Source organism: Globicephala melas, chromosome 12 (genome assembly GCF_963455315.2).
Source record: "Globicephala melas chromosome 12, mGloMel1.2, whole genome shotgun sequence".
Taxonomy (NCBI): domain Eukaryota; kingdom Metazoa; phylum Chordata; class Mammalia; order Artiodactyla; family Delphinidae; genus Globicephala; species Globicephala melas.
This window is the reverse complement of record NC_083325.1, coordinates 29858862-29984506: the sequence shown is the minus strand read 5'-3', so window position 1 is coordinate 29984506 and position 125645 is coordinate 29858862. Positions and strand designations below refer to the sequence as shown.

Sequence of the window (125645 nt, the reverse complement as noted above, 5' to 3'; positions counted from 1 at the left end):
AAAAGACAGGTAATTACCAGTATTAGCCGGGATGTGGAAAAACTGGGACCCTCATACACTGCTGGTGGGAATGTAAAATGGTGCAGCCACACTGGAAAACAGTGTGACACTTCCTCAGAAAGTTAAACAGAGTTAACTGTTTGACACAGCAATTCCACCTCTAAGTATATACGCAAGAGAAATGAAAGCACATACTTACACAAAAACTTTTTTTTTAATTGAAGTATAGTTGATTTACAATGTTGTGTTAGTTTCTGGTGTACAACAAAGTGATTCAGTTGTGTGTATATATATATATACTTTTTCAGATTCTTTTCCATTATAGTTTATTACAAGATATTGAATATAAAAAACTTTTACAAAAATATTCACAACAGCATTATTCATAATAGCCAAAAAGTGGAAACAATCCAAATGTCCATCAACTGATGAATGAATAAACAAATTGTGGTATGTCCACACAATGGAATATGAATCAGCATTTAACATGGATGAAATTTTTACCCAATATCTTGTAATAACCTATAATGGAATATAATCTGAAAAAAAGAAAAAAGAATCACTATGCTGTATACCTGAAACGAACACAATATTGTAAGTCAACTATACTTCAAAATAAAATAAAATAAAAGCTATGGGACTCCCAACTGGGAGAGGCTTCCTAAATTTAAATTTAAAAAAAATTTTAAATGAGTGAAGTAGTGCTACATGCTACAACGTGGATAAACTGTGGAAACACTATGCTAAATGAAAGAAGCCAGTCACAAAAGACTGTACATATTCCGTTTATATGAAATTTCCAGAATAGGCAAGGCTATAGAGATAGAAAGTAGATTAATATGCAGTTGCCTGAGTCCTGGCGACATGAGAGGCTTAGGAGTAGATGGCTAAAGGGTATGAGATTTATTTAGGGAGTGACAAAAATGTTCTAAAATTGATTGTAGGGATGGTCGCACAGCTCTGTGACTATACTAAAAACCATTGAATTGTACAGTTTAAGTAGGTGATTTGTGTGGTGCCTGAATTATATCTTCAGAAAGCTGTGTTGTAAAAGGGCGCAGAGGCCAGCTTGAAGGGACTCCCACTGACCACACTTGGGACACCTTGAAAGTAAATAATGAAGTAAATAATGATAGTAACAAGTTATGGCCCTACTGAATACAATAGGAATCCACTGGATTTTTTGATATAAACAATGAATAGAGAATTTGATAAGTAGCAGGATATATACATAGTCTCAAAGTTCTTCCCTGAACAATACGCATTAATTACAATGGAAAAAATAATTTTACAGGAAGAAACGTAGCAGACACCACCTTATACAATCAAAGTTAACATCCCCAGTAATGGGATTAATCAAAATTATACCCCACCTGGTTAAGATACAATGAGAAGAATTCAACATCACTTCACTGATATTCCTGCCCAAAATGGATAATCTGAATTGAATCGTGAAGAAACATCAGACAAACCCACGCTGACAGCCATTCTACAACATAACTGGCCATGGAAGTCAAGACAAGACTGGACTGTTACAGACTGAAGGAGACTGAAGGGCCAATGACAACTCAGTGCAACACACAATCTCCCCTGGATCCTTTTGCCATGGAGATATTGTCAGGACGATTGGTAAAGCTTAATAGGTCTGAACAGTTGATGGCAATAATGTTGAGTTTATGATTTTGATGATTGTACCATGATTATTGGGGAGAATGCCCTTGTTTGTTGTAAATACGAAATAAAGCATGTGTCAGCAATTCATGCTCAAGTGGGTCTGGGGTACCGTAAGATCTTTATACTTGACAACTTCTGTGTAAGTTTCACATTGTTTAAAATAAAACAAGAAACCATAACGTGTATAAAACAACTGGTCCCTATTCTTCAAAAAGGTCTATGTTACAAAAGGCAAAGAAAAGTTGATAAATTGTTTCCAGCTAAAGAAGACTAGCAAGAATTTGAAAACAAAATGCAATGAGTGATACAGGATTAGATCCCGGACCATAAAAAAAATAATAATAGGGCTTCCCTGGTGGCGCAGTGGTTGAGAGTCCGCCTGCCGATGCAGGGGACACGGGTTCGTGCCCCGGTCCGGGAAGATTCCACATGCCACGGAGCGGCTGGGCCCATGAGCCATGGCCGCTGAGCCTGTGCGTCCGGAGCCTGTGCTCCACAACGGGAGAGGCCACAACAGTGAGAGGCCCGCGTACCGCAAAAATAATAATAATATAAAGAACATTATTGGAATAACTGGCAAATTTTGAATAAGATCTGAAGATTATATAATAGCATTGTATCAATGTTAAATTTCTTGATTTTGATCATTGCACTGAGGTCATATAGGTGAAGGTCTCCTTTCTTAGGAAATACTGAAGTATTTAGGAATAAGGAGGCATAGTGTCACTTATTCTCAAATGCTTCAACAAAAATAATTTTATAAATACATAGGGAAAGAGAAAGATAAAGCAAATGCAGCTAAGAAACGAGTATACTGGAGTTCTTTGTACTATTCTTGCAACTTTTCCATAAATTTGAAATTATTTTAAAATAAACTTTTAAAAATAATGTAAAAAATGAAATATAAAACCCAATGTACACAGGTGAAACACACACAAGAAAAAGACACAATGCATATTTTGTGAGAACATATAATGACAAAGATATACACAGTAAACAGAACCCAATGGTTCCTTACTGGGCCAGGGAGGAGAATGAAAGTTTGCAGGCTAAAGAGAATAAATAAAACAATCTTTTAAATTTTATTTTATTTATTTATTTTTGGATCTGTTGGGTCTTCGTTGCTGCACGCGGGCTTTCTCTAGTTGCGGGGAGCGGGGGCTACTCTTCGTTGCTGCGCCCGGGCTTCTCATTGCAGTGGCTTCTCTTGTTGCAGAGCACGGGTTCTAGGCACGCAGGCTTCAGTAGTTGTGGCATGCAGGCTCAGTAGTTGTGGCTCGTGGGCTCTAGAGCGCAGGCTCAGTAGTTGTGGCTCACAGGCTTAGTTGCTCCGCGGCATGTGGGATCTTCCCAAAGCAGGGCATGTGGGATCTTCCCAAAGCAGGGCTCCAACTCGTGTCCCCTGCATTGGCAGGCGGATTCTTAACCACTGCGCCACCAGGAAAGTCCCAACAATTTCTTTTTTTTTTAAGATTGGAAGGAGGGCTAAAGGAACAACCGCCAAATTTCTCACCTCACACTTTTGAGGAATGGGGTGGGATAGGAGTGGAGGCGAGCGTGAAGAGGGGAAACATCAGAAAAAAAGCCACACTGCTTCATGTTTTATCTTTATATTCTGGAATTGTTTGAATTGTTTTATGATATAAAGGACATTCATGTATTATTTATGTAAGTTTTTCAACAGAGGACACCATGGTGAAACTTCCATATAATGATATCTAGACAGCTGTTAAAAATGAGACAGAGTTCCATCCATTGACATGTAAGAATGCCATGGCCGGGCTTCCCCGGTGGCACAGTGGTTGAGAGTCCGCCTGCCGATGCAGGGACACGGGTTCGTGCCCCAGTCCGGGAAGATCCCACATGTCGCGGAGCGGCTGGGCCCGTGAGCCATGACCGCTGAGCCTGCGCGTCCGGAGCCTGTGCTCCGCAACGGGAGAGGCCACAACAGTGAGAGGCCCGCGTACTGCAAAAAAAAAAAGAATGCCATGGCCTTTCGCTGGTTTTCTTTTTTTAAGGGCAGTTTGTAGAGTAGCAGGGATAATACGAATCATTGTTACAAAAAACATATAAATAGTTGGCATAAGCAACATTGTAACTATCAGTCATGCTATTTCTGGAGGGAGGATTAAGGCGCGGAACTTGTATACACTTCAGTCTGATTATTTTACAATAATTTTGTTTTAACTTATGATTTTTAATTAACCACATAATACATGAATATATTCTTATTGTGGCAAAAAATCAAGTAATATATGTGTTGCTTTTAAGATACATATTACTGTAGCTAAGGGAAGGAATTATTTCTTAACGGACAATTGGTATATTTAAATAAGGAAATGTGAGCTCCTTTCAACAAAACGCAATTTTTACAAAGCATGACTAAGTATGCCTCTCTTAGCATAGCATTCGTTTAAAATAGTGCAAATGCTCAATGATGAGGAAGGTTTCCAATTCCATTGGAAGGGGTGGTGAGTCTCACCTTTCCAGACTCTCCCACCCACTTTCTACACTCCCGCAAAATATAAGCCACTACGCCCTCTCCAAACCCACGAAGCTCTCCCAGCACCCAGCCGGTGCACGCGAAGGTCACTTTGTCCTTCCCTCAGTTTCTACCTGACAAGCCCTGCCTGAGACTGTCTGCCGTCACCTCCACTTTGAAGCCTGACCAGGCTTTTTTCAGGCAGGGGAGGAACCCCGGCCTTCTCCCTACCCCAGAGCTCCCAAGTCTCATCTTCCCTCTCCTGGAGAGCTTACCACTTTGCGCAGCAATTCCTGCTGCGGGAGCCTGTCTCAGCAGAGCCTTGGGGCGCAGGGAAAAGGCTTTAAGGCCTGACCACCAGCACCACGCCCAGCCCATAATGACCCGAAAATAAATGCCTGTACGAATTCCTTTGGAAAGTGGTTTGGCAATACATAAGAGCAGTGAAAATGTCCCTATCCTGTTGTCCCAGTAAGGATCCTGAGGAAATAAACCTTCCTGAAAGAGAAAGCTATATATTCGATCATTTTGGTTTGACCATTATGTTAATGCTGAAAAACTGGACACACTGGGATATCTAACAATTGAATGGCTCTTTTACACAGTAACATATTATTACGTGGCCATTGAAAAGTATACTTATAGGGACCATAGCACCTGACAAATATGTAGGCGAGACCTGAAGTATTAAAGGCTGAATACAAAACTACATGTTCACCATGACCAAAATGATGTAAATTAAATGTGCAGTGAAAAAACACTGCCTCTTTTCCCTCCTTTTTTAAGGAATGAGGAGGAGGATTTTAGGTTTGGGCATAGGGATTTTTTTTCTTCTTTAAATTATATTACCGTTGCTGTAACCTTTTGAACAGTGTGCAGAGGTTGGAAGCGGCATTAAGAAGAGTCTCAACATTGTTTATATGATTTAAAAACCGAAAGAGGTATTTTCACTTGGAGGAACGCATTTTGCACCTTGACCGGCCAGTGGGGGCCAGGGAGCAGGAACGAGATTCCCAGGGCCTTTCAGAACAGAGCCAGAGCCACCGAGTGCATCTGGACGCAGCGGTAGGAAAGGGACCCCTTGACCACTACCCACCGGCCCCACACCCGCGACCAGAGTCGGGTTGGGCGGAGCTGAATGTCGGTTGGTTGAGTGAGTGGGATTTCTCCAGCGATCGGTCCATTTAGACCGGCTCCCAGCCTGCTTGTCCCCACCTAGACCAGCCGATCTGCCGACCAAATCGAAAGATTCAAGAGAAATTGGGGAAAAGGCGGATCACCGTCGGCGGAGACCCGGCGGCGCTTTGTTTGGGTCGCGCGCGGCCTCCGGCTTTCCGGCCCCGCCCCTTCCCCCTCTCCGTGACCCCGGCTCTGGCTCTCGGGCTCCTGGGACCTAGTTTTCTTGGTTTCTCTCCCCTACCTGCCGGCTTCGTCCCCGCTCTCTTTCCCTTTCTGCCATCTTCACACACCCACCCTCCGCCCTCCATCTCCACGAAGTCCAGCACCGCCTTCACCATCACCGTCGCCCCAGGACTGTCAAACTTTGCCCCCGAGGAGTGGGCTCTTCTCGAGAGTTCTCCGCGGAAAATCAGGAGAACCCAATCCAGAGAGGCCGGCTTTCGTGGAGATCAGGACATATGCCTGAGCATCCCGGCTCCCTCTCTCCCGACGGCGCCGGCCTCGCCCTTGGAGAAGGGAAGGCGAAAGGCCGAGGATGGGGAAGGGAGAAGCAGGTCCCTGGGGAAGGAGTGACCGAACGTGGGGACACTGGAGGTGGCGACCGGGGCGGGGCCACTTCCACCAAGTGACTCAGAGCCATCCGTCGTCTGTTTATCTACCAACACCAGAATTTGAGTGGATCACCCACTTCTCATCACGCAATATCCCCAAGTTTATTCTTCACCAGCATCCAAGAGATCTTTCAGGAGAGGGAACTCAAGTAATATGTGAATACATTCTCATTCTTCTTAAAAAAAAAAAAAAGGTTCAAGTCAGGGGCTCCCTGAATGACACACACACCTCCATCACTCACTTCTTTCAGGGAAGAGCTGTCTCGCTCCGCTGTTCCTCCAGCTCTCCCTTCATACACTTTCAGGATTCACAGAAGTGTGGGCTGTGGGTGGTGTTTATCTTTACACATAGGTGTGACACTCCGCAATTGTTCCTTAGCAGACGCCGCAGAAATCTGCCGCGGGAAGTGAGAGAGCCCCGCAAGAAATTGCTTAGCACAGCTCCGAGGAGTTTGTTGAACTATTTGCGTAAGAGATGTTCTTACCTTGCCAGAAAAAAAAAAAAAAAGTTTATTAAAAATGGGGTTTAAATCTAAAAGAAAATAAAACATCTAAATAAAAGTAGGCTAACCCTGTTCCGCAGATACATGTGCGCGCATCGAGAGATCAGATACATTTGCTCTTTATTCATTGAAATTGTCTCGGGCGGGTCTCCGGGCTCACCTCCCTGCCGGCTTATTCCCCGAAGGCCGAGCCGCAAGCTCGGCGGGGTGCTAGTCCCGCGGCCGCCCGAAGGCGAGGCCTGCCCCGGGGAGGCCGTCCAGCCCCTCCGCGCCCTCGGACCTCGGGCTTCCCGGTCTAGCCTCCCCGCGATCGCAGTCCCCCCGCTGCCGTTCCCGCGCCCGGCCCGGAGCCCGCCTCTACCGAGGACCTTGACCTCGCACGGACCTCGTCGCCTCGTTTAGCTCTCCCTGACCTGCTTTTGAACCCGCTAATCCTGTCCCGAACTCTCGCCCCGTGGCGATCCCTCGCCCCGGCCCCGGCGCGCTAATTCCCGCTGACCCCGCCGCCCCGCCGCCACTCTCCTCTCTCCCGGCTTTGAAGCGCGCCGAGGGTTGCGGGTCTCCGAAAGCCGGGCGCTTTGATGCGCTGGTTACCACCGCCCGGCCTCGCCCTGACCCACGCTCACGCGACCTCCGAACGCAACAGCCGGGTGTTGCATTCTTTCCTTCTCTTGCTTTCCCTTGTTTCCCCTTAGATTAATTCGTTTCTTTTAGAAATCTATCAGACCCACAAAGATCAAAATTTTAGGTAACACCCTAAACTGGCGACGCTGTGGGGAAGCCACAAGAGTCTGGCAAGCAGTGAGGGCGCAGAAAGGGTAAGGCGGAGGCGGGCTTCCAGGAGCAAGCGCTGGGCCTCGGGCGAAGGCGGAAAAGGCAGGACCAAGAACAGAGGACAGTGTGACTTAATTCCTTTTTTAAGGCTGGGGTGGGTAGATATTTGTCCGATACGGGGCAACAGCTTGGGACTTCCAGCGATGGGGCTGAGGGTCTAGAAGATACTCACTTGTCACTTTATAATCCTTTGTGCTGTTTAGAATTTTTTCCCTCAGATGCATGTTTTCCTTTCTGAAGATCAAACTGATTGTTTAAAGAGTTAATGAAATTAGTGCGCACCGTATGCACTTACAAACACAAGCCCACAAGCTGGGTCCGCATGTTTGTTTGGGGGGGGGTTGTTTGTATGCTTGTTTGTTTTGTTTTGTTCCATTTGTTTTGTCAGCCAACTGAACCGGACACGAGACCATGTGTTCCCTTTCTTGGCCCTTCGTTTAGTATAGGGCGGCTGAGGCTGCTCTAAGGTGTCTCTTTAAGGAGAGTTATTTTCAGAGGCGGTTCTCTAGCCAGGAAAACAAATCAGCTGGCACGTGTATATCTGTGAACCACCAGGTGGAGTGGCCTCGCGAGATCAAACTCCAAGGTTCCCTGTCCTGACCGTGGAGATTTGTGTCTGTTCGTTTCACAACTGTCTCCCAGTGCCTTGCACAGTGCCCGGCATATAGTAGTAGCTCAATAAATATTTGTTGAATAAAAAATATTCCAAAGAGTGTGGCAGCAACTCCTGGAGAATTGCTCCCAGTAGATATAAATTACTGGCAACATCTCTGGAGTAAGGGGCCAGGCTCCCTAAGGGACGATCACGGGATCACGAGGGGTTCTCGGCTACTGGTCAGGGCATTCTCAGCATTCCCACAGAGGCCAACAGTTAGCCACCCAACGCCCACTGCCAGGCGGCTCCTTCCCCTTCCCTTCGGAAGTCCTTTCCCTGGGTCAGGTGATGGAGAATTCCTCCAGCCTCACCCTACTCCTGTCCCTAGGTAATCCCGTCTTTCACCGCACCCCTAACTGGACCCAACCGACCCAGAGAGCAAGGAAGCCTCGGGCCCGCCAGGTAGGGGAGACTCCAGAGCCAAGGTGGCCACGGAAGTGGTGCCAGCGACACCGCTCTTCCTCGCTTCCCTGCCAAGCTCAGTCTGGAACCCCACCTACAGGTGACGCTGATCGCAAATGATCACTTTTTGGGACAACAGGGCCCAAGCCTCGCGGGTTCCCCTGCGCTGGGAACTGGGGATCGGGGTAGCTGTTGACCTTGAATGTGCAGCGTTCCGGAGGGCACGGCCAAGACAGAAAGGCACCTGTCTACACTATAAGTCGCTGCCGGCCAGCTACCCGAGGCACACAGTCGGGGAGGGAAGACGAGCAGCTAGCTGCCCTTGATGGAAGCATGGAAACGAAACGCTTCTTCAAACCTCTTCTAACAGCATTTAAGAAGTTGTTTTTCTAGGTTTGTTTGAATTGTGTCATCCTACAAATTCAAAAGAAATCAAACGGTATAAAAGGCAATCCCTGGGCCGCTGGCGCTCTCTCCTGGGCGTGCCTCGTGGGAAGTGCCCGGGAAAGGGTGAAAGGCCTGGACCCTGCCCACCGTGAAGCCCCCTGCCTCTGGGCAGGACTGGGAACCTCCCGGGCTCGTGATGCTGTTCCTCGCCGCATCCCTGAGTCGTTCTTCCCTGGGCGTCTGGAAAGGCCGCCGGGAGGCTGTCGATCGGGAGAATCTGGCTTGGGAGCCACAAATGGCACGAGTGGCGCTATAAACACGCAAAGCTCGGCAGTGTTGGCGCCAGGGCTCCGAGCTGGAGGACTGAAGGCAGGGCTGAGTCCGGGTCTCACCGCTCACTGTCTTCTCTCAGTGGCCACTTTTGAAGGAGGGTTGGGCTACAGCAGGAAGAGTTCTGTCCCATGTTTCTCTGCACCCCGACGCCGACTCCAACCGTGGAAGCTGGGGTTGAGGGCCTGGAATCGGGGCTCACAACCCACAGAGCAGACAACCTCCCCCTGTCCCCCGGGCAGCGCAAGGAGAAGGACAACTACCAACTAGTGCTGAGAGTGAGCTCTCGGCTTTAAGCCTTAAACGATAAAAGAAAGTGTCAATATTCTTTCCTCCGGCACCCACAGAGTGCCAGATCCTCTACACAGACTAACTTACCCCTCATAACAGCTTCAGGTGCTTGGTACTAATATTATCCCCATTTAAGGGATGAGAACACTGAGGCAGAGAGACGTTAAACAACCCATTAAGAATGAGTTCTCAGTAGAGCCAGGATTCCAACCCTGCCTAGCAGAGAGCCAAGGCTCTGAATCTTTACTCCAGGGTCTATATAATTCCTACAAGCCTCCAAGTCCTGCCTGGCCCTCCTCTTTAGACAGAAGTAGGAAGGACACTTCTGGAAGGTGATCGATTAGCTGGGGACACACAGCCAGTGGATGGCTCTACCCTGAGCCTCACCAGTCTCCTCCATCTGCTCCCAGAAAACTTCCTCCCTCTTCTGGCCAAGCAGGGCACCCTAGGCCAGGGGAGCACCCACATTCTCACCCAGGTAAAATGGAACCAATCCAGATGTCTATCAGTAATGAATGCATAAACAAATGTGGTATAAACATACAATGGAATGTTATTTGACCTAAAAAAATGAAGTACTGATACATGCTACAACATGAATGAAACTGAAAACATTAAGTGAAAGAAGCCAGACACAAAGGTCACATACTATATTATGATTCCATTTATATGAAACTTCCATACTAGCCAATTCCATAGAAACAAAAAGTAGACTTGTGGTTGCTGAGGGCTCAGGGGGGATGGGAAGTTATGGGTGATAGATAAAGGTACAGGTTTCTTTTTTTTTCCATTTTTAAATTGAGATATAATTGACATATATTTGTTTCAGGTGTTCAAGATATGATTCCATATTTGTATATATTGCAAAATGATCACCACAATAAGTGTAGTTAACATCCATCATCACACATGACTACAACTTTTTTTCTTGCGATGAAAACTTTTAAGGTTGACTCTCTTAGCAACTTTCAAATATACAATACAGTATCATTAACTATAGTCACCAACAACTTTCTTGTGGAGGTGGTAAAAATGTTCTAAAATTGACTGTGGTGATGTCTGCACTGTATATCTGTGCCTATACTATATATTTTAGTATACCTGTGAATATACAAAAACTATTGAATTGTACACCGTAAAGGTGTGAATTGCATGATATATTAATTATATCTCAATGAAGCTATCACCAAAAGAGCAAAAACAAAACACATACACAGGACTTCCCTGGTGGCACAGTGGTTAAGAATCCGCCTGCCAATGCAGGGAATAGGTTCGAGCCCTGGTCCACGAAGATCCCACATGCCACGGAGCAACAAAGCCCGTGAGCCACAACTACTGAGCCTGCACTCTAGAGCCCACGAGCCACAGTACTGAGCCCACGTGCCACAACTACTGAAGCCTGTGCGCCTAGGGCCCCTGCTCCGCAACAAGAGAAGCCACCGCAATAAGCCCGCGCACCGCAATGAAGAATAGCCCCCGCTCGCCGCAACTAGAGAAAGCCCGCGCGCAGCAATGAAGACCCGACGCAGCCAAAAATAATAAAGAAATTAAAAACACACACTCACACACACATACACAGTTCTAGGAGGTCAGTTCACTGTCCACATCAACCCAGGCTCTGCTCTGCCAGAGTCTGCATCCTCCAAGTCCAGATTTCCTTCAGTCACCACAGAGGCTACAGCTCCCTGCGAGGGTGGGTGCTTTGCCCCTCAGTCCAAAAGCCCCTCCCCGAAGCTCTGGCCCGGGAGTGCTTTCCTGTGTTTGGGAGGGAGCCAGGTTCTCAGAGGGAAGGAAGAGTGAGGGCAAGAGATTTTTGCCTTGGTTGAGCCCCAAGATCGGCGCCCAGGTTTGAACCCACTGTTTGACCTTGGTCTCGGTTTCCTTCTCTGCAAAATGCAGCAACTGAGTCACCACCCTAAGACTTGTGACGATCTCATGAAATTATGAGCCTAGAATAGCTTTGGACAGTTAACCACATATCCCTTGGTAGAAAAAAAAATGAAGGTGCAATTGTTTTAGGGGATGATCCAAATAAAATCAGAAGGTGCTGGAGTGAAGGGGTTTTGTTAAGAAAGAAGGAAAATGTTTTAGAAGATTCTCTCAAGTCACTGGTATCTTTTCTTTGATTTTAACTCCGTGTGCACGTCAGGATCGTAATTTCCAAAGACGGACAAGTAGAAGAGGGCACTCCTGCTGCAGCAGGGAGAGGGCTGAAGAGAAGGGGGAAAATAAGGGCTTGTGAGAGGCAGAGGGAGTGGGAGAGAGGATGGGGAAGGAGGATGGAGGGAGACTGCCATGGTCCAGAGGTTGGCCTGGCGGGGAGGACAACAGTGCAGGGAACTGATGGCCCAGAGAAGGGAGGAAAGCTGGACGACCTGAAGGAGAAAAGAAGCAAATGGAGAAGGAAGAGGTGGCCAAATCATCAGAGGAGGGGGAGCAAGGAATATTCACAGACAGCTACGTGGGGAAGAGAAGCAGGAAGCCAAGAAAGTTTTCTCATGGAATCTGCCTGGAGGAAAGCAAATGGGAAGAGAAGGTCGCCAAATCCTGAGTCACCAAGCTCCTGTCCTAGAACCTAGGGACACCCACCTAGCCCTACACGGCCTTTTCCCTCACCCTTGGGTGGCCTCTACCAAGAGAATCCTGAGTCCTATGGGGGGGGGGAGTTTTCAGATCAAGTTGGACACTTCGGGTTGGGTCCAGTTGTGTCCTGTCCAGGCCTATTCACCCTCTCTGATGCCTCTCCGTGAAACTGCCCCCACCCTCCAGCCCCAAGCATGCTGGCTTCCCCTCCCCCACTCCACCCAAGGTCTGGCTGAAACAACCATTTCTCATTCCCCGACCTGCCACCTCCAGGCCTTCACACCCGCCTTTCTCTCAGCCAGCAATGCCCGCTTCCCCCACTCTTGGCCCAGTTCAGTGGCTTCCAACCAAGCTTCACCTGGAAGCCTTTCAAATATGGCGAGCCCTCTCACAACCAGATTTGAAGCCACTTGGTCTGTGGCCAAGCAGAAATTTTATTCTCTGAATTCTCCAGGTAATTTAATACGTGGCAGGTGTTGAGAACTCCTTTGTGTCCTCCCTTAAGCCTTCTTGGCCCTGGGCCAAGGCCAGAGTCAAGGCACAAGCCACCCCTGTGTGGTAGGTATCTGGAGAATCTCATCAGACCAGATGAGGGTCACTCCAAGGGGCTCCTCCTTACATTCTGGCCAAACCCACAGCTTCCCCTGAGCAGCCCTCCCAGATAGAACCCTGGACTCACAGGCTCAGGAAAGGCATCAGCAAGTTCTACCAGGACTGGGGTGGGTGGCGGAAGTTGATGGCCCTGGAGCTCAAGACAGCCCAGCTGGGATCCTTGCCCAAGCAGAGGAGGGGACAGAGCCAAGCAGGAGAGCGCTGCCTTGGGGAGGGTCCAGGCTGTGCCTAGGAGGTGGCTTTGGGAGTCCAGACCATACCCCAGGACTCAGAACTGGACAAGGTTGGGTGGGGAAAAGGATTCAGCAACCACCCAAGCTACCTAGAATGGGAAGCAACCAGGTGCCGGACAGGAAATGTCAGGCAGCTGGACAGGCAGCCCCAGGAGGTGGTGCAGCAGCAGGTGGTGCCACAGGAGGTGGTCCCCCATCTCACCTGTACCACGGCCCTGGCCCAGCCCACTGGGTTCCCTGCCCTCCCGACAAGGGTGACCTCCACCCCCATGGTGGGCACCTCTAGCACCCCAAGCATCCTGCTCCCTGCAGAATTCTCAGAGTGTAACACTGGCATCCAGCACAGACAAGCCCCAGTCGTCTTGTGTTGCCTGAAATAAGACAATGACACTGCAGTGACTGAGCCTGTGGGCAGCTACCGACCTAGGAGTGGCCTAAGCACTGGAATTTGAAGAGCCTCACTCTGGCCCGAGCACCTCTCCCAACAACCCAACATTAGAACTGCCCTCCTTGGGTTTCAGCACTGCTGACGTTCTCAGAAACAGATACATTTGATTGTGTTTTACAAAAATAATAATGCTCATTATAAACAACAAGAACAACATCCCACCTCCTTTTAACATGCCAATCCCTCCCTCCCTGGGGGTGGGACAGTGGCTCCCTCCCTAATGTGCCAGTGCAGGGATCCAGCTCCCAGGCATGTGGGGTGGGGCACAGGTGGGTTGAGGGAAGGAAGTGATGAATGGGCTATTTCTACAAGCTGGGTCTTGTGCCCCCCAGCTGAGTGTGTGAGGAGTGTCCTTCCCTGTTCACCCCAAATTCCCAGTGCCCTTCAGTTACAGGGAAACCCCCATCCCATCAGTGATGGCTGAGCAGATTCAATCACCTGGGGGAACTAGATTCCCTGGGGGCAGAGCAAATGCTGCCCAGGATCTCCCATGGACATTTGGGCAGGGCCCCAAAACCAGCGGGGAGAAAGGTGGACAGGAGATCCAGACATGGGGTGAATCAGGGCAGAGGAAGACAGACCCCCTGAGCCTGTAGGCTCCGGGAATGGGCTGGAGAGATGCACAGGCTGAGAGAGGGAAGTGGCACAGTAGAGACAGAGAGGCCAAGAGGGAGGACAGGAAAGAAAAGGAAGCCATCTGGGGAAGGCATCTGAATTGGCTGTAAGCTCAACCCAGGCTCAACAGCAGTCGTGGGGGAGTGGCCTGGCCCCAGCCTCAGCAAGGACAAGAGGCGTAAGGAGTGGGTTGAGCTGAGACCAGAGGTCCAGGTCTGGAGACCTGGTCGGGTACGCCTGCCAGAGCACACAAGGGATATGAAAGATGGGAGAATAACCAGACACAGGACCAGACCTTTGAGGTTCCAGGTTCTGAGCGCCAGAAGATGAGCTGAAGGCTCCTGTCAGAGGCCAGAGCTGCAGGCCAACTGGCAGTGGGGGACTGGAGGGCTGGGCAGGCAGGTATAGGTAGCTCCTGGGGGAACCCAGGATCTGACTCCCATCCACCCACATACACACCTTGGCTTCCCTAGAACCCCACTTCTGATCCTAGAAAGCCCTGATGCTGGGTATGGGAGGGGGCTATTTACCCGCAGGTGGCTGGGACCCCACTCTCAGCAGCCCAGCAGCTCGGGAAGTCAATCTCACCCACTGAGGCGCCAAAAGGCATGGAGAAGGTGGGTGGGGAGGGACTGAAACGTTCTTGGAGAAAGAGTGGAATAGGCTTTCTCCCTGGCAAAGTGGCAGGAGTTGGAAGGAACTGGAGACTTATGGTACTGAGCCAGGCAAGGGGGTTCTTGCCCCAACTCAGGGGGTTCCTTGAAGAAACTCTCTGGAAACCTAGTCCTAAGGGGCATCTGAGGGGAGCTGGGGTTGGTGGCCCCTTCCTGATGACGCTCTCCCCACTTCATCTGCTGAGTGGAGAACCTGGGCCACCACGTGTCCGAGGAACTCCTAGTGGCAAAGTGTCACCCGACTCCAGCCCAGGACTCACCAGCTCTCTGTGCCCAGACCCACTCATCCCCTAATGCCCAAGGCCACTAATTCCCGGGGACCTGCTGAGGCCGGAAGGGAGATTGATAGCGCAGATCGAGCTGGGCCTCGAGTTGCCAGGGCCCTCCGGAACCCCGGAAGGGACGGATCAGTACCTGGGGTTTGTCTACGCTCAGCTGCCTCGGACCAGAGCCACTGAAAAAGCAGTTTAGGTTATCGCCCCGCCCCCTATCGGCTGAGATCGCCCCACATCTCCCAAGCTAAGGTTCTTCAATCGCTTTACAAAAAGGGTAAGTGTGTGGGTGGGGGCAGAGAAGCAGAGGAAATTCTAGGGGTTCCTTGCGTCTTGGCCGGGTCGAGATGTGTCAGACGGCAGTTGGAGACTGGCGGTGACGGTGAGGGCAGCAGGCATAGGCCACGGGCCCTCTGGTCCCCGCTGAACGGTGAGGAATCCCGGATCCACCCAGATCCTCGAAAATTCGAGCCAGGCGGACTCAGGACATCTGGAGCTCTGTGTCCCACTTATCCTCCTGGGCCGGAGAGTCCCGGCAGAGCCAAACAGCGTTCCAACCTGTCCGCAGGCGCGCGCGCACGTGCGCGCACACACACACACACACACACACACACACTCAACAAGGCCGATCCTACACATCCCTGCCACGTGGCCATACAGAGCACTGGCGTTCCCAGCCTTCCTCAGCCAGGGCTCAGAGGATGTAGTCCGGCAGGGCACGGGTGGGAGCCCAGTGGACTCGCTTCCTGGACGGGGAACTGGGCAGCCTAGGCAGTGTGCCCCAGGAGGGTTCAAGAGCCTGGGTTTAAGGGTCGCCCAGGCTCCCGATCGGCTTGGTCAAGGTCTCTGCTGGGCCAGAGCAGGGGATTGACGAAAAGCTCCAGCCCACCACCATCCCCAGCCATACACACACGCGCACCACAAACTCCGCCTCAGGGAGCAGAAGCCCTGCGTTCCTCACTGGATCCCCGCTCGCACAATCACGGAGGCCGCGATCCCATTTCCCAGTCCTGCAGAGTAGAGAGAGCCGGGACTTCTGCGGGACGCCAAATCCCTTACTGCCTCTTAAGAGAGAAGGAGAGGAAAGAAGAAAGGGCGGGGGAGGAAGATTGGGAACTCCCAACAGTCAACCTGGGGCTGGCCTGTAGCCGCCTCCCATGCTCCCTGCCGGGCTCTCCCAGCAGAGAGGAAAGGGGAGGCGGCCCCAACTTCCCAGGTCACGGTTCCACGGGACCCTGCGGGAGGCCACCAGCCTCTCTCGGAGAACGGCCCGACTCCCCTGGAAGTGTGCGCATGCCCGGAAGCCCATCGACTGACTTTGGAAGAGGACGCCGGGACGTAGACCTGAGTTCCTGGCGCGTAAACCATCATTCATCAAATGAAAATTTAGAGGGGTGAAAACAAACAAAACCTGGTAGGGTTCAGCAGGTGCTGTTCTATTTTTCTTTGAACAGAAACCCGGGCCTCCCATGTGGTCGACGGAACAGCGAGGACTTGGGGGCCGGAGAGATTCCAGCCGAACGTTTGCTTTCTGCTTAGAATTTTTCTACACCAGACACGTCTTACTTGAATAATAAAAATAAACTTGAGAGAGCCAGAGAGGAAAGACTGAAGTGCAGAGCGAAGACGACGGGGGCTGGATCAAGCGACCAGCGTCCTACGGGGCTGGGGTGGAGGGCGGGCGCCCTGGCCCATTGAGGCGGGGTGGGGGGGTTCACAGAGGAGTTCGGCATCCCCTCCAGGCACCAGGCTCCGAGGGACCAAATGCAAGTGCAGGGCTCAAGGTGCCACGCGGCATGGGTCCTTCCAGCCGAGCTGGGTCCCTCTGGGTTACACTCCCTAGAGCCCTTCTGTAACTATAACCCTTTTTTTCCCTCTGAGAGTTAGGGCGCCACAAATTCTCAGGCCCCGCAGCTGGTCCGCGCTGCTCTCACTCTGCACACCCTGCCCTACACCCTGGGCGCGATCTCGAACTCCCCTCCCCCACCCAAACTACCTTGCGACTGTTTCCTTCCTTTCTCCCTCTCTCCCTCCCTCCCTCTCTCCCTCCCTCTCTCCCTCCCTCCCTCCCTTCCTTTCTTCCTTCCTTCCTTCCTTCCCTCCTTTCCATTAGTACGGACCAGCAGGCCTCCTCCCCTGCCCCCTTTACCCTCCCTTTTTCCCGTCCCCAACCCTGTGGGGAGGCGCCATTAGTCACCCAATTAAATAATTGGCGCGCCCCTCCCACTTCGCCTTCAGTTGGGGACATTTGAGATTGGACACATGCACACACTCAACCGCGCACAAGCACACTGAACACCCACGAAGGCACTGACTCACACGCTCACTCATTTACCGCTCCTCCGGCTCAGGGAGTGATGGAGGCTGCACCAGCAACGCACTTTGCCACCCCACTGCCACTGGCACCCGGCACAGCCATGGGCCCTGCCCCCAGACACTCTCGATCGGACACACCGAAGCACCCCCGCTCGCTAGCATGCGGCACAGAAAAGGGAAGACAAGTCTGAAGTTATAGCGTTTTAGGGAAGGGGGTCACGGGCCCTCCCGCGCGCACACACAGGTTTGCACACACGTCTTCGCTGCGGCCTCTCAATCTTTCTTCCAAGCCCCTTTCTGAGTCAAAGGAAGGGAAATCCGGGCCTGGCCTCTCCAGGCGCTGTCCAAGGAGAAGCTCGACTCACGAGAACACTAGGATCCTCATAAAGTGCTTGGGACTCGGAGGGCCCAGGGGCCCCACTGCTCAGCTTCAAAACCCAGCTCGGCTTCCAGCCGCCCTCACCTCCGCCCTTCCCCTCTCCCCAGCCCGGCGAAGCGGAACTGGGACCCAGGAAAACCTCTTTGGGGCCGGGAGTGGGGTGGGGGAGACAGGGAGATTTTCACCTTCTATCTCAGTCTGAGATACCCCGTGTGAAGGCCTCAGAGCCGCAGGGTACCTGGGCGTTTGCAGCCTACCACAGTCTCGGCCTCACTCGACCCTCTCGGCTCCCGGACCCGGCTATCCGTCTGCAAATCTGTCTTCTCACCCCGGCGAGTGCGGGTCATTCCCTCAGTACCCTTGCTTCACTGTCTCGGGCTCTTTTTACCACAGTCTTGGCCTTGCCCTGCAAGGAGCGCCGGGAAGGGCCTGCGATCTGTGCTCCTGAGTGTGGGCAGAGGTATGAGCCTGGAGGCAAGGGCGGCCACTGAACCCCAGGCCTGAGCCCCAGCCCCAGCCCCCCACCCCGCCAAGCGCCCGAGCAAGGCCAACTTCCTGTTTTCTGCTCGGTCTCGTAGGTGTCGCCTTCCTGGAACACTTGGGTTATTGATCCCGCTGAAAGAGCCGGCGTGCGGAGACAGCGCTTCCCTGGGGATGAAGGGAGTGGGGAGGGAGTAGGCTGGTGGTTGGGGGAGGGAGTTGATACAATTCAGGAGAGGATGTAGGGCCTCCCCGGCCTCCCTCTGCCGGGCTGAGTGTGGGGCTAGACAAGGGTGGGGGAGCAGGGCCAACGAACCCCCATCCCTAGGCGCAGCTCCCTCGCGCACCGCTGGGAGTCGGAGAACCCCGACTCGAGACCAATCAGCAGGGAGGGGTGGAGCGGCCGGACGGGGGCGGGGCCGGAGGAAGAGGAGGCGGGCGGGGGGCGCGGGGGGCACGGGGGGCGAGGGGGGCGAGGGGGGCGGGGGGGCGGGGGGCGAGAGGGGCGGGGAGGAGCAGGCTTGGCCGGCCCAGGCTGGCCAGGCGGTGGCTAAGGCGAAGGTGGCGGCCGGCATGGGCGATGGGGGCGCCGAGTGCGACCGCGGCACCTCACGCCGGGAGTCGCGGAGCGGGCGCGGCGGGGACCGCGGCGGAGCGGAGGACTCGAGTGCTGATGCTTGCGGCCGCAGCCCAAAGGAGACTGCCGGGACCTCCGCCTCCAGCCCCGCGGGCTCCAGGGAGAGCGGCGCCGACAGCGACGGGCAGCCGGGGCTCGGAGAGGCAGACCACTGCCGCCGCATCCTGGTGCGAGGTAAGAGGACAGCTCGAAGCCCTGGCCCACCGGACGCCCCTCCCATCCCCTACTGGCGCCTCCGACCTTCCTGCATCCTCCACCTCCCAATTCATATATTCATTCAGACAGTCATCATTCAGTCATTCATTCAGCAAACATTGTTTTGAGCGTCTATTGTGTGCTGGACAGCGAGCTGAGTGCAGGGGACAAAGCGGCGCCCGGTACCGAAGAAATCCCCATTTCACCGCCTTAACGATTCTCAGCTTCCCAGGCCCATCCGGGCGGGTTACTGTGGCGGGGGCGGAGTTGTGAGTGCGGGATGCGGAGAGCCGAGTCCCCGCCCCGCGGCCCTCGCGGCGGGTGCGGAGAAAAGCGTCACGAGCGCTTTGCGGAATCGGGACGAAGGGGCATCAGCGTCCGGAACCGCGGGAGGAAGAGGCCAGGCTCCGCTCAGCAGCTGGGGCGCTCCCCGACCCCTGCCCAGCCCTGTTTCCCGTTCCCAGCCACGCAGACGCACCGGGCTGCTCCCGGGAGAGGGTGCCGGGACGCGGAGGGCGGCGTGCGCCCCGCTCGCCCGCCTGGGCTTCGCTTTCTCGGTTCCCACTTCCTCGCGGCGCCTGGGCGCAGCCGGCTCTCGGCGCGGCCTTCTCCCGGCCGGGCCTTTTGCGTCTCTCCCGTTCTCCCTCACCCTTCGCCCTCCTCTCTTCTTTCCTGGCCATTTCTCTCCGCCGAGCTCGCATTCCCTTCCTGCAAGCGTCCGAGTGCCCAGCTCTGCCTGGCTTCCTCGCCGCGATGCTGAGGCTACCCCGGCCCCCAAAGACAGCCTCACGCGAAGCTCTAGCCTCGCCTTTAGCCGGACCCGGGCCTGGCCTAGCGAGATGGGAGAAGAAAGGGAATCCCAGAGTCTTGCCTTCAGCCCGTCCGTAGGCCGTGGTCGGAGCCTGAGGTCTGTTCCCCTATCATCCCGGAGTCCCAGGACCGGGAGACCCAGCGCCTAGAAAAGGCCATTCGAGAGTAACGGCTGCCCCGGCCTCCTCCTCCAACTCGCTCCCGGCTTCCTCCCGCTGCCTTTTTCTTGCCCCTTCTTTTTGAGCACCTCTCCTGCAAGCCTAAGGGCCTAGAAAGAAATCAGCCAGAGCTGATTTCCTCGGCCACCGCCTAGGGAAGGGAAACCAGCCTGACTGACACTGGCTCGAGCTCGCTCCAGCGCTAGGACCCCGAGTTTGTCTGATCTGGGCTGGGCTGTGTGGGAGCTACCCACACGCAGACTGGGACACCTTGGCCTGGTCGGGCACAGCTGCTGGGTTTGGGTGGCTCTGGGCAAAGGGGCTAAGGTAGAGCATGGAGGCGGCCCAATGTGAAGTTGACTGATGACCATCTTGGACACAGACTCCGGGACCCTGGTCTTCAGAAAACACAGGAAACTCCAGGCCAGGTATGGTCACCCAGCACTGTTCTGGGTCAGGCTTGGGTCAAAGGACGGTATGGGGAGGTGGTCAAAGGACAGGGTATGGGGAGGTGGTCCCCACCCAACAGGGATTCCAACAGGTATGTGGACCTGTTGGGCACCTGGGATTAAATTCGATCTCATTCCATAGACTGTGGGATGTCCTGGGTACAAGGTGTTAGCAGCCAGCTTGGAGTTCCATTAAGGAAATCTGCAGGGCTTCCAGAAACAGAGAAATCAGCCCCTTAAGCCCACACTCCCAAATTTAGGACCTCAAGTCCCTGCAGGACACTCACCACCTCACACTCCATCTATGGGTAGTCATTTCCTTCTGCCTGGACAATTGTGAGTTCTGTGTCCCTACCATCCCTTCTGCTCTACTAACTCCACATGTAGGTCGAATAGATTTTGTGTATAGATGTCAGTCAAATAAATCCTAGGTAAAAAAAAAAATAATAACTCCTAGGTGTAGACTCACAAAAGGTAGGAGTAAAAAATTACCCTCCAAGAGACCACCCAGTCTAGGAGCAATCCACAGCCAGGAAGAGATGGACCCCCTACTGTATGTGGGGCAGCTTGTGTGCATTGGCAGGTGTACTTCTACAAATGCGTGTAGGCAATACAGCAGCGCCATTACACTTATACAGCATAATGGAAATAGAGCACAGAGGAGGTATTTATGCACCTAAAAGAAATAAAAGGTAAACAGGGCCCTCCTAAATCCCTCTGTCCTTTCCATTTAATGACAAGGAGGTTATTACAGGCCTGAGATACCAGGGACCTCATTTACCGCTAATCCCGCCTAGCCAGGGTCACCTGTGTCACTCCAGCCCCACTGGGCCCAGGGCAGAGGCTCTGACAGATGAAAGGCCCTGCACTGGTGAAGGGAAGTCTGCAGCGTCTTGGCCCCTGGCTGAATGTCCCTCCAGTATGCTCTAAGCGAAGAGTACATTTTACCCTTGACTTCCAAGGACACATCCTCCCAAAGTACCCTTGGAGGAAACCATAAAAAGGGGGGAGGTAGGCGGTTAGCATCTCAGCTGTCAGGTTGCTGGTGGGGTGAAGATTCTGGGAAAGAGCCCCACTCTCTCTGGGTCTTTCTTTCTGTCTCTTTTCCACTCAGCACTTGCTCCCTTGAGGGCTCTACCCCAGGGTAGCAGATCTGCTGGGGGAGTCCCAAGGTGCAGGGGAAGAAGAGGAAAGCCTGGTGCTGGAATTAAGCGAAGTTGGTTTGCAATACAGGCCTTACTACAGCCCTTTGAACTTGAACTAGTGTCTTTGCCTCTCCGTGCCCCAGTTTCCTCATCTGTACAAAGAAAGCATAGTGCTTCCCTACAAGGGCTATGCTAAGGGTCAGAGATGGTGTCTATAAAACTGCAACCAACCAACAGGATCTCCATAAATATTCCATTGAATGAAAGGGGAGAGAACTCAGGAGACTCAAACTGCTTCAGGCAGTGGGCCTACTTCCTCAGAGGCCTCCCCAACTGCACCCCCTGGGCCCAGAGGCTGTGTTAAGTGTTGGGAGGTGAACGGCCAAGGGGTCAAGGACCGGCTAATGAAAGGAGGCCCAGTGCCACCTTGCAGACCACGCAGTGCGGCCCCCCGCATCCCCTTTGAGGAACCCTCGCTCCACCAATCACTCACGTTTCCCTGCCTCTGCAAAATGTGGGTCAGGGAGCCAGGGAGGCTGACCTTGCTGCATCCCCTGCCTCAAAATGGAGGCTGCTTCGTGCCACACATGGGCACAAACAAGGCCACTGGGATGACAGACGTACACACAACAGGCGCCCCACACACCCCACCGGGGACACAGCTAGGCTTCCACAGGGACCTTAGAGCCGCCTAGCTGCCCCACACCTCTGCTTGCACAGCCCGTTGACTGATGAGGGGAAGGGGTGGGAGATCCTTTTGTTTTATGTTTGGAAAGGACAAGAAGGGGTGGGAGATCCTTTTGTCTTATGTTTGGAAAGGACAAGGCGCGGGCAGGAAGCAGATGGAAGGAGAGCCATGGCTCTAAGTTAGCTGTAGCCTTGGGTGATATGGCTTTTTCCGTTGAGCCGGGATCCCTGCAATCAGAAGAGGTGGGACAACTCTCCCCCCAAAACTCCCAAACCCCACAGTCTGCGCACACTCAGATGCACCTACGTGATTCGCAAGTTAATCGAGTCGAATTCAACAACCCCTCTGGCTAGAGCCGGAAATGGCTGCCTGCCAGCGTCACCCCACCCAGCAGATGTTATGAACAATGCCTAGCGCTGGTCCCAGCTCACCCAAAGCGTCCCTCTGACCTGCCAGTCTCAAAACCCCAATCAGTCCTCACCAACTCTGTGCTGCCACCTTGGCCTGAGTGGAGCAGGATTTAGAGGCTGCCGGCCGGGCACTCCCGCACCTTGAGGCCTGCGGCACTCCGGGCCTGGCTCAGCACCCCTCTGTCTGGGAGCAGGGAGACAGGAAAACTGTGGAATCCTTTGACTGAGTGAATGGCTACCCCCTCACCCCATAGCACCAACACCCACTAGCGGAAATGCTTTCATCTGGGAGCCTGATGTATGTGACCAGTGGCTGGGGATGTGGGAGGACACAGGAAGTCCAGGGCCTCTGGCTGTGGCTGAACAATTCCCTCTGTGGATGTGGGTTTGGGGCAGGGGGTCATTGAATTTAGTGGTGTTGCAGCCCCCTGAGAATCCGAGTGCAGTGATGGACCCGCGCTGCAGAAATGCATGGGTCAAAACACAGCACAATGGTGTACACCAGGCAGGGCACTGGACGGATGCTGCAGACATGTCTGAGGACGCTGGGCAAGGGGCCAAGCCTTCCGGGGCTTGAGCTAGTATCGACCCATGGGAACAGACAACCCCCTTCTGCAGCCAGGGCTGGGCTCAGCGTTGACCAGCATCACCTCCCTTTCTACTTGAATTTACAGCAGCCCCTGGACCTAGGAGGACTCCGCCCAGACCGATCAGTCCTCCCCCGGCAGGTTGTGGCAGCTCCACAAGGGCACACCTGCCATCTTCCTGATGGCGTATTTTGGCAGTGGAGTCGGTGAGGCAGAGTGTTGTATTGGAAGGAGCACTGGATTGCGAGTCCCAGCACCTGGGCCCTCCAGACACCGGACCTCGGGACTATAGCCTCAGTATAAGTCTGCTAAGAGAGGCGATAACCCAGGACCAGCCCGCCAGGCAGTGGTTAAAAGGTTTAAATGATTCATGCAGGGGATTGCATTTTGGGGTTTTTGGTTTTAGTTTTAGTTTGGGGGCTTGTGGCAGGTATTAGGTTTCTTTTATATTTTCCTGGGATTGTATTTGTTTTATGTTTATGCCTTGTTTTTGGCAGAAGGACCCGCATTCTCAGGTGGGTCTGTGCTGGGCCCGTTCATTTTTGCTCTTTATTTTTCTCCTTTATATCCATGCCCCCACCCCACCCCCAACACACACAAGCAGAAGCAGACCTGCAGCCAAATGCATCGTCTTGTTGGTGTGTCTCGCGTGCACCGTTTCATTTTCAGGGAACTGTGCAGGGCGTTTGGCGGCTCCTTGTGTTCTCAGCTCTTGCTGCCGCCCTGGGTGGGCTCTTGAACTCGGGTGCCGGTGGACCCGCTGCCGCATCCCGCGCGCGCGCGCGCGCACACACGCACACCTGAAAGGTCTGAGCTCCCAGGTGGCCCACAGGTGACCCAGCCGGGCAGGGAGGCTGGGGCTGCATGTGGGTACTCGGAACTGGAGGGGAGGGAACGGACTGCAGCAGCGTGTGTCCCTGGGCCTTTGTACAGTGACACCAAACAGATTGGGTCTCCGCACACTGTGCACCCCCCGTGGCGACAGAGGGCTTCTAAGGCTCCTGTTGGCCCTACGCTCTTTCCTCAGTTATGCCGGACTCAAGGCTGGGGCCGTAGTAAACAACGCGAGCTCCCTCTCAGTTCGCAGTTTCTTTGATTTGTACTTTAAGTGGGCGTGGGGCCGGCGGGGGCGGGATAGAGAAAAGCATGTGAATTTTGCCTTTTATTTCCTGTTTGCTTAATATAAACTAAAGATCGGCTTGACTCTCCTCGGAAAGCGGGTAGCGGATTGCTCTCCGTGCATCCGCGGAGTTGCGTACCCCAGTTTGAACATCTCTGACAGAGGACGCCGAGGCAGAGTAGGCCTTCCCAGGGATCCCCGGGACCAGGGCTGGTCAGTGCGCTTGGTTTGCCCCCCACTCCGCGCCCATCCAGGAGGGAGGTTGGAGGGTCTCGGCTAGGGGTGCCGGGGTGGCAGTGGACACTACGGAAAGAGGTGGCAGTGCCAGGACCGAATCTGGCCTACAAAGCCGGGGAGTGGGCGGACCCGGAAAAGCCAGGGCTTCGAGCGCGGCCGGGGGATGGGGGCGACCGTGGGATGCTGCTTGCCACCCCTCCCCCCAGGCCTAGTAAAATCCCCCGAACCAACTCTCCCACGTTCTCCCATGATCTCCCCCTTTGCTTGCTAGTTGATTCATTCCACAAACATTAATGAGTACCTACTACGTGCCAGACCGACCCGGTGGGGCTGCTGGTGCCCAGCTTACCAACCGAGAGACTGCCTCGCAAGCGGGGACTTGCCGGGGTCCTGACCCGCCCCGGCGGCGGGGCCCGGGTGGCGAGGGAGCGATGTCGGCGCTAAACTCAAGGGAAGCGGGCGCCGGAGCCCGGTTCCCTTGATGCCCCGCGGGGACCACGTAGGAGGTAGTCACCGCCCTCGCCAAACCCACGCGATCTCCCCAGACGCGTTCCGTACACATACAGGAGGCACTCAGTAAATATTTGCCGAACGAATGAGAGGAGGCGAAACCATCCACATCTCGTGTTTCACGAGGTAGGAGGCCGCAACGCCCCTCCCTGGGAAGAACATCTGTTGTGAAATGACCTCCTTATTTTTTGACGTTACAAAGTCGTTCCTTACATGAAATGGTGATGATGCCAGAGCGCAGAATAAGTGTTAAAATATAAAGTTGACGACGCCATGTTTCTGTAATTTCGTGCAATCCTCAACTTGGGAACCACTGAAATGCAAAACCTGAAAAAGTTCAAATATGGTTTGTTTTACTGGTTCCTTGGATCCTCAGGGCCGGGGAGGCCCCCTAGAGGAGCAGGAGGCCGAGGGAAGCACAGGGCCGAAAGGGCGGTAGTGAGTCTCCCGGCTCTCTGCAGCTGCTTAGGGTGAGGTTCCACCCGCAAAGCCAACCAGGTAAATAACTAGATAAATCCGCGCTCCTCCTCCCCGCCCAATTCACACGTCCCCAGTCCTCTGTTGGAGCTTGAAATAACCGGGTATTTAAAGTCACAGTTTGTTCTGTGTTTTGCTTGTCCCGCCGCCCACGGCGGAGCTGCGGGGAGCCAGGGCGCGGCGGGTGGAGGACCCCCCCCCCGCGAGGAATGTAAAGGCCACGCTCCCGATGTAGACAGGAAGATAGAGAAATTAAATTCAAAAAGTAATACGTACTCAAGGTAAAAACAAACAAACCGAAGTGGTAGAAGCCAGCGTACCCAGTTTCAGGTGTGTTTCAGATTTCCTCGCTCTCCTATACAGACAGTAGCGAAAGCAGAGTCATATTACATAAGCTGTCTTGCGATTTACCATTAAAAAAAAAATACAGTCCGCAGGGATCATCTCTTTGGCCCGTTTCACACAGTTCCGTGACTGTACAGTACTCCTCTGGTGGGGGAATGCCGGATTCTCCTATCCTCTGGGAGGACGTTCCTGTTATTTTTCCCTGGTACAGGGAAGCATTGTTTGTAACTGTGAAAAAGTAGAACCAACCTAAATATCCATCAACAAGGGACTGGTTAAATTAAATTTTATTATATCTGCTTAATGCAGTACTATGCAGTGGTTAGAGCACTTCCAGATACAAAGATTTTTTGTTTGTTTGTTTGTTTTTTTGCGATACGTGGGCCTCTCACTGTTGTGGCCTCTCCCGTTGCGGAGCACAGGCTCCGGACGCGCAGGCTCAGCGGCCATAGCTCACGGGCCTAGCCGCTCCGCGGCATGTGGTATCCTCCCAGACCGGGGCACGGTGTCGACTCTCAACCACTGCGCCACCAGGGAAGCCCTAGATACAAAGATATTTATTAAATAAAGTTTATCAAATAAAAAAAATAGTTTACAAAAAATCTTACTTTTGTAATATATAACTTACATATTTATTATTTTTCAATTACTAGGGAAGGTTTGGGAGATTGCGAAATGAGCTCTCAATGCCCGGGTCTTTGTGCCCGTGAGTGTTTCCAAAGGATAAATTCCTAGCAGTGGAATTGCTGCTTCAAAAGGTTTACACGCACTAAAATTTTTTTTAATGTGTTTCCTTTAATTTTAAAATAGTAACTATTTCATTTGATTCAAATATCAAAAAGTTGTTTTAAGCACACAGTGAATAATCTCTCTCCCATCCGTGTTCCCCATCCTTCAGTTCCCACCTGGCTCAAAGGCAGCCATTATTTACTGCTTTCCACTATGTTCTTCGAAATAATTTCTATGCTTATGCAAGTCAGTGCAGCTATATTACCTTTTTTCCTTTTGTTTTTTACTCATATGGTGACATCTCTATATATTTTTCTGCACCTTGTTATTTTCACTTACCAGTGTATCTTGGGATGTTAAGAACTTCTTGTTAGTTTTTTTACAGATGCATAGTATTCCATTTATAGAGACTGGATGGACCATAATGTATATTATATAACCCGTGCCTTAATGGCAGGCATTTAGCTTTTTTCTTATCTTCTGTTATTACATACAATGTGCAATAAATCAGCTTGTTTCTTGGTCATTTCCACATGTGTGAGTATATCTGTCAGAGAAGTTCCTGAAAGTAGGTTACTGGGTCAAAGAGTATCTTATTTGTAATTTGAAAGACAGTGCCCAGGAGCCCTCCATAAGATGGTACCCACCCACTGCCCAGCAACGCCTGAAAGTGCTTGTATCCCCAAATCTTGCTATCACAGTTCACACTTTGTATCTCGATAGATGTTAAGTTGAAAAAAATGTTTAGCAATTTATACCCCCGCCTTTGCCCTTTCCCTATATTGGACATTGTATATCTTACATACCTTTGCTAAGAGGTACCTCACCGACATTTTAATTTTTATTTCTTTGATTATTAGTGAAGTTGAGCATTTTTTCATTTTTATTGGCCAGTTGTATTTCTTCTGCTATCTATTAATTCATTTCATTTGACCATTTTAATTTTCAAATATTCCTTTCCTTACTGATTTGTAGAAATTCTGTATTATGGACGGTAGCTCATTGCTTTCAATATATGTTGCAATTGTTTTTTTAGTTTATAAATTGTTCTCTAATTTTGTTTCTGATGTCTTGTTTTCTGAAATACAAAATATCTTTCTAATTACAAAACCAATCTGTGCTGTTTTGCTGTATCATGTAAAAATGGAAAGTTCTTCATTTCCTCCACATAATACACTTCTACTCCCAATATGCAATCTCCCAAACTTTCCCTAGTAATTGGAAAACATAAATATGTCAATTATATATTACAAAAGTGAGAGTTTTGGCAAACTGCTTTTCTTCATTTAATAAACATCTTTCTGTCTAGAACTGCCTCATTATTTTTAACAGCTGCATAGTACTACATTATGCAGATATAATAAACTTTTATTTAACCAGTCCCTTGTTGATGGATATTTACGTTGGTTCTAGTTTTTCACACTTACAAACAATGCTTCAGTGAACATCTTTGTATCCTAATTTGAACAGATTTTTTTTAAAGTCTCATGAGACAATGTGAAAAATATGTAAACAGGTGAGACATTTTATTAAGAAATGGTTGTTAATGTTTCTAATTGTGACAATAGTATTGTGATTGCTTTTTTAAAGGAGTCTTTAGAGATACGTATAAAAATGTTTCTGGATGAAATGATATGATGTCTGGGACTTGCTTAAAATTACAGGGATATAGAAGGAATAGGACTATTCCTGAGTTTATAATTGTTGAAGTTGAGGGATAGGTATATCAGAATTCATTATACTATTCTCTCTCATTTTGTATGTTTGAAATTTCTCATGATAAAAATTTTAAAATTATAAACATCATTTCACATATGTCTGGTATGCATATAATTACAGGATAAAGTCCTAGAAGTGAAATTTTAAAATACAAGTATATATGCTTAAAACTGTGATTGTTATTTCTAAATGCCAAAAATGTACAAATTTATACTCGCAGAAATTGTATATAAACGTGCCATTCCTCCACATCCTCCCAGCCCAGGATATGCTCAATCTTTTAGAGTAAAATCTTTTCAAGTGAAAAAAAATCTTATTTTATTTGGCGTTTTTAATTACTAGTGAGGTTAAACATATTTTCATATACTTATTTTTCATTTTTATTTCCTCTTCTGTGAATTTTTCATTCATATACTTAGCCATTTCTCTATTGGTTTGCTCACTGTTTTCTTATAGTAGTAAACATTATTTATACATATTTATATATCAATATATGTTATATAAATATACTTATGTAAACATATATATGTAGCATATGTAAACATACAAACATATACATATTTTAAAATATTTTATAAAAGGGAAATGATCCCTTTTTCTGTGACGTGTTGCAAACATCCCCAGATCTTTTTCTTTTTCTTTTTTTTTTGACTTTGCTGTGAGTTGGAGGGTTTTCTGAACTCAAATTTAAACGTTAATCACATCTCATGGTCATTTCCTTTTGGACTTCTACATTTTAGTTCTCAACTAGAAAATTCTTCTCCAACAAAAGGTAACAATATTATATATATTATATATAATGTATATGTTATATATATTTATAATACAATACTCTTAAATTTTGTTACAAAAAATTCAGTATACATTACAATTTTTGAGTTTATAATTTATCTTTTATTTTTCTTTCTAATGTCTCTTCATTTTTGAAGTACAAAATATCCATTTTTAAAATTTTTTATTTTATATTGGAGTATAGTTGATTAACAATGTGTTAGTTTCAGGTGTTCAGCAAAGTGATTCAGTTATACACATACACGTATCTATTCTTCTTCAAATTATTTTCCCCTTTAGGTTGTTACATAATATTGAGCAGATATTAGGGAGTTTGAGATTGACACGTACACACTGCTATATTTAAAATGGATAACCAACAAGCACCTACTGTATAGCACAGGGAACTCTGCTCAGTATTGTGTATAAGATCCTTTTAATTACAAACCCAATCCATGCTGAAATCATGTGAAAGTTGAAAATTTTTCATTTCCCTCACACGATACACTTCCACTCCCAAGACGTAACCTCCCAAACTTTCCCTAGTAATTGAAAAACATAATTATGTACGTTATATATTACAAAAGTGGGATATTTTTGCACACTGCTAAAATAGTCTCTTCACAGACTGTGATAGTCTTGGCAACAAACCAAATAATAAAGAAGTGCATAAAGTAAGATGGGAGAGGGGCTTCCCTGGTGGCGCAGTGGTTGGGAGTCCGCCTGCTGATGCAGGGGACGCCGGTTCGTGCCCCGGTCCGGGAAGATCCCACATGCGGCAAAGAGGCTAGGCCCGTGAGCCATGGCCGCTGAGCCTGCGCATCCGGAGCCTGTGTTCCGCAACGGGAGAGGCCACAACAGTGAGAGGCCCGCGTACCAAAAAAAAAAAAAGTAAAATGGGAGAAATCTCTCCCAGACCAGCTCCCACTCCACAGAGCAAACAGGAAAGAGAGGTGTTCAACCTGCCAGACTTAATTCTATGTAGGTACAAGCACGCACACACACAAAGTTTAGTTTTCCCTTTTGTTCTTTATAAAACTGGGTTTGTACACATGTACTTGTTGTTTTCACGTAGCAGGATTTAATGGACATCCGTTCAGGTCAGTGTATGGAGATGTACCTCATTCTTGTTAATGTCAATATAACAGCCAAAGGCAAGACTATACTGTGACTTTATCAACAGTATTCCTGTTGATAAACATTCAGCTTTTTCCTTTTTTTTTTTTTTGTCCTCTTACAAACTGCTACAAACAATGAGTCTATCTTTATGAAAGTATACCAATATTTCTCAGGGGTAGAAACCTCTATAAAATTTCTGAAACAAAGGAACTATGCATTTTTTAATTTAGCTAGGCATTGTGAAATGACCCTCCAAGAAAAACTTATTTTGTATTAATTTGTATTCTCACCAATAGAGCTTGAAAAAACCTATTTTCCCTCACCTTTGCCAGCACAACTTTCCCAGCCTGATAAATAAAATATGGTATCTGAAAAAAAAAATTATCTCATTGCTGTTCTAACTTTCATTTTCTCTAAGTCCCTCTGAGCTTGAGTATTTTTTCATATATTTTAGCCATTAGTATTTCTTCTCCTCTGAATAACCCTTTCGTTGAATTTGTTAAGTTTCCCACTGGACTGCTTGACTTTATTTATTAGACTATAGAGGCTGTGTGTGTACTAGACATTAAGACTGTTATGCATGTACCATTAACATTTTCTCCCAATCCGTCACTTGTCTTTTAACTGTCGCTCATCCTGCAGAAGCTTTTATTTCTAGGTACTCAAATCTGCCATTTATTTTTTTAAATTCTTCAGAGTTTTTATTCCATTTTTAGAGCTTTGTTTTTTACATCTCAAGTTTTAATCCATCTTGTGTATATTTTTGCATGCAGTGTGAGATAAATTACTTTATTCCAGATAATGAGCTAATCATCCAAAAGCCAGGTCTTTAATAATCTCATCTTTCCTCCAACTAACTTGAAATATCTTGATAATATACCAATTCCTCATATAGGCATGGATTTCCTTCATAACTCTTGTGTCATCATCATACCATTTTAGTTGCTGTAGATATGTAATATATTTTGCTGTAATGGTAATACAAGTATTCTCTCCTCATTCTTTACATTTTTTCTCAACTATTCTTCCATTTTTAATTTTCCCAATAAACTTGAGAATGAATTTTTTATAAGGAATTTTTATAGTGATCACATTATGTTTGTTAAGGCAGGAAGGACCTTGTCACACTTAAAAATCAGCACAGGACTTCCCTGGTGGCACAGTGGTTAAGAATCCGCCTGCCAATGCTGGGGACAAGGGTTCGATCCCTGGTCTGGGAAGGTCCCACATGCCACGGAGCAACTAAGCCCGTGCGCCACAACTACTGAGCCTGTGCTCTAGAGCCCATGAGCCACAACTAGTGAGCCCGTGTGCCACAACTACTGGAACCCATGCACCTAGAGCCCGTGCTCCGCAACAAGAGAAGCCACTGCAATGAGAAGCCTGCGCTTCTCAAAGAGTAGCCCCGCTCCTTGCAAATAGAGAAAGCTCGTGCACATCAACGAAGACCCAATGCAGCCAAAAAAAAAAAAAAAAAAAATCAGCATGTTAACAGCTTATCATGCAAAGGAACTACCTGGGTGCTACCTGGATGAAGTCAGGTAGGACTTTGAGGGGGTCTATTGGGAGAGGTAGGTGGAGAGGGTAATTTTTGGTCCTGGAGGTCAAGAGCATTAGCTATCTGTTATCAAGCAGCGGTCATCACCTCTCCCATGGCAAAGGCTCTTTGGATGGAACTCACTCTCCCCTCTACCCCTAGGGCTCACCTCTCTTTGAGGAGATCTGAAAGACAGCAAAACTCAGCCTTCATTCCAGTTAGACTTACACAATTCACCCTAACAAGACCCTACCCACAAAGAAGCTCTGCAGTTAAGCCGCCCCTCCTTCCCGGTGCTTCCCCCGCAACCCCACCTAGAAAAGGAACAATTCCGGAAAGGGGGCTCTGTCAGTAGGATGGACTAGATTTTGCTGCAGAGACAACCCAAAACTTCAGAGGTTTAACAAAACACAAGTATATTTCTAACTCACTTGATAAGTCCATCACAAGTGGGCAGGGGCTGGTCTTGGTACTCAGAAACCCAAGCTTCAACTTGGCTCCCGCCTCTATGACTATCACAGTAGGGCGAAGGCGGCGTGCCAAATCACGAGCCAGCTTTTGACGTGTTCTCCTGAAAGTGCCTGCATCCTTTCCTCTTGACTAAAACAAATTATATGGCCACATCTGATTGCAAAGGGCAGAAAATCAGTGCAACCCTACCACGTGCCTGGAAGGAGTTGAAAACACTGGCGAACAGCATTCATGGCTTATACATTAACTTGACTTTGATGAGTGGCCTTCTGTGCCACTCCTGGCTAAAATAGCAAATAAAAAAAACACACACTATGACTCTTTTTTTTTTTTTTTTTTTTTTTTGTCTGCCTCGGGTCTTCATTGCTGCACTCGTGTTTTCTCTAGTTGTGGTGAGCGGGGGCTACTCTTCGTTGCGGTGCTCAGGCTCTAGGTGCACGTGCTTCGGTAGTGGCAGCACACAGGCTCAGTAGTTGTGGCTCGTAAGCTCTAGAGCACAGGCTCAGTAGTTGTGGCGTACCGGCTTATTTGCTCCGCAACATTTGGGATCTTCCCCGACCAGGGATCAAACCCGCATCCCCTGCATTGGCAGGTGGATTCTTAACCACTGCGCCACCAGGGAAGTCCCACACACTATGACTCTTGTATGTTAGCTATTTGGAGAGGGTCAGTAATATCCCCTTATCTTGTTTTATTTTCTTCACAGCATTTATCAGTACCTTTCATATTCGTTTTTAAATTTATTATCTGTCTTTCTCCCTTACACAAGGTCTATGGGAACAGGGACCTTGTCACTTTTGCTCATTTCTATATCCTCAGACCTGAGAATACTATTTGGCACATAGCAGGCACTTCTTAAATTTATGTTGAATGGTTGAATAGACACAGTTGTTTTATTTACATAAATGGGGTAGTACTACTTACTTTCTTTCACTTAATGTCAGTTCATATAGATATTGCCTCATTCTTTTACATTGCTACATGACATTTTATAAAATATGAATGGTATAAATGTACCACAGTTTGTTCAGCCATTTCCCTTACAGGGAACACTCAGGATGCTTTCGAATTTTCAACATTTTGAACAATGCTTCAGCAAACATTCTTATATATACCTTGGAGCACGTGAGCCTGTGCTTTTCTGGATAAATACCTACTAAACTAAAATTGCTGGGGCAGTAGTTGTGTGCATCTTTAAACTTGACAAATGCAGCCTTAAACGTTGCGACAATTTATGGTTCTACCAGCAGTGAATGGGAGTGTGGATTCCCCAACAGCGCATCATTGCTTTATTAATCATCTGCTAATGTCTTTCCAACCTTAAGGGAGATAAATGATTATCCATTGTTGCTTGAACTTGCATTATCCTGATTACTGTGAAGCTGTGCTCATTTTTTCATATATTTATTGGCCATTTGGATATCTTTTCTGTGAATGGCTCACGTAAATTACTTGACCATTTTTGCTGCTAGACTATTGCCCTTTTTAAAAAAATTGTGTATTCATAATTGCATTTTATATATCTGGATATTATTTCCTTGCCTTTTAAAAAAAGATTTTCTTCAATTCTGTCTTTCATATTTTATCTTGGTTTTGGTGCCTTTGTCATACAAAAGTTTTTAGCTTTAATGTAGTCAAATACATCCTTTATTTTTCCTTTACAGTCCAGGTTTGCATTTTGCTCGGAAAGCTCTTCCCAAGCTTAGGATTCTAAAAATAGCCTCCTATATTTTCTTTTAATCCCTTTATCATATTATAGTCTATGATTTGCTCTCTAATCCATTTGAAACATTGTTCTTTATGGCGTGAGATGTGAAGTTAACCTGATTTTATTCCAAACGGATAATTTATGGTCATCAATCTACTTAACTCCACTGATAGACTAGACCAACCTGTCCCCATATAGAATGTTCCCTTTATCATAAACTCTGTCACTATATGTACATGGCTCTATTGTGTATTCCTTATTCCATTTTGTTTCCCAATATTCAGTTATTTGAATACCAACTTTACTATTTCTATTATACCCATGTTTCATTTATTTACTTAATATTTTAGCATAATATATTTTAAAACGAAATACCTACTTTAGCTTCATGCTAAGCATATAAAATCATAGATTTAAATTTTTTCTAGTAAACCCTAAAATAAGTGCATATCTTTTGAAATGACAAAGGTTAATTTATGTACCATTCTAAATCATCTTACAAACCACAAGTGAAATCCAAAGGCATTTGGGGAAACACTATTGTATTCTTTCCACTAATGGATTTGTCAGTTTCTGTGACAAAGCATCGTTCTAGCTTCATGGCATGTTTTGTTGTTGTTGTTGTTAATGTTTTATTTTGAAATAGCTGGAGAATCACAGGAAGTTGCAAAAATGGTAGGGAAATCCCATGTATCTACAGCCTAGCTTCTCACAATGGTCACATCCTATATAACTAAAATAATGATCAAAATCTGGAAATTGACATTAGTACAATGTAGTTAACTAGACCACTGACCTTCTTCAGATTTCACCCATTTTTTGCATGCACTTTTTTCTTTGTATGTAGTACTATGACATTTTATCACAGTTATAGATCCATATAACCACCACCCCAATCAAGATACAGAAACTGTTCTGTCACCACCAAGAAACCCCTATATAGTCACAGCCTCCCTTCCCTAACCCCTGGCAAGCACAGATCTGTTCTCCACTTCCGGAACTTTGTCATTTTGATAATGTAATATACATGGAATCATACAGTACGTAATCTGAAGGACTGCCTTGGCTTTTTTCACTCAGTATAATTTCCCTGGAGATGTATCCAATTTGTTGTGTCTATCAATAGTGATTGTGGTCCCACGGTTTGTTTATCCATTCACCTGTTGAGGGACATCTGGATTGTTTCCATTTGGGAGCTACCACAAATAACGCTACTATGAACAACTCCCTGTAGATTTTGATGTGAACCTAAGATTTCGTTTCTCTGGGATAGATGCCCAGGAATGAGGTCACGGGGTGGTTAATATAGGTTAAACTACCAGGTCAGTTTCCAGAGTGGCTGCACCATTTTACATTCCCACCAGCAAGGAATGAGAGACCTCGTTTCTTGGCATCCTCACCAGCCTATTGGCACCCCTTTTTTTTTCATTGAGATGCAATTCACGTAACATAAAACTTGACTTTTTTTTTTTTTTTTTTTGGCTGTGTTGGGTCTTCGTTGCTGCATGCAGGCTTTCTCCCGTTGCGGCGAGCGGGGGCTACTCTTCGCTGTGGTGTGTGGGCTTCTCATTGCAGTGGCTTCTCTTGTTGCAGAGCACGGGCTCTAGGCACGCGGGCTTCAGTAGTTGTGGTGCACAGCCTTCAGTGGTTGTGGTGCACGGGCTTTGTTGCTCCGTGGCATGTGGGATCTTCCCGGACCAGGGCTTGAACCCCTGTCTCCTGCATTGGCAGGCAGATTCTTAACCACTGCACCACCAGGGAAGCCCCTCAGTCTTTTAATTTTTGCTACTCTGATACGTATTTCTCCTGGTTTTCATTTGTTTTCCCGTAATGGCTAGTGATGTTGAACATTCTTTCATGTGCTGATTTGTAGGGCCTGTTTGGATATCTGGGGACTGGTCTGAGGTGCCTTTGTTCCATGCTCCTGCCTCTCCTGGCCCTGAGGAGGAGGGCTGCCCTTGTCTGCTCCCCAAGGCAGGAATGCTCCTCTTAGCTCCTCTACAAAGAGGAAAGGAGGGGGCGCTATATGGTTTGACCTCAGTGGTCAGGAGCACAGGCTCAGAGCTTCAGGTGGGCTCCAGGAGGCTTACCCGGAAGAGGATATGAAGCTTCCAGCACCACGTATGATACCCCTCACCCTGTCTCCTGTTCACACCACCCCCCAAGACACTTTTAATAAAATCAGTGCCTGTGGAGCTGGGCTCACTTGAGTGTTGTGAGGAAAGTTCTGAGACTGGTTTCACAGTTGTAGACAGTATAACCTGTGCAAAGGGGACCCAGTCACAATGGGATCACAAATATTATGCCACTATTTTAAAATGTAGAAAGTATCGGGGTGAGGGGAAGCTTGAGTTGTCCCCAAAGGCCTATGGTTCTACCAAGCCTCCAAGGGCAGGGCGCCCTTCCGTGTGCTGTGCTCTGCCCAGCGCCCTGGCAAGACTAGCCCAGTGGTGGGGGAGGGCAGCCTCTGGGCCATGACTCTGTCCCCCACCCAGGCTCACCTTCTCCCCGAAGGTTGACTGAGAACACGAAGGTGCTCGAACCTCTGAGATCGGGGGCAGGACCTTCGAGCTAGGAGCCCATGAAGAGCTGAAGTGCACCCTGGAGGAGTGAACATTAACTGGCCCTAGCAGGAGGCAGGAAGAACCGGTCTCATAAAATACACTGAGGGACTTGGAGGGAGAGGTCTCAGGTTCACCCTCTAGAGTAGGGATTCTGAAAGTAGGCTTTACAGTCCTGTGGCTCAGAAGCAGCCTCTAAACAAACAGCACATCCCAAATGCAATTCCTTTCCTACATCTTCCAGGGCAATGATGAACACGTTCAGAAGATTCCATTTTCTACCCATGACAAAAGTTTTCTTCACTATAACCTATCAATTGAATCACTAAGGATTACTAAAAGAGGGTATTCATCAAGTAAAATGAGGGTGTTTCTAGACCTTATTAAACACTGTCAGTATGAACTTGGGTAAGTGACTTAAAATTTGTTCCTCCATTTCCCCATCTGTAAAGTGGGGATAATAACAGTTCCAACTTCACTGAGACATGGGCAAAGTTTAAGTGCTTAAAACGGTGCCTGGCCCAGAGCAAGCATTGCAGAGATGTCAGCTATTGTTATGAGTGGCCACAGCCACTTAACGCTTCTGACCGCATTGCAAACTTCCACTGTGCATGCCCCCTGGAGATGGGCAGAGTTCCTGCAAGCTTGGAGGTTTGCTTTGTTACCTGTGCTTGGTAACAAGTGCTGCCTTGAGTTGGTAAGTTTCCCAGTGACACTCACCTTCCTGTGTAACAGTAAATTACTCTTAGTTTAGCTTTATCGTTATTAACAGCACGTGTTGGGAGAGGTTTGGTAAATCCTACAGAATATGATGGTGCATATTTCCACACTTTAATTTTTGACATAAAACTTTTCTAATAACTAGATTTCAAGCCATCAGTGTATGTGGTTCAGACGTGGATCATCTTTGCCCCTATACTGAAAGCTGATGTGTGTATATATATATAAAACCCCCCACCCCAAGAAAATTTGCTTTTGCTGAGTTCTTTCAGTGGGACTATATGGTGAATGTGGGCTACAGATTTTTCAACCTTTCCTAAGTAGGCTCGCAGGGGACACGGGTTCGTGCCCCGGTCCGGGAAGATCCCACGTGCCGCGGAGCGGCTGGGCCCGTGAGCCATGGCCGCTGAGCCTGCGCGTCCGGAGCCTGTGCTCCGCAACGGGAGAGGCCACAATAGTGAGAGGCCCGCGTACCGCAAAAATAAATAAATAAAAAATATTAGAAACCCCATGCATGGAGGGCATCGGACCAGGGCCCAGGAGGGTGGCCCTGCTGAACAGAACTAGGCACACGAGGAGTGGCAGAAGTTCCCCCTCTCAAAGGCACCCCAGAAGCTTGATACAGTGGCAATGGTCCTCGGGCTCCTCTTGGGGATCCCAGCTCTACCCCACACCAGCAAGCTTCTTCATGGACCCCAGGAGGGTCTGTGGACAGAGACTGCACCCATACACACTAGACACACACACACACACACACACACACACACACACACACACACACACAAAAACAGGGCTTAAGACCTGGCTCTGGACATTTCCTCTGGTAAGCCTTACCTGATTGATCATATCCAATTCTAATCCATCTTTTCCTCTGCACCTGAGGACTTGGTATTTCTCTTTCCATTTTTTTCGTATTCTGCTAAGGGAAGACAATCCTGACTGGGTCAGACTGAGTCCTTTCTGACCAGGCTATGATGATAGACCTGACATTTGTGCTGAGGCCCATTCGCATACATACATTAGATACAACATACTGCATTGGGTGATTAAGGAGGTAAGGCCCAGAGAGGGTAAACAACTTATCAGAGGTCACACAGCCAGGCCCAGACATGAGGAGCTCCCCATCAGATTATGCTGCCTCTCATTAAGATCCTCATTGGGGGCTTAAATCCTTAACTAGTGAACTAACTTGCCTCTTTTCATGACCCCTGCAGATGCCAAAGGAACCATCCGGGAAATTGTCCTGCCCAAGGGCCTGGACCTGGACCGGCCCAAGCGGAGCCGCACATCCTTCACAGCTGAGCAGCTGTACCGCCTGGAGATGGAGTTCCAGCGCTGCCAGTATGTGGTGGGCCGTGAGCGCACTGAGCTGGCCCATCAGCTGAACCTCTCGGAGACCCAGGTAAAAGGGCAGGGCCAGGCCACTCCATCCCTGCCCTGGCAGCCCGGGGAAGTCCTTGGGGTGTGAGGCCTGTGGGCTGCTGCTCGGAGACCCAGCTTTGGAGTTCAGACATGTACTAGGGAAGGGCTTAAAGTTACAGATAAACCAGAGAAAATAAATATAGTGCTGACGAGAGAAAGTTGGTATATGCCAACAGGGTGTGGGTGAGGGAGTCGGGGTGGGGGTGGGGCTTCTGAATGTATCAGGTGCTACTTCCAGTGGAGTATGGGAATGGGAGGAAGGGTCATTCAAGTTGCCAGGGGGTGTCTGTTGGTGCAGGAGGGAGCCTGCAGGAAGGCATAGTGAGGGGTGGGCTTGCTGGGAGCAAAGATTCAGCGGCGAGATGAGGCATTACAAAATTGGGCTTGGGACCTCTCATTTCCCCATTCTGGGCCTTTTCCCATCCTCCCTTCATCCCAGTGTGCCTCTAAACCTCCTGTTGGAGAGAAGGGGTCTGAATGCCCCCTTCACCCAGGAAGGGCTTAGCACATAGCACTGAGCACCTACTCTATGTGAATGGAGGTATTTCAAGCTGGTAATAGAGCTAAATAATAATAATAGTAATAGTACTACTAATAGTATTGGGTTGGCCAATAAGTTCGTTCAGTTTCTCCATAACATCTTAGGGAAAAACCTGAATGAAATTTTTGGCCAACCCAAAAATACTTCCCCAGTACTTACTGTGCTAAGGCGCTGTTCTAAGTTAGTTGTTAGTTTCCTAACCCCTCCCAACAACCCTATGATGTAGCTACCAATATTATCCCATTTTACAGATCAGGAGAGGTTCTGCCCAAGGTCATATAACGACTAAGTTCCAGAAGTAGGATTTAGACAAGCAGCCCGGCCTCTTTATGCTGCCTGTAAACTGGGTAACCACCCTGGAGCTTGTCAAAAAAGACTTAGACACTCTAAGTCCAGCTACAGGTAAACAGCGAGGAAGGTCAGTCAATAAATGTATGGAAAGGGCCAAACCAGGACACATGAAGGGAAGGGGAGAGGAAGGAGAGGAGAAGGAAGCAGACAGTCTGGGGAAAGCCGCCAGAGGACCTGTGAGGCTCTCCGAGCACCGCCCGCTGCCGCCCTGGCCCTGGCCTTGGTACCGCCGTCCCGCGGCAGTGAGGTCAGGATCATGGGCAGCTGGGAGCAGCTGCTGTCCTGCAGGCCGGGGCATCTCCGCCTGGACTGTTTTCCTCCACCTGCCCCTGTAGAGCCCCAAACAACCCGGCAAATGGCCTGGGGCAGCTGGGCCCTCCGTCCAGCTGAGTCACTGGGGCTGGAAACCAGGCTGTGTTCAGGGGGCCTGCAGTGGCCAGGCGGGGCCAGAGCTCCGGGTGGGGAGTCAGGGAGACCCCCTCAGACCCTGAGGTCTAGGCACAGAGTCACCCCTCCTCTTTGCCCTAATTTCCCTCTGCGTTGCCTAGCTTTACCCCCAAACTCTCCCCTGAAACTTTCTTTCCAAGGGCACCTCAGATGCCCAGGCCAGAAGCTCCTTCTCAGTGCTCATCCCTCCCCTGCCCTGCCTGCAGTACAGGCTACATTTATCTGCCCTTGAAGGTCAAGGCCAAGCCCCTTCTCCCCCAGGAAACCTTCCCTAAGCCTTCTTGACTTTGCTGCAAGACCTATTCCACATGGCTTGACCTGTGAAAGTGTGGGGTGTGTGTGTGTGTGTGTGTGTGTGTGTGTGTGTGTGTGTGTGTGTGTGTGTGTGTGTGTGTGTGTGTGTGTGTGTGTGTGTGTGTGTGTGATGTGGTGGGCACCAACCAGTATGCACTTCCCAAAAGCAAGAATGTATTTGAAAGCCATATCTGCTCTTCAGGCCTCCCTGGGGAGCCCAGCACACAGCTGGGCACAACCCTCCTTCTTCTTTCCCCAGTTCTGGGGTTTTTCAGATAATTTACAGTGTAACTAACACTTACTGAGAGCTTCTGTGCACCAAGCACTGTTCTAAGTGCTAGGTGTGTTCTAACTGGTTTAGTCTTCACCACAGCCTCGTGGGATAGGTGTGCAGTTTTTCTTCTGACACCACTTCCCACATTAAATGTGTGGTGTTCTCCCACACCAAGAGCAACCAATTCTCCAATACCAGCTGGGTTTTCAGCAGTGCAACTCCATTCAGTTCTGACCCTAACTCCTGGAGTTAACACAGACACTACAGGTTAAGGGCTCAGCCTCATGGGACAGTCCCACATCAGATGCCAGTAGCAAGTCCCAGGGCCACCCATACTTCTGACCAGCTACAAATAGGGGGGTTCCCACATCCCCCTCCTTAGGCTTGATAATTTCCTAGAATGACTCACAGAACCCAGGAAAACACTTCTCACTGTATTTACTTTTATGGATTTATTATAAAGAATACAACTCAGAAACAGGCAGATGGAAGAGATGCATAGAGCCAGGTAGAATGGGGAGAGTTCATGGAGCGATCCTCATCGTTCAAGAGACTTTATAACCCAGTCTCCAGCCTCCTCTGCTCCCTGGAGGGGTGGGGCTGAAAGTTCCAACCCTCTAGTCACAGGTCTGGTCTTTCTGCCACCAACCCCCATTCTGAAACTAGGGGTCCACCCTGAGTCACCTCATTAGCATAAACTCAGGTGTGCTCAGAAGGAACTGGTTATGGATGACAAAAAGCTCTGGGCCAAGAACCAGGTACAAAGACCAGGTGTATTTTTTTCAGTACACCAGAATGGCTTTTTATTATTTTTACGTTAAAGAGAAGGAAACTGAGGCACACAGAAATTAAATCACATGCTCATAATGTAAAGCAGGCACATTCATTAGCTCTTCTAATCTTTATAAAAAGATGACTTTCAGGGCTTCCCTGGTGATCCAGTGATTAAGACTCCGCACTTCCGGGCTTCCCCGGTGGCACAGCGGTTGAGAGTCCGCCTGCCGATGCAGGGGACACGGGTTCGTGCCCCGGTCCGGGAAGACCCCACATGCCGCGGAGCGGCTGGACCCGTGAGCCATGGCCACTGAGCCTGCGCGTCCGGAGCCTGTGCTCCGCAGCGGGAGAGGCCACAGCAGTGAGAGGCCCGCGTACCGCAAAAACAAAAACAAAAACAAAAAAACTCCGCACTTCCAACGCAGGGGGTGCAGGGAACTAAGATCCCACATGCCATGTGGCATGGCCAAAAAATTAAAAAAAAAAAAAAAGATGACTTTATGGGTAATATTATCCCCATTTCAGAAAGCTGAGCCTCAGAGAGGCTAATTAACTTGCCCAAGTTTATATGGCTAGAATTTTGTGGAATTCTCAGTATATTCACCCATACTTTGGGGTGAGTATATTATTGAATGCCTGCTATGTACCAGGTGCTGTTCTAGGCATGCCCTCCCCTCTCTGTTACACCCAGAGCTGCAGCAGGACTGGACGGGTAGGAGATCACTGGTGAAATCTTCCCTCATCATTGGTGGCACCCCTGTTACTGCCACTCCCTTTGTACCTACTTGCCCTCCGTTTGCTGGGAGCGGTCAGTGCCAGTCTCCACTACATCCTCAGATTCCTGAGGCAAGGAGCCATGACTTCTGAGTCTGTCCTCTCCCTCTAGTTCAGAAGTAGGAACAGAGAAAGTGAGCAGTAAACAATACCTCACACTGAGTGTGGGCCAGGCTAAGCCCTCTACAGGGATTGCCTATTTGATCCCTGCCACAGCCCAGGTTTTTTGTTTTGTTTTGTTTTTTGGCTGCGTTGGGTCTTCATTGCTGCACAGCTCTTCTTTGCGGTGCGCGGACTTCTCATTGCGGTGGCTTCTCTTGTTGTGGAACACGGGCTGTAAGCGCACAGGCTTCAGTAGATTGTGGCTCACGGGCTCAGTATTTGTGGCTCGCAGGCTCAGTAGTTGTGGCACACAGGCTTAGTTGCTCCGTGGCATGTGGGATCTTCCCAGTCCAGGGCTCGAACCCGTGTCCCCTGCATTGGCAGGCGGATTCTTAACCACTGTGCCACCAGGGAAGTCCAGCCCAGGTATCTTTATCCTCATTGTAGAGATGAGAAACTGAGACTCAGGGGTTCTTGGGGGTGGTGCCTGGCCTGAGGTAGGCGCTAGCCTGGCCGAGAACCCAGGAGGCTTCTCAGCAGGGGAAAGGATTGCAGTGACACGCAGAGCCACGGTCCCCACGGATCTGGTGGGGCCACTTCCTGGAGCAATCAAATTCCAGAGTGACTACTAGTCACTTCCTTCAGCCAGACTTGGTTGAATCTTCCTCGGCCATCCCTTACCCATAACACCTTCAAATGTCACCTCTTCAGAGGTGCTGTGTTTGCCACCCCACCGATAAGATAGTCACCTCCCCGCCTCTCCCCTCCTTATTGTGCCTCCAAAGTGGCAGCCCACACACTGTTATCTGTGCATGCCAAGTTAAGTACAGAAATGGAGAACAAGTGTTTAGACATACACATAGCAATTTTTCTAGTAACTCATTTTAATTGTATTTTACAAAAGTATTGGTCCACGACAGATTGGAAACTTAAATAAAAAGTGGTTCCTCACCACGAATAGTTTGAGAGACGCTGCTCAAAGCACTTACTGCCACCCGACAGCCACGCCTGTTTGTTTTTATTGGTTGTTTATCTTCTATCTCCCCCTCTCCCGTGTGTCCACTCCACACGGCAAGGATTTGCTCTGCTTCGTGCACTGCTGATTCCGCCCGCCTAGAAGAGCGCCTGGCACAGAGTGGGCACTCAGTACCTATCTGCTGAATGATGAGTGAGTGAGTGAATGCAGCAATCAACCTCAAGTAGATCCCGGAACTCCCTGGTCACTTTCAGTTATTGAAACTCAATCCAATCCCGTTTAAAACACCCAACTCACATCTGTTTCAAATCTTTTCTTCCCTCCCCCTTCGCCCACTCAGAACAGGCCTGACTCACTGCTGGAGGGACCTGCAGGGGAAGAGCCCCTCCCATCACAGCCGCTAGAAGGGAGTGTGCTCTGTCTGAGCCACCTGTCACCCTCGCCCACCAGCAACCTCCCCCAGGGTAGGAGGGCAAGGAGAGTGGCACCTTCTGGCCTGAAGAGCCTCATGGCTAGAGGTCTTTGCTAGAGGGGCAGTTGCTCCCACAGGTGGCATGTCAGGCATGGCCCCAGGCAGCCTTAGCTCTGCGCTCACCCTGCCCAGGCCAGCCTCCTCCTCTCCACCTCTCCTTCACCCGGGACTACATGAGTTGCAGCTTCCCTTATGTCCTCTGAGGTTGGAGGGAAACAGCGGGTCTCCCCATGCTTTTCTTTCTGGGCCCTCCACTCCGTGGTCCCTCCTGGTCCTGCTGGCACAGACTACCCAGCCAGCTGCCAGCCTCTGGGCCAGAGGCAGGACCAGCCTCTGTGCTCCTGGGGACACGGGTCTGGGTGCTGCAGTGATTGACAGGTTTTCCAGCTGAGGAGAAACTGTCAGTCTCTCCTTCTCTCAGACATTTCCAGGCCCTGCAAGTGATTCAGGACCCAAAACCTGCTTCCTGGGGGGGAGCACCCTGTCCTTCCCAGAGAAGGGAGAAAATATCATCACTGTCAGGGGGCCCGCAGAACTGACCACTGAACTCCTCCCCAACCCCCAGCCTTCCTTTCCTTCTACAGACTAGGATGGGGTTGGAGTGCTGGGTGCTGGGTGCTGGGTGCCGGGTGCCGGGTGCCGGGTGCTGGCAGAGGGCAAGTTCTCCTCCTCTCAAAGGCCTTGAAAAAGGTCTCTTCCCTTTAGTTGGTGGCTTCATTTAGGATGTCCCCAGCTTTGGGTGTGTGGCCATTGGAAGTGTCCCTCACCATCCTGACACATCTTCTTACACTTGGTATCACGTTGAGAAGCGCTTATAGGTGATGGGGTGGGAGGGAACTGCTGAGAGTTTCAAACAGGGGGATGGCCAGATGGGCTAGGGAGCTCCCTTCAGAGGCAGCATGGGGGCCGAGACAGGAGGGGGGCGTGGCTAAGAGTGGAAGGAGTGCGGGCCAAGAGGGGAACTCATCTGTGCCCTCCCACCTCCACCCTCCAGCTGCCGATCCACCCCTCCATCCTAGGGTCAGCATAGCAGTGGAGGGGTGCCCATGATTTGGGGGGCCAGTGTCTCTTATCAGTTCCCCCAGTCAGCCTGATTGTGGGAAGATCTTAATGACAGTCTGATTACTCTTCTTTCCTCTCTCACTGCACCCCTGCTCGCCCCCACCCCACCCCCCGCCACCACTTTGCTCTGCCTGTCCCCTCTCCCTCGCTGACACCCCTCCCCTTGCTCCACCCCAAGGTGAAGGTCTGGTTCCAGAACCGCCGCACCAAGCAGAAGAAAGACCAGAGCAGAGACCTGGAGAAGCGGGCGTCCTCCTCGGCCTCCAAGGCCTTCGCCACCCCCGACATCCTGCGGCTGCTGGAGCAGGGCCGGCTGCTGTCCCCGCCCAGCGCCCCCAGCCTTCTGACGCTGACCCCCGGCCCGCCGCGCCTGCCTGCCAGCCACAGGGGCGCCTCCTTGGGTGACCCCAGGAACTCGTCCCCGCACCTCACCCCGCTGACCTCAGCCTCAGCGTCGCCCCCGCTGCCGCCCCCTCCGCCAGCCCTCTGCTTCTGCACCGCCCCACTCCTGGACCTGCCTGCTGGCTACGAACTGGGCTCCTCGGCCTTCGAGCCCTACAGCCGGCTGGACGGGAGGGTAGGCAGCCCCGGCGGCGGCAAGAAGGCCAGCGCTTAAGTCTCCACCCCCCGTGTGACACTGGGTCCCCAAGCACAGCACCACCCTGGCCTCCTGGGCCCAGAGACGAGAAGGGGCAGCCACACACCCTGCCCCGCCCACCCTGCAGCTCAGAGACTCTCCAGTGGATGACGTTGGTACCGCAGCTTGTGTGTGTGAGTGCAGTGTGTGTGCGTGTGCCTCTAACTGAAATAAAAGGAAAACAATGACAAGAAGGGAAACGGAGTCCCCACAGCACTGCCACTGCCCCGCAATCCCCTCTCCCGCTCCTCACTGGGAAGGAAAATGGGCTACAGTCAGGGGGACCTCTGATGGGAGAGGCGGAAGCTGGGGCCACGTTCGCAACTGCGAGGGATAGGGGTACCCACCTGACTCCCACTGCCTGTTAGAGCTCCCACCGGGCGTTACAAGTCCCATGGTACCACCAACGATGCTTTCGTTGGTAAGCATTGCCCTCTGCAAGCTTCTCTTTCAAACATGTACTCGAGAGGGGGGATGTCAAGGCCTTGGAGAGGGTGACTAATGAAGGGTGACACCAGGATCCAGAGAGCTGGAGAGAGGGCATCACAGGTAAACCCAGGCATGACCGCACAGTGCTTCAGAGGACCCACCCATTACAAACACCCCAATTTGAAGCACTTTTTAAAATGTTTTCTTGCTTAAAGAAGACACTTTTATTTAACTTTTTATTTTGCAATAACTGTAGACTTATAGGGAGTTGCAAAGATAGTCCAGAGAAATCTGAGTATCCTTCACCCAGTTCCCCCCAATGGTTGCATCTTCCATAATTACAGTATAGTATCAAAACTGGGAAACTGGCATTGGTGCTGTGTGTGTGTGTGTGTGTGTGTGTGTGTGTGTGTGTGTGTGTGTGTGTAGTTCCGTGTCATTTTATCACCTGTGTAAGATTCGTGGAACCACCACCACAAACAAGATACAGAACTGTTGATCACCACAAAGATCTCCCCTGTGCTGCCCTTCGAAGTCACACCCATCCCCCACCCCAGCCCAAGAGAGTTCTTTGAAAGACTAGGAATCGTGAGGGGGTTGAACCTGAAGTGGGAGACGGAGAACCCTGAAATGGGTTCTCAGGTCGGAGGACGCAGGGTGAGATTTTGACTCTGAAGGAAGAAAAGGCAAGCACCTTCAGCCCCAGTCTGCTCTGGGAAGCATGTTTGGTTTCAAGTTGGCTGCCCTGAGTTACCCAGAAGGGGATGCTGGGAGACAGGGAGCCCCAGACAGCTGTGCTGTGGGGCAGTGTAGTCTGGGGAGGTCCTTAGAGAGGCTGGGAGATCCTGAGTCTGCAAGGAGACACGTAGGTCACCGGAGCAGCCAAACACGGGTGCCCACGGTGCCTTGCCCAGCAGACCTGTGCGTGCTCCACGGCCCAGGGGACAACTTCTTTAGCCACCAGGCATGAAGAGGGATCCTCTATTTGTACTTTCTACCTTGGGTTGAAAATGTCAGGGCAGACCTGCTGTCTGGGACCCTGGAGGTGAAATATAAGGTGAGACAGGGTCCTGTGATCAGTGGAGAGAGACATGCCCTGGTTCTCAGGGAGCCCTCAATATTATGAGACAGAAAGGCTTAAGGAGACCCAAGTCTGATGGAACAGCACAGGCTGATGGAACCCACAGCTCGTGGGGGCTCACAGCCAAGTGGTGGCAATGAGAGAACTCCCCAAAAGGCAGGACATAGGAAAGAGATCAGATGTGTGGTGAATCCAGGGTGCTGGAGGATCCAGGGAAGGCTTCCTGTAGGAGGTGGCACTGAAGCTGGCCCAAGAATGATCCTCTATAGATGTGTGAAAAAAGATGATGATGGAATTTTGCGGGGGAAGAGGTACTCAGATGTGGTCAGGGCAAGGAGGGCAGGGTGAGAGCAGGTTGGGAGGACAGTGAGAAGACCTGAGGAGATGGCAGCCTGCCGGAAGCAGGGTGTGGGAGGGAGCCCAGCAGGAGATGTGAGGGGCATGGGGCTGTCAGAGCACCTGAGGTTCCGGGGGAAGGGCTGACTTCACACCGGCTGCAGGGCGGGGGGCGGGAATGGAGGAACAGACAGAGGTGGGAGAAGCCTGCCCTACCCCTCTGCCCCTCCCCCAGCCTCCCACTCCCAGGTGGCCTAGGGCACCTCCCAGATCTGGAAGAGCTCAGAGCCAAAGCGCCCGGTTTCCGTGTTTACAGTCAACCCCGGGGGAGGAGAGGAGGGTGGAAGGGAGGGGTGGCCGCAGGGGGAGGCTGGCCGGCTCTCTCCAGCTCCAGCTGGGCCAGAAGTATTGGAGGCTCAGGCACTCAGCTCCCAGCCCTCCACCTCACCATGGCTGCAAAGGTAGACAGTAGCCCCGGGGGGGTCCCCAGCAGTGGCTCCAACCTGGGTGCCACCAGAGAGCACATGCAGGCGGTCACCCGAAACTACATCACCCACCCCCGTGTCAGTGAGTATGACCCCCAGTGGGTGAGGTCGGGCGGGCTGCTGGGTCTGCAGGTCCTCCTTCTTAGCCTCAGGGAAAGCGAAGGACCCGAGACCTGGGGAGACCTAAGGGGCTTTCGGTCCTGCGGAGTGATGCGGGTAGGGGGATGGGGGTCCCCAGCCCAAGGTACCCCGGAAGAAAGGGCAGGGGAGTAGCTGCAGGAACCTTCCTGTCATCAGTGATCTTTCACTGAGACCCCAAGTCCACAGAGAGCTCCCAACTGCCCCCAAGAGTGTGTGTGTGTGTGCACTCCTGTGTGCATATGTGTGTTTGGGGTGTGTGCATGTGTACACCAGAATACTCAGTGCGAGGAGTTGTATAATCAAGTGTCCCTGGGGGATGTATGTGGCAACGCAGAGTACGTGTGCGTTCTCAGGATGGGGAACACCTGACACCGTGTGTGTCACGTCATGTGTGCATTCTGGGGGAGCGTGCCTGGGTGTGGAACCAGGGGGGTGCCTGGGTGGGCGTGTGCCCCCACCTTCACTTGGGTGATGACATACGTGTGTGAATATGTATGTGACAGCGTGTGTGTGATCAGAAAGGAAATGTGTGAGACTGTGTGTGCGTGCTTGTACGCTCAGGGTGGGGGTGGGTGTGTGCAAGCATGCGTGCTCACGGGGAGAACATGGATGAGTGTGTGGTCAGATGATGTCACATGTCTGTGTGAGCAGCTAGGAGAAGGGCACATGCCTGGCATCCGGGGGTAGGGGTGTGGGGACCACGGGCACTGGAGTGGACCCTTGTGGGCTTCCGAGGGGGCATCGGGGGCATCTGTGGGTGTGGCTCGAGTGCCCGTCCTGCAGGGGTGGGCCGAGTCCGGGTGTCTGGGGCAGAAAACCCTGGAAGTCCCCAGGACCAAAGTGAGCACCCCTGCTCCGGCCATATTTCCTTGTCCAAGGTCACATTCCCTGGTGTGGTGAATTGTTGAATTCTCAGAAGCCCCGTTCACTGGAGTAAACCGGCCTGGCCGGCACCAGCTAAGCAGAGCCAGAGGCTCCCAAGAGGGTGTGTATGGGGAGAAGCTGGCCTAGCACGGCCACCCCTCCCTCTGCAGCCAGCCAGCCCCACCGGGGCAGGGGGAGTGTCTGAAGAGGCAGCTGAGAGCTGCGTGTGCGGCGGGGCCACACCACGGAGAGCAAAGCAGGAGCAGAACGGCCAGACCCAGGGCTCAGGGGGAGCAGCGCCTCGGCTGGGTGGGCCACCACCTGAGGCCCGAGGCAGGCACCGCGGGGTGCGGAACACTCCAGCTAAGGAAAAACTGACAGCGAGTGGGGTCGGATTTATCAAGAAGGCCCCGCGGGCCCGGGGAGGACCAAGGTCCAGATCCTCCCCGACTGCAAAGCCGGGGTCACCAAGGCCCAGAAATATGCAGTAACTGTGCCCCCCCGGGGTCCAGAGCCCGGGCCTGGAGACCTGAGTAGAGTCGGCTGACCTTTGTCCAGGCCACCCCCGCAGGCTCCTCCCCCGTCTTCCCCTCCCCCTGTGAGAACGGGAGAGCCGCCTGGGTGCTGAGTGGGGGGTGGGGTCTGAGGTCTGGACCTACAGCTCGGCTTTCCTCGTCCCTGGAATGTGCCCTCCCAGGGTGCAACCTTACCCGGGATCCCCTCCCAGCCCGCCTCTTATTGATAGTCCACAGGCCCTGGCACTAGGGCCAAGGCCCAGGAGGTTTGACCCCGGCTGGAAGCAGGAACAGCAGTGTCCCCCCCGCCGTTGGCACCATGCGGCCCCCAGCCAGGCAACTGTGTTCACACCCAACAGCCCACCCAGAGTCACGGGTGAGCGCGAGGTGAGCCCCTCGCCCAGTGCCGCGTTAAAGGTGTTGCTGTGAAGACAGAGGCCGCTCCTGTGCTTTCGCTGCACACCGGCGTCCTGTCCTCACAGGTCCACGCTGGGGCCGGCCGGCACCCCCCGCCCGAGGGAGGCTGGACTCCTCAGCGTGCGTCTGCACCTGCAGCTTTCTCCAACACCTCCCTTCCTCCTCGGGGGCCTGGGCAGGTGGACTCCTGTGCCCCTCTGTGCCCTCCTGCCCCACCAGGGGACCCTAAGCACTTCCAGGCAGAACTTTGTGTAGAGGCAGAAGGAGCCTAGGAGGAGAGCTGGGGGACCAGAGGGCCAGGGGACGGGGCAGCTGACTCCCAGCCCCAGAGCTCGCTTGGCCATGGGCATGGGTCCAGGGGAAGACTTCCTGGAGGAGGAGGTGGACTAAACAGGCCAGAAGCATTAAAGGTGATTTCTCTGCAGTGGCTGAGGGAGGGAATAGGGCAGAAAGCGGGGTGGGTAGAATCAGGATGGGGAGGGACCCCAGCAGTATCCACCCTGGGAAGGAAGGGACCCCTCTGCCTTCCTCAGAGCTGGAGCTGTGCTCCACGGAGAGGAGGCGGCAGGAGCTCTATCTGGTGGTGTGGGGCAGAAGGGGTGGGGTGAGGGGTCGGGGCGCCCCGCAGGAGCAGAGGTTAGGACGCACGGGCTGGCAGTCTGGCTGGAGGGCTGGAGACCGGTCCGATGGCCCAGGGCCCTGAGTGCCAAACCACTGGCTGCCTTGGTTTCCTCAACAGAAATGCAAGGGAGGTTACACGGAGAGAGTTCCACCGTCAGGGTCTTGGGCCGATTCTAAGAACCCTCCGCCCCTGCCCTCCCTCCCCTAATCCCTCCAGCGGGGATCTGGGAGGAGGTGCAGGGCCTGATCCGCTCCGCCCCGCCCCCCGGCCTCACGCATGGACGCCCGCCTCTGCTGGCTCCCAGGACGCTGCAGGTGTGGCTGAGCCGGCCCTAATTAGCGGAGCCCCGCTGAGCCTTTGCCGGGGAAGGCGGTGGGGAGGTGGGAGCAGAAGGGGCCCGCAGCCCGAAGAGCAACCCGAAGTGTCAGCTAGGACAATGGAGAGGGGGTGGGCAGAGCAGCTGGAGGGAGTGTCTGCAACGTGTCCGTGCCCTTCAGGGGTCTTCTCCTCCAGCCCTTGCCTCCAGCACCACCTCCCGGGTCAGGGACGTGCCCTGGGCTGGGGTAGGGCCCTAGGCCTCGAGTGCCACAGGCTACTGTCCTGACTTGTGGTGGGCCCTAGGAGAAATCCGCCGACTTCCTGGGCCTCAGTTTGCCACTCCATGCGACGGACACCATCAGAGTTGGGGGTGGGTGCAGACAAAAGACCTGGCTTCCGGTCAAGGACACCTTTGTTGCTCAGCCACCACCTTGGCTGTGTCCAAACCAGACAGCCTCTAAGAGAAGATACTGTCTAGTCCTACATAGGAGACACCCTGGTCTGAAGGGACGGACACGATCTGTCTCCAGTACCGGACAAGCTGGAGAGTAGGGCACCCACTGGGGTGGCAGCTGTGGGACTTCAGAGGGGAAAGGGCCCAGTGAGCTGCCGTAGTCAGTCAAGGGCGAGGCCTCGGACAAAGGAAGGCAATAGCCAGACACTGAACCGAAATGGCCACGTAAGTGGATTATCTGCGGTGAAAGGTCCAGGCTATGGAGCGATATATCCACCCAGCAACTAGAGCCCAGAACCACCGTGTCCTCGGGAATCCTGGGAAGGCAGCTTATGGATGAGGCTGGTGCGATGAGATGGGGACTTAGAGACCTCATGCTGCATAGAATTGAGAAGTGCCGAGCACCCCGCTCTGCTGCAGGCAAGCACTTTGCCTGGGCTCCCTGCAGACCAGCCCCTCCTTGGGAGCTGGAGTGGCCCCCCCACGTGCAGATCGCTCCCCTCCTTGTGCCTGCGACCTTCACCGCTCCTCCCCTTGGCGGGTAGAGTTGTTGGTACTTTAGAGCTGTCTTGGTATCTTCTCCACAGGGCCGGTAAGATGCCAGCTCTTCCCCAGGGCTATTGAAAACGCGGGTCTCCCTGCCCCGTGCTCCTTCCCCTGTTCTCACAATCCTCCACGCTCCCTCTGCTGGGCTCCCTGGCTCCTCTCTACTTCACACAGTCCTAGTAACCCAGAGCGTTTGATCAAAATGCTCCCTGGGCAGGAAGGGCTGTTTGGTGATTTTCTTGGTGGGCAGGTGGAAGCCCTGGCCTCTGCCCTAACCCCCCAGAGGCTGGGGTCTTCCTGTGCCTACAACCCCTTTAGCCTGTGTATTCGCTTTATCATCCCTTCCATTCTACCTTCACAGGGGTGACAGGAGCCAGAGTAGGCGACAGGATCCTCGTTTGGTTTGGGGATGGGAAGGTGTGTGTGTATCTGTAGGGGGAACACATAGGTCCTGATGTGGGATATACGGGAATGGGCTGGTGGGACAAGGTGACACCTTCCATAATTCACCCAACAAATATTTACTGAGTGTCCATCATAGGCCCACACTCTTCTAAGAGGTGGAATCCAGCAGTGAACACTGTTCCCCAAAGGCCCCAAGTTCTTTCTCTGGGCTCCTGGGCCTCCTTATCTCTGCCAGATGTGCCCTTTGCCCAGCTGTCTGGGTGCTGCCTGGATGACTGCACTTGACCTTGGAGCCTCAGCTCAGATGGCCCTTCCTGCAAGGCGCCTCCTCCGTGAGCTCCAAGCCTGGTGTTCAAGCCCGTTCCCACCCACCCTGTTCTTTCCCTTCAGACCAGTTGGCAATTGTTTCATCTTTATCCCCTTTTAAACTGTAGGCTCCATCTTTCATCTGCCTCCTTTATTTGCCTAGCCCAGTATTGTGAAGGCATCTGAGAGGCAGGCTTGAAGATAGGACGGGAGGAGGGAGGAGGGAAACAGAGCTTGCAGGGCAGGAGTGAGATGTCAAGAACCAGGTCCCAGCCTTGAGGTCTCAGCATCCAAAGGTAAGGAAATAGGCTGAGGAGTAGCCAGAGGGGTGGAGGGGCGGGGCAGGGCGGGGCAGGGCGGGGCCTCCAGGAACCTGCAGGAGAGAGTGCATCCAGGCCCTGGTCCCTTCCAGGGGCAAAGCCAGACTGGAAGGTGAGGTGTGGGTGGCAGGTGGAGAGGGCAGTGGAGCCGGGCTGTGATCGTCACTGGACAAGGATTGGGGTGGAGGGTGTGATTTTAAGATGGAAAATACCAGAACTTGCTTGATGAGAAGGCCACAGAGAGAAGGAACGCTGGCGGGTCACCCTAGCGCTCAGCCTTCTCTAGGGCCTGGTTCCCAGTGCCGGGGAGGGGCTGGCTTAGATGGAAGATGGGACACCACCTCCGTGGGAAAAGGACAAGAGAGTGGCTCAGGTGCACGTGGGGGCTGGTAGCTTGAGGGCAGGAAGGAGAGGGGAGTGCCCCAGCTCTGGGCCCAAGTCTGAGAAGAACTTAGCTTTCTTGAGTTTTCCTAATAGTCCTTAAGTTCAGGAGAACATAGAAAACATCTGTGCAAGGATCACCTTGCCCAGTCGGTCTTCCTAGACTAAGTCCCCAGGAAAGGAACTTCGATCTGACAAAAATAAGGGGTTGACCACTGAGCCCCGCTTAGCTTCGCCTGGCGGGAGCAGCTGGGCGGCAGGCCTGCTAAAACCATGAGGGCAGGTGGGAGCCCATGTGGTGTGATAGGAAGCACGAGGGGGGCCCTGCCCCTGCTCTGCCACAGGGGTCTGTGTCCCTGGGTGGACTTTCCACTCCTCTGAGCCCCATTCTCCTGGCCTGTTGAGAGGAGGGCTGCACCGCTCTCCTGTCGGAGGCCCTTCCAGCCTGGGAGTGACCCAGCGACCTCACAGTCACCCCTGACCATCCTGCCCTGCCAGGTTCCTTCACCCCAGTTGTCCCACTGGCACTTCAAAAGGACCCTGGAGAAGGGCTACCATGTCCCGGGGTCATGGGTGATGGAAGGACCCAGGGCCCCTCAGCTAGCGCCTCACAGAACCACAGTAAGCTTCCCGTCTGCCAGTCTGTGCTTCTCCTACTGGGGTCCCCAGCACTGGAGCTGGGAAGTATTTCCTGATGTCTAACCCAATCCCTCCCTGTAAGCCGCGCTCACATCCCATCTGTGGCTCTCTCCAGCCATCAGGACGGGGGCAGTCTGCTTCATCCTCCTTCTTTGTGGCTCTGCTCTCTCCCCGCTCCCACAGGCGCCCAGTGAGCCCGGCCTCGTGGCAGCGCAGGGCCCTGGCTGACTTTTCTCACTGATGCCTGCACCCCCAACACACACACGCGCGCGCGCGCGCACACACACACACACACACACACACACACACACGAGTGCCCAGTCAGTGTGGGGTGATGGAGAGAAGTGTGGCCCTGCTGAGGTGCAGGGAAGGCAGCTCTCATCACATCTCTAGCTTTTGGAAAATGCTGTGGGTCAGAGAGGAGGGAGTAGTGGGTAAGTGGGGGCCGAGGCCAGACGGGAAGTAGCCTCAGAGATGAGAAAGGCCTCTGATGGCTGGGGGTGTGGGACGGAAGGACTCGAGGGGCCTCTGCCCTTGCCCTGGCCCTCCCCCAGCCTTCTGCAGGTGTCCGAGGCAGCGGGGGCCCTGCGGGCAGGGGCATGACCCTTACAGCAATGGTGGCTGGCCCTGTCACAGCTAATGACCCTGACGGCCCAGGCTCCAGAGAGGGGCGGGGGTGGTGCTTAGAGGGAGGGAAGGTGGAGGATGCTTATGTGTGTCTGTCTCTCCGGGTGTCGGTGTGAGACCCTCACCTCCCCCACCCCTTCCCCAGCCTACAGGACCGTGTGCAGCGTCAATGGGCCCCTGGTGGTGCTGGACCAGGTCAAGGTAAGACTTCTGTCTCTTCCCAGGCACCACGGCCAAATCCCAGTACTCCCGGCCCCTGTACTGATCTCTTCTAAATTGCCCTGCCCCTCGGTGGCCCCCATGCCCCAGATCCCCAGACACCCACCTCCACATTCTCCCTCCCTGGCCACCCGAGGTTTTCTCTTCCTGCCTTTTCTGTGGGCCCCGCTGTGGGCCTTAAGAGACCTGCTCCTACCAGCAATGAACAGGGGCATTGCAGCTATCGTGCCTCTTTCTTCATCAGTAGAATGGCTGTGTCCAGCTTCCCCGGAAGGCAGGACCCTCCCACCTGCCTTTCATGGGTCTTCTTTTTTTTCTTTTTTTTTTTGTGGTACGCGGGCCTCTCACTGTTGTGGCCTCTTCCGCTGCGGAGCACAGGCCCCGGACGCGCAGGCTCAGCGGCCATGGCTCACGGGCCCAGCCGCTCCGTGGCATGTGGGATCTTCCCAGACCGGGGCACGAACCCGTGTCCCCTGCATCGGCAGGTGGACTCTCAACCACTGCGCCACCAGGGGAGCCCTCACGGGTCTTCTTTTAAAAGGAAGAGGAGGAGGCGGCAGGCAGATGGATACTAGCCGACTCTCCAGAGCTTGAGGCTTTCCAAGGTCTTTGGACTGTCTCCGCCCGGGAGCCAGCAGCCTGAGCTTGAGGGAAGTGAGGCGGGCCTCACGGAGGAGGTGGGGTGCGGGCGACTTGGTGTCCTCAGGGAACCGTAGGACCATGGCAGACACTGGCAGTATTCTGAGTCCCGGGGTTGGGGATTCTCGAGGCGTAAAGAGCTCTGCAAAGCTACCCGATCACTCTGCTTCCCCCCCAACCAGTTCTGCCCCTGTCTCCCACCCCACGCCACCCAACCCCAAACTGGAAATCTGGGTGCCACATTGATTCCTCCCTTCCTGGCCCATGTTCTGTCGGCAATCTCCCACCCACCACACCCTTATCATGGCCATGGCCTCAGGGGCCCCAGCCTAGCGCCCTCCCATCCTCTACCCTGCAGCCATGCAGCCCTGACCCCTTCCCTCTGCTGCTCCAACCTCACTAGGTCTCCCCATGGCTTCACCTCACAGGCCCTCTGTCCTTTAAGGGTCCTGCATACCTCTCCACATCTCATCACTCTCCCTTCCCCACTTAGAAACCCACAGTGTCTCTGTGTGAAGCTGCCATTCGATGTCTCTGGGCCTTTGCGCATACTCTGCCTTCTCCACTGCCTGTCCCCCTGGTCCCTTCTTCTGACTCACCTTCTCCTGGAAGCGGTGAGCCTGTCCCTGCTCTCAGCTTTGTGTATTGTCTTGCTGGCAGCATCCTTCGAGGCATTTGGTCACCACCTGGCCCCATGTCTTCTCCCTGCCCCTCTCCGCCCACCACAATGTGCCCTCCTATTGGACTTGGACGGTGTTTGTCAATCCCAAGCTCCCAGAGCCCCACGGTGCACTTTTACTGAACACCTAGCCCATCATGGGGGCTCAGTTTGTTCAAAGGAAGGGTGAGTGAATGAATGAATGAATAAGAGCATGAATAAGTATGGGCCTGTCAAAATCTGAGCCAACTCTATTAAAGAGATCAGACCCACTCATTTCTGGAAAACAGATTCCAAGCTCATGGAGACATCACGGTTGGGCCCATTAGTGTCAGGGACGCCCTGGGAAGAAGTGTGGCGGAGTTGGTCTGCACATGCGCACTGGAACCAGACCGTGTGATTCAGACCTCTTGAACTTTAATCCCAGATCCACCCCACCCTTTCTATCAACTACCCGTCAATTCTAGATCAGCAGCATCAGCACCACCCGGGAACTTGTGAGAACTACAGATTCTCGGGCTCTACCCCAGGCTGACAGAATCAGAAACTCTGAGGGCCCACAAGTTTGTTTTCACAGCCCTCCAGGTGATCTGATGCTGCCTGAAATCTGAGAACCATCCGTCTAGGATTGTAAATCCTGGTTTCCTCATCCATTAAAAGACAATAGGGGACCTCCTTTGGTCGTCCAGTGGTTAAGACTCTGCATTGCCACTGCAGGGGGCATGGGTTTGATCCCTGGTTGGGGAACTAAGATCCCGTGTGCCCTGCAGCAAGGCCAAAAAAAAAAAAAAAAAAAAAGACAATAGAATTGTGGTGAGGATCAAATCAGTTAAATGTATTGTTATTATTCCTCCTTGAGAACAGCTGGCGAGAGCCCTGCCTGGAATGCGGAAATGCTAATATGTCTGATTAAATAAACAGTTGGTCAATCTCCTGCGCCTTTGCCCACCTCAGCCACACTCCCTGTCAGTCTATACAGGACTCTGTATGGAGAGTCAGTACCTATGCAGACATCCATTTTCCAGCTGTAAGGTGGGGCTGGACTAGGAAACTGGAGATAGATTCCCAGGCCATGGTTCTGTGATTACTGGACACATCGGTAACTCGTGTAGAACAGAGTAACTGGGTGAGGGAGACACCCAGAAAATCCTGGGCTTGCAGAGGGAAGGAGAGGAATCAGAAGCTGACAGTCTCATAAGTGCAGGAGATGGAGAAGGCACCTTTATGCACCCCTCTCCACTGTCCCACACGCCTTGTTCTAGAGTTGCTTGGGCAAAAATGCCACAATTCTGTCTCTGTAGCGCCACCTTCTGCCCGAATTGAATCACACAGGCAATAACGCTTTCTGCTTCCAGCCTTCTCAAATGGAAAAATATTGGGGGGAAGAATTTTGCATAGATCCAAAGTTCTTAGACAGGTAATCAGGGCCTTGAAATTGTATGAAAACCTCTTAAGGTAGCAGCCTGGGTTGAGGCCCAATAATGTGCATTCCTGACAAGCTCCCGGTGGCTAATGCTGCCGGGAGGGCCGCATCACCCTCGGAACCGCTGTTCTAGAGGATCTTCCGCCTGCTATATTCTGTGATTCAAACAGGCCCTTGTTTGAGATTCACATTACCCACCAGACTAGGTTCCAAATGTCTGTGGCTGCTCCCAAACTCTTCAGGGAAAATCTTTCAAAAGTGTGTGCAGGGCTTCCCTGGTGGCGCAGTGGTTGAGAGTCCGCCTGCCGATGCAGGGGACACGGGTTCGTGCCCCCCGGTCCGGGAAGATCCCTCATGCCACGGAGCGGCTAGGCCCGTGAGCCATGGCCGCTGAGCCTGCGCGTCCATAGCCTGTGCTCCGCAACGGGAGAGGCCACAACAGTGAGAGGCCCGCGAACCAAAAAAACAAAAAAAAGTGTGTGCATCAGCTCCAAAAACAATTTCCAAAGAGGAGTTCCCAAACTGCCCTGGGCGTTGTCATGGGGAGAAGCCTTGGAGGCTGCACGCCCTGTCCAAGTCCTGCCAGGCTTGCTAAGAACTTCCCAGGCTCCTGAGTGGATGCGACAGCACCCCTGTGCCTGACCCCTGGCTGGTTGGGAACTCGGTTGAATCTCCAGCAGAGGAGGTGGGCTGCACTCCCTGCAGTTCTCTTAGTAACCAACAATGAGAGCTGAGAGAATCAGGTCTGCGGCTGGGAAACGGGGTATAAATAAAAGCTCACTGCTGCACATTGGAATTCTCCCGCTGCACACACTGCTCTAAGTGGCTAAACCCACCCTTCCCCCCAAACAAATAACTGGCATTCTCTTCCTAAGGATTCCAGGTAACACCCTCCATGCTTGGGCTCCGTGGTTCTGAGAGTTCTTCCTCCTATCTGGCTGTAACCTCTCTGCTGCTTAAAGTTCACTTTCTGTGACGTTTCATCTTTCAGGGACACACAGTGTGCCACCTCTTCTCCCCTCTCCATCACCCGCACAAATCCACATACCAACGATCGCTTTTTTTTTAAGGTAATAGAGAATTAAAAAAAAAAAATTTATTTTGAATGTGCCGGGTCTTAGTTGCGGCATGCGGGATCTTTAGTTGCGGCACGCATGTGGGATCTAGTTCCCAGAGCGTGGAGTCTTACCCACTGGACCACCAGGGAAGTTCCCAAAGGATCGATTTTTATCAGCCTGCTGCCTGTTTTTCATTGGGCCCACTGCCTAATTGCTTTGGGGCCCGCTCAGGCTGGTGTTCTGTCGAGCATTTTTCCTCCTGAGGTTAGCAGCCCACCATCTGCGCCCCAGACAATGAGGCCAGTGGCCATTTCAGAGAGAGAGAGAGAGACACAGGCCCACAGAGACCGGAAGAGGGGTTGGAGCCAGGACTTGTATTTAACTTGTTTCCCGGGGCCTCGCAGTCCTTGCTCTTGGGCTCCCTCTTGTGGTTATGAAGCCAAAGGCTGTCCGGCATCAGCCCCTCCGCGGACCTCAGCACTCCTCTTGGGGCGAGCCCCCTCCCCCAGTGACCCCATTCCGTGGGGCCTGACGGTGGTTTCGGAGAGAACAAGATCGCTTTCCTGGCATCCCCAAGCCAGAGCTTCTCTCAGTGACTGTCAGAGCTGGGAATCCTCCTGTCTCAGGTTCAACCTCCGGTCGCAGGGAGCCCTGGGGGGAGGACCCCACCCTACTCACGCCGCTTAGGGGAATTGAGCCATCCACCCCTCTTCGCTGGCCCTGAAGGTCACTGGTGTGTGGACAGCAGGGGATATAATGATAGTCGTGATGGTGACAACGACGTCACTGTACTTGAACACGTTCCCCTACTCCCCCCGCCCTTTTTTTTGGGGGGCCGCACTGCGCTGCTTGCCGGATCTTAGTTCCCCGCCAGGCATGGAACCCCGGCCCCCTGCAGAGAGAGCGCGGCGTCTTAACCCCTGGACCGCCAGGGAATTCCCCCCACCCCCCCCCCCTTTTTTTTTACATTTTAATTACACGCACACGCAAAACATGCTTTTTGTAACTAGTGAAATAAAAGACACAAAGTTAACTATTTGCCCCTAACCTCTTTATTCCCACCCTCGTGTGATAACCAATGTAAAGATCCTGCTGTATATGGGCAACTATAAGCAAGTTAGATGTTTACGTTGGTGTTAGTCTCTTAAAATGTATCGAGTATTTTCCTCCATGTCAGTAGATACACATTTTACTCATTCTTTTTGATAGCGACTATGGTTTGGACATACTGTGGTGTGGATGTACCGTGATGTATTCCATTTTTGATAGACAATCAACATGTTTCCAGGTTTTGCTATTACAAATAGTATAGCAATATATATCCCTTTTATACTGGTGCCCTTATTGCTACAGGTTAGATTCCCCCCAAATGGAACTGCTGGTTCAAAGTTCTTATTTATTTTTAAATAGATATTGACAATTTGGAGCAAAATTGCTTGCCCAGCAAGGTTGTGGTAATTCATATTCCAACCAGCCATGCATGAGAGGACCCACTTCCCAGCATCCTTGCCAGCACTGAATACGTGCTCTCCAGTAATTTTGCCTAATGGTTAAGACTAGTCCTATCTTGCTTTTATTTGCATTTCCCTGATGACTAGTGGAGCTGAGTATCTTTTTATCAGTTGAGATCGCACTTCCTCCTCTGTGACCGTTTCCTACACACTGAGTTGTACGTTTTGCTTTGTTTATTGTTCACCTTTGTTTATGGTATCTTTGCCATACAGAAATTTCAAATATTTATATTATCAAAGATTTCTATTTTTTTGTTTATGGCTTCTGGATTTCTTATCTTGCTTAAAGATGTCTCTCTTATCCAGCTTTTAACTGGATTATTCCATAAAAAAGGAAAGAAGAAAAACTTCTGGTATTTTGTTTTAGTTTTATATTTAAATTTTTATATGCCTGGAATGCGTTTGTGTTTATGATAGGGATAGATACCCAGTGTATTAGCACCATTTGTACAATAAATTCTTTTTCCCTATGAACTTATATGCCACATTTGTTCTCTAATAGTCTCCTAAAATCTGGGATCTGTTTCTGGACTCTAGCCTTCCAACATCTCCGTTCATCTGCCTCACCCCAACACTGACCACTTGACCTCAGTAGCTTTAGAGCACGTTTCAGTTATCTGACAAGGCAAGTCCTCCACCCCTGATCTTTTCCATAACTCTTTTTGGATATTCTCAGACATTTACATGAATTTTAAGATCGTTTTATCAAGTTCCAGGAGAAGCAATCCATTGGGAAAGCATTGAATTTATATATTTTTGAAAAGGATTTATATTTTTGTGATAGTAAGTCATTCTGTCTTGGAAAGCACTAGTGCTCTCCATTTGTTCAGGGCTTGTTTTCTGTCCTTCAGTAAGAGTTTATTATTTTCTTGTACCTTTCTTGTTAAATTTATTTCCAGATATTTTATGGGTTTCGGCCCTATTGTGGATGAAATATTTTTCTCCATTTCCTCTTCCGTTTATTGCTGGAATAGAAAATAATAGCGATTGGTTTTTTTTCACTTTTTGCATAAATTTTGTTTAATGATACGTTTTAATATTCTGTGATTCTTTTGGGGGGAACACTTTTCTTAATTGAAGTATACTTGATTTACAATATGTTAGTTTCAGGTATACAGCAAAGTGAATCAGTTTTATATATATATATTTTTTTAAATGAGAAGCTTTTTTTTCTTTTAATAAATTTATTTTTGGCTGCATTGAGTCTTCGTTGCTGCACGCAGGCTTTCTCTAGTTGCAGTAAGCGGGGGCTACTCTTGTGGTGCGCGGTCTTCTCATTGCGGTGGCTTCTCTTGTTGCGGAGCACAGGCTCTAGGCGCACGGGCCTCAGTAGCTGTGGCACGTGGGCTCAGTAGTTGTGGCTCATGGGCTCTAGAGTGCAGGCTCAGTAGTTGTGGTGCACAGACTTAGTTGCTCCGCGGCATGTGGGATCTTCCTGGACCAAGGCTCGAATCAGTGTCCCCTGCACTGGCAGGTGGATTCTTAACCGCTGCGCCACCAGGGAAGCCCTATATATACATTTTTTCAGATTATGAGATAAATTAGGAGTGTGGGATTAACAGGTACAAACTACTTAAATAAAATAGATAAGCAACAAAGATTTACTCTATGACACAGGGAACTATACTCAATATCTTATAATAACATAATGGAAAATAATCTGAGATTGATTTTTATATATTTATCTTGTATACAGCCAAATTCTCTTATTACTCCTGGTTGGGGTTGTTTTTGTTTGTTTTCGTTTTTAACTAGATCCTCTTAGGGTTTTTTAGATATACAATATCATCTGCAAATAAAGGGAATCATATCTCTTTTTCCACTGGCATACTTTAATTTGACTTTTTATTGAAACAATTTCAAATTTATAAAAAGTTGCAAAAATAAAAATAGTACAAGGAATATCCATCTACCCATTTGTTCTATCACTGCTCTGAGTGTATGTGTGTGTGTGTGTGTGTGTGTGTGTGTGTGCTTAATTTTTTTTTTTTTAGGTATTTTGAGAGTAAGTTATGCCCAAAACTCTAGTGTGTATTTCTGAAAAATAAGGATATTCTCTTACACAACCACAGTAGTTATCAACTTTAAAAATTTACACTGATACTTTAATCTACAATCTATATTCCAATTTATAAGCTGACCTAACAAAGTCTTTTATAGCATTTTTCTCCCTCCAGTATAGGATCCAGTCTAGGGCCTGGTATCACATTTAATCATCATGTCTGTTTAGCCTCCTATAACCTGGAATATTTCCACAGCCTTTCTTTCTTTTTTTTTTTTTTTGATAACTATATTTATTTTATTTATTTTATAAAATGGGTCTTCATTGTGGTGAGTGGGGGCTACTCTTTGTCGCGGTGCACGGGCTTCTCATTGCAGTGGCTCCTCTGGTTGTGGAGCACAGGCTCTAGGCGCGCAGCCTCAGTAGCTGTGGCTCATGGGTTCTAGAGCACAGGCTCAGTAGTTGTGGTGCATGGGCTTAGTTTCTCCGCAGCAAGTGGGATCTTCCCGGACCAGGGCTCGAACCCGTGTCCCCTGCATTGGCAGGCAGATTCTCAACCACAGAACCACCAGGGAAGCCCTCTACAGCCTTTCTTTAACATTTCTGAAGAATACGGTCTTCCCTCACTACCTTTTTTAAAAATAGAACATTCTCTATTTATGTTTATTGGTATACTTCTCAATTTCTTTTTTTGGTCTTATTGTATAAACCAAAAATTCCAAAACAATGCTATGTAACAACAGTGATACAGGCATCTCTCTCTGTGCATTACTGATTTTATTGGAAATGAAAATAGGCTTAGCATTTTACCATTTAGAAGGATGTTGATGTTGGTTTTGGTATATAGTCTAGTATTCAAGGAGTTACCTTCCATACCTGTTTTACATAGAATTGCATTACAAACAGCTGCTGAATTATATCAAAAGCCTTTTGATTTCTATTTGCATAATCCTGTAGGGTTTTTCTTTTAGGTTCACAAACTCCCTATTATTATAAATGATGTTGTGAAATGTTGACTGATTCACAAAGGTTGATTGATCTAAGCTTGTATGCTTGGAATAAACCCTATTCGGTCATACATGTTTATTTATTTAATACATTGTTTGATTTGACTGGCCAGTAGTTTATTTATAATTTCTGCATCTATATTTATAAGAGAAATTAGTCTATAGTTTTGGGGGGGTACTAGATTAGATTTGGGGTTTGGGAGTTTTCCATTTTATAGTTTTGTTTTCTTCTAATCTCTGTTTTCTCTTCATCTTATTACTTTGGTTAGTTCCTCCATGCTGAATGGAATGATGATAGCAGGCAGTGTTGTTTTGCTCCTAAATTTAAAGAGACTGTTTTATACTTTTTACCATTGAGTATATTTTCTGTAGGTTTTCTGAGGCTACTTTTTGGGGTTAAAGAATTTCCCTTTTATTCTGTTTTCAAAGAATAGTTTTGTTCTTTGTTTTCAATCGTAGTTTTTTTCAAAACTTTTTGTAAAACTTGTTGAGATAACATGTTTTTTAATCCTTTAATTCATTAATAAGATAAATTTATTAGTAGATTTTCTAATGTTAGACTAACCTTGAATTCCTGGAATAATCCCAACTTGGTCTTTTGTGTGTATGTGTTTATCTTCATTTCTTGAATTTTTTCTTTTATTGTTTGGTTTGTTTGTAACTTGTGGTCTTTTTGGTACATTGCTGGATTTAGTTTGCTAATATTTGCTTAGTATTTTTGCATCTATGTTCATGATTGAGATTGCCTATAAATTTCCCATTATTATCTTATTTTGTATCAAGATTATCCTTGCCTCATAAAATTAATTAAGACTGGAGTTTTTCTTCCAGTCTTTTGAAGAGCTTAAGTAGGTTTCAAATTATTTGTTCCTTGATTGTTAGAACTCACTAATTATCTGGGACTGGTGTTTTCTTCCTGGAAAGATTTTAAGTTATTTATCCAATATCTTGAAGATTATAGGACTATCCTGGCTTTCTATTTTGTTTTTAATTGGATTTGGTTTGATTTGTATTTTTCAAGACATTTATTCATCTAAGTTCTGAAATATATTGCATAAAGTTATTCATAATTTTAAAATTATTTTTAATATTATTAGTATAGCTAGCTTTGACTTTTTTTATTCCAACAATTATTTACTCATGTCTTTTAGTCAGTGATGCCAGAGATTTGTCTATTTTATTAGTCTTTTCAAAGAACCAGTTTGGCTTTGTTGGTCATCTCGATTATATGTTTGTTTCTATTTTAATGATCTCTGCCCTTTTATTATTTCTTTTATTTTATTTGGAATTTTAATGCTGTTCTATTTTCTAACTTTTCATGTTGCATACATTTAAACTACCTCTACCTTTTTTTCTTTTCTAATATAAGCATTTAAAGCTTTAAATGCATCACATGTGTGTTGAAAAATAGTTTCTCATTATTGTTTAGTGCTAAATGTTTTCTAATCTGATTATAAGTTTTTCTATATTTATTTATTTATTTTTGGCTTCATTGGGTCTTCGTTGCTGTGCGCGGGCTTTCTCTAGTCGCGGCAAGGGGGAGCTACTCTTCTTTGTGGCGCGTGGGCTTCTCACTGCAGTGGCTTCTCTTGTTGCAGAGCACAAGCTCTAGGCACATGGGCTTCAGTAGTTGTGGCATGCGGGCTCAGTAGTTGTGGCACATGGTCTTAGTTGCTCCACGGCATGTGGGATCTTCCCAGACCAGGGCTCGAACCCATGTCCCCTGCATTGGCGGGCAGATTCTTAACCACTGCACCACTAGGGAAGTCCCAGTTTTTCTATATTTAGAACGTTTCAAAATTTCCAAATGTATGAAGTTTTTCTAACTATCCTTTTGTTATTGATTTCTAACTTACTTTGATTATGATCAGAAAACACTGATGTGTTCGAAGTGATATCCTTTTCATTATTTTCTGTTTCTTCTGTGATTTTAGTTTTGATTTCTTCTAATGTCCAAGGAGTAACTTAGAGGAGTTCTTTAATTTCCCAGAATATTAGAAACATTGCAGGGAGAGATGCAGTCTTTTTTACATTTATTCTTATTGGATTAAGATTATGACTTACCCCTGAAGTGAATCAAGGAAGCCAGGTGGATGGGCAGCAAGGTGAGGGAGCCTGGGCGATGCCATGCATTCTCTCCAGGACCTCCCCTGGGAAGAAGGTGCAGGTGGAGGGCTTAGCTCTCCTGGTGCTGACCAGAGCTGAGAACCAGTGTCAGCTGGGAGCGTCTGCTCTCCCAGCCCAGCTTCTTTGGCTTGGCTCATAGCCTCGTCTAGAACTTGGCTCCTGAAGCACACACTGACAGCGGAGCTCAGGGATTCCCTTGGGGCAGACATCCACCTACCCACTTGCTGCCTGGGTTCCTGGAAGGACAGCCTGATTGGTTTTTAAAATTGAGTTATAATGTGTATACTATAAACTTCACTCTTTTCAAGTGTATAGTTCAGTGGGTTTTAGTCTATACACAGAGTTGTGCAACCATCACCACTACTTGATTCCAGAACATTTTCATCACCTCAAACAGAAACCCTGAAGCTGTTAGCTGTCACCACCAATCCTCCCTCCTCCAGTCCCCAGCAACCACTAACTTTTTGTTTTATGGATTTGACCAGTCTGGACATTTCATATCAGTGGAATTATATACCGTGTGGCCTGTTGTTTCTGGCTTCTCTCACTTAGCATGATGTTTTCAAGATTCATCCATGTTGTAGTATAGATCAGTACTTCATCCCTTATTTTTTTTTAATTTATTTATTTTTGGCTGTGTTGCACGCGGGCTTTCTCTAGACACGGCAAGTGGGGGCTACTCTTCCTTGCGGTGCGCGGGCTTCTCATTTCTCACTGCGGTGGCTTCTCTTGTTGCGGAGCATGGGCTGTAGGCACACAGGCTTCAGTAGTTGTGGTACGCAGGCTCAGTAGTTGTGGCGCATGGGTTGAGTTGCTCCGTGGCATCTGGAATCTTCCCAGACCAGGGCTCAAACCCATGTCCCCTGCATTGGCAGGCGAATTCTTAACCACTGCGCCAGCAGGGAAGTCGCCTTCATCCCTTTTTAAAGCTGACATATTCCACTGCCTGGATATCCCACCTTTTGTTTATCCATTTGTCAGTTTGTGGACGTTTGGGTTGTTTTCACTTTTTGCCTGTTATGAATAATGCTGCTATGAGCCTTCATAAGCAAGTTTTTATGTGGACATGTGTTTCTCTTTCTCTTGGGTGTACACCTGGGAGTGGAATTGCTGGGTCATATTGTAACTCTATATTTAACCTTTTGAGAAACCACCAGATATTCTCCAAAGTGACCACACAATTTTACATTCACACCATCAGTGTCTGAACGTTCCAGTTTCTCCACAACCTTAACACGTGTTATTATCTGTCTTTTTTATTACGATCATATTAATGAGTGTGAAGTGCTGTCTCATTGTGTGTTTTGCGTTTCTTTAGTGACTAATTAGTTGATCATTTATGTGCTTATTGGGCACATGTATATCTTCTTTGGAGAAATGTTTATTTAGATCCTTTGCCATTTTTAAAATAGCGTATTTGTCTTTTTGTTGTTGAGTTGTAAGATTTCTTTATATATTCCAGATGTTGGCCTGATGCTTTCTACATTGATAAGAATGAATACTTCACTTGATCTTAGCCAAAAGCAAAGTGATTGCCTGATTCGTTTTTTTCCTGAAGCCTGTGAGGACTACATGTGAATTGATCCCAGCCCCATGGCTAGGGAAAGATTGCCACTGGTAGATGGGGACATCTGGGAGCCGAGGAGAGAACTTTGCCAGTGTGTTCACCATTAGTCCACAGGGGCAGAAACAATGGTGCTGTCAGGAGACCTAAACAGCCATAACAGCTACTACATTTTATTGAGCTGTTATAAGGTCCCGGCACCAGCTAATGACTTCCCATATATTTCATCCCCACAGCAGCCTTATGAAATAGGTGTTAGTATTATTCCCATTTTAAAGATGAGGAAAGTAAGGCTCAAAGTCGGTACTCCTACCCACCCAGGTATACTGCCTCCCAAACAGAATTTAAGCTTTCCACTTACCAGTCTCTGAAGTTCATTTCCAGGAGTATCCGGGCACAAGATGGGAGAAAGGAGCTTGAGAATGGGTCAAGGAAGTCTGGGGAGGAGACAGGGACTTCACCTCTGGTCTCACTGACACTCTGGGGTGCTCTCCCCTCCTGCCAGTTTGCCCAGTATGCTGAGATCGTCAACTTCACCCTCCCCAATGGGACTCAGAGGAACGGGCAAGTGCTTGAGGTGGCTGGGACCAAGGCAATCGTTCAGGTAAGTGGTGTCAGTAAGATGTTGGTGGTTGAATAAATGAATGAATCCACAAGGTTTCCACACTATCTTATAAACTCCAAAGGCAGAAAATGTTCTATTTCCCCTGAGAGAGCTTTGCCCGGAGCTGGACACAAAGGGAGCCTAGAATGGGAGGCCCTGTTATCCCCCAGCAAACCGCTTATTAGACTAACTAACCTCTTACCCTGTAGGTGTTTGAAGGGACCTCTGGGATCGATGCCCAGAAGACCACCTGCGAATTCACAGGGGACATCCTACGGACTCCAGTGTCGGAGGACATGCTGGGTGAGGGGTAGGGATGGGCAGGGTGAGGGCGTCCCTCTGTCCAGCCAGCCCAGCTTCCCTAACCAAGTGCTTACCTAGCAGACCGCACTGTCATTGCCTCTTTACCTAGTCTGCCTCCCCTGGGAGCCCTTTAAGGTCAGAGGTTGTGCCTTGTCTTTGACCCCCAACCCCAGCTCAGGGCCTGACATACAGCAGGTGCTCAATACATGAGGAAGGCAGCTTCAGTAAATTAGAGGCAGAGGAGGTAGCCGTCTATTTGGGGTCAAGCTGAAACGAACTGCACATCCCTAATTTTCTCCCAAGATCTGCCATACCTGGCCCTCTCCTCTTTCCAGCCCTAAAACTCCCCATTAGAGTCATTGTCCTGGGCCAAGGCCTTGCCTGTAAAGGTTTCCAGGAGAGGAGGAAAGACCCCCAAGGAGGCAGTCACTGTAGCCAGCTCCCTGGGGGTAACCAAGGGCTGAGGGGAGGGGGACATGGGGCAATTGGGACACGAGGGCTGGGTGAGAGCTGCTGGTGTGGAGGGTGAGTGGCAGTGAGAGACCCAGGGCTGTTCCTGAGCACCACTCAACCCCTCTCACCCACTCCCAGGTCGGGTTTTCAATGGCTCTGGCAAACCCATTGACAAGGGGCCAGTGGTCATGGCAGAGGACTTCCTGGATATCAATGGTAAGTGACTGGAGGGTCAGGACAGCTCTCGGGACCCAGCCCCCAACTACCTTCCCCACCCCAGTCACTGCCTCTGTCACCTCGCCCTTGGAAATTCTGCCCCAGATGAAAGCCAGGGCCATTGCCCAGGGCTCACCCCCAGGACTGGTCATACTAACAGGCAGGTCAGGTGAGATACGAGAAGAGCAAAGGCCCCTCTGTCTGGGGCCAGCTGCATTTCATGTCCCATTCCTATAAAATGCTATCATCATTGTGCAAAGTTCCCCAGGTGCCCAAGACCCTCACTCTCCTGCCTTCTGGGATCCACCTGCCTGCCACTTCTAATGTGCCTGGGTGGCACCGTCCAAGGGAGCACTGGACTGTGGCTACTGAAATACAGACTAATTCAAATGAAATAAAAGTTCATTTCAAAACCACATGGCGGGACTTCCCTGGTGGCGCAGTGGTTAAGAACCCGCCTGCCAATGCAGGGGACACGGGTTCGAGCCCTGGTCTGGGAAGATCCCACATACCACGGAGCATCTAAGCCCATGTGCCACAACTACTGAGCCTGCGCTCTAGAGCCCGTGAGCCACAACTACTGAAGCCCGCGCGCCTAGAGCCCGTGCTCCGCGACAAGAGAAGCCACTGCAAGGAGAAGCCCACTTGCAGCAAGGAAGACCCAACACAGCCAAAAATAAAATAAATTAATTTTTAAAAAAACCCCACATTTTGCATGCTCAATAGCCACACGCGGCCAGGGCTACGTTTTGGGCAGCGCAGTTAGAGCACATTTCCATCATGGAAGAAAATTCTTTTAACCAGTGCTGCCCCGGAGTCTGGGACGGGGTGGGGGAGGGCGGGCAAGGCCTGAACCCTTGAGCAGGGTCCATGGTCACCGTCTCCCAGGCCAGCCCATCAACCCCCACAACCGCATCTACCCAGAGGAGATGATTCAGACGGGCATCTCGCCCATCGACGTCATGAACAGCATTGCCCGTGGCCAGAAGATCCCCATCTTCTCAGCAGCTGGGCTCCCCCACAATGAGGTGAGGACTTCGAGGGGCCTGTGGGCATGACCAAGGGGAAGGGACGGAGCAGAGGCCGGGGCTGGTGGGCCAGCGAGGGGGGCCTCCTGTGCCGAGCAGGCTGGGGTCTCTGGCAGCTGTCTCCTGGCAGCTCAGGGACTCAGGGCCCCCAGACAGATCTCCAAGCCTCCATCCTGAATGAGTGGGGCTCGCACTGGCTCATGAGAGAGCCCACGGGTAGCCTCAGTGTTGAGTGTCCTGCGCAGCTGAGCCCACGGCTCTACCACTGGTCCTTTAAATGGTCTTTACTTGCCTGCACTGAGCGAACCCCACCTCGGGCCAGCCCCACGGCCGTCTGAAGCCTCCCTGTGCAGGTTTGCTGCCCTACCCCCTCTACCCAGAGTGGACAGCCCATTTCTTCCGGAGTAGCTGGTGTGACAAGGTTTCTAGAGGGTCCCCCCCGACCACCCCCACTCCTCTACTCCTGGATGCACCCCGGCTCACCCTCGAAATGCTCAGAGAGATTAGACGGCAGAAGTGTCCCTGCCTTCCCCCTACACACACGCTCATCCTGGATCTGGACATGACGACTGGAAACTCCACACGCTGCAGGCCTGGGGCAAACCCCAGAGATACCCCTAGCAGGCTGCGGGGCAGAGGGGACTCTGAAGGGCCAAGTTGCCCCTAACCCACGGTAGGCAGTTGCTCTCTGGAACTGTTTTTCCACGCTGCTCCTCATGACAGGCACCCTGGGTCTTCAGGTGCCACAGAATAAGGCAGCCCTCCCCTGAGAGCGGCTGTAGGACCCAGGGCAGCCCTTCTTCCTTGCTGACCTTGGGGCCCTCCCACCGAAGGCCTTGGCGGCAGGATGGGCTGGGAGTTACCCTGTCCGTGCTCCGCAGTGGTGCTCAGAGGGCTGACTCGAGCTCTGGTTCTGCTGTCCTTCCTCCCATCCCCAGATTGCCGCCCAGATCTGCCGCCAGGCTGGGCTGGTGAAGAAATCCAAGGCCGTGCTGGACTACCACGATGACAACTTTGCCATCGTCTTTGCAGCCATGGGGGTAAGAGGGGCTGGGCCGATTGGCAAGTTCTGGAAGCTATGGGCGGGCAGCCTTGGCCCCTGGCACAGCCAGTCTTATGCGGGAGGCATTATCCTTCTTCTTGAGAAGCCTTCAAAGTCGGAGCCTGTCTGGTGAGAGAGGCAAGAGCATGACTGGAGGAGTGGGCAGTGTGTGCCCCACAGAAGCCCAGAGGCCACGGCAGCTATAAGATGAGCCCAGGACAGCTGGGATCCCGGGGGCCCTTAGAGGGCCCAAGGCAGGGACGGGGAGTTTAGCAGGGAAGCAGCGGGTAGGGGAAGGGGCAGGGGTGGCACTGAGCAGAGCTGAGCCTGAAGTCTGAACCTCTCTCTGGGGCTCTGATGAGACCCTATCCCGGCCTGGGCAGCAAACCCAGCCCTGCCCTCTTAAGCCCCAGGTTCACCCCAGTGACCGTTAGCAGGTCAGTCAATAGGCATTACTGAGAAGAGAGGGAAGGAGCCTGGTCCCCGCCTCCAGCCCTCCCTGCTGTGTGTCCAGGTGAACATGGAGACAGCCAGGTTCTTCAAGTCCGACTTCGAGCAGAACGGTACCATGGGCAATGTCTGCCTCTTCCTGAACTTGGCCAACGACCCCACGTGAGCCGTCCCCTGGCACCCATACTGCCCTTAGGCAGCAGGCCCTGTCCCCTTCCAAGACCCAGAGTACCAGGTCTCAGGCATCCCAGAACTACAGCCATGGGCCAGAGCTGGGAGAACAGCCCCTCATTGTGGAGATGGGGACACTGAGGCTGGGGAAGAGGTAGGGACAGCACACGGAGAGACAGGGAGCTGGGCCACAGCCCGCCGGCCACCTGTCGCCCCTCCGCCCTGCCCTCAACCTGCGTCTAGCCACCATCCCAAGTCAGGACCCCTCATCCGAGACTCACTTCCACCAGGTCACCACTAAAGAGATATTTCCCTAAACGATTCGCTTAGAAAAACTGCTATTTTAAAAGTTGAGAAAATGTGAGTTTAAATCTGCAGCTTAGGTGATGAAAAAAAAAATCTAATAAACTGTCCTGGGAACTGAAGGTACTCAGAAGGAACTCAAACCAGGTAGCAGAGTTCAGGAGGCCCAGATGAGGTCACCAGAGAAAAGCGCCGCAGAGCCCGGGGACTGAGAGTGCCTGGACTGCCCCCAGTGGAAGGGCTGCCAGGGCAGGCCAGCCTCTGACCCATGCCCAGCAAGGAATAGTGAGGGGAACAGTCAGGAAAGGACCCCGAGGACACAGAGTGTGTGAGTGCTCCAGATGCCCAAGCTCGGGTGTCCTGGGGGACGAGGGACACCGTCATCCTCATCAGTCACTCCTGGCCCTGCCTGTCCCTCTCTCACCCAGCTCCCTGCCTGTCCCCGCCTCTGTCCTCATTCCTACCTTGAATAGCAGGACGTGATTGAGGGCCCACTCCCAGGAACCATGGCCTGGATCTGGGGGCTGGGGCCTGGGGCTCATCTTACCCAGTCCTCTGCTGCTGTGCACTGTACCAGCTTCCCAGTTCACCACCCACTCAGCACTGGGGCTAAATGGAGCACAGGCCTGGGCCTCGAGGCTCTCTAAACATTGGCCGTATCTGCAGGATCGAGCGGATCATCACCCCGCGCCTGGCACTGACCACGGCTGAATTCCTTGCTTACCAGTGTGAGAAGCACGTGCTGGTCATACTGACAGACATGAGTTCCTACGCAGAGGCCTTGCGGGAGGTGAGGTGGCTGTAGTCACTGTGCCCAGAGCTGGCCCACGCAGGCCTGTCCCCACTCCTTTCCTCATGGTCACTGAGACCCCACTCCCCTTCCTTGTGTCGGCCTCTTGCCCCCTTTCTTACCCCAAGGCCCACAAACATTGCAGGTCTCAGCTGCCAGAGAGGAGGTGCCCGGGCGCCGAGGCTTCCCTGGGTACATGTACACAGACCTGGCCACCATCTACGAGCGGGCAGGCCGTGTGGAGGGCCGGGGCGGGTCCATCACTCAGGTCCCCATCCTCACCATGCCCAATGACGGTGAGCCGCCTCCCTGCCCACTACCCTCTGCAGCCCTCCTGCCCTCCCATCCTACCCAGACACTTAAAGGACCCATGCTTCTTTATATAGGTGTGCAGTAGCTCTGTTCCTCCATCAGGGTAGACACTGTCCCTTCCTTGCGTCCCCCGAGCACCCACTCCCATGAGGGAATAGAACCTACATGGCCCTGAGTGGGTGGAGACCTGGATCTACACTGACACCAGTGCCTTTCCTTGCAGACATCACCCACCCGATTCCAGACCTGACGGGCTTCATCACAGAGGGACAGATCTACGTGGACAGACAGCTTCATAACAGACAGGTACTGTCCCCTCCTTACCCACTTCCTGCTCTCTCCACCATCTCCAAGTACACTGACTAATAACCAATGTCCCACCACCCCCTGTACTTCATCGCCCTGTGAATGAGGAGGGGCCGGACAAGGCTAACCGCTAACAGGAGATAATCCCCAGGAAGACTGTTTGGTTCCCAGACAGAAGACAAGTCTGGGTGGAATCCAGCCTACCTGGATGTGGGACCTTGAGAAAATCGTTTCATCTCTCTGATCCTAGGTTTCCTCATCTGTAAAATGGGAATGATAATATATGTCACACAGTTGCATTGTGGAGAATAAAATAAAATAAGTTGGCCCACAGAAAGCATCTAGCAGATCGTAGATACAAAATAAATATCACTTCTCTTTCCTTTCTAGTAATTTGGTGAACAAAAACAATAGGTAACGGATACAAGTAGGTGGTGAATAATGTACCAAAGGGTTAGAAAATGTGTCTGTCCCATCTTAGGCCACCCCCTTACTCTTTCCTCTTTGTTTGGCAGTTTTTCTTTGCAACTATGAACTATTAAGTTTCTACCTGGCTTTTGTCCAAATAATCAGAAGTTTTGAAATAGCGAGACTTTCATGAACTAATGTCATGTCATCTCCCCCCTCCACTCTCCTGTCTAGGTGCGCACATGTAGACACCTGTATACCCAAGCCCTAGAATTTGTGGGCGATAGAGGGCGGGGTGTGGCCAGCTGACCTCTCTGTGGGATGAATAACGACCAGTCTGCTGAGAACCACAGGGGGAGGGAAGACAAGTAGAGGTGGGAAAGAAGGGAAAGTTTGGACCCTGCCTTCTGACACGCCTTCTTCGCCCCGCCCAGATCTACCCCCCCATCAACGTCCTCCCTTCCCTCTCGCGTCTGATGAAGTCCGCCATTGGGGAGGGCATGACGAGAAAGGACCATGGCGATGTCTCCAACCAGCTGGTAAGGAGAGAGCCCAAGGGCTGGTGGGGAAGCTAGTTTCAGAAGCTGGAGTTTGGAGCCCTAGCTGGACCACGAACTTTTCTCCTGGAAGAAAAAAATTCCTCCCCTTTTGGGGTCCCCGCACAGTCACATGGGGGAACACGGGACTCCTGCGGTAAGCCTGCCGTGACCGCTGAACCCCTCCCCCCTTCACCAGTATGCCTGCTACGCCGTCGGGAAGGACGTGCAGGCCATGAAGGCAGTGGTGGGGGAGGAGGCGCTCCTTTCCGAGGACCTGCTCTACCTGGAATTCCTGCAGAAATTTGAGAAGAACTTCATCAACCAGGGTGAGGCGCGTTGGGGGCGTTCAGGCAGCAACCCCCTTGGTCCGACACCCACACACGCACACACCCTTAACACTCCTGCTCTGTCCCTAGGTCCCTACGAGAAACGCTCGGTGTTCGAGTCTTTGGACCTGGGGTGGAAGCTGTTGCGCATCTTCCCCAAGGAGATGCTGAAGCGCATCCCGCAGAACATTATCGATGAATTCTACTCCCGCGAGGGGGCGCCGCCGGACCCCGAGCCCGACACGGCGCTTTAGCCCCGCGGGAAGCCTGGCCCCGGAGCCAGGTCCTGGCACCGCCCTCGCCGGGCGCCCGATCTACACACCCCGCCCTATCGTCTTGGTCCGCACACCTTAACCCATCGCTCCGTGCCCACCCTCAGTCCCCTACAGGTTATGGGGGGCTCCTACGCTCCAGTCCTCTCCCTGGATTCCCCGACATGGGAAACAGAAGGTGGTTAAGCCTATATTCTCTGTCTTGTTCTGATAGGAGCATTTGTATTTTAAAAGTACCACCGCCCTCTCCCAAGAATTTATCTCATGTAAATACAAGATTGGCAAAACACTGATAATTGTTGGAGCTGCTGGGGTACATGAGGTTCACTAAACTATTCTCTCCACCTTAAAAAAAAAAAAAAAGGCTACATTAGTGTCTTAACAGGTGACAACAGAATTCTTCTTAGGGAGATATTTATCTTTGTTAAAAAATATCTTGATAAATTTCTTGGGTGGAATGTGAGCTCATAGGCCATAGAAAGGACAATCTCAAGGCCACAAAAGATGTATCTGATTCTAAACAGCTCTGCCTAAGAGATGCTAGGAAGGAATTTGGTTTGCTCCAGATGGGGAGGGGAGTTGCTGGGGAGATGGCCTGAGGAACAGTGGGGGCAGTGTGCAAAGGCTGAGGAAAGGCCCCCCAGTTAAGAAATGGGCGAAGAGCTTCCTAAAAACCAGGATACCTGGTGTTCCTTTGAAAGCTGCCTGCTCTTCTGTAATACCATCCCTTCCTGTCTCCTCTGCCCCACCTACGATGGAGTCATGGGTGCTTCCTAAGAGGTAGGGCAGGTTGGGAAGATAGAACTTCAGCAGAAGGCTGAGTTCCATTTCTGGGTCAATGTGTTGTGGAACCAGGCCAGAATTCTCGGATCAAGAGCTGACACCAAAGGAGGACTTGAGAATAAAATTCCCATCCCCAAGACAATTTCCAGCCATTTTAGGGAAAGCTTCTGGGTGTCCACAGGACATAGGGTTGTTCTGACTTAATAACAGCTTTATTGAGATTGATTCACGTACCATGCAGTTTACCTGTTTATAATTGTACAATTCAACAACTTTTAGTCTATTCACAGAGTTGTGCAATCATCACCACAATCGATTTTAGAACATTTTCATTACCTTAAAAAGAAACCCTGTACCCCAAGTTATCACTTCTCAAACCACACTTCTGCCCCCTCCCCAGCCCAAGACAATCATTCATCTTTCTATCTCTGTAGCTTTGCCTGCGCTGGTCAACTCATATAAATAGAATCATACAATATGTGGTCTTTCGTGTCTGGCTTCTTTCACTTAGTGTAATATTTTAAAGGTTCATCCATGTTGTAGCCTGTGTCAGTACTTCTTGCCTTTTTATTGCTAAATAATATTTCACAGTATGGATACATCTTTTATCTCTTCATCAGTATATGGACATGTGGTTGAAGCAACTGTTCACTGTCATAAATAATGCTGCTATGAACAGTCACGTACAAGTTTTTGTGTGGATGTATGTTTTTATTTCTATTGCGTACATACCTAGGAGTGAAATAACTGGGTGTCAGATGGTGACTCCCTGTTTAACCATTCGTGGAACTGCCAGACTGCAAAGCTACTTCCAAAAGTGGCTGCACCATGTGACATTCCCCAACCATGCAAGAGGGTTCCAATTTCTCTACAGCCTCAAGCACACTTATCTTTTTCCCCCCTTTTTAAATTGAAGTATGATTAACTTCCAATATTAGTTTCAAGTGTACAACCTAGTGACTCGATATTTTTATACATTACAAAATGATCATCACAAAAGTCTGATTACTGTCTGTCACCATAAAAAGTTGTTACAATATTATTGACTAATTTCCTATGCTGTACATTACATTCCTGTGACTTATTTATTTTATCTACAAGTTTGTAGCTTTTTATCTCCCTCATCTATTTCACTCATCTTCCCCTACTCCCCTCCGGCAACCACCAGTTTGTTTTCTGTATCTATGAGTCTGTTTCTGTTTTCTTGTGGGTTTTTTTTTTAGATTTCATATATAAGTGAAATCATACAGTGTTTGACTTTCTCTGACATTTCACTTAGCATAATACCTTCTAGATCCATCCATGTTGTTGCAAATGGCAAGGTTTCTTTCTTTGTATAGCTGAGTAATATTCCATTGTGTGTATATATGTATATACCACATCATCTTGATCCATTCATCCATCAATGGACACTTAGTTTACTTCCATATCTTGGCAACTGTAAATAATGCTGCAGTGAACATAAGGGTGCATGTATCGTTTTGAATTAGGGTTATTGTTTTCTTCAGAGAAATACCCAGATGCAGAATTGTTGGATCGTATGGTAGTTCTATTTTCTTTTTTTTAAAGAAGATGTTGGGGGTAGGAGTTTATTAATTAATTAATTTATTTTTGCTGTGTTGGTTCTTCGTTTCTGTGCGAGGGCTTTCTCTAGTTGTGGCAAGCGGGGGCCACTCTTCATCGCGGTGTGTGGGCCTCTCACTATCGCGGCCTCTCTTGTTGTGGAGCACAGGCTCCAGTGCACAGGCTCAGTAGTTGTGGCTCACGGGCCTAGTTGCTCCATGGCATGTGGGATCCTCCCAGACCAGAGCTCGAACCCGTGTCCCCTGCATTAGCAGGCAGATTCTCAACCACTGTGCCACCAGGGAAGCCCTGGTAGTTCTATTTTTAATGTCCTGAGGAATCTCTGTACTGTTTTCCATAATGACTGCACCAATTTACATTCCCACCAACAGCACACGAGGGTTCCTTTTTCTCCATCTCCTTGCCAATACTTGTTATTTGTTGTCTTTTTGAAATTAGCCATTCTGACAGGTGTGAGGTGATATCTCATTGTGGTTTTGATTTGCATTTCCCTGATAATTAGTGATGTGAATATCTTTTCATGTGTCTCTTGGCCATCTGTACTCTTTGGAAAAATATCTGTTCAGGTCCTCTACCATTTTTTAATCAGGGGAAAATGTCTATTCAGCTATTCAGCCCATTTTTCAATTGGGTTGTTTGTTTTTTTGATGTTGAGTTGAATGAGTTCTTTGTGTATTTTGTTTTTGTTTTTGATTTTCGGGACTTTTTTTTGGCTGCACTGGGTCTTCATTGCGCCCCGCAGGCCCTCTAGTTGTGGCATGTGGGATCTTAGTTCTCCAACCAGGGATCGAACCCGCGTCCCCTGCATTGGAAGGCAGATTCTTAACCACTGGACCACCAGGGAAGTCCCTCTTTGTGTATTTTGGATATTAACTCCTTATCAGATTTATCATTTGCAAATATCTTCTTCCATTCAAGGCAGTCTTTTCGTTTTGTTAATAGTTTCCTTCGCTGTGTTAATCTTTTTAGTTTGATGTAGACCCAATTTGTGTATTTTTTCTTTTGTGTCCCTTGCCTGAGTAGAATATTGCTAAAACCGACAGCAGAGAGCATACTGCCTGTTTTCTCTAGGAGTTTCATGGTTTCAGGTCTTACATTTAAGTCTTTAACCCATTTTGAGTTTATTTTTTTATATGGTGTGAGTCCAGTTTGATTCTTTTGCATGTAACTGTACAGTTATTGTGTCTTTTTTTTTTTTTTTTTTTTTTTTTTTTAGCGGTACGCGGGCCTCTCACTGTCGTGGCCTCTCCTGTTGCGGAGCACAGGCTCTGGACGCGCAGGCGCAGCGGCCATGGCTCACGGGCCCAGCCGCTCTGCGGCATGTGGGACCCTCCCGGCCCAGGGCACGAACCCGTGTCCCCTGCATTGGCAGGCGGACTCTCAACCACTGCGCCACCAGGGAAGCCCTATTGTGTCTTTTTGATTAATAGCTGTCTAGGGGGTGTGAAATGATATCTCATTTTTGGTTTTGATTTGCATTTCCCTGATGACAAATGATATTGAGCATATTATCTTTTCATGTGCTTATTGGCCATTTGTATATTTTCTTTGGAGAAATGTCTGTTCAGATCCCTTGCCCATTTTAAAATTAGACTGTCTTTTTTATTGTTGAATGTAAGAGTTTTTTATATTTTCTAGACACAAGTCCTTAATCAGTAATTTGTAAATATTTTCTCTCATTCTGTAGGTTGTCCTTTCACTTTTTTGATAGTATCTTTTGAAGCACAAAGGATTTTAATTTCAATAATGTCCAGTTTGTTTGTTTCTTTCAATGTCATATCTAAGAACCCATTGCCTACTCCAAAGTCACAAAGCTTTGCACTTATGTTTTTTTTCTAAGAGTTCTATGGTTTTAGCTCTTACATTTAGATCTTCCTTCATTTTGAGTTAATTTTTGTTATGATACGAAGTGAGGTCCAGCTTCATTCTTTTGCGTGTGGATATTCAGTTGTCCCAGCACCAGTTGTTGAAAAGACTATTCTTGCCCCCATTGAATTATCTTGGCACTTTCATAAAAACTCAATTGACCAGGGGCTTCCCTGGTGGCAGGGGACACGGGTTTGATACCTGGTCCGGGAAGATGCCACATGCCACAGACCAACTAAGCCCGTGCGCCACAACTACTGAGCCTGCACTCTAGAGCCCGCGAGCCACAACTACTAAGCCCACGTGCCATAACTACTGAAGCCCGCGCGCCTAGAGCCCATGCTCTGCAACAAGAGAAGCCACCTCAATTAGAAGCCCTCACACGGCAACAAAGAGTAGCCCCCTTTCGCAGAGAAAAGCCCGTGCGCAGCAACGAAGACCCAACTCAGGCAAAAATAAATAAATAAATAAATAACTTGATTGACCATTAATGTGAGGTTTTTTTCCCCCTGGATTCCATATCTATCCCATGGATCTGTATGTCTATCCTTTTGCCAGTACCAGGTTCCTTAAGATTTTCAATATACAAGATCATATCATCTGTAGAGATAGTTTTACTTCTTGCTTTTGAATGTGAATGCCTTTTATTTCATTTCCTTGCCTCATTTCTCTGGCTATAACCTTCAATACAACGTTGAATAGAAGTGGCAAGAGTGGACATTATTGTCTTGTTCCTGATCTTAACGAGAAATCAATCTTTCACTATTATGATGTTAGCTGTGGATTTTACACAGATACTCTTTATCAAGTTGAGGAATTTCTTTCTATTCCAAGTTTGTTGAGTGCTTTATCTAGAATAGGTGTGGAATTTTGTTAAACACTCTTTCTGTGTCTGTTGAGATGATCATGGGTTTTGTCTTTTATTCTATTGATATGGTATATTACATTAAGTGATTTTCAGATGTTAAGCCCATATTGCATTGGCTGGGATAAATTCCACTTTGTCATGGTGTACAATCTTTTTTATATGTTACTAGATTCTGTTTGGTAGTGTTTTGTTGAGAATTTTTGCATTTTTATTCACAAGAGCTATTGGCCTGTAGGATTTTTTTTTTTTTTTTCTTGTGATGTTTGGTCTGATTTGGGTATAAGGATAATACTAGCCTTACAGAATGAGTTGAAATTGTTTGATCTTTTAGTTTTTACTTTTGGAAGAGTTTGTAAGTAATTGGTAATAATTCTTCTTTAAATGTTTGGTAGATTCATCAAATGTCTAAACCTGGGATTTTCTTTGTGGGTAGGTTTTTTAAAGTTTATTATTACTAACAACCTCTTTACTTGTTACAGTTCTATTCATATTTTGTAGTTCATCCTGAGTCCATTTTGGTACTTTTTGTCCTAAGAATTTGTCCACTTCAGGGAATTCCCTGGGGGTCCAGTGGTGAGGACTCCATGTTCTCACTGCCAAGGCCTGGATTCAATCCCTGGTCGGGGAACTAAGATCCCACAAGCTGCACAGTGCGGCCAAAAAAATTTTTTTTAATTAAAAAAAATTTGTTTTAAAAGAAGAATTTGTCCATTTCATCTTAGCTATATAAATTGTTGGAAAATGATTGATCATAGTACTCCCTTGTAATCCTTTTTGTTTCTGTTAGGTCTGTAGTAATGTCCCCTCTTTAATTCCTGTTTTAGGAATTTAATTCTTCTTTTTCTCTTGGTCAGTCTAGCTAAAGATTTGCCAGTCTTCTTGATTGTTTCAAAGAATCATCTTTTAGTTTTGTTGATTTTATCTACTGTTTTCTATTCTCTATTTCATTAATTTCTACTCTAATCTTTCTTTCCTTCTACTTGCTTTGCTTTACTTTGCTCTTCTTTTTACATTGTTAAGGTGGAATTTTAGATTAGTCATTTGAGATCTTTCTTCTTTTTTAACATAGGCATTGACAGCTATAAATAGTCTGCTTAGCACTGCTTTAGCTGCACCCAATAAGTTTTGGTATGCTGTGCTTTTGTTTTTATTCATCTCAAAGTAATTTCCCTTGTGATTTATTCTTTGACTCATTTGTTATTTGGAAGTGTGTTTCTTAATTTTCATAGATTTGTGAATTTCCCAAGTTTCTTTCTGTTATTGAGTTCTAATTTCATTCCAGTGTGGTCAGAGAACACACAATTGGACGATTTACACTTATTTAAGTTTATTGAGGCTTTTTAATGGTCTAATATGTTGTCTATTTTGTAGAATGTTCCATGTACACTTGAGAAGAATGTGTATTCTGCTATTTTTGGGTGAAGAGTGCTATAGATGTCTGTTAAGTCATTTATTTATAGTTTTGTCAAGTCTTCTATTTCCTTGTTGTACTCTGTCTCCTTGTTCTATCCATTGTTGAAAGTGGGGTGTTGAAGTTTCCAACTATTATTGTTAAGTTGTATATTCTTTCAATTCTGTCAGTTGTTGCTTCATATTTTGGGGGCTGTGTTGTTAACTGCGTATCTGTATAATTGCTATATCTTTCTGATGGATTAACCCTGTTATCATTATGAATTGTCCCTCTTTAGCTCTAGTAACAGTTTTTTGTGTTAAGGTCTTTTTTGTCTGATACTAGTATAACCGCTCCAGCTTTCTTATGGTTGCTGTTTGCAAAATATAACTTTTTCTTTCCTTTTATCCTTTTACTTTCAACCTATTTGTGTCTTTGAACCCAAAGTATATTTCCTGTAGAAGGCATATAGTTGGATCTTGATTTTTATTCAGGTTGCCCATTTCTGTCTTTTGATTGAATTGTTAAATCCATTCATATTGACTATTATTTCTGATATGGTAGGATGGACATCTGCCATTTTACTTTTCATTTTCTATATGTGTCTTTTTTGTTGTTATGGTTCCCCTATTCTTCCTTTAACGCTTTCTTTTACATTAAGTGAATCTTTTGTAGTTTAACATTTTAATTCTGTTAATGATGAGTTAAACTCTTGTTTTTTATTTATTTTCTTAGTGTTTCCTCTAGGGCTTACCATATACAATCTCACCTTAGCAGAATATATTTTAGACTTACATTAACTTAATTCCAAGGAGATACTGAATATCCTATATGTCCTGTATATCTCTATTTTCTCTTCCACTTTTTTGTAATATTATTATACATATTACAATCTGTATATATTACATATGCATTGTTACTATTGCTTTATGTAATTTTACATCCTTTAAAGAAGCTGAGAACAGTATATATTTATAGATTTTGTTATACTAACTTTCTAATTTACAATTTCTGGTTCTCTTCATTTGTTCCTGTGGATTCAAGTTAAAATTGTACTTTCTGGGACTTCCCTGGTGGTCCAGTGGGTAAGACTTCGCACTCCCAATGCAGCAGGCCCAGGTTTGATCCCTTGTCGGGGAACTAGATCCCGCATGCATGCGCAACTAAGAGTTCGCATGCTGCAACTAAGAAGTCTGCATGCCACAACTAAAAAAGATCCCACATGCCGCAACGAAGACCTGGTGCAGCCAAAATTTTAAAAATAAATAAATAAATATTTAAAATCTTACTTACTTATTTTCTTACTCCATACAGCTTTGCTCCCATCTACCTCCTTTGTAGATGTAGTTGTTATTGTGAAATATGTTTCTATATGTTATAGGCCCAACAATACAATTATATGTATATTGTTTTATACAACTTCTTTTAAAATCAGTTAAGAGAAAAAGGAGAAGAAATACACATTTATATTGTTTTTTATAAGTACATAACTACCTTTACCAGTGCTCTTTGGGTTTTTTGTTTTTTTTGTTTTTGTTTTACAAGGATCCAAATTATGGCATGGGGTCCCTGGCTAGTAGCCTGAAGAATCTCAATTAGTAATTCTTGTGAGGCAGGACTGCTAGTAAAATATTTTCAGTTTTTGTTTTCTGTTTTTGGGGGGTGTAGGCAAAGTTTTTATTTCATCCTCATTTTTTAAAGATAGTTTTGCTGGATATAAGATTCTTGGTTGACAGTTTTTCTCTTTCAGCATTTGCGTATGTCATCTCACTGCCTTATGACATTATTTCTGATGGGAAGTCAATTGCTTATCTTTTTTGGATCCCCTTGTATGTGGTGAATCACTTTTCTCTTGTTGTTTTCAAAATTTTCTCCTTGTCTTCAGCATTTTTAGTATGATTGCCCAGGTGTGAATCGCTTTGTGTTTTTGTACTTTAAGTTTGTTGAGCTTCTTAAATGTGTAGATTAATCTTTTTCAACCATTACTTCTTCAAGTATTTGTTCTGCTCCTTTCTCTCACTTCTCATCCTGGTACTCCCACTATTTGTATGTTGGTGTGCCTACTGATGTCCCATATGTATTTTTCTTTTTTTTTTGAGGATCTGTTCATTTTTCTTCACTCTTTTTTTAATCTCTGTTCTTTGAATTGCATAATCTCTATCCACTTATCTTCAAGTTTGCTGATTCTTTCTTCTGCAAGTTCAAATCTACTCTTGAGAATTCCTAGTAAACTTTTCATTTCAGTTATTGTATTTTTCAATTTCAGAATTTTCATTTGGCTCTTTTTTTAAAAGATAATTTCTCTTTATTGGTATTCCTTATTTGATGAGACACTGTCATACTTTCTTTTAATTCTTTTTAGTATGGTTTCCTTTAGTTCTTTGAAAATACTTATAATAACTGTTTTGAAATCTTGGTTTGTTAAGTCTGATATCTGTGCCCTTTCAGAGACAATTTCTGTTGTATGCTTCTTTTTTTCCCCTGCTTATGGGTCATACTTTTTCTGTTTCTTTGTATGTCTCATAATTTTTTGTTGAGAACTGGACTTTTTAAGTAATATATTGTAGCAACTGTGGATACTGATTTTCCCGCCCCCTTCTCCAAGGTTTGTTTGTTGTTGTTTTCTTGTTTATTCATTTAGTGACTTGGATGGAATATTTTAGTGAAGTATTTTTCCCCATCAATGTGAAGCCTCTGATATGACTGCTAAGAGGATGCAGCTCTGGATATATGCAGGTAACTCTGAGATGGCAGTAGTTTTAGCAGGACTCTCTCAGACTGTCTCTTTCCCTGAGTCCTCTGTTCAACTGGCTGTCTCTGCTGGTATCATACTCGACTTTTAGGCTCCACTAATTGTCAGCTTATTGCTCTATTGTCAACAATGCCCTAGGACATAAATTGCTCTAGGGTCCGATTCAATTAAACTTGGGTCCCTTTGTGAAGGTAGTTTTTAAAGCCATTCTTTGAGGTTTGTTCTGACCCCAGGAGGGCTCTTCTAAGATTTCTCTTTCCCTGGTTCTCTCTGGTAAACTAGCTGGCCTACAGCTTGTTGTTTTTAATTGCTTACCACCAGAATCTCCATTGTTTTCAGAGCACTCTTAAGTTTGAATGTCCCCATGCTCTGTTCCAAATAAAGTCAGTGATTTTTTTTTTTTGTGGGTTTGTGGCTTGTGGGATCTTAGTTCCCGGAGCAGGGATCGAACCTGTGCCCCCTGCAGTGGAAGCATGGAGCCCTAACCACTGGACTGCCAAGGAATTCCCTAAAGTCAGTGATTTAGGGAAGAGCTTCGGAGCTCTTAGTTTTTATGGATTGACTGGGCATAATCTCTGAGTCTCTGTTGAGGAGCTGAGGGCAAGGACAGTGGCTCATATCTCTCAGAATGACATCCGGCTTTGAGAGCAGGGTTCTGGGCACTGGTGGTAGCCTCTGATCCTGTCGATGGACATTTAGGTTGCCAGTAAGCCTCTCCCAACACAGAACCCCTGCCCCATGAGCATGTAAGCTGGGACAAGGGTGATCAGTATTCTCAGAATGCCATGCCTGAAATGAAGCCTCTGCCCTGTTGGTGAGGGCTGGGTGAAGGAAGGGAGCCCCAATCTTTTGGCTACACTCACCAGGAATTTAGCCTCTACAACTTGGAGCAGAGAAAGGAGGCATTGGTGAGATGCCGGCAGCCTGCTCCTCTCAGTGAGATACCATATCTCTTGACTGGGAGCTGAGGGGAAAAGGAACCCCATCTTCTTGGCCACACTCACCTGGATCAGAGCTTCAGTCATTGCTCTGAGATGGGGAGAGAGGAGGGAGGGAGCAGGTTGTAGCTTAAGTGCCACAGACTCTCACTGTTCTCGCTGAGATTTAGTAGATTTTCTTGAATAAGTTTCTTCATTTGCTGTATGCCCTTAGGAAAATTTCCAGAGACTTTTACAATTGATTTGTAAAATAATCTTTACCAGTTACGGTAGGACAGTGGGTCAACAGAGCGCCTCATGCTACCATTCCAGAAGTGGAAGCTGGGCATAGGGATTTGAGACAAACTCACTCTAGCTCTCAGCAGTTCAAGAGACATTAGAATTACATTTTAGATCCCTTCTGGGGTTGTTAGAATTAAGCATGATACTCAGGTGCTAGCCTGATTAAATCATCTCCCTGTTACTGAAAGCTTCATGATAACCTCCAATCCCTGAGACACTCGGTGGTGGGTTGAAAACACCAGCCCAGCTAAGGTTCTGCTGATCCTTTGGAATTGCTCTGAGGCTGAAGCAAAGGATTCATTCAGATTTGACGCCTTCATTGAGAGTACTAGGGAGAACAGATAAGAAAATGGGCACACAAATCTGAAAGAGGCCTCACTCTGTGACCTTCTTTCCTCAGGGGTTCCTGTCCTGAACAGACTCCACCTCCATGCTCACAATGTAATAGGCACCCAGATTCCTGTCTTTCTCCAAATCTGGTCTCAAGAGGCAGGCATTCCCTCTCCTACCTCTTAGGACCTGTCTTCCAAGCTTCCTTTCTACCGCAGATGGGAGTGTTTACCCCATCAAGGTAGCATTATTCCTCCCTCCCACAACTACAGCTCAAACTACCTCAAAATCAGTCAGCCCTGTTTCCTATGCCATTACCACCACAGCCAGAAACCAGACCCATCACTCGAGGACTTCAAGTGCTTGCAGCCAAGATCCCCTGTCCTACGACCATTCTCAGACAATGTGCTAGCACCGGCCAGGCACAGTGAGAGTGCCAGCCTCCCCCTGCCCTAGCCCAAGTGAGTGTGCCGCTGCTCAAACCAACCAGTCCTGGCGTCCAAAGCACACCCACCCCTTAGGAACCGGTCCCAATGTCCTCTGGGGTTCCACAGTGCCCTGGCCCACACAGCAGCCTCCAGGGACCACCCCACTGGTCCCAATAACTTGTTCCTATGGAGAATTTAACCTCAGGAAGTTTTTACTAGTCGGGCTTCAGTTAAAAGCGATAGAAACAATCCAAACTAGCTTAAGCTTCGGAAGGATCTCGGAGCGGCTTCGGGAGCAACGAGGGGCGGGCCTTGGGCACGGGACCGCGGTGTGGAGACGCAGGCTCTGAGGTCCTGCCTCCGCTTCTCTCTGGGTTTGCCTCTTCCCTCTGCCTTCCCTCACCCTTGCCTGGAGGCTGTCAAACCAGTTGTTCAGGAGATATACCCTCACCATCCCCTTCCAGAGAGGCACTAGGCACTTTCTGCCCTCTGCCCTCCCCGTGGTCTGGCTTCTGTTGTCCCATCAGGCACTGTCTGCCCAGCCGCATGGCTCTAGCTCTGGCCAAGGGGTCTTTAGGGTAAAAGCCATCCTCTCCTCCCATCTCCTCCTGCCTCCCTCTGTGACCTTCTTTCCTCAGGATCATCGGCAGCCTCTGGCCTCCTCAGGACGAGGACGGAGGCAGGAATGCCTCAAAGTCCTTCTCAACCCTGGCCGCATGTGACAATCACCTAGAGAAATTTACAAAACGCCAACTGCTCAGGCTCTAAACCAGATCAATTAGTTGACCCTTGAACAACGTGGGGGTCAATCCTCACCTAACGTAGAGTTGGCCTTGCATAAACGCGGTTCCTCCTTATCCACAGATTCAACCAACCAGGGACCATGTAGCATTTACTATTGAAAAATATGCACGTATGAATGAACCCGCGTTGCGCAGTTAAAACCCGCGTTGTTCTAGGGTCAACTTGTAATTTGAATCGCTAGGCACAAGTCCCCCACATTGATATGCACCCCCCACCGCCAGGTGATTCCAATGTACAGCCAGGGTTGCAACCACCGCTATAGAGACCGCAAGATACCCCAGGTGAAGATAAAGAGCGTTTACTTGAAGAGGTCCTGAGATACACCCTCCGACCCCTAACACAGACATAAGGTCTTGCTGCCATTGTTTGGATCCTCATATTCCAAAAGCAACAGCCCAAAGAATCCCTCAGCTTCCAGGAAATCCTCAAAATCTGTCCCTGCAAAGCACTGTCACTTTATCTTACTTTGAAGCCAGTTGCTAAGGCCCCACCTGGGGCAAATATCCAGTAGGAGTTGCTGGTTTTCAAGGTGCTCAGGAGAGGTGCTGACTCCTTCTGACCACTGGGATTCGAAGGCAAGTGGGCTACAAAAGGAGGTTTCCCTGGAAAGGGGGAGAGGTCCTTCTGGTTGGAGAATCTGCATTTTTGTCTCTCCTTGCAGGTCACTGTGGTCATAATAGACCCTCTCCCCTCCATCATAGACCTTCCCAGTGGAAACACTGGGAAGTCCGGTGCAGAAGGAAGAAGGTCGTTAGAAGTGGGTGGTGTGGCCAGATAAGCCTAGAGTCGACCCTGGGGCCTCAGTAGCCCTCTAATAAGCTTGGGGTCTGTTTCCCCTGAGAAGGGGTGAAAATGTGGATGGCTCAGTAACACTAACACTGACTCAAGCAACACTTATTGCTTGGCTACTTGACCAAAGTCACGCGGCTGATTTACAGTGCACCCGTTTCGCTTCAGGTGGAAGTGTAAGGGAATAGAAAACCTTGCTGGAGGGCAGTTTGGAAACGTATATAAACAGCTAAAAAATGTTCATTCCCTTTCACTTAGTAATTCTACTCCCAGGAATCCATCCCAAGAAAACAACCAGAAGTGAGCCATTTAGTTTTCTGCAGCACATGTGAAATTGACAGCGCACCCATCACGATGTTGGGCTCTGGTTGCGTCATAATACACGTTTAGTATGTGGACTGACAATGGAAGCTGGCTCATAATTTAGCGCTGAAAGAAAAGAGGCACAAAAACGTATACAATATGCATACGCATAGAGTAATAGACCGTGATTTCTGTGGGTGGTGGGATTGATTTTTAATATCTTCATTGTCCTTTCTGTTTGGTACAATCAGCACTTAACCAATTTTATAATCATAAACAAGAGGTACGCGTCTTTCAGTGTGGGGTGTGTGCGATGTCGGGTCTCCAGGACGACTGGGCCGCGGGGGTGGGGTGGCAGGCTGGGCGGCGCCGGGGCCGAGGAGGCGAGCGGGACCGACACCGCGACCCTCGCCCGAAAGCGCCCGCCCGATCCCCGGAGCGCGAGCTGGAACCTCGGCGGGCGGGCGGCACCCCGCAGGCGGCGGCGCCTCTCAGGGGTCGTCCCCATGCAGCTGGCGGAGAAGGTGTCAGCCAGGTGCGGCGACTCGGCGGCCCGGCGGCCCAGGTGGGCCTGGGAGCGGGTGTGCGGGCGTCGGGGCGCGGGAAACCGCTCGGGCCTCCCGGAGCGGCCGGGCGTGGAGCGGCGGGGGTCGGCCGGGTCACGCTCGCCTCCTGAGCGGTGTCCGGGGCCTTCGACGACGGTCGCGTCCCCATTGCCCTGCCGCGCAGCGCGCCCTGGCCCGGCCTCCAGAAAGGCCTTCGTGCACGTGGGGGCCTGGCCCGCGCGGGCCCCGCAGGCCGCCGCTGCCCGGCTCACTCCCGCCTTCCTCCCCGCGCCTGCTCTAGCTCCGTGAGTCTCGCCGAGGTGTGGGACCAGAGGGCGATCGGGAGCTACCACGAGCTGTTCGCGGCCTCGTTGGGCAACCTGGAATGGTTGCGGTTCTGTCTAAATCGGCACCGGCACCGGGGGAAAATCCCGGCCGGTGACAAGGTAAGGCCTCGGAGCTCAGGGGCGGGGACCGAAGTCGTCTCCACCCCACAGAGAGCTCCGTACGTAGTAGTTACCTGGCGAAGAGTGACAGTGGAGCATCCGGAGATGTCCTTTTCTGGGTAGATGGTCCTAATTCACCTTCCGACCGTCTGGAAGGCCATCTTGGGGGAGCGAGGAAGGGTGAGCGATACGGGAGTGGGAAAGGGGTACGTGCGATTCCCCGGGGGCACAGAGACGAGGGGGAGGGTAACCCCAAGAAATTGCTCTCTAGGTTAGGTTGTGGGCCCTGGGTGCCAGTCCTGCTCAGCCTCTTCCCGCCTCCTCTGGCCCCCACAGGGTTTCACTGCCATCCACTTTGCAGCCCAGAGCGGCAAGCTTGCATGCCTGCGGGTCTTGGTAGAGGAGTACAAGTTTCCCGCGGACCTGCCCACCAACAATGGCCAGACACCTCTACACCTTGTCATCCGCAGTGACAACAAGACCACGGCCCTGCCCTGCATTCACTATCTGATTAAGCAAGGGGCGGCCCTCAACACGTGAGTCCAGCCTATGAGGGGAGAGTGGCTTGGAGCCTGGGCAGATAAGAACCCCACTTCCAGGCAGGCAGATCCAAGCAGGACAGGCAGAGGGGCTGTGGGGTGACAAGGATTGATTCCCACATGAACAGTCAGAGAGCCCACATGGTGTCGTGGTTAAGAGATTTGGGGAGAGGACAGACCTAGTTCGTGTCCCAGCTTTGCTACCTGCTACCAGACAGAAAAGCCTCAGGCAAGTCACTCAACCCTAAGCCTCAGTGCTCTGGTTCCCAAACCTGTCTGTACACTGGAATCACCTGGGGAGCTTCAAAAATACCAATGCCTGTGTTCCAATCCAAAGGCTGTCATTTAACTGGTCTGAGGTGTGGCCTGGACTCTGCAAGGCTCAAAAGATCCCCAGCTATTTCCCATTTGCAGCAGAGTTTGGGAACCTCTTGCCTCAGTGTCTTCAACTGAAATTTGGGGGGATGACAGTGCCTATCACGTGAGACTATTGTGATAATTGAGAAAATGCGTGGAAAGTGCATGGATGGCATATAGGAGACTGCATTCATTCAAAATACTTATTCAGCATGTAATGTGCTAAGCGCTGGGCCAGAGCTGAGGAATACAATGGTGAACATACAGCAATGGTCCCTGCCCTCGTAAAGCTGATATACTAGCGCAGGAGCAGACAGCCAATTAGCAAACTAATGAATGAACAAAATGACAGAGTGTGGTAAGTGGTTATGAAGGGTATAAACAGGGTGGTGGGGTGGTGAGTAAAGCGGGCAGGGAGAAGATCTATTTGGGAAGAGCAGTTACCTCTAAGGAGAGAATGGAGAGGTGAGCCAGCCTAGCAAAACCAAGGACAAGTGTTCCAGGCAGAGGTGTAAAGGCCATGCTGGGAGAGAGCGGGGCAAGGTCAGAGGGCAAAGTTGGGGAGGAAGCAGGGCCCCGGCCATGCAGGCCTTGTGGGCCATGGCTAGGTGTGGGGAAGGGGCAGGAGGGCTGAGTGGTTTAAGAGGAGATGAGGTTAGTGGTCTCTGAGCTCCAGCCAACCAGCTCTCCTTCTAGCATTTCCTCACGGGCACACACCCCATAATCAGACTTTTGCTGTTCATTTAGTACAAACCCTCCTTCTACAGTTGAAGAAACTGAGGTACAGAGAGGAGAAGGGACATGCCAGGGTCACACAGTGGACTGGTGGCAGAGCAGGCCTGGAAGCTGGTTGGCTCACCTATCTGACAGGCAGATGCCCTTGGTCCTTCCTTTCTGCCCTCCTCCCACCCCCACCCCGGCGGGGCCCTCCACAGTCAGACATGCAACGGCTCCACACCCCTGCACCTGGCAGCCCGCGAGGGCCTGCTGAGCTGTGTGAAGGTCCTGGTGCAGAAAGGTGCCAATGTTCATGCCCAAGATGCCATGGGCTGCAAGCCCATCGACTACTGCAAAATATGGAACCACCGCATCTGTGCCCGGTGAGGCTGTGAGAACCAACCCTGCCTGTCACCCTTCCCCAGGGCCCTCACCCAGAGCTGAGCATGTAAGAGGAGGGTCTGGGGATGAGCCTGCAGAGGGCGCCTCTCCCCAAGATGCTATTCCCAGGGCTGTCCACAGGGCCTCACCCCTGGGGTTTAGCACTGCCGTGAGGCCCCAGCTCCTCGGCAGGGGGGTGGTGATCCATCAGACGCTTTAGCCAGAGGGGCCTCGGGCAGTGGGGATGGGTCATCTTGCTCATCTCACCTCTGGCAGCTCTGCCCACTCCCACCCAGGCCCTCAGCAGCAGCCAGTCTTCCCTGCCCAGGGCGAAGTTCAGTCACTGGGGAATGACACGCCCCCGCCTCGGCACCAGGTTCTTGAAGGATGCCATGTGGAAACAGGACAAGAAGGACTTTGCCCATGAGATGGGGAAACTGAAGAGGCTCAAGAACCAGCTGGCCCTCATGGAGGAGGACTACCTGACTGAGTATCAAGTAAGGGGTAGGGCCAGTAGGACGGGCAGCGGCACCGGCCATCCAGGCATGTGAGCAGAGGGGGCAGGGACCCACATGCACAGTTAGTTAGAAGAGTGGCTAGAAGTGGTCCCATCCAGAAGGAGGCTCCCTCACCCCCTCCTCTGAGGAGGAGGGCCCCAGGAGGGTGCCGAAGGGATGATGCTCAAGAGGACGCTTTAAAGGTGGGCAGCGGTTGGCCACATGAAGAATCAGGAAAGGACTAACCTGGTAGAAGGAACAGAGAGCCCTGCGGAGGGGCATAGGGGCACATGAGAGCGTGGAGTTTGTCAAGAAGTGCAAATTCAGTACAGCCAGGGGATCAGATGTGACCTGGAGACTGACAAGCTAGAGACCCGGCAGGGGCCCAGATCAATGTCAGACCTCAGCTGGGACAGACAAGGAGAATAAAGGATATTAAGCAGGTATAACGACACAGGATGTAAGAACCAGAAAACCCCAAAAGAAGATGCTGGGACTCGTAAGCGGATCCGGGAGTTGGGAGGGCTTCGGGGCTGGCAAAACCCGGTACTCCAGCTCTGTTCCAGCTGCATTCCTCGCCAAACTGCCCTGTCCTACCCTCCGTTGTCAGTGTCACCCAGCCTTCACAGTCATGTATGTATCCAGAGGAGGCAAAGCCCATCTGTTCCCGTGGCTCTAAGATTTCCCAGAAGCCCCTTGAAGATCTCCCCTTATCTCTTATTGGCCTCAACTGGATCATGTGTCCATTCTTGTTCCAATCCCTAGAGCTAAAAGAAAGCCATGTGTTGACTGACTTAGGTCTGGGGCGAGGCTGATGGAATTACTATGATTGGCTTAGCCTAATCAGAGCCTACATCTGAAGCTGGGTCAATCTCCAAACCACCTGACTGCTTAGCAACAGTCTGGCAAGTGAGACACTGAGATGGGGAGGGGGGAAGGGATCGGTTCTGTGACAAGGAGTTGAAGGTTCAGCTCTAGTGGAGGCAAGGACAGAGAGCATCACCACCCAGCCTGGAGAGACAGCCAAAACTGTCTCTCTCCCTACACTGACCACTCAAGGCCCACCACTTCCAAGAAGCCTGCCCAGATTAGCTCCATCCAGTTCCTAGCCTTCCAAACTTTTCTGCTTTCTCCTTCCAGGGTCAAGGATAACCCTACATCACTCATTTGCCTTTTTCCCCATCAACCCAGAGACTCTCTTAGGGCAGGCATGTCTCCACCACCAGACTGGGAACTCCTTTAGTGGGGGTGGAGGCTGGTCTCCCCCATTAAGACTCAAGTTTTTCCATAGGGCAGGGACCGTGTCTCCGCCCTCAAGTTGGAGACCTCACCTAGGGCAGAGGCTGTGTCTCCATCAGATTGGAGGTCTCTCCTATGGGAAAGGCTCTGTCTGTCCCATGAGCCCAGGGGCCCCCTCCAGGCAGTGGCTGTCTCCCCAACAGAACAAGGGCTCCCACAGGCAGGGGTTTCTCTCATCAGACTCCGGGCTCCCCGGAGGCAGGAAGGTATCTACTCAGTCAGGAACCTGAGGTTTCCAGGGCTGCAGCCACAGGGCCCCCTTCCACAGAAGCACACGGGGGTAGCCCTCCAGAACTATCTTGTGCCTTCTGATGTTGCAGAAAGAGCACCAAATTCTGAGAGAAGCTGCCTTCAAGAAGTGGCTCCATCGCAAGCTGCCGTCCCAAGGCCCATCCCTGAGCCGCAACACTCAGGGAGAGCCCCGTCCTCCACCCCAGGCCACTGTGCTCTCCAAGACCCCCAGGCACGGGGCACTGTGGCCTCCCAAGAGCTTCTACCCCTCCCAAGAGGCGCGCCTGCGGCAGACACCGCAGCCCAGTCAGCCCTGGGTGATGCCTATACCCACCTGCAAGCAGCTCATGGTCAGGCGGCCCAAGGTGTGGAATCTCAGCAACAACCCTCTCAGGTCCCCCACCGCCCAGATCGGCTACCCGCAGGGCATCCACCTGGGCGTGCATCCCGACCCCAGGCCGGAGCACGACTTCCGCTGCTTCCTCGAGGTGAGGTCCGACGGGCACGGCGGTGCGCTCCTGCGCACGGTGGCCGGCAACCATGTGGCGCCTGTGCCCCGGCTGCCTTTAGAGGTGATAATCCGTGAGCTGTACCCGTCGCTGCAGCCGTGCAGGATGAAGGTACCCCAGGGCTTCTGTTCTGTCACCATGAGAGAGGTGCCCCGGAAGCGGCGCCTGGGCGATGGCACCTTCTGGACCGACACTCTGAGCATGAACCTGCGAGAGACGTTTGACGAAGGCTTCCTGGCAGCCGTGCGAGCCCATCAAGGGCTCCCCACTCTGCCCTCCCCCAAACTACCCCCCACTTAAACTTATTTTGGTAGCCTCCCGACTGGAGGCTGCCCAGTGAAGGCTGAGGTGTGGTGATTCTGTATGGATGGGGAGGAAGGGGAGTGCCCACAGGCTGCCCACCCCCAAGCTCAAGGATCGGAGCCCCCTCCCCGACAAAACCCAGCTCCCAGGTCTCCCTTCTCTCCACAAAGGAATCTCTTGGACCCCCCAGGAGATCCAAGTTAGGGCAGTAGCCCAAGGCTCAGAGTGGGGATCCTCCTCTATCCTGGGCCTTACCATTGTAAAAGTGACACCTTGGTGTCCCCATTTCCCTTCCTCACACCCAACAGCTCACCAGGGACAAGGATTCCAGGATGAGGGACCACTGGGAAATTCTGCCTCTTGTTCATATTAAGTCCTTCCTGCTGCAGGTTCTAAGCCTCACTCTGCATCTCCAGAACAGGGAGGAAGACAGCTAATGTGTCACCCTGCCATTGGCTTCCCTGCCACTATGGGCTGCCATCCTTCATACCCAGCTGCCACTGGGGTTTCTGCAGCACAGGGAGGCACAGGCAGCCTTTCTGGAGAAGGGAGGGAGGACCTATGGCTTCAGTTTGAGACTGAAAGCACTTGTACTTTCTCCAGGAAGCTATCCTGGGTCCCCTGCTATCCCCTGTACACACCACTACAAATCATTCATTAAACAAACATTTATTGAGTACTTTCTATGTGCCAGGTGCCAAGCTAGGCACGGTTGATACAAAAACTGAAGGACGATTCCTGCCCTCAAGGAGCTTACAGTCTAATGGGGAGATAAACCAGTAAGCAGGCAAATAAGCCCAGAGTGATCTGTGTGGTGTGCTGGAGGGAGAGGGGACATTCAAAGTTCCTTGGAGGAAGTGAAATCTAAGTTGAGAACTGACAGAGAAGGTACTCAGGCGAGCAGAAGAAAGGGAATTAAAGGGTATCTCTGGATACAGGAGGCTGAAAATCAGAATGCAAGGTGGCAAGTGATGAGGCCAGAGAGGCGAGCGAGAGCCGGGACACCGCGAGCCTCACGAGCCATGCTCAGGGGTCTGGACTTTATCCTGACGGGGGGAGCCGTGGAAGGTTGTAAGCCAGGGAGTGACTAGATCAACCATGCATTAGAAAGACAACTCTGGCTGTGGGATAGAGAAGCAGAAGGAGGCTGTCACAATAATCCAGGTGAAAGGTGCTGACAGAGGGAGTGGCTCAAATCAAGAGATGTTAAGAAGGTAAACTTGACAGTTGTTAGAGATTGGATGTCAGGGCAGAAAGAGAAAGCAGGTTTCTGGTCGGGCTCCTGAGTGATCTTGGGGCCAAGGCAAGTACCCAGAAAAGGCAGGTTGCAAAGGGTGGCACCAAGTGCAGCAGAACTGTGGTTCAGAGGACCGAGAGGGATGCTGGGGCTGGCTGTCGGCTCTCAATTCCTTGAAACCATCAGCACGGATGGGCTCCTCCAGGGAACACACGACCGAACCCTGAGAAACCCCACTGCGCGGGGGGTGAGTGGAGGGGCCTGCACGGGACCCGGAAAGGAGCAGCCAGAGGGAGAACCAGCCACAGAAGTGCTTGGGACGCTGGGGGCGACGAGCCCTGCCCGATGCTGCACAAATCCAGAAAGAGGAGATAGGAAGAGGGTCCGCTGGACTTAGCACAAGGCCACTGGCAGCCCCCAGAACACTGGCAGTGGAGTGAATGGAGGGCAAAGCCCCACCATTGGGGTGAGAAACAAAGACATGGACAGCAACGGAGGGCAAGGCCAGCTGCTGGCCAGCAGTCAGGACACTGGCCTCCAGTGTCCTCCACCTTGTCCTCCCTTGTCTGCATAGGACAAAAGGGCCTGGCAATCTCAGTGCCACTGAGAGAAGGCCCAAATGTACTGCTCCTCCCCAGGAAAGGGGAAGGCTGGGATTTTTAAGAGAACGGGAATGCTAGACCCAAGGAAATGAAGGGCTACGGCGGGACTTGAGGCAGGACGTAGAGGTAAGATCTTCAAGCACAGAGGTCTTCCCTGTGGCTGAAAGGTACCACATGCGTGCAGTCCATCTCTGCACCTGTCTGCTTTGCTGTGAGGTACAGGACATGTCCGGTGATGGCTCTCGTGGGGACCTCATTCGCATAGGTACTGCTGAGTACTTGTAAGGCACCGTAGTTGGAACGCAAGGCCAACAAATGCGGGCCTGTGCCCAGGACCCGGCCTGCCTTTTTAGAAGACTGATCACCTCCCCAGGAGCCAAGAGCGCTCAGAAGAGAGGGCCAGCCCTTGTGTGCTCTTAGAGTGACAAAGAGCTTCTCTCATCAGCCCTGTTTCTTACAAACAGGCTGTAGCCCGGGCTGCCAAGAAGCCAATTTTTAATGTTTCTCCTCGAGCCTGAGATAGAATTCAGCCAGAAACCGCTCTCTTCCCTAGGCGAAGACTTATAAATAGGACACTGTACATGTTCTCCTGAAAGATCTAACCCAGGCCCACACCATCCCCTCTCGCCCCCAGTCTGACAGTCACGGAGCCCTGAGGAAAGAAGAGATGCAAGGAGAGAGAAGGGCGTTAAGAAAGGCCGCATCCATCCCCACTCCCCCGCCTCCCACTCCAGGCTTGGCTCCTCATCTCTGTCCCCTTCCCACTAAGGGCCACAAGAACAGTCCCTTCGGAAAGGCAAGACCCAAACCCAGAAAAGGAGCCCCTGGCGCAGAAAAGCCAGTCCAGGCGGAAGGTCAGCAGAAGAAAGGAAGATGAACTTTCAGGGTATTAAGGCAAACAGGGCCACCTAGAATCTTTATTCAAACGGGAATCAGCACTTGGACAGAAATCACAGTTCAACAGCAAAACTTTCTCTTGCAAGTGCTAAGCCACGGCCCCTCCCCACGGCCATCTGCCCATAGCAGTTATCACTGTCTGCTCTCCAGCTTCACGGCCCCTGCCCTGCCTGCCCTGGGAGAGCCAGAACTCCGGACCCATCACAGGAAGCGGCGGGAGGGCCACAGGAGCTCAGCTCTGCACACCCAGGTGGGCCACGGCCTCCTGGCTAAGCAGGCACCGCATCCTCCCTGGCGCCCTCTGAGGTCTCAGCCTCCGGCAGCATCACATCTGAGCCAAGCTGAGCCTCCTGAGGACGGTGGGGATAGGGGCTTCCGGGGGAGTCGAGGGAAGGAGGGCCAGCGCTGGGGGAAGGTGCCTTCCAGCTCCCGGCACCCACCTACTGCAGAGGCCCAGGGGCCTGACTCTCCTGATCTTGCCCCAGCATCCCCTCCGCAGAAGTTCAGTACATCTTCTGCCGACTGGGTAGAATGGCCTCTTTGATGAAGGAGAAGACAACCAGGATCCCTAAGCGTTTGCCCCGCTTGCCTTTGGTGAAGTAATTGGAGACCACGTCATCTGTGGAGACACAGGCAGGGAGATGAGAGTGTGTGTGTGTGTGTGTGTGTGTGTGTGTGTGTGTGTGTGTGTGCAGGGAGATGAGAGTGTGTGTGTGTGTGTGTGTGTGTGCGCGCGCGTGTGTGAACACAGCTCTGCCCACCCAGAGTCCAAGTGTCTCCATCACAGGGCGGGCTCCAGCTCCCCCAGCAACTCAGGCCTTGCTGGCGTCCTCCCACCATGCCTCCCACCTTACAAACCCCTTCTCACCTCCAGGCTGCATGGTGGAGGGCAGGACGTTCTCCCCAGCCGACAGTGACACAAAGAACGCAAACGGGATTATCCACAGACAGAAAGTGAAATAGGCCAGGACCTGGCAACAGAGACACCGAGATGAGGGTACCCCTGGAGATGCCAAGGCTGGGCCAGGTGTGCTCACCATGTATCTTAGAGAGGCGGTCAAGCGTGCCCCACACTTGATCTCTGAAGGGGACCAGGGCCCGGGAAGCAGAGACAGGACACCCCCAGACATGGAGAAAATTCGGTGGGGAAAGGTGGAGACCAAAGATGACTGTGTGGCCACAATCCCCAAATCGTGGTCACTAGGACAAGCAACTCCTCTGAACCAAAGGAGGCAGATGGAGGGCAAAACCATGAATGACCCATGTTCCCTAGAGAAGAGACCTTGTTCTTCCCCAGGGGTTCAAACTGGAGTAGCAGGGTTCAGGGTTGTGGCCCACCCCTGCCCTGTGAGGTCTGCGTCAGACCAGGCCACCCCACCGCCCCTTCATGACCTTAGGATGCTAGGCTGGGATGCTGGCATCCCCAAAGGACTCACTGGGAGACAGCAGTGTCCTCCCCACCGCAGCCAAAGGGGTCCCTGCTTCTCATCCTCACTGCTTTCTAAAATCACCTATACCATTTTTTTTTAAAATGTGTCATCCCTGAATAAACTCAGTTTCAAATCATAGTCAAGTTCACAAAGAAATCACGCAAGTCCCTTTTACTCGCTCTGTCCCGGTTAGTAGTTTGATGACGTACTGAATACTTCTTACCTCTGAGAAGGGATAATATTCCTCTGCAAAAAACTGAAACGCTAGGTAATGATTCACCACCACTAGCCCTGTTGAGGGAATGAAGAGTCATTTATTCTGGGGTGGATAACATAAAGCAGACTTTCAACCTTCACAAGGCCCCGGAGGTTGGGAGCCGATGCTTAGTCCTGACCTCACACCCAGCTCAGAGTACGGCTCCGTGCCAAGCGCACTACTCTCCAGAACCCAGTTTCCCGTCTGTGAGAACGGAAGAACTAGCCCCCACCCCACCTGCCCGCTGCAGAGGGCACTCATGAATCCAATTAGACGTAGGTAAAACACTCTTCGAATATTATAAAAACGAGACTCCAGTGCTACACACTCCAAAGCATGGTGCCAGTTGACCTGGTCTTTAGCAGCCATGAGTCCTGAAGAGAGCTCCGCAGGGCTGTGTGGAAGGGTGTCACGGGCGTGCAGAGCACACGCTCCCAAGGAGTCCACTCCAGTCGGGGCAGCAGGGAGGAGGCTCTCACTCCTCAGGAATGAAAGGGCACAGTTTGCTAGACGGTTTGCAATGCAATCTTAGGGTTCCTCAAAATTCTCGGGGAGGGGTCCGTCCTCAGGATAAGGTTCACTGGTGTGAACTGGTATGTTCTGGATCCCACCACCTCCTTAGCATGCAGCCAAATTCAGAGAGAGATCCCGGGGACTCGCTGCTCCGAGACAGGCATTCCTGCCGGTTCCCACGGTGAGGTGAAGGGCAGGCACCAGAACAAGGCATCCCCTCACACCCAACACCCCTCACATACACCTCACAGCCAACTGCCACGAATCTTTCCTCTTTTCTCTTCTCTTGCCTCTCCCCTTCTAAGGCAGACAACCACAGCTCTGCCGCTCCTAGCCGCGCTCTAGGGCGAGGGCATACTGGAAGATAGGATGGTACCTGACACCCACAGATCTTCAGAAAAACTCTCCCAGGCACCTTGAGGGCAAGTCAGGGGAGTGACAAAGGGAAGCCAAGGGAGCTCCCCAAGGGGTGGGGGGATTGGGGAGCACCCTCCCCCCTGGGAAGACGCAAGAGGAGCCTGGTCTCCAGGGAAGGATCCTCACACCAATCCCCGCAGAACAAATCCTTTGGTGGAATCACACCAAGGCACTCAGTCCTGGCTTTAACACTGTGCCCTCCTTGTGAGTAACAGTCTCTTTCCAGATTCTCTCACAGAAACAGAAAAGCAGCTCTAAGAAACCCCAATCAATCAGATATCTTGACCAAAGGCTACGATGACCAGTAATGACTAAAGGGAGAAAAGGCAATCCCGGTAACCAGATACTGTCTAGAACCTTTTCCGAGAATAACTATAGCATCTATGTGCCAAATGAGTCTCCTAAACATCACTGAACAGATGGAGAAGCTAAGGCCAGAGAGGGGAAATGACTCCCTGGGGTCAGAAACTGGTGGCAGAGCAAAGGCAGGAAGGCCACGGTCCTCCAAACTGGGTCTGTCAACCCCAAGGCAGCTGTCTGCAGGGACCCCCAGAGCCCCAGGAGGCTCGTCTTAATCACGACTTTGGGCCAGAGGACTGGATGGGGAGCTGCCTGCAGGCCAGGGAAAGGCTTTGGGCTTTTCCTGGCCAAGTGGTTTCTTAGGGGCTATAACTGCTCAGCCAACCCACCTCTTTTCCCTTCGCAAACCCTTTGTCAAACTTACCTCCCTAGGAAAGCCCTCCCTTTCTGAGTATCCCAGCCCCCCAAATTCTAGTCATTAGAGCCAATGCGGGCCCTAGGCTCCTCATGTGTGAGAACCCCAGCCTCCAATCAGCCTGGTCTCCTGGAGGACCTCAGTGGTTTGCCTCTTTTCTTTATATCCCCTTCAGTGCCCTAGACTGAGCTGGGCACGTCCAACCAACTCAGTTGCCTCCCCAACTATGTCCCCTCTCACCGCACGACAGGATGAAGTTAGGCGAGGTCAGCATGATGAAGGGGAAGGTCTGGAGGAGGCCAAAGTAGACAAGGTTGGTGAAGAGGCCCACACCAATCATGTAGGTGGGGAAGCGCTCAAAAACGTAGAGGCCAATCAGCACAGCTGTGGAGAACTGAAAACAACCAGAGGCACACAGTGCGGGGAGCTTCTTCCAGGCAGCCTTTCTGGACTCACTAACCCCCAGCCTACTCAAGGCAACACTCTGTTCATGTTTCAGTCTCTCCTTGTTTCACAGCCACAGTTCTGACCTCCCCAGCTAGTCTCTCAGCTCCCAAAGGGCAGCACTTTTCAATCTCAAAGTTTGTTTGACAGCAACCCACAGTAAGAAAAATAGTTTACACTGTGACCCCAACACATGTACATATACATGATCAAAGTTCAGATTTCAATTCTAGTCTTTCCCATTCCTTTTTTTTTTGTGGTACGCGAGCCTCTCACTGTTGTGGCCTCTCCTGTTGTGGAGCACAGGCTCCGGACGCGCAGGCTCAGCGGCCATGGCTCACGGGCCCAGCCGCTCCACGGCATGTGGGATCTTCCCGGACCGGGGCACGAACCTATGTCCCCTGCATCGGCAGGCAGACTCCCAACCACTGCGCCACCAGGGAAGCCCTCCTTTTTTTTTTTTTAATGCTGATAATGATCTACTGAATTGATTGCACAACCCAATAATGAATCCTTCCTGCAGTTTGAAAAACATTGTTCTGAAGGACTTATAGCTGTCAGTGCTCAACAAAAGGCAGGCAGTTGGTTGAATGAAGGTCTAATTCCTGTACCAACACTCATGAGCTGGGCCTCTGAACCCAGAGCTGAGAGCTATGGTCTTGTCTCCACCACTAACTCCCTACCCCAGGCCATGCCCAAAGTGGAAGTGGCTTTTGACAGCAGGTGACTTGAGAGGCACTGGGCTCGTCCTGTCCAAACGTGCCCCCAGACCCTCCCCAGCCTTTCCTGCAGCTGCAGAAATCTATCCACCAGCAGTCACTCCTGTGGCTTGGACATCAACGGCAAGGATTGTGTCTTCAGGAAGAGAATCCTTCCACGAGCCCTGAGCAGGGCAGGGCCTGGGGCAGGGAAGGTGTCTCCCTCTTAGACCAAGTCACTTGTTCCAGTTAGAAAGAGGGCAAAGAACAAGTACTCAAAACTGTCCTTAAGGTTCCTCTCAGTTCTAAATGCTGTAAGCAGAGCAAAGGGCTAAGACCCCTGAAGGTGGTCAAACAAAGGCAAAGCCACAGCCCTGTCAACAGAGAATGGGCACTCAGCTCTCGCCTTAAGGAACCAAGAACGAGGCCCGCAGTGAAGCGATGCCACTTGGGGAAGGAGGCCAGGGAAGACACAGGCCCAGGAGAGCAGACCCAGGGGGACAAGGTACAGGGCAGGGAGGTAGGGGGTGGTGCCCTCAGGAAACAGCAAGGACACAGGTCTCATCACCCAGGCCAAACTTTCCCCACTTCCTCCTTCTGAGGCAGGGCAAGAGTGAGGGGGATCCTGGGGAAAACTGCCACTTACCCAGATCATGTATTTTATGATCCTGCTGGTGGCCACTGTGTATTCTTCTATCAATTCTGCCAGGTAATAGAGTCCGGCCGCTGGCAGGGGGGAAGCAAGCAGGGAGAACATTAGCCAGTGTCACTCCCACCATGCTGATCACCCCTCTCTCTGCAGCTGGATTCCACTCAACCTTTCATGATTCCATTAGGTAAGAAACAAACCAAACAATCCGTGTGTTACCCTCCCAAGTCGGAAGTAAAACTCTGTCAGGGCAACTAAGGAGAGATTTCATAAAAGTGAATGGAAACCTGTATCTGATGCCTCCGCACAAACCTAACCTCTGGCCCATAAAAGGGAATTTCTTTCGCTCATTCAGTAAATATTCGCTGGCATTTAGTATGCGCCAGCTGCTGGGCTGAGAGCTGAGTACGGCACGAGACAGACGAGGTCCCTTCCCTGACCAGCTTTGCGGGGGTGCGGGGGTGCTGAGTGGGAAGGGGAGTCAGACGATCCCAGTAGGACAAGTCAAACCCCATAAGGAGTGCTTCCCGGAGGAGGTGAAGTCTCAGCTGAGATCAAGAGTAGGAACTAGCCAAAAATGGAAAGGCCGTCAAAGTCAGAGTGGGAAGCACCAAGGGCCCGAGGCGAAAGGGCGGGGGTAGGTGTCTGGGAAAAGTTCGGTGCGGCCGGCCCCGCGACGGAGGGCGCGGCAGCGGTTGGCCATGCGCGGGCAAGGGGCACTTGAGTCAGCCTCCCCTGGGCACCAATGGGGCGGACTCTGTGACTCCTGGAAGGACCCGAGGTCAGGCTAGGCTACTGGGGTCAGGAGGAGGGGCAGGACCAGGCGGGGCAGGAAGGGGGATGCGAAGGCCGGAAGGAACGGGCGGGGGTCTCCCGGCTCTCTCCGGCGCCCTCGTGATGCGACCCCCGGCGAGCACAGATGCCGGAGCTGGAGCCCGCGCGGCCCGGGGTCGCGCACTCTCACCGACGGCCAGCGTGATGAAGGCCACCTGGATGAAAAGCGACAGCCAGCTCAGCACATACATGAACCACATGGCGCCCCCGCCCCGGCCGCCCGCCAGCCCGCCGGGACGGGCCTGCGCGCTCGGGCTCCGGCAACACGGAGTCTCCGCCACCGCCGCCGCGTCCCCGCCCCGCGGACGGTCGTGCGCCGCCGCCGAGAGCAGCCCGGCCCGAGCACCGCCCCCAGCCGGGTCCGGACTAGCGCCGCCCGCCGGCGCGGAGGGCCAACCGCTGCTGCCCAGACCGGCGCGCACCCGCGGACCGCCGGGCTCCCGAGGATGCAAAGAGGGGGCCGGTCGGCAATGCAACCACGGGGAGGCGGGATGGTCCTGAGGCGCGGGGACGCAGCGCTAGTACCGGAGCTTGGAACGTAGCCACCGGCCCCTCCCTGTGCACTCACGCGCCGACCTGGAGTTGCCCAGGGCTTTCTTTTGCTCTCGCAGGTAACAGGAACAAAACTGTTGAGTGCCTAACGTGTGACAGGCACTATGCTAAAAGCTAGGCTGTAGGTTCATGATGGAAATTAATCCGATGATGTAGATCAATTTATGGATGGGAAGCCAGGGCCTAGGAAGGTTACTTTGCCTCAGGTTATTGTACATCTAGGAAGAGGCACAGGTAGGAATTGGGGCACCTTTGATTAGTCATCCTCAAGCCTAACTCTCCCTCTCTGTTGACTTCGCCCATTAGGCGCTGAATGCATTTACTACACCTCTGGAAGAGCTAACTGAGGGGCCCCAAGGAGCAGGGCAGCCCTTGTCAAGAAGTTCCCCATCTGGTGGCCGAGACAGGCATGCCAAAATAATGTATAACGGGCCCCTGGTATATTTCTTATCTCAGAATTTTTTCATGTATAAAAATAAATAAATATTCCTCAGAAAAATTAAACATAGGATTACCATGCTATCAAGAAATAAAGAAGCCCTTATGTATTTTTTAATCGTGGTAAACTATACATAACATAAAATTTACCATTTGAACCATTTAAAATGTACAGATCAGGGCTTCCCTGGTGGCGCAGTGGTTGAGAGTCTGCCTGCCGATGCAGGGGACACGGGTTCGTGCCCCGGTCTGGGAAGATCTCACGTGCCGCGGAGCTGCTGGGCCCGTGAGCCATGGCCGCTGGGCCTGTGCGTCTGGAGCCTGTGCTCCGCAATGGGAGAAGCCACAACAGTGGGAGGCCCGCGTACAGCAAAAAACAAAACAACAACAACAAAAAACACACATAAGATTACAAAGCAAAGAAATTACACTGAAATACAGATATCAAAAAGTTTTTTAGAAAACTGTGATATAATAATATATATGTTTCTTTATTAAAGCGTAACATAACCCAATCTAACAGAAAGTCTAATAACTACCTCCCAGTGACACAATAAGAAACATACATTTGGTCTCTGCCCCCAGTTCCTGACACAGAACTCCTAAATTCCTCGGAATTTCCTGGGTGATAGGAGCATCTTCTGTTCTAATGAGGTGACTCTTGGTGGGTCCTGGTTAGCTTCAGTAAGGGGGCTGGTCACCAGATTGGAAGCTTGGAACTGTTTCTTCTTTGGCCACACTGCGTGACTCGTGGGATTTTAGTTCCCCGACCAGGGATCGAACCTGGGCCATCAGCAGTGAGAGCGAGGATTCCTAATCACTGGACCATCAGGGAATGCCCTAGAAGCTTGGAACTCTCAATCCTACCCTCCATCCTCCAGGTAGGGGAGAGGCACTGGAGATTGACTTAATAATCAGGAGGAAGCCTCCATGAAGATCTCGAAACCATAGGGTTCGGAATGGTGAATACATCCACATGCTGGGAGGGTGGTGCACCCCAACTCCACGAGGACGGAAGTTCCTGAGCTCAACCCTTCCAGACCTCACCTCTTCTCTGGCTGTTCATCTATGTCCTTTATAATATCCTTTACGATAAACTGGTAAACTAAGTAACTATTTCTGAGTTTGGTGAGCCATTGTAGCAAATTATCGAACCTGAGGGGAGGTATGGGGGAACCCCCAGTTTTGTAGCCAAGTCAGACAGAAGTATGGTACCACAGGGGCCCATGACTGTGACTGGAATCTGAATTGAAGGCAGTGTTGTGGGACTGGGGTCTTAAAGCTGTGGAGTCTGACGATACCTCCAGGTAGATAGTCTCAGAATTGAATAAAATTATAGGACACCCAGGTGGTGCCCAGAGAGTCGGAAAATTGATTGATGTGGGGAAAAAACCACACATTTGGTGTCAGAATTGTGGTGAGTAAAGAGACAGTTTTCCTTTACTACCACAATGACAAAGGAGGGATGAATGTAAATATTTTCAAAATATCTTCAATCATATAAGAAGAGAGAGTCACAGATACTGCCAACTACTGAGTTTGTTGCCTGCATTCATAATGGAAGGAAATGTTAAATTTCAGTTAGACCTTAGTGTAAATAAAGAGGGGAACTTTTTCCCTTCCAACTTTCTAGAGTCCTTCAGTTTGTCTCCCTGAATTTTATATCTGCTGACTTCTTAGGGGTCCCCACACCCCTGGTTAAGAATTTCTGAGGGTTGTGTATAAGGAGAAGTGGGACCTTAAATGACTGTGTGCTTGGACTTCCCTAGTGGTCCAGTGGTTAAGACGCCACACTTCCACTGCAGGGGGTGCAGTGGGTGCGGGTTCAATCCCTGGTCAGAGAAGGGGAAGTTCCTTGTGCCGCCATGCGATGCGGCCAAAAAAAAAAAGACTGTGTGCTTACTTACAAGGCTCTACATTATAGCACCGGGAGAGACTGAAAACAAGCTAAATGTTCATTATTAGGAAACTGGACAAGTACGTTTTGGTACATTATAAAGCAGAGCCGTAAAAACAATTGAGGATGTTCTTTAGGTGCCCATAGAGGAGGATCCTCTTTTGAAAAAAGCAAAAGAACCTGCATAGATATTTCTTTATATGGACTATCTCTGGAAGAGTCCATTAAAAAATGGTAACTTTGCTTGCCTCCTAGGAAGAGAAAGAGTGGGGTTCAAGAGTAAGAGGGCATTTCCTCCATATTCCTTTTTATATCCTTAAAGCATTGAACTATGTAAATATATGTAAATGTATTACCCATTCATGAATTAAGTTTAAAATTTAAATGTTTGTAGTACGCTGGACCTGCCAGGATGTCTCAAGTTGTCTGTCGTGATAATCAGTCCCTTTGTGAGAAAAGCATGGGGCGCCTTACAGGTAAGTCAGCTAACCTTGGATCATGTGACCTGGCCACCCCTGACTGGCCCAATAGGGGAGCTTCATGGTTAGGTCTTTTCTGTTGGGGAGTTTGTATTTGAGACACAGAAGCATCAGTGAGTAGAAGCACAATAAAATCTCAATTCGTCTTAGTTTTTCCTAAACGTTATCCTCCCAAGGAGGAAGGAAAATATAAAAGTATTCTCCCACGCCTCCCCAGAATTGTAGATAAGGGAAAGTTGAGGCTGGAAAATGTTAAGGGCATTCAGATGGCTGACCCAGGACGGTTATTCCGTCCTGCAGAAGCTGGGCATTTTGACTTCCCCACAGTCTCAGAGCCAAAACTGGCCCCAGGTACCAAGGCTGAGGATTCATGTTTCCTCTGGACAGCAGGAAGAAGCCACGATTTCCCAAGAAGGTGGGGCAGGGCTCATGAAGGCTCTTTGGGACCTGTGCTTAGGCAGGAGGTCACCAGGATGAAAAAAAAAAACAACCTCTCTTGAAGGAGGGATGGGGTGACGCAGAAGGGCTCCCATGCTCAATTCAAGGAACTCAAGAGTGAAAAGATTTGTAGATTCAAAGGTTTGTTGATTTACATATCGACAGACCTCAGTAACTACATACACTTATACCAATGTTACACGTACTCCTTTAACTTTTACTGATTCACGAGCTCATACGTTACCATTTGATTTCCACGTGTGTGGGGGTCAGTTCCCATACATCTCATGATGATGTTCTAGGGAAACTAGCTCTTTCAGCATCATGTGGATCTCTTCCTCCAAAGACAATCATTTCCTTTTGTTTCTTTTTATAGTTTCTGTAAGTGCACTCTAGTGCGCGTATAGTGTTCTTACTCTGCGCCAGACACTGTTCTGAGTGATTTGTATGTTTTAACCCATTTAACACTCACATCTAGCATAGGACATAATGCTATTACTGTCTCCATTTCACAGATGAGAAACCGAGGCTCAGAGAGGTTCAATACCTTCTCTAAGGTCACACAGCTAGTACTTGGAGGAGCTGGGGCTTGAATCTGGACAGTCTGGCTCCAGACCCACGTGGTTTTCTCTGGTCTCTTTAACTAACCTGCTGTCAGGGTGATTCTGCCTGCCTGGTCGTGGGCTGGGCCCCGCTTTATCTCCCTGAAGGCTGCCTGGTCCCCTGGCTCTTCCTTGTATCCCTCTACCTTTATCCTTATAGGAGCTAATGAATACACATCAGGGTTCTGGCTTTGGCCACCTCTGTTCACCTCTGGTCCCCATCAGCATCTTCCCTAGCTAACCTTCTCACATTCTCACACACTTACACCTTCACTGCACCCAAGGCTGGGGACTGGCTTTAGTTTGTTCTGTGGTCTCAGTGGTTATATGGCCGGGGCCTGAGCATCTCTAGGTGCTCAGAAGGGCGGGGAAGCGTGGAATGAAGAGGCTGGGCAGTGCGGGACCCTGCAGCTCCAGTTCCCCTGACCTGGCTATGTTCGCTGCCGCCCTCTAGTGGCGACCAGAGGACCGGAAAAGGACCAAAGCCAGGGCCGGTTCAAGAGAGAGCGAGCGCACACGTGCACACTTACACTACACACAGTTGGAGACAGGGTCTACCTCAGCATCCGGGCCTCTGCTGCCCCTGCCTGGATTGGCTACAGACAGTGATTGTTGTGTGAGAGACACCATGGAGTCAGAGACAGGCAGGGACAGGCCTGGAGATCCAGGCCCCTCTTCCGTCCTCTTCCTCTCCTCCCGCTGTGTAGCTCTTGCCCCTTTCCTGGCCAGCTCCCCAGTGCCAACAGAAGCACAGTGTTGGGGTAGGTACCTGTCGCCCCCCTCCCACTCTATCCCTAACACGTACAAAGTCCCCTCTCTAAGGTGCCCACACCGTAGAGGAACACCTTTCCTGTGACAGTCCACGTAGTCAGCAGGTTTCTCGTTTGGAAGCTCACCTCTTAGGCCTTGGTTCTGCAGCAGGTCAGCCAGAGGAAAAGTCTAGGAAGAGACGAACCAGAAACAGTGAAAAACAATGGCCACTCCTATGTCCCCATAATCCACAGGCCTCCTGACCCTGTTTCTCTGCTATGCCTCTGCCCCACCCAGGCAGCTGCCCTGGTGTTCCTGGCACCCCTCCCCCATCCCTGTCACATGCCTGGGGCCCCAATTCAGGTGGCTGAGTTAAAGAGCTTTCTAGTGACAAGTCCTCAAAAGGCTCTGTTAATTGCCTCAGCATTGTCTTCAGCTAAGCTGCCGGGCCTGCGAGCTGAGAGGACCGGATTGGGGGTGGGGAAGGGGGTGTGTGTGTGTGTGTGTGTGTGTGTGTGTGTGTGTGTGTGTGTGTGTGTGTGTGTGTGTGTGTGTGTGTGTGTGTGTGTGTGTGTGTGTGTGTGTGTGTGTGTGTGTGTGTGTGTGTGTGTGTGTGTCTGGAGAATGACAGGAAAGAACAAGGCAGGGGAAGGCAATACTCTGGGATTCGGCACATATCAACTGAGACCCTTGCAGATGTCTCCCTCTCCCTCTCCCTCTCTCTCATACAAACACACACACACACACACACACACACAGAAGAGCCCCTGAGCAGGGTTGTGGGACCTCCTCTGATGGAAGTCCAGCCAGAGCTGGGAGCTCCTCTCCAAGGAGAGGAGGTGGCCCCAGGAGCCCGGACAGCAGCCAGCCATTCACATTCACTCCACCTTTACCCACACAGATAGCTGGAGTGCCTCCCTGTCTTGATTCAAGCAGCTCTGAGTGGTCCCCGTGACAGGAAATCCTGATTAGAAGAAGAGGGACAGCTGTCTCTGACGAGCTAACTCCCCTCGTGGGGGGAAAGAGGAGGCTGAGATGAATATATCAAAGGACTAAGAAGGGCCAGGGCCAGGAGGAAGTTCTACCTCCCACTTCACAAAGCAGGCCCAACATGTGCCTTTATTTGAACACCTTGAAAATTCACTACCCCATGATCTGTGAGGAGATATTTCTTTGTACTGAAGAGAGTGGTCCAGTTTTCCCCTTTGGGACTACCCAGAAAAAGTCTATACACCTGCTGTGATATTGTTATTAATGGCTAAGATTTGTTGAACATGTCTTTGTGCCAGGCATCAAGCTAGGTCCTTTATACAAACTCTCTTGTTTAATCCTCACAAAAAGTCTTTAAAGTAGGTATTATTTTTATACCCATTTTACGGAGGAGGAACCCAGGGCACAGAGAGGTTAGGTAACTTTATCAAGGTCACACAGCTAAGAAGGCCCAGATTGGGTGGCCAACCCTGCTGCTCTGGCCAGGATACAGGACTTTCTGGGCCACAACCAGGAAAGTCAAGGGCTAACTGGACTGAGTTGGTCACCCCCAGTCCCTCGTCTTCCTGGCACCGGTACCCGCATGCTTAACCCCAGAACATCTTGTACCCGTAACCAGTGCCAGAGGAGGACTCCAACTATGGGGATCATCACAAAGGTCATCACAGCGTCAGCCACTGGAACAAAAGTCCAAACACTTCTGCCCACTGCATCTGGGTGTTGGAGTCGCCAAGGAAAACACAGCGCGGTCAAGCACTGAACCGCCCAATGCTTTCTTTACTCGTGTGAAGACAGAGCAAGGGCAGCTTCAGCCGTGGGCCTTGGTTCCTCATGGCCAGCAGGTGACCCTGATGGCAGGTGCAGCCACCGCGGGGCAGCTGGCCTCTGTGCACCCCTCTTGTGCTGAAGCAGAAGCATCCCAACCCCTCCTTCCTGGAGTCTGGAATCCTGAAAGCTGGGGGCGTGCCGGAGGGGCACTGATGTGCATGTATAAGTGGGACAAAGGAGCACACGCTGAGCTTGAAACGGGGAAGGATATTCCCACACGAGGTGATAAGCCCGGCACGGGCTGTATGGGCTCATTATCTCTTGGGGAGGAAACGTTCCAGGCCCAAGGCCTGTCCTTAGGCCCAGTTAGGGTAGAAAGACTGCACACAGGAGAATGCCTTTCCCAACAGATACACTGCCTCCGAATATCCACTCTTCAGATATTTCTCACACACACACACACACACACACACACACACACACACACACACTCTCTCCCCCCAGCCCTCTCCTTCCAGTCGTTCTCATATGGAACACTTTCGCCTCCTATGCCAGCCTCCTCCGCTTCTGCAGGCTTTTCGTATCACCTCCTGTGATGGGCAGAGTCAGGTGCTTACCGTACGAGGGAACGAGGATGTGTAGACTGAAGGGCTGCTGCCCGATCGCCCTCTTTTCCTTTTTCCTTCCTAACAGAACGTCTATTTTGCTTAGGGCAGCGATGTGTCCTGCTTTTCAAACAAAACAAAACAAAGCTCTCTGCTATCAACTTCAGCCCAACCATTGGGGGATTGGGTGGTAGCAGTAGGCAGGGGAAATACGGTGCATATCAAACCCAAACTGCACCTTAGCGCGGTGCCCCATTAAGGGTCCCTCCTTGCGCAGGCGTTCTCTCTCTGTTCACACAGAGTTAAGGGAGTTGGAGGTTCCTTCTCTTTCTGTGGTGTTCTTGCCTGAGACGCAGACTCCCCAGCCTCACCCGTTACACCCTTTCCACCCGGCAAACTCCTACTCATTCTTCAAGACCCAGCTCAAATGTTTCCTGAGACGGCGATGAGCATGTGCTCATTTCCTTGTTCCCAGTGCCCAGCACAGGGCCTGGCACGCAAGAACCATCCTGCCTACAGGGCTGGCCCCTGCAGCAATATTTAGCCAGATCACACTACAGATCGCACTAGGGGTGGATCCTTAAGGACAGCCAGATTCTCTTTCCCAGAAGTGGAAAGGCGGCCTGAGAGAAAGCGGGGCCAGCCTGTGTGTAGCACGTGGCACTTAGCCAATAAGATGTCAACCTGAGAGCCCACTATGTGGGTGACAACAAAGGAAGCTAGGCTGTGGTGAGAAGGCCCCGGGCTGGTGTGTGAGAAGATATGGTCAGTGGGGTGTGGCTTAGTCTTTCTGGATCCCAGTTCCAATCCCTTCCCATCCCAGCTTCCTCTTATCGAAGTTTCTGTTTCTTGCAACTCAAGAGTCCTAACTGCCCCAGGGGAAGAGGTTACCAGGGTTCAAAAGACACTGATGCGAAGTTTGCACCCCCCCCCCCCGCCTTCTCCGATGTCAGCTGCATCTACTCCCCCCTCATTGTTTAACCCTGAGTCAGGGGGTTCTTGGTCCGGCTGCACAGCGTAACGACTTCAGACCAAGTGGGATCAGACCCTGGGCTGGGGCCCCGGCTGCGGCAGTTTTTCAAATGCCCCCTTTGCACCGGATACCCCACTGTTTGCACAGGGCTTCCACAGGGCAGCCAGGATGGGATCCACTGCCCTGGGGGAGAGAAGTACACAGGGCACCAGAGTCTGGAGTACCCACCCCCCTCAGGTAAGACAGTAGTAACGTTGGCCGTGGAGGGGCCTGCCTGTGTGGCCAGCCGTGCCCAGCCTGCCCTTCTTCTCCCTCCCCTTCCTTCCAGCCCCTACGCAGCAAAGGGCAATCCCTGAAGCTTTCCCGGCTCTATCCCCCAGCCCTACACGACACTGAGTCATGGCCCTGGAGCCCTAAAGGACCTTGCTCCTCCTGGCTGCCTGCCCTGCACACACCCTCCTCGCCCCACTCACAGTGCTCTTCCTGCCCTTTCTCTCTGCCCAACCAGTCCCTACCAGTTTTTCAAGACCCACTTAATATTCCTCCTCCAGGAAGTCTTCCTGAGTGTTCCAGCCCATTCTAGCCTCCATCTTCTCCGGCCTCCTCTTTGCATCCAGAGTCCACGGTCCTCACCGGGCTCATTTACTGCCTCCTCGTGACTTTTCCAGGAGCTGACATTTTACCTCCACAGCCAGCGTGTGAGACCCACGCCTGCCCTCCCCCAGTCTGGCCAAACCCCGGGGAAAGCACGTGGACAGGCTCAGAAGCCAGGGCCCTGGTTGCCGCCCCCAGCCCCTCCCTCTCGCCTCCTCACTCCTGAGTTTCAGTGAGGGCCCACCCTTAGGAGGGTCCAGAGAGAGTCAGTTTGGAGGGGAGTACACAAAGATGGAACTGTGCCGCTGCGTGGATACACTGGGGAGGGGGCTAGATTCCCTCAGAATTGCCTCCCAAATCTGATATCTCTGAGCCCCGCCCACCAGCTGCCGTCCAACCAACCCACCTCCTCTCCTCGCCGCCACACTCCGTGCCCCTTCAGGGTCGGCAGTGGCAGTGACGAGAGTCTGAAACCACAGCCAGAGGTCAGTAAGAGGCCACGATCAGTGCGGGACTGGTTTGGGGGCCGCCGGTCTGGCCAGCCATGCAGCGGCGGGTGACAGTGACAGCAAAGGAGGCAGAGCTAGGTGCGGGCCTGTGCCCACCAGCCCAGCACTGCCGCATCCCCCAAGAGCTGCTTGTCTCCCACCACCCAGGCCACCGCCTGGACCAGAACGCAGGAGGCGGCTTCTCCCCGAGAGCTTCGGGGTCATGCTAGGGAGCAGGGTGTTACAGCTTCAGAGGCTGACAGGCGACGTACCGCGAGACCCCTCACACACTCACACCCAGAGAGGTACGTACCCAGAGAGGCCCCCACACAGCCGGCACGTGCGGGGGCCACGGAGGTGCTCATGGGCACAGAGGCACGGGTACTCGCCCACAGACACACAAACAACCAGGAAGGACCCAGACTGACCCAGACACCCGATGCGCACCTGTACACACGCACACAAACAGACCCGCAGACGCAGCTTCCCAGCAAGACACAGGGACACGGGCCCCACGCCTGCCGTCATCCCGAGACGCCCCAATCCGTCTGTCCCCCTGGAAGGAAGCCTCTGGCTGGTTTGATGGGGTGACAACAGTTTTCCCACCTAACAACCTCCCTTTCCTTTCATCCACCCAACCTCTGCCAGAGGCCTTCTGCAGCGGGCCCGCTAAGCTTCCCCTCCTGGGCCTGCGAGGCTCTCTGGCCAGGGCTGCGGGGTTTGGGAAATGGAGGACAAGGTCCGAAAGCAGCTTCTGGAACCTTTGCTGGGGTCTAGAGCCTGCCCTTCCCACGGAGCGGCGGGGTGAGGGGCAGTGAGGCCTCCAGCTTTCCCAAGGCCCAGCCCTGGTTGCTGCACGCGCCAGGCCTCCCAAGGGAAAGTCTGGGTTGAGGGAGCCTGGTCCAGGGTCTCCAGTGTCCCCAGCAGCCTCTTAGCAGTCCCATCACGCCATCTGCCAGGGGGCTCCACACATCAGGGCACCCACAAGCAGCCTTGCCTCTGGTAACTAGGACGCAGCTTCAAGGCCAGTTTTGAGCCCGGCTGTGAGAGCCCTGTTCTCTTTCCCTGGGCACAGGCTTCTCCTGTTGCTGGTCACCATGCAGACACATCGGCAGAGCTGAGGGGCCTACCTGGGGATGGTGCCTCGCTGTGCTGGACAGTGGGATCGGACTTAAGGAGGGTGTCAGAGCTGCCCCTCAGAGCCGAGTCGGGCAGGTAGGTTCTCGCTGAGGGAGGTCCCCAGGCCTGGTCCATCAGATGTCATCCCAGCCGTGCAGTCTCCCTTTTCCTCCCATCCACACCACGCCCACTGGCCACGTGGTGGAATTCCAGCTCCCTCACTCTGGCCCCCCCTCTGCCCTCTGTCTAAGGCCCTCCTCCAGATATTCACAGGATGCCTCCTCCGCACTAGGTCAAGGTCACGTCCACAGGGGGCCCTCCCTGACCCCAGTGCAAAATAGGAACCCCATCCCATTTCCTGCTTTGCCTCTCCTCGCAGCACTTTCCACTCCACGCCAATATAGTAGGTGTTTACTTGGTTCTTTTCTGTCTCTCCCACTAAAATGTAAGCCCCGTGAGGGCAGGGACTTTGGCCGGCTCAGTCCTAGAGTTCCCAGCTTTTGCCAGGTAGGCCCACAAAGCACGCACTAAACATGCTGAAGGAACGTGAGCAGGTGCACACACGCACACTGACACACGAGCCCTGGGTGACGCATGTGTCACACGCACCACGTGCATGTACACACACAGGCAGAGGCACACGTGCTCATGCGTCTCACTTGGCCCAGCTCCTCTGAGCCCAGGAGAAGTGTTACCACCCACACTCCCCCATGCAGGCAGCCTCCAGCCAGATTCCACTCAGCCCTCCTGGTGCTAACTTGGCCTGACGTGCCAGTTGCATGTGGGGGTTCTCGTGGAAGCCGAGGCAAGCCCACTACCACTGTGGTGGCTGCTAACTGGCTCTGTGTTGGGCCCTGGGTCACCGCTCGGTCAGCCATGGCTGATACCTTCTTCCCACTTGTCTCAGGAAAGGCGCTGCTGTCCCCTCTGCTTAGGCCTCAGACAGTCACTGAACCGCACATGCCCGGCCGCGTGGGACTTCTGATGGTGGGCCCTGCCCCTCTCACTCTTGGGAGAGAGCAGAGATGGCTCAGCACACAGGACTGCCCTGGGGAGGGGGGAGGTGTGATGACAAGGGTATGAGGAAGGCCCCGAGCCCAAATATCTATGTAAGATGACCTGTTAACAGTGACCTGTTACAGGACTTCCAGGGAAGTCCCTCTTCCAGAGTTTTTCAAGCTGGAATTAAGAGAAAATCTGGGGACTTCCCTGGTGGCTCAATGGTTAAGAATTTGCCTGCCAATGCAGGGGACACGGGTTCGAGCCCTGGTCCAGGAAGATCCCACATGCCGCGTAGAAACTAAGCCCGGGTGCCACAACTACTGAGCCTGCGCTCTAGACCCATGAGCCACAACTACCGAAGCCCGTACATCTAGAGCCTGTGCTCTGCAACAAGAGAAGCCACTGCAGTGAGAGGCCCTACAGCAAGGAGGGGTAGCCCCCGCTCGCCATAACTAGAGAAAGCCCATGTGCAGCGACGAAGACCCGATGCAGCCACAAATAAATAATTTTGTTTAAAAAAGAGAGAGAAAATCTATGTGTGTGTGTGTGTGTGTGTGTGTGTGTGTGTGTGTGTGTGCTGGCAGAGGCAGATGTATTAGGGGCTTAATACCTCTTGTGAGAAAAGACTCCCGTGGTGCCACCTTGTTTACTGAGCCATTAAACAGGACAAAACGGGTTTCTCTCCTTTGGGGCTTTTCTGAGCCTTAATGTACTGATGGGCAGCCGGACTCTCCAACAAGGGTGGAGCAGGAAGACTGAAGAGGACTCAGCCCAGGGCACAAGAACCCTTTGTTCTGGAAGCACCCATTAAACCTTCCAGGAAACACCATTTGGGAAACAATGCAGAACTGATCTGTGGAAAAATACCTCATTCTGTTATCGGCAGTGACAGGTAAATCCCGCTCAGAAATTATTGGAGGACAGTTTTATAGAACTGAAAACCAAACACTTCTCCTTCTAAAGACACTTGAGCCATATAACCTGTCATGGGTCATTGGGGCGACTGACAGAGTTGCCCTAGGACTCCTCTCCAGAAGTGATTTTTTTTTTTTTTTTTTTGTGGTACGCGGGCCTCTCACTGTTGTGGCCTCTCCCGTTGCGGAGCACAGGCTCCAGACGCGCAGGCCCAGCGGCCATGGCTCACGGGCCCAGCCGCTCCGCGGCATGTGGGATCTTCCCAGACTGGGGCACGAACCTGTGTCCCCTGCATCGGTAGGCGGACTCTCAACCACTGCGCCACCAGGGAAGCCCCCAGAAGTGATTTTTTGATAGAGCAACCAATTCATCCCATTTTTAAAGCTGAAAGTCCCATGTCACAGGAACTCCGTCAGTCCTGAGCAAACCAGACCATTGGTCTCCCTATTTCTTAGCAGGTATTGAAATAGGGGGGATTGGCTCCAAAGAGCCCTTTGAGACCTGCAGGGCACCATGAAAGGGACTGTTTTAACTGATTAAGCTGTTGCAGGAAAGAACGTCAGGGGAGAGAAGACGGTGGGAGAGAAGACGGTGGTGTCCCAGGTCTCAGGGCCTGGGACGGCCGCCACATGTGAGTTCTTGGCTTCTTGCAGGAAAGAATTCAAGAGTGAGCCATAAAGTACAAGAAGTTTTATTCAGGGAGATACACACTCTACAGACAGAGTGTGAGCCATCTCAGAAGGCGAGAGAGGCCCCCCAGATCTGAAGTGGTTAGTTTTTATAGGCTGGGTAATTTCATAGGCTAACTGAGTGGGAGAATTATTCCAACTATTTTGGGGAAGGGGTGGAGATTTCCAGGAATTGGGTCACCGCCCACCTTTTGGCCTTTTATGGTCGGCCTCGGAACTGTCATAGCGCCTGTGGATGTGTCATTTAGCGTGCTGATGTATTACAATGAGCGTATACTAAGGTTCAAGATCTAGCGGAAGTCGACTTGTCCACCATCTTGGACTCAGTTGGTTCTAACCCGTTTATGTCGTGTCCTCAACAGCTATGTCATTCTTTTAAAGGTTGTGCCCTGCCCTTTTCCTGTCTCAAAGCTACCAGCCGGCCCTTCCTCTTCCATCTGTCCAGTCTCCCACCCTGCCGGTCACACTGGCCGGGTCTCCTGGGCAGGTGGAGAAGAAAAGGAAAGCTGCCTGGCTCTACCCCTTGCCCCCGCACGTGACACTCTGAGTCATGGCTCTGGAGCCCTAAAGGACCTTGCTCCTCCTGGCTCCCTGCCCTGCAAAGACCCTCCTGCCCCCACTCACAGTGCTCTTCCTGCCCTTTCTCTCTGCCCAGGCTTTCAAGACCTACTTAACATCCCTCCTCCAGGAAGCCTTCCTGGGTGCTCCAGCCCATTCCAACCCCTGTCTTCTCTGGCCTCCTGTTTGCACCCGGAGTCCACGATACTCACTGGACTCCCTGACCACCTCCCTGTGACTTCCTGGTGAAACCGAGCAGGACCATGTGGGGCTCCTGGGCATAAAAGTCTTTCTGTGTCCCCCATTTCTTGTTTGTAGGAAGTAGGTTTCGGCCTCCATGACCTTCCCTGAGTTCCAAAGGGCAATTTTAAATGGTTGCTAATCAGGGAAGGGAGGGGATGCAGAGGCAAGGGAGGGGCAGTCAACAAACAATAGTGCAGCCTTGGGGCAGGGTCCTGGTTCCCCCTCAAGGGATATATATCACTGTATCTTTAAAACCACGTGACTCTGGATGAGCTCTGGATTGAAGAAATGCAGGCCCTGCAGGTACCCTGATCCTTATCAGCAACCCATCCCCTTGACTATAAAACTCCTCACAGCACCAGGAATTCCCTGGTGGTCCAGTGGTTAGGACTTTGCGCTTCCACTGCAGGGGCTGAGGGTTCAATCCCTGGTGGGGGAACTAAGACCCCCCCATGCCGCACAGCACGGCCAAAAAGCAAAACAAAACTCCTCATAACACCTCCCCATATCCCCCCGTCACGACACACAGTTTTGTTTTAATATTTATTTATTTATTTGGCCGTACCGGGTCTTTGTTGAGGCATGCAGGATCTTCAGTTGAGGCATGCAAGCCCTTAGTTACAGCATGGGGGATCTAGTTCCCTGACCAGGGATCAAATCCGGGCCCCCTGCATTGGGAGCATGGAGTCTTAACCAATGGACCACCAGGGAAGTCTCGGGACACACAGTTTTGTGGGCATTAGCCCACCGTGGCCCCCTTTGCCTGACAAAGCGATAAAGCTGTTCTCTTCTACTTCACCCAAACTCTGTCTCTGAGATTCAATTCCGTGCTGGTATACAGAGGCCGATTTTTGGTATCACTGGCTTATTGAACTCTCCAGGGGTTGACTCCTTGCCTCCCCAGCCCGTCTGGGAGACCCATGTCTGTCCTCCCCCAGGCCTGACCAAACCCTGAACGAGGCACCTGGAAAGGCTCAGAAGCCGGTGCCCTGGTTGCCCCTCCCAACCCCTCTCTCTCACGTCCCCACTCCTGAGTTTCAGTGAGGGTCCTCCCTATGGAGGGTCCAGAGAGAGTCAGGTTGGATGAGAGCACACAAAGATGGAATTGTGCCCCCGGGATGGATAAGTTGGGAAGTGGTTTGCAAGCCCTCAGGATTCTGGGAGGAAGGCACTCAGCCTGGAAGGAGAGTCTTTGGGGAATGTGGTAGGGAGTGGCCGAGCCAGTCGGGACAGCGGTGCCCTGAGCAAGTCTCCCAGCCTCTGATTTCCTCACACACTTTGTCTCCCGCAGGCTCCAGGTCCCTCCTCTCAGCTGGGATCTCCCTGGGGCCCTGACCAGTCCAAGACTCCAGCTGCCTGCAGAGACTTAGTGCTTGCTAAGGAAGTCCTAGCCAGGATCATCTCCAGGAGCTGAGGATAAAGCTTCAGAGGTGTCTCTCCTGATTTCCCTCCTCCTCCAGGGAACCCTCCTGGCAGAGGTCTGTCTGATCCTGGCACTGCCTCTGTGCTCATCTAGCCCCTGGTAACAGATGGTGCTGGAACAGGTGGTGACTTGTGCTGAGAAGAGTCTCTGCCCAGCCCCCACCAGCAGCTGTCTGCTCCAGCCTCTTCCCACCACAGGTCTGAGCATAAAGGGAGGCCCTACTCTAGGCAGGCACTAGTCTGCCCCAGGCCCGGTTTGCCCCCTCTTTTCATCCTGAGGCTCTCATCAGCCCGCTCTCCCTGCAGACAGTCCCTCCAGACCCAAGGAGGGATTCTCACATGCAAGGGCTCGAGGGTTGGTACCAAAACAGAGCTGCTCCTCATTTCCCAGGTTCTTCTGTGAGGCTCAAGAGTTTGCAGATAAGGATCCATGACTTTATAACCTTTATGTACATTGCATAGATTTTTGTATTAGTGAAATATTTAACTAAAAGGAAAGACAGCAGCACTATTTACAATAGCCAAGACATGGAAGCAACAATAGTGTCCATCAACAGATGAATGGATAAAGAAGATGTGGTGTATATATACAATGGAATATTACTCAACCATAAAAAAGAAACAATGCCATTTGCAGCAACATGAATGGACATAGATACTATCATACAAAGTGAAGTAAGTCAGACAGAGAAAGACAAATATCATATGATATCACTTACATGTGGAATCTTAAAAAATGATACAAATGCACTTATTTACACAACAGAAATTGACTCACAGACATTGAAAACAAAGTTATGGTTACCAAAAGGGAAAGGAGGGGGGATAAATTAGGAGTTTGGGATCAACAGATACACACCACTATATATAAAATAGATAAACAGCAAGGACCTACTGTATAGCACAAGGAACTATTTTAATACCTTGTAATAACCCATATATATATAACTGAATCACTTTGCTATAGAATCACCTGAAACCAACATGACATTGTAAATCAACTATACTTCAATTAAAAAATATATAAGAGGGCTTCCTTGGTGGCACAGTGGTTAAGAATCCGCCTGCCAATGCAGGGAACACGGGTTCGAGCCCTGGTCTGGGAAGACCCCACATGATGCGAAGCAACGAAGCCTGTGTGCCACAACTGCTGAGCCTGTGCTCTAGAGCCTGCGAGCCACAACCACTGAGCCCACGTGCCACAACTACTGAAGCCCACGTGCCTAGAGCCCATGCTCCGCAACAAGAGAAGCCACCACAATGAGAAGTCTGCGCACCTAGATGAAGAGTAGCCCCTGTTCACCACAAATAAGGAAAGCCCATGTGCAGCAATGAAGACCCAATGCAGCCAAAAATCAATGAATAAAATAATAAATTAAAAAATATATATGTAACAACAGCAACAAAAAAGAAATATACAATATCCACACCATGGAATACTACTCAGCAATGAAAAGGAACTATGGGACATGCCACAGCTTGGATGAACCTCCAGGGAATTATGCTGCATGAGAAAAGGTTGCGCACTGTCTGGTTCTATTTACATCCCCTTCTTGAAATTATAACATTTTGAAAATGGAGAACAAATTATTGGTTGCCAGGAGTCAGGGGCGGGGGTGGGGGGAGGGAGGGCAGGTATCAAAGGGTGACTTGAGGCATCCTTTGCAGATGGAACAGTTCTGTCTCATGACTGAGGTGGTAGATACACGAACCTATACATGTGATAAAACTGCAGAACTAAACACACACACAAATACTTGTGAAAACGGGTACAGGTGAAATAGGAGAAATTGGAAAGACTGATGGATGGAATCTGTCAACATGTGGGTTGTGATATCGTACTATAGTTGGGCCAGATGTTACCTTTGAGGGAAATTGGGACCTCTCTGCAGTATTCCTTACAACTTCATGTGAATCTACAATTATCTCAATAAAAACAATTATTTATTTATTAAAAAAGAATAAATTTTATAAAAGGGGAGCTCTGGTTTCCTCACACTTGCCAAGGGGCAAGACAGGAGCCTGGGAGAGATGAGGCTCCTCCTCTACATGTCTGTCCAACCTCCCTTGCAGGGGGACCTCTTCCAGAGGAGGATTCTGGGAGAATCCGGCCTCCGTTCTGGTCCACATAACCCACCCCACCTTGAGTCTTTGGGCCCTCTTTCTTAGGACATAGACTGTTAGTAGCTCAGAAAGTTCTGTGTCCAGGGCTCCAGCTAGGCACCAAAAACAAATCCTGATAAAGGAGCGGGACAGGCTGGGGAGGAGAAATTGGTGAAACTTACGCCACTGGCTTTACATGTGACAGACTTCCTAGCGGAGGTTCAGCTCACAGCCTTCCCTCCACACACACTTATTTCTGGCATTCCCGTTGTACCGCAGTGTCGAGAGCAGTACCTGCTGCTACACGGTCAAACGATGGAATTGGGAATTCTATGATTACTTAAGTACCAGTGGCCTAACCCATCATGATCAAAAGCTTGTACCAACTGCCCCTAATCCATGGAGAACTGGGGAAGTCTGGTAGAGTGGAAAAAGCTTTGGAGTCAGAGAGAATTGAGTTCAAATCCCAGCTTGGCCCCTGACCTCTGGGAATTTCAGCCTCTGTAAGATTTATCTTATAGGGTACTGTGCTGTGAGGGGATGTGACACTGCTTCTCTTCTTCTGTGACTCCTGGAGGCGGCAGACTGGAGGGAGTTCAGGAAGAGGGAACCATAATTTGCCCTGACACCTGCCAAGACTACAGGTTTCAAAAATGGCAACGTGCACTGGGAAACTGGATTCTTCACAGGGCCGAGGGAATCTCAGGAGATGTCAGGAGACTGGATGCGAATAAGCAAAGGCCTGGATGGGAAAACCGCACCATCTCAGCAGATGCCTGGAGCCGCCCCTCCTCACGGCTGCTGCAGTGCCCTTTACACCTGGCCCTCAGACACAAACACGGGGAACCAAGAGGCGGACGAGTGTTCGATCTAAATTGAACCTGAAATGCCCGAGTTCCCCTATAAGTGACTAGATTAAGAGCGGAGGGTTGAGACAGAAATTACTTTTAGTTGTGGGAAAATACTTAGTTGCATTTTTGCACCCCTGAGTCTATGGTCTATAAAAAAAATTGGACACATTACACAAGACACGCTTTCGTATACGTACTTCTGCACTGATATACACAGACCACCGACATTCTCACACATGACAAACATCTATCCAGTGTGTGCTGGTAAATGTTTAACAGTCAGCTTTCTGGGAAACAAAAATAACAACAATGTGATTGGTACCAGTTGCTGATTTCTATGGTATAAATACTCACACCGTGGTAAGTTAGAGCTACCAACACCATACCACTGAACAGAAGTTAGAAAGATGTGCACAATTAGCTCTCTGTGAGCTAGTGCAGGCCAGCTCCAGCACAACCTGCAAAGTTACACTTGTACATCTGTGCATCTGCTCAAAGGTGCCTAGATATGCAGGTTGCTTAGGTTCCTTTAAGAATTGAAATGCTGGTACTTCCCTGGTGGCTCAGTGGTTGGGAATCCGCCTCCCAATGCAGGGGACACGGGTTTGAGCCCCAGTCCGGGAGGATCCCACCTGCCACGGAGCAACTAAGCCCGTGCGCCACAATTACTGAGCCTGCGTGCCACAACTACTGAAGCCAGCGCACCTAGAGCCTGTGCTCTGCTACAAGAGAAACCACAGCACTGAGAAGTCGGAGCACCACAACGGAGAGTAGCCAAGTGGCCCCCGCTCGCACCGACCAGAGAGAGCCCGCGAACAGCAACCAAGACCCAATGTGGCCCAAAATAAATAAATTTATAAAAAAAAGAATTGAAATGCTAATTCTAATTCTGTACATACACTAGTACAAAAGTGCATAAAGATATTATCTCAGGGTCCTCCCTGGCGATCCAGTTGTAAGACTCCACGCTTCCACTGCAGGGGCACGGGTTCCATCCCTGGTTGGGGAACTAAGATCCCACATGCCTCCAGGGGTGGCCAAAAAAAAAGATATTATCTCAAATCATGCACTTGTAGACACGTGTAGTCACTTAGAAACATATACAAAGACGAGTTCAAATATATAAATAAATGTACACACATCTACGTATAGATGACACAAGCCAAAACATGCATATAAACACATACATAAACACCCACATGTCCAGTAAGAGGGAGAAAACCAACAGGATTTTCTGGAGTAGCTGCCTTGGCCCAAAGCCCCCCTTTCAGAACCACTTCAGATCAAGGCAGAGGAGACTTGAAGGGCAGACTGTGTATAGCCAGGTATCCACACCTGCTTCTGTGTGCACCCCGCCCCTTCTGGATTGTTCCTGGGGGACCTGCAGGTCTGGAAGAGCTCTTGCCTTACATCAACCAGCCTCAGAGTCCCACCTCCACCCTTAGCAAGGCAGCCCCTCACCTCTCTCTCTTTCACTGTAAGAAAGGCAACTCCAGCCTCTGTCCCTGCCCTCATCCTCGGTCAACAGAGGACGAGGTCAGTATGATCCGCACCCCAACTTCAATCCCTCCCATGACCTCTGCCCTGTCCCTTATCACTTCCTTGTTCATCTCTTCCTGGGCCATTGCCCCAGCCTTCTAAGTGTCTCCCTGCTCCAGGCTCTTCCCTCCCAGTTGTCCTGCTACAAGGAACCTGCCAGATTAATTAGCCTAAAGTGCAGTGCTGAGGTCACACATGTACTGGCAATCTCCCAATGCAGGACAGATTAGGGCTAGATCCCTCTGAGGCCCCCTGACCACTTGTCCAGCTCCCACTTCCCCAATTTGCAGTTTCATTTCTATTTTCTCCAAACGTCTTTCTCTTCCCCAGTCTGTTCTGCAAATTGGCTCTGCCGTAGAATCTGCTTGCTTCCTTCTTTAGTTCACAGTAGCATTGACTAGCTCTCATGTTTGTGGTACAGTGCTTTATATGTTATAAGTACTCTCAAAACCATTCATGGACCTCCTATCTTGTGCCCGATAGTGAGGTTGGCCCTGGAAATACAGTGCTGAGTAAAAACAGACGTGGTTGTGCTTTCATGAACCAAGTCAACACAACCTGTTGAGGATCTCGGGTCACTAAATCCTCTGTCTCAAAATCGTTAAGTGGATTTGGGAGGGGAGATATTTTTCCCTCCTGTCCCTCTTACCTGACCCCTCCAACCCCCAGGAAATAGGGCCTCTCTGGAGTCGTGGGGACACACTAGAGAAGACAGAATATGAAACTGTGGCTTGCAGATACTTAGAGGACTTTACCAACCTCGTGAGCTTCACAGGAGCAGCTGTCAGGATGCTGCAAGTCCAGTACAAAGGGGCATTAAACTTTTACAAGCTATACAGTGGTGAACACTTGTCTGCCTTGCAACATCTTTATTTCCTTCCCATTACGGGAACTACCCACACACATTTTAAGCAACATCTCTTATTTGTGTGAGCCTAGGCTAATAACTTTGATTTCAGAGTTTCCTCACTTGTAATATGTGGTTAGAAATCTGATATTTTCATGGGGTTGTTAGAATGATCAAATGAGATAAATGTACCTAAAAGAGCTTTATATAGAACTTTAATGTACAACACAAATGTACAGTCATTTATTCAATGCAGTTTTCTTCTTTAAATCAATCATAGTTCATAAACAGGTACTCAATGACCGAAATCTTCTGGCCCAGACGTCTAGGAGACAGGATATAAAATAGCACCGTGCAATAGAAATGTGTGAGCCACATGTATAATTTTAAAATTTCTAGTAACTATATTAAAAAAGATAAAACAGACTGGCAAAATTGATTTTAATAATATATCATTTTAACCCACTATCTCCAAAATAATATCATTTCAACATGTAACTTGTGTAAAAGTTATTGGAGATATTTTACATTCCGTCTTGGTACGAAATCTTTGCCATCCTGTATTTTACACTCACAGTGCATCTCATTTTGGACCAGCCACATTTCAAGTGCTTGATAGTCACATGTGGCTACTGTGTTGGATGGCAGACACTGATTAGTAATGCCAATAAAAATCAGTTAAGATCTATGTAGTACTTTACGGTTTTCAAAACTCTTTTGATGGTTAAATCCTGTGTTAGCCTGAGTAGGCGGCTGTTTATCATCTCCATTTTGTAGAGGAGAAGCAGCAGCAATTATGTGTAATTCACCCGAGGTCATCCACTAGTAAATGGTGAAAATGCTTATCTTCACACCTTTCTCTTTTGCTTCCTTTTCTAACAAGAAATACAAAGGGAAACTTTAATATTATCATACACATAGATCCCAAGACTCATTGCACTAGTGCATGGAAAGGTACAGTCTTTTCAAAATCCACCTACATCTCCTTTCCTTCAAAAATCCTCCCTGTTTTGGGACTTCCCTCGTGGCGCAGTGGATGGGACTCCACGCTCCCAGTGCAGGGGGCCCAGGTTCGATCCCTGGTCAGGGAACTAGATCCCACATGCTGCTGCGGCTGAGAGTTAACATGCCACAACTAAGGAGCCTGCGAGCCACAGTTAGGGAGCCCACGTGCCTCAACTAAGGAGCCGGCGAGCTGCAACTAAGGAGTCCACCTGCCGCAACTAAGGAGTCCACCTGCCGCAACTAAGACCCAGTGCAACCTAATAAATAAATAAATATTTTTTAAAAAAATCCTGCCAGTTTAATTTCACCAGAATCTATTACTTCCATTATTCTAAAAATATGTGTTTGTTGGATTAAGCACCTTCCAGGTCTGATGTGCTATGGATGTAAATGATATAGGTGGGCATTAAAAAAAAAATCCTACTCCTCTCTCCAATATTCCCTATGATGCAGTGCTTTACTTTTTAATTATTCTTGGGGCTTAAACTGAAGTGTTTCAGTGTCCCAAATATGTAAGAACTGAAAAGACTCCTCTCTTCTAGTTTAAAAAGTACATATACACCAAATGTTCACACCAAAGCATAACCAGACCCAGCTGGCTATCAGGGAAAGAGGATCCTAGTGCAGGGTTTCTCTTTAAGAAGATGGGAGTCCCATCCACTGCGCCACCAGGCAAGTCCCCAAACTGGCAGTTTTGAAGGAAAGGAGATAGAGGTGGATTTTGAAAAGACTGTACCTTACCATGCACTAGTGCAATAAGCCTTGGGATCTATGTGTACGACAATATTAAAGTTTCCCTTTGTATTTCTTGTTAGAAAAGGAAGCAAAAGAGAAAGGTGTGAAGATAAGCATTTTCACCATTTACTAGTGGATGACCTCGGGTGAATTACACATAATTGCTGCTGCTTCTCCTCTACAAAATGGAGATGATAAACAGCCGCCTACTCAGGCTAACACAGGATTTAACCATCAAAAGAGTTTTGAAAACCATAAAGTACTACATAGATCTTAACTAATTTTTATTGGGCAGGTAGATGGGGGTGGGGAGTGGGGACAGGCCAGCTTGAGAATGGCCCTGCTAAGGACCCCTCCCTAGACTGATGTTCCAGAAGAGACACCAAGGGCAGCTGACTGTCCTTCCAGCACGAGTTGCTGCCCTTTACGGGCCCAGAACCGTCTAGAGGAGCCCGCAGAGGCACGCAGGAGCCCCAGCTTGACTCCCAGACCTGGCATCTTTCCCCTTTGTCCCCCCTTTCCCTGTCACGACCCCGTGTAAGGAAGGAGAGTGCAGTGGTGGCTGGAGGGCAACAAAAGGCTTGTAAAACCTGTCAACAAAGAAGTAATCAGTTGATCTAAGAAAGAAATGGAAAGTTTTATTCCAGCCAAATTTGAGGATTATAACCCAAGAAGAGCATCTCAGAAAGCTCTCAGCACTGTTCCACCTGTTAGAAGTCAAAGCACAGTAATAACAAGTTTTTTGAGAAAGATGGCTGTACATTAAATGATGTATTATTGACAGTTTACATAATCCAGATCTAAGTGCCACGTGACCGCTTATCAAGAAGGAATGTTATCTTTAAGGAGTTGTCTTACCGATGTTAGGAGAACGTTGCTCTTTATGATTAAGCTGGTAATTCTGCCGACGGAGGTTTTGTTAGGGGAACCACTGACCGAAACCACCCACACTGGCCAGCCTCCAAAGTAACCATTTGCACAAGTAGTTTTATGGCAGGAGGTCCTGGTAAGGAACATGGAACTAACAAGCCACCACCAAACCAAAGAATTTGGTAAAGGTCAAAAAGAGACTCCAGTCCATATTGTCCTACCAACCTTCCAGAATCCTCCTCACTGGAATCCATCTTGGATGAGCGATGCGTGCACCACCACGAAGGACCCTGAGTCAGAATGATGGGCCAGAGACAACCTGGAAACCAATCCCATCACCATAAAACCCGAGACCACAAGCCACGTGGCAGAGCAGTCCTCCTGGGTTCCCTTACCCTCCTGCTCTCCACCTGGGTGCCCCTTCCCAATAAAGTCTCTTGCTTTGTCAGCACGTGTGTCTCCTCGAACAATTCATTTCTGAGCGTTAGACAAGAGCCCACTCTCCGGACCCGGAAGGGGTCCCCCTTCCTTCAAGAGTTTGGGGAGGCTTGGTCGATCCATAATGCAGATACACAATGCACAATAGGGGGGAGAGAGGAAGCCAAAGGGGAGATAAAACTTTTCATGTTTAAATTTTTGTCTTGCCATAAAATACGAATTTTATTTCACAAACTGTATCTGCTAGTTCGCCTGGCAGTCTACAGCCCCCAAATACCCTCTACAAAGAACCCAAC

General features: G+C 50.3%; 4 protein-coding genes across 4 annotated transcripts; 3 read left to right on the top strand and 1 right to left on the bottom strand.

Annotated features, from left to right (window-relative positions):
* The first annotated feature begins 18533 nt into the window (after nucleotides 1-18533).
* On the top strand, nucleotides 18534-45168 carry VAX2 (ventral anterior homeobox 2). Its single transcript, XM_030877728.2, has 3 exons — nucleotides 18534-18771; nucleotides 38278-38465; nucleotides 44731-45168. The coding sequence occupies exons 1-3, from the start codon at nucleotides 18534-18536 to the stop codon at nucleotides 45166-45168; spliced, it is 864 nt and encodes a 287-aa protein (XP_030733588.2).
* Nucleotides 45169-47484: 2316 nt separating this feature from the next.
* Nucleotides 47485-75175, top strand: ATP6V1B1 (ATPase H+ transporting V1 subunit B1). The gene is made up of 14 exons (XM_030877729.2): nucleotides 47485-47602; nucleotides 54221-54276; nucleotides 66789-66887; nucleotides 67097-67190; nucleotides 67782-67859; nucleotides 68748-68887; nucleotides 69826-69927; nucleotides 70444-70541; nucleotides 71520-71643; nucleotides 71789-71939; nucleotides 72179-72261; nucleotides 73104-73208; nucleotides 73405-73534; nucleotides 73625-75175. Exons 1-14 carry the CDS (start codon nucleotides 47485-47487, stop codon nucleotides 73786-73788), a joined length of 1542 nt encoding a protein of 513 aa, XP_030733589.1. The 3' UTR covers nucleotides 73789-75175.
* A 12061-nt stretch (nucleotides 75176-87236) lies between these two features.
* ANKRD53 (ankyrin repeat domain 53) lies at nucleotides 87237-92744 on the top strand. The gene is made up of 6 exons (XM_070046837.1): nucleotides 87237-87488; nucleotides 87675-87914; nucleotides 88251-88450; nucleotides 89746-89910; nucleotides 90285-90405; nucleotides 92025-92744. The coding sequence occupies exons 1-6, from the start codon at nucleotides 87237-87239 to the stop codon at nucleotides 92742-92744; spliced, it is 1698 nt and encodes a 565-aa protein (XP_069902938.1).
* Nucleotides 92745-93415: 671 nt separating this feature from the next.
* On the bottom strand, nucleotides 93416-101741 carry TEX261 (testis expressed 261). The gene is made up of 6 exons (XM_030877494.2): nucleotides 101570-101741; nucleotides 100603-100682; nucleotides 99055-99208; nucleotides 97137-97204; nucleotides 96352-96454; nucleotides 93416-96102 (listed from the first exon to the last, which is right to left on the bottom strand). Exons 1-6 carry the CDS (start codon nucleotides 101637-101639, stop codon nucleotides 95987-95989), a joined length of 591 nt encoding a protein of 196 aa, XP_030733354.1. The 5' UTR covers nucleotides 101640-101741; the 3' UTR covers nucleotides 93416-95986.
* Nucleotides 101742-125645: the final 23904 nt, after the last annotated feature.

Coding starts and splice junctions, on each gene's coding strand:
- ANKRD53 (XM_070046837.1), top strand. CDS start 87,237: ATGTCGGGTCTCCAGGACGACTGGGCCGCGGGGGTGGGGTGGCAGGCT. Junction 87,489..87,674: donor TCGGCGGCCCGGCGGCCCAG/GTGGGCCTGGGA, acceptor CCCGGCCTCCAG/AAAGGCCTTCGTGCACGTGG. Junction 90,406..92,024: donor ACTACCTGACTGAGTATCAA/GTAAGGGGTAGG, acceptor CTGATGTTGCAG/AAAGAGCACCAAATTCTGAG.
- ATP6V1B1 (XM_030877729.2), top strand. CDS start 47,485: ATGGCTGCAAAGGTAGACAGTAGCCCCGGGGGGGTCCCCAGCAGTGGC. Junction 54,277..66,788: donor TGGTGCTGGACCAGGTCAAG/GTAAGACTTCTG, acceptor CCCTCCTGCCAG/TTTGCCCAGTATGCTGAGAT. Junction 71,644..71,788: donor ACGCAGAGGCCTTGCGGGAG/GTGAGGTGGCTG, acceptor CAAACATTGCAG/GTCTCAGCTGCCAGAGAGGA.
- VAX2 (XM_030877728.2), top strand. CDS start 18,534: ATGGGCGATGGGGGCGCCGAGTGCGACCGCGGCACCTCACGCCGGGAG. Junction 18,772..38,277: donor CCGCCGCATCCTGGTGCGAG/GTAAGAGGACAG, acceptor TGACCCCTGCAG/ATGCCAAAGGAACCATCCGG. Junction 38,466..44,730: donor TGAACCTCTCGGAGACCCAG/GTAAAAGGGCAG, acceptor CTCCACCCCAAG/GTGAAGGTCTGGTTCCAGAA.
- TEX261 (XM_030877494.2), bottom strand. CDS start 101,639: ATGTGGTTCATGTATGTGCTGAGCTGGCTGTCGCTTTTCATCCAGGTG. Junction 100,683..101,569: donor CTTCATCACGCTGGCCGTCG/GTGAGAGTGCGC, acceptor CCCCCCTGCCAG/CGGCCGGACTCTATTACCTG. Junction 96,103..96,351: donor CTCCACCATGCAGCCTGGAG/GTGAGAAGGGGT, acceptor GTGTCTCCACAG/ATGACGTGGTCTCCAATTAC.